Source organism: Elephas maximus, chromosome 12 (genome assembly GCF_024166365.1).
Source record: "Elephas maximus indicus isolate mEleMax1 chromosome 12, mEleMax1 primary haplotype, whole genome shotgun sequence".
Classification (NCBI taxonomy): domain Eukaryota; kingdom Metazoa; phylum Chordata; class Mammalia; order Proboscidea; family Elephantidae; genus Elephas; species Elephas maximus.
The window spans coordinates 37,097,385-37,235,503 of record NC_064830.1 but is presented as its reverse complement, the minus strand read 5'-3'; the positions used below and the strand labels follow the sequence as shown (position 1 = coordinate 37,235,503).

The 138,119-nt window shown below is 48.3% G+C and overlaps 1 protein-coding gene across 6 annotated transcripts; it reads left to right on the top strand.

The window, feature by feature from the left end:
- The first annotated feature begins 17,081 nt into the window (after positions 1-17,081).
- On the top strand, positions 17,082-114,224 carry HS1BP3 (HCLS1 binding protein 3). Of its 6 annotated transcripts, XM_049904812.1 has the most exons (9): positions 17,111-17,161; positions 18,292-18,426; positions 21,959-22,124; positions 28,487-28,694; positions 30,525-30,738; positions 49,016-49,176; positions 50,650-50,785; positions 56,556-56,654; positions 57,383-59,796. In XM_049904812.1, the coding sequence occupies exons 1-9, from the start codon at positions 17,130-17,132 to the stop codon at positions 57,639-57,641; spliced, it is 1,410 nt and encodes a 469-aa protein (XP_049760769.1). In that variant the 5' UTR covers positions 17,111-17,129; the 3' UTR covers positions 57,642-59,796. The 6 variants fall into 6 exon arrangements, with proteins under 6 accessions (XP_049760771.1, XP_049760772.1, XP_049760769.1 ...); XM_049904814.1 differs by lacking the exon at positions 18,292-18,426 and having other exon boundaries at positions 17,082-17,161; XM_049904816.1 differs by lacking the exons at positions 56,556-56,654; positions 57,383-59,796 and adding an exon at positions 111,747-114,224.
- The last annotated feature ends 23,895 nt before the right edge of the window (positions 114,225-138,119 follow it).

Sequence of the window (138,119 nt, the reverse complement as noted above, 5' to 3'; positions counted from 1 at the left end):
TGGAAACCTGCAACACTGGGTTAATGCCTCTTAGGAAGTTAGTCTTGGGTTCTGCCAAGTAGAATCACGTTGCAGTGACCTTCAGGCACTAGAACTTGGACCAGTCCCAGGTGTAGTCTGCTCAGCCTCATAAGTGTCTGGGAACGCCCAGACAGCTGTTCCCCCCACCCCATGTTTGATGGGAAGAGAACTAGGAGGCCCTCGGTTAACTAGGAGTTAACCCACACTACAGCCCACATTTTACAGATGGGGAGGCCAAGTCCCCACCAAGGGGAAGCGCTCAGCAACCCAGCCACCGGGGAGTCTTGGGTCCCCTCTGTGATCTTGTGCCTTTGTTCTCCATCACAGCTCAGAGGGTCTTGTCTCAGCAATGCTCAGGGCACCTGGAGGAGAGACATGATGAAGGGTTGGCCTCTGCCCTATCCACTGGTGGGGGCTCTGGGTCCCTGCACACGCACAAGGCTCCTGGTCCCTACAACCACGCACGCACTGCTTTGGAACATTTAACAGATATCCCATAGATCATGTTTGGTTGACGCTCCTGACAGTCAAGAGGCTTGAATTCAAGTCCTGGCTCTACCCTTGGGCTACAAGTTACTTGCCCTTTCCTAGCTCTAAAAAACAAACAAAAAAAACCAAACCAGTAGCTGTCAAGTCAATTCCAACTCTTAGCAACCCTGTAAGGACAGAGTAGAACTATCCCATAGGGTTTCCAAGGAGCAGCTGGTGGATTTGAACTACCGACCTTTTGGTTAGCAGTCTGAGCTCTTAACCACTGCACCACCAGGGCTCCTTCCTAGCTCTGGATTCCCCAAGTGTACAGTGAGGCTGACAATCAAATGTCCACCAAGGACCTGCCTGTGAAAGGTGGTGAGTGTGAGGATTGGGGCAGCCTGGGCCACTGCCAGGGACCCAGGCAGGAGCCTGTCCGTGGTTTAGGGCCCACCATAGCCTCTGGCTTTTTTGGCTCAGAGCTGGGGAGAGAGCCAGACGTGAGGAGAGAAGGCACTGGGTTAGGGGGAGGGAGAAGACGTTGATGCTATACTATAGCTGCATCTGGTGGGGCGGTCTCCCCACAACATGCAGATAGCCCCAAATGTCTCTCAGAGAAAGAGCTCAGAGTGGGGCAGCAGATGTGGGAAGATTCCTGCAGGACTCCTCTTCGGTCCTCCCAGTATAATGCCCAGGGTTAGGCTTCCTCCAGCTCTGAGGAATTTCCCGTATTCAACCCATGACTGCCCATCCCCAGGTTACCCTGAGCAACAGCTCTGGCATCCACACTGGAGTTGGGCTGCAGCTCTGACCCCAGGCCGCTAGGTTCTGCCTATCTCTGTGCCCTGGGCTGCTGGGCAGGGGGAGGGGAGGGAACAGAGAAGAAGGAGAGATGGGTGGCTTCTTACCCAGAGGTCTTCCACACGGGACGACTCCTAGCGCTGAGGCTTGAGACAAATGGCTGAGGGCTATCAGACACTGCCATCTGCTGGCCGCTGGTTATAACAGCATCATAGTGTGGCTGCAGTCCACCACCTGCACAGATTCACAAAGAACAGGCCAGTAAGGGAGAAGGCTCAGAAATCAATGCATCTGGCCCTCTGCTGCTAAACAAGTTTACTAGGTGCTATAACGTTTCCTGGGAGATGAGGGAGAAGGGATCGGCTGCCTCTCTTGGGGTCAGGAAATAGATTACAGTGTGGAGTGATGGTAAAGACCTGGGTGCAAACCCCACCTTTGCACAAGCTTTGTGGCCTTGATTAGGTTAATTAGCCTCTGTGGTCCTCCATCTCCTATCTTTAGAATGGGTATTATAGAGATAATACCTTTCAGGCATGTGCTGAAGATTAAAGGAAATAAAGTAGGTAGGGTGCTTACCACAGTGCCTGGCATATAAAAAAGGCATATAAAAATTTTTTTTAATTTTTTATATATATATATTTTTTTTATATAAAAAAGGCATATACAAAGGGCTAAATAAATGGTGGCTTTATTATCATCTGAGAAAGTCCTGGCTTAACTCATTGGATGACTAGTTAATCTAGCCTGCTTTCTTAGTTATCTAGTGCTGCTATAACAGAAATACCACAAGTGGATGGCTTCAACAAAAAGAAATTTATTCTCTCACAGTCTAATAGGTAATAAGTCCAAATTCAGGAAATCACCTCCAGGGGAAAGCCTTCTCTTCTCTGTCAGCTTTAGAGGAAGGTTCTTGTCATCAATCTTCCCCTGGTCTAGGAGCTTTTCAGCACAGGGACCCCAGGTCCAAAGGACATGTGCTAATGGCTCTGCTTTTTGGTGGTATGAGGTCCACCTATCTCTCTGCTCGCTTCTCTCTTTTGTGTCTCAAAAGAGACTGGCTCAAGACACAGTACAGTCCTGTAAATTAAGTCCTATGTCGTTAATATGACTGCCACTAATCCCATCTCATCAACAACACAGAGATAGGATTTATAACATGTAGGAAGATCATATCAGATGACAAAATGGTGGACAGTCACACAATATTGGGAATCATGACCTAGTCAAATTGATATACATATTTTTGGGGGACACAATTCAACCCATGACACCGGTCTACCCAATCTCCTCTTAATGGTCACTGCCTTTGGGGCATTTCACCCTCTATGTACTTGCACAGCTAAATATCAGCATGCCAAATGTTCTGGAGTTGTGTGTCCATTGGATTTTCTTGGAGACCTTTGTGGACACATAACATTAAAAAAAAAAAAAAAAAAACCCTTTTAGAGTAAAGCTGATGGCTGTTGGAATGTGCAGTAATTTGGAATACTGGTTAGATAAGGATCCCAGAGTTTCTGCTCTAGACATGCCATGAATAGGGGGCCGAACTCTCTTTGGCCAGGGAAGATAGTGGCTGACAGGGGTCAGGAGCAAAGCTGGAGGAATTAGAAGGTATGTGGTGGGTCCCCAGTCCAGGGCATGAGACCTTGCAGCCATTCCTCAGGCTGACGACACTTGCACCAAAAGGTCTCATGGCTCCCACAGAGAGCATTGAGCAGGAGCATCATGGGGCTGAGCCAGGGGTCCTGGTGTCATCACACTGGATGGGTGGGCTGTCTCAGGTCTTCTGGCCCACATGGCAAACGCTTCCATGAGGTTTGTCTATAGGAATAAGTCTTTTGTTAGATTTGCCCTGAGTCCCTGAGGCTACGGAATAAGTCTTTTGTGGGATTTGCCCTGAGTCCCTGAGGCTACCCAGCAGAAGATGGGGTCATCTGCAAAGCTGGAAACCAGGGCCTAGGCCGTGGCAACCCTTAGTTCTATCCACTTTCTGAGGTAGCTGGTCCACCTCTAAATAACAAGTTAATTAAGGGCAGGGACCCAGTTGGGTTTGGTCCTCCCAGACTCTACTCCTGGCTTGGATGGAAAATTGGAGGACTTAAATCAAAATGCTTGCTCCGATTAGCCATCAGAGAGATGCAAATCAAACCACAATGAGACACCATTTCACTCCCACTAGGATGGCTAAAATGGAAAAAAAAAAAATAGTAAATGCTGGGGAGGATGTGGGGAAATTGGAACCCTTGTCCATTGCTGGTGGGAATGCCAAATATTACAGTCATTGTGGAAAACAGTGTGGTGGTCCCTCAAAAAACTAAACTAGAAATACCGTATCACCCAGCAATTCCACTGCTAGGAATATACCCAAGGGACTTGAAAGTAGCAATGTGAACAGACATATGTATACCAATGTTCACTGCAGCACTGTTCACAATAATCAAAAAGTAGAAACAAACTAAATGCCCATCAGTGGATGAATGGGTAAACAAAACGTGGTACATACACACAGTGGAATACTAGTCATCCAGAAAGAAAAACAAAGTCTTGACACATGCTACAACACGGATAGACCTTGAAGATATTATGCTGAGTGAAACAGTCAATCACAAAAGGACAAGTATTATTATATGATCTCACTCACATAAAGAGGCAAGAACAGGCAAATGTATAGAGAACAAAGTTTATTATTGGTTACCAGAGGCGGGATGGAGGGGAATAAAGGGGGTTATTGCTTATAGAGCACTGAGTTTCGGTTTGAGGTGATGGAAAAATTGAATTGATGAAGGGTGGGGTCACACAGCCAATTAATGTAAGTGCTGTATTGACACCTGTAAAAAGTTGTACACCTGTAAAAAGTTAAATTGGCAAAAGTTCTGTGATAGACTTACAACAACAACAGGAAGAATAGCAGCTGCTGAGGCTGCTTATGTACAACGAAACACTTTATGGGTTTTGGTTTCTTGGTTTGGAGGTTTAGTGTCATGGTTTCATTGGACATCCCAGTTAATTGGCCTAATATGTTTAGTGCTTCTGTTCTACCTCCTAGTTTGTTATGTAGTGGCTGGGGACGTAAAAGCTTGCAAACGGTCATCAGAGATGTAGCAATTGGTCTCTATCTGCCGGAATAACCAAGGAAGGAGAGTCAGGGATAGGAGGAAGAAATGGAATGTGTGGTTAATTGCCTCTATGAAAAACTGCCTCCTTTGCCATGAGATTAGAAGAACTGGATGGTGCCCAGCTACCATTACTGAACATTTCCATCAAAGATTCTGTGGAAGAATCCTGATCCAAATGGAGAAAATGGAGAACAGATTTTCAGTTTTTTATGGAATCCAGTCTTCCTGGATCCATGGAGGCTGGATGAACCCCTGACATTATTGTCCTGAGATAATCTTTAAATTTTATACCAAAACTATCCCCCGAAGTCTTAAAACCAAAGAATAGTTTAGCTTAACTAGTAAAGAATGTCTGCCTTGAGCATTGTGCTGTTTTACGAATTATATGAGGTCAAATCGACACAGCAACTCAAAAGATTAGATAGGAACCTTAGGAGGCAAGGAGTTTATGTTAATGGAGGAAGAACAACTCAGAAAAGGATGGTAAAAGAGGTTGCACAATTTAAAGAATATAATCAATGTCACTGAATTGTACATGTAGAAATTGTTGAATTGGTGTATGTTCTGCTGTGTATATTCTCAATGGCATCAAATAAACATTTTTTTTATTGTACTTTAGATGACGGTGTATAGAACAAACTAGTTTCTCGTTAAACAGTACACGTATTGTTTTACGACATTGCTTAACAACCCTACAACATGTCAACACTCTCCCATCTCAACCTTGGGTTCCCTATTACCAGCTTTCTTGTCCCCTCCTGCCTTCTAGTCTTTGCCCCAGGGCTGGTGTGCCCCTTAAGTCTTGTTTTGTTTTACGGGCCTGTCCAATCTTTTGCTGAAGGGTGAACCTCAGGAGTGACTTCATTACTGAGCTGAAAGGGTGTCTGGAGGCCATATCCTCAGGGTTTCTCCAGTCTTTGTCAGGCCAGCAAGTCTGGTCTTTCTTTTTGAGTTAGAATTTTGTTCTATATTTTTCTCCAGCTATGTCTGGGACCCTCTATTGTGATTCCTGTCAGAACAGTCAGTGGTGGTAGCCGGGCACCATCTAGTTGTGCTGGACTCAGTCTGGTGGAGGCCGTGGTAAATGTGGTCTGTTAGTCACAAATAAATTATTTTTTAAAAAATGCTTGCCTTGATTGCTGGAGACACAAATCCAGAAGACTTAATAAAAACATTGGGTAACAGAATCGCATCTAAAAAGCCAGCAGCAAATAACTGCAAAACAAAAGAACAGTGAGAGACCATTTGTCTTCTACCTATAAGATTAGATAAATTGAAAAAGATAAAGTCCACGATTGGTAAGAGGATAGGCAAGTGGGTGCTCCTGATATCCTCTTGGCAGGGATATAGATTCATAAAGATTTTTCAAGAGCAATTTGACAGCATCAACATTTTAAAGAATGATATCCTTTTAATCTGCAGTCTCACTTGTAGAAATTTATTCAACTTCTAGATATACTCACACAAATAAAGATAAATATACGAGGATTTCTTACATTGAGGTAATAGCAAACACCAGAAATGACCAAAATAACATTTAACAGGGGAATGATAAACTATGATGCACCCTTACAGTGGCCTACTATTCCCCTATTACAAGACCGAGGTAGACTTTGTGCATGGCCTGGAAAGATGTCTGTGGTGTGTTACGCTCAAACACAAGGTGGGCGGGATCGAAGGAAGGGGAGGGGCAGACGCTCAGCTGTCCAAGCCTATGGGCTGGTGTCTGGACCAGATTACTGCCCTTGCACCCAGGCTCTGTCTTCCAGCCCTTTTATCTCCCCAGGGTCCCTCACTCTTCTTTCTGCTTTGTTTAAAAACTGACTCATTTTTTACATCATTAAAAAAAAGACCTTCTTGGCAATCTTTGTTACCAGATCAACATAGACTAAACCTGTACCTACCTGTTGCCTTCAGGTCCATTCCAACTCATAGCGACCCTATGGGACAGAGTAGAACAGTGCCATTGACTATAAGCTTATACTAATTCCATAAGCTGGTAATTCCAGTGTAGCACTGGAAGCAGAATAAACAGGTCAGGGGAACACAGTACAGAGTCTGGAAGCAAATAACAGTGCTTGAAGATGTTTAGAATATAATAATGGTGACAATACCAGCAGGGGAAAGGATGAACTGTTCAATAAAAAGGTACTTGTGAATAGTAGTGGATATTTGGTTAAGTTTCTGGGGGAAAAAATAGCTTACCATATTAAACCAAAATTAATTCCTAGTGAGTCAAAGAACCGATTATGGAAAACGAAACCATGAGCATACTTGGAGGAAATATGTAAATATTTATATAGTCTGGAGGTAAGGAATACTTGTCTAAGTATAATTTCATTGCAAAAGCCACAAAGGGAAAGGTTCACAGTTGGAACTACCCAAAAATCTTCAAAGATGCGTGTCCAAAATTCTAAAAACAGAATTAACCTTAAGCAAATGGTCAAACGTAGCGGCACCAATCCTGCGGGAGATGGGCAGCGCGTACCCCTGATGTGATCATTAATGTAGCTCTCCTGCCAAAGTGTTTAACCTGCATCTAACCGTGAGGAACAACTAGACAAATCCAAACTAAGGAGCATTCTGCAGAACAATTGACCTGTCCTCTTCCAAGATGACAATGTCATGAAAGATAAAAAAGACTGAGAACTGTTCTAGAATAAAGGAGATTACAGAGACATGATCATTAAATACAATTCATGAGCCTCAGTTGGACCCTGAGTTGGAGGTGTGAGGAGGAAGCAGTTGTCAATAAAAGATAATATTAGAACAACTGGAGAAATGGGGTCTGGAACCCTGGTGGCATAGTGGTTAAGAGCCTGGCTGCTAACCAAAAGGTCGGCAGTTTGAATGCACCAGCTGCTCCTCGGAAACCCAATGGGGCAGTTCTACTCTGTCCTATAGGGTCGCTATGAGTCAGAATCAACTTGATGGCAATGGGGTTTGGGGGTAATTGGAATATGGATTGTGTTATGGATTGAATTGTATACCCCAAAAATATGTATTAAAATCCTAGCCCCTGTACCTGTAAATATGACCCTCTTTGGAGTTTCTTTTGTTATGTTAATGAGGCTACCAGTGTAGGGTGGGTCCTAAACCTAATCACCTCAGAGTTATAAAAGGACAGAATAAGCATAGAGAAGCACAGGGAGAAGAGGGAGACAGACTCCCTCTGCCCACACCTGTTCCCTTCACTACCCTCAGGTGTTGCTCCCCAGAGCGCTGCCTAATCAACTTCCTGCAGGCCAAGCCCCATATCAGCCTGGGGGGCCTGGCCTGTGGAGGAGGTAGAGGGTATGCAGATAAGGTGTTATCCCTTCAACTGTTCTATAAATTTCAAATATTTTCCAAATAAAAACATAGGGGAAAAAACAATTGAAAGACAAACGTGTGTGCAAAGTTTTAACTACAAGGGTACATGCCACAGGGTTGTTTATAAGAGTGAAAAACTGGAACATATATCCCACTCCTAAAGACGCCTAAGTGAATTATGGTACATCTGCACATGGTATTCTAAGTAACCATTAGAAATTATGGTTTTGGAAGGAGTTTAGCATGGAAAGAGGTTTACAGTGTGATAAACGAAAAAGCAAGTTACAAAATAGTACAGTGAAACCTGGGAGAGCCAAAACTTGAAGGGACTGCCTTGTTTTTCCGGGTCTTGAAAGTTTTCTTTTTTTGACAGGGTATACAGTCTTACCACTTTCCTGTAACTCATTTTAACGGAAAATATTTGCGTTTTCCTTCTGTTACATGTTTCTGTCTTGCACAGGTTCTGACCTTACTGTATATCCACTGAAGTTTCTTCTCATTTAAAAGAAATGTTTTCTTATATGTAAACCCGTTACTGTCGAGTTGATTCCGACTCATAGCGACCCTATAGGACAGAGTAGAACTGCCCCATAGGGTTTCCAACGACTGGCTGGTGAATTCAATTTGCTGACCTTTTGGTTAGCAGCTGTAGCTCTTAGCCACTGTGCCACCAGGGCTCCTATCTTATGTATACCCATTGCCGACTCATAAAAGAAAATAGCAACAGGAAAGTGTCAGGAGGGAAGGAACGACAAAATTTTAACAACTGTTATTGCTGGTGTAGAATGAAAGGTGATTTGTATTTTTTTTTCTTTTAACTATCCATATTTTCTAGCTTTTTCTATAATTAGCATGAACTACTTACATAGAGGAGCCTTGGTGGCGCAGTGGTTAAGGGATTAGCTGCTAACCGAAAGGTCGGCAGTTCGAATCCACCAGCTGCTCCTTGGAAACCCTATGGGGCAGTTCTACTCTGTCCTATAGGGTCTCTATGAGTTGGAATCAACTCAAAAGCAATGGGTTTGGGTTTTTTACTTACATAGAATAAAATAATAATAATAAAAAAATCCTCACCTTGCCTTCTCTCCTTCATGATTAAGATTCTGGAAGACGGTGACACCCTTACCTCACCCACAGTCCCCTCCCAGGTCCACTGCCATCTGGTGCCTACTGCCATCCGGTGTTCACCGCTGAATGCCCTCTTCAAGGTCAGGGGAGGCTTTTCCATTCTTATCCTTCTTGACCACTCAACAGTATTCAGCATTCCTGAGCACACCCCAATCCTCTTTCTGGAATATTCTTTTCCCTTTGTTTCTTTGAGTCCACTTCCTCCTTCTTCAGGGTAGACTCTTTGCAAGGCACACAAGGCCCTTCTAGCTCAGGCTCCTAGTGGTCTCTGCAGCCTTGTCTCCCAGCAATCCACCCCCAGCTTCCACTCTTCCCTCCAGCTCTTCTCCAAGGATACTACGATTCTCTCAAGACGCCCTGACTTTGCATGCAGGGCCTGGAACATACTTTCTCTTCTCTTCCTCCTCCTCAGTCATTCAGTGTTTTTATGACAGGCATTATGTTCATACTTTACAACTGCATCGACAAGGAATCCATTGCATAAAACTCCACTTAGAGCGGCTTTAACACTCTTGAAAAGAGAACTCTAGAGAAAGAGTCCAGGGCTGGTAGTTTGTGTGTGGTCATGCTCCCAGACTCTCCTATCCTATATGTGTGGGTCTCAAACTCATGTTTGCACCTCGTAGTCGCAAGATGGCTGCTGGTTCTCCAGCATTATATTCCCTTTACAGGTAGAAGTCAGAGAAGGGGTGAAGAGTTTCCTAGGGAAGTTTTGCCTTTTTACTCAGGAAAGTAAAGGCTCCACAGGGAGTTTTGTGTGTGTGACACACACACACACACGAACATACACGCGTTGGAGATATATATATCATTGGCCAGAATTATGTCAGATCATGGCCCCATTTAACTACAAGGGAGGTGGGAGCAAGAGTGTTATACATTTCCAGCCTCATGGTAGTATAAGACAAGGGGGGAGGCAATTGTGAATGGCTGCTGGGTGGCTAAGCTACAGTGCCTGCCATACAAGTCATCTCATTTAAGCCACATTTTATCTCATTTAATTCACAGCCATGCTATGAACCGTCAAAAACCTACATACACAGAGAAACACCAAAAGTTAGTGTAATAGAGTATATTTATTGTGAGTAGATACGGTTCAAATAGGGCAGGGTCAATGCGAACATAGAAGAGTGGACAGTAAAGGGGGTTATATAGGCCATTGTTAAGTTACTTTCTAAGCAGATAGCATCAAAGCGCATGCAGCATTTTAGGGTGGGTCTGTTACAGACTCACTAAGAACATGCCATACATCCTACAACACAGCCTCGAGTCAGACCCTGGAGTTCCTGCTTTGGAAGCTGGCTGCACATGGATAATTTTCCAAAAGAACTCAATGCCTAAGACAAAACATTCTCCACCAACCTGCTTACTAGGCTGTTGTTTGACTTGAAGGTGACTTCAGGGAACCAGTTCCTCAAAGGCTCATGTTCCAAAAGGACACCTAAGGGCAAATGGCCTGGGTGGGTCACCCCAATTCTATGAACTCAGAAATCTGGATTCCTGGAGAACTAAACAGTTTTGTCAGGACTAAAGGTTATCATTATGCCCTTTTCACCCATGAGAAAACCAAGGCTTAAAGAAATAATGTGCACTCTTTCAAGACCTGGGTCCAGCACCCTCTCCTACTGGAAGAACTCCTTGTCCTATGCCCTGACCTCAGGCTGTTGGTTATGTGCCCTTCTATTAGTAATAATCGACACAAGACCAATCGCCCAAATATGAAGACAATTCCCATCCCCATTTCCCTACTTCTCCATCTTTGATACCAGCCACCCACGTGGCCTTTTCTCTCTCTGACCCTAAACACCCAGAGTTAGGTCTTTACAAAACGACTGCCTGCACAGCCACCCAAAGCTGGGTCCTTCACAAGTTAGGACTCTGTCCTTCTAATCACCTGTCAGATAGGCCCTGCTGTCCCTCACGGCCCCCAGTGGGTTTGAGAATTCACTAGAATGACTCACAGAACGTGGAAAGGGGTATACTCACAGAAACCTTTTAAATACAGCCACAGAAGGATATATACGAAGACCCGCACAGGTGAGCTCTGGGAGGAGTTTTCGCACGTAGTTTCACGTTCCTGAAGATATTTTGGTCCTCCCAGGTGCATCATCAATCCAGAAGCGGAAAAGGAAGCTCCAAGGTCCAGGGTCCTTTACAACAGTTATTGGAGCCTTAATGCAGAGTTAATGATTATTAAGTCTCTGATTAGGTGTGAGATTCTGACTGCTTCATGCCTCCCTCCCTTCTTTAAGTTAGTTCACACAGTGTGGTCTTTGGGCTTTCACCTCATTTGCACACTTTTAAGTGCCTGCCTGATTGAGAAAAACAATGGCACCACAATTGCTCAAGAGATTCCAAGGGCTGTTTTTAGGAAGCAGAGACAAAAGGCCGATCCCTCCACGGTACACCCATAGCACCCTGGGCTTGCACGGGTTTGAAATCTCTACCTGTCTATGATGGTCTTCAATCCCTGCCAGACAAGCCTGTGTCTTCCGCTGACTTCCTAAGCTCTGGGAGGTGACAGGCCTGGAACTGTCCCCATGAGTGCTTGCTGAGTGACATGCCAGGTGGTGGTATGTTCCACTTGTCGGTGCCCAGACCCAGAGCTGGCAGTCCAGCATCACTTAGAAGACAGCAATAAGTCAGCAGGTCCCCAGAAGACCCACCCCACCAGAAACAGGGGAAATGCCAGAGCACAGTGGGCGCTGGAGCTCAGATCAGACCCCCTGCAGGCTTGGGGTGTCTCTAACCCACCGCACTGCCCCCAGGCCAGCAATTTTCCCAAGGTGGAGGCTGAGGCCTGGGGTAGTTCTCCCAGGGCAGTGGGGACAAGTGAACATAAGATCCTTTGCAATGTGGTTTGCGTTACCAGAACGTCAGCCATGGAATGGGCTCCTCGAGTCAGGCAGGAGGCAGAAACTATCAAATTTAGATTCCACATTCCAGGCATTGTATACAATTATCTGCCGGAGCTACAAAAGAACACACAAGGCTCACAGAGGCCGAAAAAGGGATTGATATCAGGGAAGGGGTCACTCTTTCATCAGAAACCAGTTGTGCTCTTGGCAAGCATCAAACCCAAAAGACACATTGCCATCAAGTCGATTCCGACTCATAGTAACCTTATAGGACAAGGTAGAAATGCCCCATAGAGTTTTCAAGGCTATAATCTTTTCGGAAGCAGACCGCCACATCTTTCTCCTGTGTAGCAGCTGGTGGGTTCAAATCGCTGACCTTTTGGTTAGCAGTCGAGTGCTTAACCACTGCACCACTGGGCCTCCTTTGGCAAGCATCAGATGTGTCCAAATTCCCCTGCAGGGCAGACTCGGGAATCCCAGGAGCAGGTATGAGACCCAGACTTAAGGCATTGGTGACAGGCATGGGACTAGCACATGCAACTATGAGGGGTCCCCTTCTTTGCAGCCCCTTGGATGTAAATGCTTCCCTAGACCTGTCCTCGGCTGTCTTCTCCGCTTGCTCTGACCACACAGGCTTACCCTGCTCTCGGCTTCAACAGCCTCCTCTCCACCCATCTGTCTTAGTTAACTAGTGCTGCTATAACAGACAGAAATTTATTCTCTCAGTTTAGGAGGCTAGAAGTCTGAATTCTCTCTCTCCGTTGGCTCTAGGGGGAAGGTCCTTGTCATCAATCTTCCCTGGTTGAGGAGCTTCTCAGCACAGGGACCCTGGGTCCAAAGGATGCGCTATTCTCATGGCTCCTGTTTCTTGGTGGTATGAAGTTCACATGTCTCTCTGCTCCCTTCTCCTTTGTATCTCAAAAGAGATTGAACCAAGACACAATCTAATCTTGTAGATTAAGCCCTGCCTCCTTAACATAACTGCCTGTAATCTTGTCTCATTAACATCATAGAGGCAGGATTTACATCCCATAGGAAAATCACATCAGATGACAAAATGGTAGACAATCACAATTGGGAATAATGGACTAGCCAAGAGGACACACTTTTTGGGTGGGAGGGGACATAATTCAGTCCATAACACCATCACTTCCGCATCAGGGTCTTTAGTCCAGGTCCACCTCCTGAGGTCCAGGGCTATATATGCAGTTACTTCAATGCCCCCGGACCCTCAAACACCACCCGTCCAAAACAGAACTCATCATCCCACCAAAAATGTGCTCTTTCTCCAGGTACCCTGTCAAAGGGAATGGTAGCACCATCCAGCCACTCACAGGAGCCAAACCACAGTGGCATCTTAACTCTTCCTGCCCACATTCATTCAAATATTGAGTCTTGACCAACTCTGTTTCCTAAGTCTCTCTCCGGAGTCCCTGGGTGGTACAAATGAATAACACGCTTGACTCCTGACTGAAAAGTTGAAGGTTTAAGTCCCCCTAGACGCATCTCTGAAGAAAGGCTTGAAGATCTACTTCCAAAAATTCAGCCACTGAAAACCCTATGTAGCACAGTTCTACACTGACACACATGGGGTTACCATAGGTAGGAATCGACTCGATGGCAAGTGGTTAAGTTTGTCTCCAGCCTGTTTTCTCCTGGGCTGCCATCATCCTAGTTCATGCCACCATCATCTCCTGGATGGATTGTTCTGCAGCCCTGCTCATTTTTTTCCTGTCTTAGTTATCTAGTGCTGCTATAACAGAAATATCCCAAGTGGATAACTTTAACAAAGAGAAATTCACTCTCTTACAGTCTAGGAGGCTAGAAGTCCAAATTCAGGGTGCCAACTTTAGGGGAAGCCTTTCTCTCTCTGTTGGCTCTGGGGGAAAGTCCTTGTCATTTATCTTCTCCTGGTCTAGAAGCTTCTTAGAGCAGGGCCTCTGAATTCAAAGGACGCGCTTGCTCCTGGCTCTTCATTCATTCCCTCTGTCTCTCTGCTCTCTTTTTTCTTTATATCTCAAAAGGGACTGACTCAAGATACAACCGAATCTTGTAAATTGACTCCTGCCTCCTTAACGTGACTGTATAATCCTGCCTTATTAACATCACAGAGGTAGGATTTACAACACACAGGAAAATCACACCAGACGACAAAAGGATGGATAATCTCACAGTACTGAGAATCATGGCCTAGCCAAGTTGACAACACATTCTTGGAGAACACAGTCCAGTCTACAACACCCGCCTTCAGCACTCCGCGCCCCAAACCACTGTCCACAACGTAGATGGTCAGCTCTCTGGTGGTTTTGCATTGTCCTCCAGATCAGTGCACAGTCCTCAGCGTGGTGTCCGAGGCTGTCTGTGCCCTGGCTCCTGCTTGTCCCTTGCTGTCGACGTCCCCTCACCCCTTGTTCCCCTGAATTCTATGCTCTTTCTTATCTCTAAAGCTTTATACATGACATTCCTTCTACTCTATTCCATCCGTTCTTATTTCTTCAGATCTTTTCTTAGATTTTGGCTCCTTTAGGAAGCTTCTCTGACCCCAACTGCACCCAAGTACAGTAAAACCTCAGAAAGCCAGAACCTGTGTAAAGTGGAACCTGTCAGAGAAGGAAAACTCAAATATTTTCCACTAATAGAGAGCAATAGAAAAGTGGTAAGACTCTACCTTGTCAAGGGCGAAAACTTGCAAGATCTAGAAAAACAAAGCAGTCCCATTGAGTTCCAGCTCTCACAGGTTTCAGTGTGTAAGGGGAAAGAAGCTCATCGAAGGCAGTAACTGTGTCTTAGTCACTGTGTATTACTAGCACCAGGACACTGTGTGTATGTTCAATAAGTGGTTGTGCAATGAGGACTGTGCAACCGCCTGGCACGTCCCAGGGCTGCACCACGCCCCGACTCCTAGAATCCTGACATCTATATTGCTTTCCGATCAGACCTGCACTCCCTTCTTCTAAAGTGAGGCACGTGAAGTTAAACAAGACATGGAATACTGTTTGCTGCCATGAACACTGCTCCACAGATAGATGACAGGTGGCAGGCAGAGGGGACAGCAGCCACTGCCACCTGTCAGACCACTGCCCTTTCATTCATTCAGCCATTCTTCCATTTGTTGGTGCTTACTTTGTCTACAGATTTGAAACAGACCTCAAAATGTATATGAGTGTACGTATTTATTCAAAAGACACATTGGGGAAAATTTGTCAGTTTTCAAAAAATTTTGCCGTAGGATTTCCTCACTAAAATGTGACTCAAATCCAGGCAAATAATGCTATTGGTGGTGATGATGCCGGGGCTGGTGAGCTCCTCCTTTAGGGCGTGTGGCAGACATTACCTTATTGTCCTTTGTGGTATCACGAAACCCCAGCTTCTGTTGCTCTTTGTCAGTGGGGCTCTTCATGTAGAGAGCTACAGAATAGGGACAGTGTTTTTAGACCTTTCTCCTGGCCCTGTTTCCAGCCTTGGCTTTTCTTTTCCTGTAGGTGATACCTGGGCAGGTGACACGACCTCTCTGTTTCTCATTCCATGGTGAGTTGCATCTATTATGAGAGGGTCTATTTTTTTTTTATTACACCTGGTCGCCTCACTCCTAGGTCTTCTTCCAGGAAAACTGGTCCCTTGACCCCATTGCTCTGGCCCCACAGGCAGCCATCTGAATGCAGGGAGGCCTTCTCTGTCCACCCACCCACAAGTGACTCTCTGAACCAGCCTGAGATCCTCTGCTGGGGAGGAGTGCCTGCTGGATATAGAGCGTAAGCAGAGGCCCTGGAGGAGAAGGCGTAAGAGAAGCCAGAAGCTCCAAGTGCATAGGCACACCTGAAAGGGTGGGCGAGGTCTGTCCTGTGCATCTTCAGAGCCCAGCACAGGCCTGGAACAGAGTCCGAGCTTAGTAGATAGTTGTTGAATGAGTGAATGAATGATTAAATAAATGAGTGAAAGGTCAGGCAGGAGAGACGTGAGTGGTTTCGCCACGGGACTAGCAGTAGAGACAGAGCAGAGAGTAGCTGTTTCCTTAGTAGAACACAGAACAACACAAACACCCTAATTAAATGCCCACTACGTGCCAGGCTCTGTGCTAAGTGTTTTATTGGTGGTTACAAAAAGGTGGAAAGTTCACCAGGATTCCCGGGGTGGTGCAGGTTGGGTGGTGGCTGGTTCTTAGGGAAAAGGCAGCAAGCAGAAGGCCCATCTCCACTTCCCAGAGGGTGGGGAGCAGCAATGGGAGGGGGTGCCCTTGGTCAGGAAGGGCAGAAATGAGCAGGAGAGTATTCCAGAGAGAGGCAGAGAGTTTTAATGTGTGTGAGAGGGAAACTGGGGGGAAAGGGAGAGACACACAAAAGGAGTTTTCCGAAGCTTTTTTTTTTTAGTTAGGGAAGCCCTGTTTTCCTCTTTAAGGAAACCCTTGGTAAGGCCTCTGGAGTGAGGCGCTGTTTCTTTAGGTTACACCCACAGAGGGGGTTGCACTTAGTTTGTCTGCTGGGTTAGGTGTCACTTCATTTGAGCCCCCTAACATCTCTGGGGGAATCCCTGGGTGGTGCCAATGGTTAACATGCTCTGCTGCTAACCTAAATGTTGGAGGTTCAAGTCCTCCCAGAGGCATCTCAGAAGAAAGGCCTGGTAATCTATTTCCAAAAACCAGTTATTGAAAATGCTATGGAGCACAGCTCTACTCTGATACACACGGGATGGTCCTAAGTCGGAATCAACTCCAGGAACAAAACCCAAAAACCTCCATAGGAGGTAGGGGCTCTCAGCATCCCTGGGGCCTATGAACACTGGCTGTGTTGTTTCTGCAAGTCTCTCCCCAAGGTACCCCCCCACAAAAGAAAAAAAAACACGTTGCCATGGAGTCAATACCGACTCAGAGTAGAGTAGAGCTGCCCATAGAGTTTCCAAGGAGCGCTTAGTGGATTCGAACAGCCCACCTTTGGTTAGCAGACATAGCTCTTAACCATTATCTCACCAAGGTTTCCCTTCGCAGGGAGACCAAATAATTATCGTCCTAACCAAGGCACTTGTGTTAATGAAAAGAGCGTCGTCACTACACTAGGACAACAGGCACAAACTGGAACTTCTGGTCACCTGAAAGGAAAGCCCTCCTCGCCTTCCGTGCCTTCCGACCGACCTGTCGGACCAGGACACACGATCACGGCGCCGTGCTGGGCAGGCGGCCGTGCGTGGCGGACTCCGGGGCCTGGCCCTCAGCTCGAGGTCACGGTGCAGTAGACAAGAAAGGGTCCGAAATCCCCGGCGGCCTCTGGGACTAGCTCACCTGATGGCCACTAGAGGGCGCGCCAGGGCAGCGGAGAGGCGGTGCGGCTGCTCTGAGGCTGGGGCGGGCCGTGCGCGTTGGGCGGGGACGCCGCGACGCCGGCACCGCCCGGTCCCGTGACCGCACGCCCCGCCCGGAGCGGTCGCCGTCATGCAGTCACCGGCGGTGCTCGTCACCTCCAGGTGAGCCAGACCCCCATGCCCGGGCACCACGCCTGGGCAACTTGGAGACTGGGTGCTCCCGAGTCAGGGCCAGTGCGCCCCAGGCGCAGGAGGAGGTGGCGGCGCGGTCCCCGGCTGCGCCCTCGGCCAGAATCTCCCCAGCGCAATCTGGTGGTTTATCTGGGCTGGGCCTCTCCACCGCCATGTAGGAGGGTTAGGGCGGCATCGAGTGCCCCGTTTTACAGATGAGAAAATTGAGGTCCCTTAGAGGGTAAAGAACTCACCCTAGACCCAGTGGAAGATCTTGGGATTGGCTGGCCCCGTAAAAGCAGGCAGAGACGCCCCGGGGCACTCTTTTCTTCCCTCCTGACTTAGCCTCATTTCTTTTTGTCCTGAACATTCTTTCTTTCGTCTCTTAACGTGTACCAGGCCCAGTGCTAGGCACAGGAGGTGGGTTGAAACAGACAAGCCCAGGCCCTGGAGGAGGAGACATGGATGAGTGCAGACCTGACCCGAGACCCGTTGCTGTGGATTCCGACTCATAGCGACCCTATGGGACATAGTAGAACTGCCCCCGTAGGGTTTCCAAGGAGCGGCTGGTGGTTTCGAACTGCCGGTCTTTTGGTTAGCAGCCAAGCTTTTAACTACTGTGCCCCCAGGGCTCCCATCCGGTTGAGTCCTTTCGGACTCATAGCGACCCTACGGGAAAGAGTAGAACTGTCCCATAGAGTTTCCAAGGAACAGCTGGTGGATTCCAACAGCGCACCTTTTGGTTAGCAGCGGAGCCCTTAACCACTGCGCCCCTAGCGTTGCGCCCACCAGGGCTACGGGTGAGAAATGCCGGTGGGGCAGTGTGTTCAGGTTGCCATGGGAACACAGTGCAAGGACACTCACCCAGACTTGCGGGAGGAAGTGAATGAGGCTTGTCCTGCAAGATGAGTGGGCTTTACCCGGGTGAAGGGGAGAGAGGAGGAGGCTGGAGGAGGGAACTCAGAGAAGAGCAAGTTACAGCAGAGGCCCCACCGAGAGGTGTCCCGGGTGGAGGATGCAGTGTGGGTCTGCCTTGATCCAGGCTTGGAGGGCCCAGCACAAGATGAATCCTGGAAAGGCTGGGATGGACACGAATTTACTGTTTTTTTCTTTCTTAATAGCTGTAAAGTGACTTCAAGCACTTTCCTGTACTGCATCCACACTGCCCCTACACAAAGCTTGTGCCAAGGTGCCAGCTTATTACATAAAGAATGCCTTACCCAAGTTCTGCAATCGGAACTTCCCTGTGACTTCAGGTCTGGAAAAATGTTTCTTTAAGCAAACTCTAATGTCAGAACGTGCTTGGCCTCCCCTCGATGATATAGTGAGGTTACAGGTCATATCTTTCTTGGCAGAAGACGTTTCATTAATGCTACATAAGTAGCCTCTTTCTAAGCTGCCGTTTCCTCGTGTGCAAAATGAAGGTTTGAAAATGACAGGGATGAACAATGCCAGCAGCAAACACCCTTCTCCACCACATGCAGACCATTGCGGGGGTGACTTTGGTGTGAGGTGCTTGGAGGATGGGTGGCTCCTCTCGCCGCCCAGCCTGGACACAGTTTGCTAACTGAGACAGGGGTGCTGGTGGGGCAGGCTACATGAACCCATGCTCATTCCTTGTTGGCAAGACCAGCAAGACCAAGGAGCTTGCCTCCAGGGTGAGTCCAAACGCCTTAATCCAGCAGCTAAGTGAGACCTTCGCAGTCCAGCCTCAACTTGTCTTTCCAGCCCAGCTTCCCCCCATCTCCACTTGCATTCATGCATTCACTCATCCAGCAGATATTTATTGAGGGTCTACTTTGTGCCAGGTCCTGGGCCAAGTTCTAGGATACAGCAGTGATCAAAACAAAGTCCCTCTCGTGAAGCTTAAGCAAGGGCAGATGACAGTAGGTAGATGTATAATATGTCAGGGGATGATGCATGTGATGAAGGAAAAGAAAACAGAGTAGGGGCACTACATTGATAGGGGGAAGTGAAAGCTGTTCCCTACGGTGTGATCAAGGGATGTCTTTCTGATAGTGTGGCAGTTGGATGGATCCCTGACAGTTCGCTGAGGGAGAGCCACGAAGATATCTTTCGTCCTAGTGTACCTGGCAGATGACAGCAGAAGCAAAGGCCCTGAGGCAGGCGTGTGCTTGGGTGTTTGGGGAACAGCAAGGAGGCCAGTGTGGCTGGAGGGGAGTGTGCTGAGGGATGAGTGTTAGGTGAAGTGGTGAAGAGTGGGTGGGTTTGGGAACAGGGGACACATCGCGGGGGCCTTGTAGGCTGTGGTAAGGCCTTTGGATTTCATTGAGCACAATGGGAAGCCATAGGCAGAGTGGTGGTATGATCTGACTTAGTATTTTACAGAGATCCTTTGGCTGCTGTGTTGAGCAGCTGTGGAAGAAGGAGATGGCTCAAGAGTCTATTGTAGTATCCAGGGGTGCAAGATGGTAGTGGCTTGGACCTGGGTGATGGTGGTAGAGAACTGTTTGGGTTCTGGATGTATTTTGAAGATAAGATCTTTCAGGTTTTACTGATGATTATATGTGGGGTGTAAGAAAAAGAAGAACCAAGACTGACCACAAGGTTCTTGTCCTAAGTTACTGAAAGAGCAAAGTTGCAATTTACTGAAATGGGGAGACTGACAGGAGCAGGCTTCGGGTAAGGTGGGGATCGGGATTTGTGTCGACAAGTTAATTTTAAGAAGCTTATCAGCGTTCAAGCGGAGATGTCAGGTAGGCAGTTGGGAAAATGAGCCTGGCATGAGGGGATAGTCTGGACTGGAGATTTGAACTTGGGAGTCATTGGCCGGAGATGGTATTAAAGCCTTGAAGCTGAATGCCATCACCTAGGGAGGGGATGCAGCCAGAGAAAAGGCCTAAGGATGGAGCTCTGGATGAAATCACCAAGGAAGCTGAGCAGTGTGGCCGATGAGGGGGAGAAGAACCAAGAGAGAGTGAGGTATCCTGGAAGCCAATAAAGACTGTACTTCTAGGAGGATAGCATGACTGTGCCAAGTGCTGCTGCCAGGTCAAGGAGAACTGAGAATTAACCTTCGGGGTCAACAACCTGGAGATCACCAGGCAAGAACACTTTCAGTTGCATAATGAAGCCAAAGACTGATTGGAATGGGTTCAAGATCAAACCAGAGAGAGGAACTGGAGACAGTGTGTATAGGCAACTCTTTCGAGGAGTTTTCTATAAAGAGGAACAGAGAAATGGAGCCGCAGTAGCTGCAAGCAGATGTCAGGTTAAAGGATAGTTTTTAAGAGAATAAGATGAGGGGGCTGATGATGCAGAGGAGAGAGGGGAGTAATTGCAGCAACAGTGGCCTCCAGGAGGTGAGAGGGATTGACATCTACTCCTCAGTGAGGGTTGGCCTTAGGTAGAGCCAGCAAGTTCATCCAGGTAACAGGAGGGGAGGCGGGGTCCAGAGAGTAGACTCAGGCAGACTGGTGAATGTGATGTGAAGCCCTGGAAGTTCTCTGACGTTTTCTCAGTGAATGGGGGAGCAGCGCCATCAGCTGAGAGCGAGGAGGGGAGGGCAGGTTTTGGGGGGTGTGCTGATGCAGAATAGAGATTTAGACTGTGGCTTGCTACTCAACGGGTGGTCCCCGGAGCATCCTGGAGCAGCGTCAGCACCACCTCGGAGCTGCTTAGAGCAGCAGACTCTGCAGACTTACTGAATCCCAGCAAACAAGATTCTCAGGGGACTTGTATGTTCGAGAAACTTGTCTAGGGCAGGGGTGGGCAGACTAATCCCACAGGCCAAATCCTGCACCGCTTGTTTTTGTAAATAAAGTTTTATGAGAATACACCTCCATTTGTTTATAAATTGTCTGTGGCCAATTTCAGCTACAACAGGAAGAGTTGAGTGGTGGCGACAGAGACCATTTGGCCCTTTACAGAAAAAGCTTTCCTAGGGATCTGGGGGGGGGAGAGTGCCTGGACAAGGCTCAGGTGCAGCAGAACCACCTGGCGGTCTTGTTAAACACCTTGCTGGCCCCACCCCCAGGGCTTCTGATGCAGCAGCCTACATTTTCCTTTCTAGCAAGTTCCCGGCTGGTGCTAAAGTGCTCGTCCAGGAACTGCACTTGGAGAGCCTCTGGTCAAGGGCAGTGTAGGGGGCCTGCCAGGCCTGTGCTGCCAGCTGGAGGCTTGTGGCCATGAATTTCAAGCAGGGCGACCAGGCAATGTGGCACGCGTTGATCCCCAATTATATTCACCTGCCTGGGCACAGGTGCAGAGGAGGTGGAGAATGGAGTCTCGGGCTTTTCCCAGGCAGCCCTGTACTCTGAGAGAGGTCAGGAGCGCTGAGGTGTTTTGTAAGCATTCTGGCAATGAAATGTAGAGTCCAAGCTGACTGAAGCCTGGTGTGATGGGTGGGGCGGTGGAAAGGTGGTGGATCCGTGGATTATAGGTCCTGGGGTGGCCACAGAACTGTCAGAGGTGGGGTGCTGGGGGAGCGAGCTGCTCTGATAGGAGGTGATGGTCAGGGGTGCCCTCTGCTTTACGCTCACCTGTTCCACTGCTAAGAGGCCTTCCCCTCTTCCTTTTCATTTCTACCCGCTGGAAGTCAGGTTCTACCTGTGCATCCTTTCCATAATGATCCTAACTCGTGCCTCATTTCTTTCTAATGCCCTGTAAGGGGGGCGGGGTGGCCTGGAGTGAGGACGACTGAGGACCACCAGCAGAGCAGCCTCATACCCAGGCCTGCTGGGCCAGACCGAGGCCCTGCCTGCATTTCCATAGAGAAACCTGCTGGTTTGAACCTGAACTTCCTTTGCCTTCTTTTCCTTTTGGCAGGCGAGTTCAGAATGCCCACACAGGCCTGGACCTGACTGTGCCCCAGCACCAGGAGGTGCGGGGCAAGATGATGTCAGGCCATGTGGAGTACCAGATCCTGGTGGTGTCCCGGCTGGCTGCATTCAAGTCAGCCAAGCACAAGCCTGAAGATGTTGTCCAGTTCTTGGTGAGCTGGGGGCTCTGACCAGGGTCCAGGGTGGGAGGTATCTGGGGATCTGCTGAGATGCATCCACCCACCAGGGTGCCAGTCAGTAGAATCAGTGAGAGGGCACTGACTAAGGGTCTGTGAGTGCCTGACCCATTTAGGTGGTCAGGACACCAGAGTGAATCAGGCTCAGATGCATACAGTCCGTGGGGAGACAGACTTGTAAAGGCAGACACAGGTGGTGACAAGAGCACACGGTGGGGTGGGGGGCTGTGAGGGAACACAGAAGGAGCACCTCATCCACCCTGGGGAAAGGGATTCCAGAAGACTTCTAGGAAGAGGGTTGAGCTGCATCTTAAAGAGAAGATAGAGTACACGAGCCATAGCCTCATCTACCCCGAGTCTAGAAGGACTGGATGGTGCCCAGCTACCACTACCGACCATTCTGATCAGGGCCACAATAGATGGGCCCTGATAGAACAGGAGAAAAATGCGGAGCAGAATTCAAATTCTTAAAAAGTTCAGACTTAGTGAATAGTTGAGACTAGAGGACTCCCTGAGACTATCTCCCTGAGATACCCTTTAAACCTTGAATGAAAACTATCCCCTGAGGTCACCTTTTAGTGAAATAACAGATTGGCACACAAAATAAAGGATATTATCCACGTGTATGGTGCCCCATTAAAATAACCGTCTGTATGAGACCAAACGGTCAACGATTAACTCTAAAGCAAAGCTGAGAAGATAAGGGGACAGGGAGACTAGAGTACTGGAAATGGAACAACCAGAATGCAATTAAAGACAATGTTGACACATTGTGAAAAATGTAACTAATGTCACTGAACAATTGGTGTAGAAGTTGTCAGATGGGAACCTAATTTGCTATATAAATTTTACTGAAAACACAATAAAATAATATTAAAAAAGCAGATGAGAGCTAAGCAGGAGAAGAAAGAGGAGTGTGTCCCAGGCAGAGGGCACCCAAAGCCACAGAGGCGAGAAGCAGGGGTGTTTGGGGATTCTAAACAGTTGAGCATCACCCTAGGATGAGATGGGAGGTGACGACAGGATCCAGGTCATGGAGGGCTGAGCAGGGAGCCTGATTCGTCTTGCAGCTGAGGAGGAGTCATAAGCAGGAGGGTGGCATGGTCACATTCACATTTCCCAGGCTGGGCTGGTGGCAGAGTGGAATTGGATTAGAAGGAGCAGGACTAGGGATGGTGAGCCCAGTTAGGAAGCTGATATGGTAATCTCCAAGGTGAGGGCTTGGCCAGCTGTAGTTGGAGTGGAAAGGAGGGAGAGAATTGAAAATATTTACAAGGTAACATCCACTTGAGGCAGTGGTGGTTCAGTGGTATAATTTTCGCCTTCCATGCGGGAGACCTGCTTTTGAGCCCCTGTCAGTGCACCTCATGTGCACCCACCACCCATCTGTCAGTGGAGGCTTGCATGTTGCTATGATGTTAAACAGGTTTTAGCAGAAATTCCAAACTAAGGTAGACTGGGGAGAAAGCCTGGTGATCTCCTTCCAAAAAGTCAGCCAGCAAAAACCCTATGGATTACAATGGTCCAATTCTATTGTATATGGGTTCACTACGAGTCAGGGGCCAACTTGACCGCCACTAACAACAACACCCACATAATCTGACTTGTTTCCACCAACTGAAATACAGAGCACTGGCGGAGAGCAAATCGAGGGGGGACGTGTTAAGTGTGAAGTATCCGCCCAATGGAAGGATGCATGAGGTTGGAGCTCGGGAGAAGAGTCAGGCCTAAGATACAGATTTGGAAGTATCTGGGCATGGATGAAGTTGCCCAGAAAACAGAGGTGGAGGGTGGAGAGAGAAGGGTTGAGGAGGGGGTTCTGGGGGACATCAGCAGTTCAGAGACAGTCAAGGAAGAGAACTCTACAAATGAGGTGGATGGCAGAGAGCTGGGAGTCTACAGTCACAGAAGCTAAGGGAGGAGAGAGTTTCAGGAAGAGATGAGATCAGATTCATTCATTTGTTGTTTGTTTACCATTGGGCTTCTTGTAAATAGGCCCAGAGAGAGTCCTTTTTACAAGACCAAGAGAGGCCACGGGGTTACTAGGATAAAGATAAAATGAGCAAGAGTCACGCAGTCAAGAGGGAGCAACAGCCGTACCAGGTTATAGCCATAGGTTTGCACACAGGTTGGTTCTGAATCATCTGGCAGCCAGGACAAAAAGGGAAGCAATGAATTACATAACTTGTCTTAGTCATCTAGTGCTGGTATTAGAGAATTACCACAAGTGGTTGGCTTTCACAAACAGAAGTTTATTCTCTCACAGTCTAGGAGGCTAGAAGTTCCAATTCACAATGCCAGCTCCAGGGGAAGGCTTTCTCTTCTCTATCTGTTGGCTCTGGGGTAATGTCCTTGTCATCAGTCTTTCCAGGTCAAGAAGCTTCTCAGAGCAGGGATCCGAGGTCCAAAGGGTGTGCTATTCTCCTGGTTCTTGTTTCTTGGTGGTATGAGGTCCCCCGACTCTCTCTGTTCGATTCTCTCTTTTATATCTCAAAAGGGATTGACTTAAAATACAATTTAATCCTGTAGATTGAGTCCTGCCCCATTAACATAACTGTCTCTGATCCTGCCTCATTAACATCATAGAGGTAGGATTTACAACCCACAGGAGCATCATATCAGATGACAAAATGGTGGACAATCACAATATTGGGAATCACAGCCTACCCAAGTTGACACATATTTTTAGGGGGCACAGTTCAATCCGTAACAGCTCTCATTACCTGTTAAAAGACACCAAATTCCAAGAGAAGTTTATATGAATCTTTCATGGGTAGTGTCTAAAACAGAATAGCAGCAGTATTTTCATTTGAGTGTTTCTTACACTGTTTGTGAGAGCCAGGTGTGATGTCTGTCCGATGGTTGCTCCGTGTTCACATTGTTCCAGGAGCAGCTGTGCTCTGCAGGGTGGTTTTCAGCTTCCAGGTGATCTGACTTAATCCAGGATGGAGCTCAGTGCATCCATGTTTTCAGGAACAGGAGCAGCGGAGGAACATATCTGAGATTGATATCTCTGGGTGTGACAGAAATACAGTATACTAGGAGCCCTTGGGCAGTGCCCAGCCAGCCCAATCTGTCCAGTACAAAGAGCCAGCACTACATGCAAGGGTGTAAATGGGGCCAGTTTTCAAGTCTATATGCATGATACCATGCCCCGTGATGGGGTGGGGTGTATGCGCAGGAGGGTGTATGTGTTTGTGGGTGCCTCTCAAACATTTTGAAGTACCTGCAAGAGCCAAGGAGAATTGTCATGTCCTCCCTGTGGGATCGGGGGGTAACCCAGAGTGCATACCCCAAGCATGAAATCTGTTTGACCTTTCATGATTTAGCTAAAAAGTCTAGTAAACATTTTGCATTCTACTTCTAAAAAAAACAAAAATTCATTTTTTAATATAAAACTGTGTTTAATTGCTAACCATGGAGTAAAACCAGCCTTCCAGAAGGGACTGTTTGTATTTGAGGATTTGCAGACACCCCACGTGTGTTTGCAGTAAGGCACACACATTAGGTTGAGGGATGCAGGGTAGCAGCGCTGTATGCTCAGCCTTCTGCCCGGTGCCAGCACACAGGAGGCACCAGATAAATGCTAGCCCCCACCCTCTGTGCCCTCTGCCCTGAATGCCTCTTGCATAACCCCCTATCCTCACTAGTGTAGGTAGCTACCTGAGTAAGCACTTACTTTGGAACACTGGTGAATGTGGGCACTGGTTGGAGGTGGGACCCCCAATTTACCGCTTCCTGGAGTCTCACACTGCCGGTGCCTTGGAGACCTGAGGCTCCCAGAACCCTGGTTCTGGTCGGTCTGTGGGCCAGGCCTGCGTGGGACAGTCAGGCCAGCAGAGGGCGCCCGGCCCTCACCATTTCCTCCATTGTTCTCTGGCAGGAATCTCTGGTTTCTAAGGCCACTTCAGGGGTTGGAGCCTGTGTTACTCAACAGCTTTTGGGAAAGAATTCTCTTGTCTTTCTTTTCTTGAGGCCTGTTTTTGAAAAGCTCTGGAGCCAGGCTCTTGTGCCTGGTGTTGACAACTGTGGGCAGCAGCTCGTTTTCTCAACAACTCCCCATTCAGGGGGCACTGGAGCCCCCCACCCAGCCACCTCCCAGCATCTGGCACCCTTGTAGCAGCTGGGGTTCTGAGTGATCATCTTGGTTAGTCAAGAGTGCGGGCTTCAAACGCCCTGTGCAAAGGAGATGCCAGGTTCCCGAGTGTGAATACATAAGATCCCCGGGGTCAGTCGGCCTTGCAGTGGCATTTGCAGCAGTGGTTGAGGGCGCAGCCTGACCAGGGAGCATCAGTGTGAACAGTCATGCACTTACCCCCAGTGGCCTTGCTGAGAAGTTGGGAGACAGGCCCAGCACATGGGGAGAGCACAGAGAGGCTCAAGGCGAGGGTGGATGCGGGCTGGTGGCGGAGGGTGTGGTAAAGCAGGTGACTGTCCTCTGAGCGCCCTTGTTAGGCTGCACAGACCTCAGCGCTGACATAGCCCACCATCCTAGGACTGCTCACCCTCTCTGGTCTCCCCTACAAGATCGGGAGTCTTTGAGGGCAGAGACCATGTTGGGGTGTCACCATACAGAGTAAATGTGCATCAAAAGTTTGATAAGTGAATGACTGAACCCTGCGCTGCCATGGGCATCCTGGGGAGCAGCAGAAGAGGAGGCAAAGTCAGCCAGCACTCAGGACCACCCTCTAACAGCCAGCAGGAGCCCTGGCCTGCTTCATCGTAATCCTCATGTGCAGAGGGATGGCCTGGTCATCCTGGTTGACTATGGGCTGGAGAGACCAACTTTGGCAATATTTGGCTCTTTGCCATCAAAGCACTTGTAAGGACTGGCCTAACCAGAGGCAGCCTTAGTTCATGGGGGAATGAGCAACAGATCTGTGCTGAGAACAGGTGACTCATGGTGTTACAGGAAGATGACCTAATAGCCTGCAAGACTGTGCGATCACCAGCTAATGCCCTGTAAGTCTGGAATGGAGGCAGCAGCGGTGGTTGCCTGTAGGCCAGGCCGGGCAGGGGTCCCTGCATCAGATATCCTTATCAGTACCTGGAATCTCACCATTACTGCATCTTTCCTTTGGGTCACTAAAACTCTTGTAACTGAGTCTACCATTTACTAGCAGGGCTAAGGAATGGAGCCTGAGGCAGGCAGATGGCAGAGGATAAGGAGGCAGCCATACCTAAGAGAGCCTGCTCCTTCACCCAGCCCTTCCTTCGGCAGGCTGGTCCTTAGGGAGGACTCTGCAAATAGCCTGGCCCTCTTGGGGCCTCTGGGTGGGGCAAACAGTTTGTGCTTGGCCGCTAATCTGAATGTTGGCAGTTTCAACCCACGCAGCAGTGCTGTGGAAGGAAGACCTGGTGATCTGCTTCTGTAAAGATTAAAAACAAAAACTAGTTGCCATGGAGTCAGTTCTGACTCATGGCAACCCCATGTGTTTCAGAGTAGAACTGCACTCCATAGAATTTTAAGTCCTGTAGGGTCACAATGAGTTGGAATCAACTTGACAGCAGTGGGGTTTTTTTTTAATGACCTTTTGGAAATAGATCATCAGGCCTTCTGAGGTACCCCTGGGTGGATTTGAACCAGCAAGCTTTCAGTTAGTAGCAAAGCACTTAACTGTTTGCATCACCCAGGGACTCCCTGTAAAGATTACAGCCAAGAAAACCCTGTGGAGCCAGGATTTTGAACTGGTTCATTCCAGTTGACTCCTTGCTGACATTTTGCAGTTTCACTCCAGATATGTTGAATCAGAATCTACAGTTCAACAAGATTCCCAGGTGGTTCTTGTGTATACATAAGAATTGTAACAAGCTGGGGAACTTACGTATGCACAAGAGTCACCTGGGAATCTTGTCAAAATTCTTACATGTACATAATAATCATCTGGGGATCTTGTTAAAATGTGGCTTCTGGAAGGGCTGGAAGGGTTCAAGGCCCTGCATTACTGGGAAAATGGATGTGGGCTGCATCAACACAGGATGCACCTCTGCCTGGAGCCACCCCCAACCCTCCCCAAGGGAGTACAGGCCAGGTGTGAGGTATACATAAGAATCACCTGAAGATCTTGTTAGAATGTGGATTCTGATTCAGTATATCTGGGGGTAGAAATGCAAATTCTCAGCAGGGGGTCAGACAGGTTCTACCAGGATGAACCGGTTTGAAGCCCTGTATGGAGCAGTTCTACTCAGTAACAAATGGGGTTGCTATGAGTATGAATCAACTCAAGAGCTGTGGGTTGGGTGTTTTCGTTCTGGCTTGGGACCTCTGGTTGGGTTGAGAGAGGAGTACTCTCCCTTTTATTTTTCACTCAGGAAATCGCCTGCCTCTCTCATTTCAGGTCTCTAAAAAATACAGCGAGATTGAGGAGTTTTACCAGAAACTGAGCAGTCGGTACTCCATGGCTAGCCTCCCCCCGCTGCCAAGGAAGGTCCTGTTTGTTGGGGAGTCTGACATCCAGGAGAGGAGAGCCGTGTTCGATGAGATTCTACGCTGCATCTCCAAGGATGCTGAGTTAGCAGGCAGCCCCGAGTTGCTAGAATTCTTAGGTACCCACCACTCTTTCCCAAGTCCCTGTGGTTTCCCTCGGTGCGGAGCCAGGCCTCCCTGTCTTGGCTCAGGGGGAGAGAGTCCACGGCTGCTCTTGGCAGCCCAGAAGCTTCAGGCCAGACTGCTGAGACATCTTCAGGCTGGAGTGGTGGGCAGAGGAGACCTGGGCCCTTGAGGAACTCACCGGCTGGGTGCCAGATGGGGCCCTCACAGAGGGTATTCTTCATTGTTTGACCCCACCCATGCCCCTCCCGGCCAGCTCGGTCCCTCAGAGCTCCCCTCCCTTCCTCCCTCCCCCTCGTCCCCGCCACCATGCACAGTATTCACAGAAAGCTGTGCCCTCACAGCCAGGGTGGCAACCTGGCCTCTGGGGATACCTCATACCCAGCTTGTGCCCTCTCGGGGAGAGTTGTGGGTGGCTCTTGGCAGAGGCGCAGCCACCCCCACTTTTCCCAATAACAGAGGACCTTGAGCCCTTCTAGTCTGTGTTCCAGCCTCCTCTCCTCTTTTTAGTTTTCTCATTTGCAGAATGGGGCAGATACCACTGACAGGGGTGGTTGTGATAAGTAAATGAGCTGATAAACGTAAAGGCCTTAGAACTGCACCTCCAGCGTGATACTCATTCCACCACCACCACTGGTTGCTGATACGTTGACCCCGACTTGTGGCCGCTCATGTGTCAGGGGAGAGCTGTGCTCCATAGGATTTTAAATGGCTGATTTTTCAGAAGTAGATCTCCAGGCCTTTCTTCCGAGGTGCCTCTGGATGGACTCAAACTTCCAGCCTTTCATTTAGCAGCCGACCATGTTAACTGTTCGGCACACCCAGGGGCTCTTAAGGGTGATTTTTAAAAAGCAAATGCTTTCAAAGATACAGTAAAACCTGGAAAAGCCAGAACCTATGTAAGGAGGAAATCTGTCAGAGAAGGAAAACTCAAAATATTTTTCGCTAAAACGAGTGATAGAAAAGTGGTAAGACTATATCTTGTCAAACTTGCGAGACCCAGGCAAACAAGGCAGTCCCAGCGAGTTCCGGCTCTCACAGGTTTCGCTGTGTATTACTCAGTAACTGTGGATATAGATGAACAAGTAGTCTAAGCCCATGCTTCTCAAGCTATGCCCCGGGAAGGACTGGCTTTTCATTCTCAGCCTGTCACAGTCTGATACTTTGGTAAATACAATATCACACAGGTGGCTGTTGTGACACCTGCCCTGACTACTTGCTGTCCCTTCTGTATTTACCTCACCATGGACACCACCAGTGGGCCACTCTTTGAGAAATGCCAATCTAAGCCACTTTGTAATGGAATAGTCACAGTTCCCTTCTGAAATCTTCCACGTGCTCACTGTGTGCCCTCATCTAGTGCACAGGCCAATTGCCCAGACCCTTGGAGTGGATCTCCATCCATGGTTGGATTGGCAGAGCTCCTTGACATACCCTACGACAGTGTAAAATATTTCTGGAAGTGTTGGTTCTATTTGAATCACCCTGTACATTGTCTAGGTTGTCTCCCATCAGCCCAGTGGAGGTAGGTTCTGCCACCCCTGCCTCACAGACAGGCTCCGAGCTTCAGCAGTTCAGGAACGATTGTCTTCATCATTGTGAACTCCCTTGTGGAACCCCTCTGCCTTCAGCTTCTCTGGTGCCCATCAGCCCTCCAGGGGCTGCCCCAGGAACCGTTGTCACCTCCCACCCACTAGACCACCACCCTGGCTCGTGACCAGGCTTGGTCCCAGGACACTGCCCTCACCTCAGACACTCTTCCATAGGATTACCTCCCTCCCCACCAGGTGGGTATCAGGTCCCCTCTCTTCTCTCGTCTTCCACAGGCACCAGGTCCCCAGGAGCAGTGGATCTCTGCAGCAGAGATGTGTCCATCCTGGATGCAGACAGCCCAGCGGGGGATGACGGGGAGGCTTTCGATTTCTTCAGGCAGCAGGATGGAGTGGCAGGAGAGGGCCTGAAGGGAAAGGATGCCGGGAAGCCCTTGGAAGAGGAGGAAGAAGAGGAGGAGGTGGCATTGGACCCTCTGGGAATCATGCGGTAGGTCTCCCCTGCAGAGAGGGCATCCTTCTCCCTTGTTGCGGGCTTGCCAGAGAGGGTTCCTGCCCCCTTCCTGGGCATCTGAGAAAGCCCTTGTGCCCCCTGCTCAGCGCCCACAGGGTCTGGCCATCAGGCCTTGGCCTGTGTGCTCAGGAGGAGCATCTCTGCTCAGCCTCCACTTCGCCGGGGTCTTTGCCTGCCCCTCTCCGGGTCACAGGGCATCCCCTCTGGCTCCACACAGAGGCCTGTCAGCCACCCCCCGTGACAGTAGCCCTGGCTGCTGGGACCCACCAGGCAGGCAGCAGGAGGCCTGGGTTCTCCGTCTAGCTGTTGCTGCCAGCCGTGTGACTTGAGCTCTCTGGGTCTTGTTTCACTGTCTGTAAAACCAAAACCAAACCAGTTACCATGGTGTTGATCCCGACGCCTGGTGGCCCCGTGTATGTCAGGGTAGAACTGTGCTCTACAGGGTTTTCAGGTGCTGTGATCTTTCAGAAGTAGATCACCAGGCCTTTCTTACTAGGCACCTGAGTAAGACACTCCAACTTCCAACCTTCTGGTTAGTAGCCAAGCGCTTAACCGTTTGTGCCATCCAGGGCATCCTCACTATCTGTGAAGCAGGGATTTTATCTTGGCCCTGCCTCCCTGTAGGACAGTAGCTAGGCTTTTGTGAATCGTCTGAGTGGAGGCCCCATGGGACCCATGAGGCGTCGTCTACATGTACTGCGGGAAGACAGAGTGAGCCCTGGGTACCCTGGCCCGTGGACTGTGTCTCTTCACACATGCGCACACACACTGACCAGAGAAGGCGAGGCGGGCCAGCTGTGGCCTTGGTCTTTTTTCCACTTCTGGCCCTCTGACTGCCTCTAGCCAATCAGTGAGCTGCTCCTGAGTCCCCACTGCGTGATCATCCCTGTGCTGGGCTGTGAGGATGGGCGCAGGCCAGCTGAGGGGAACAGAGAGCCACACATCTGCCCCCAAGGCCCTCCTATGGGCACAGCTGAAACGTTATGGCCAGGTCCTCCTGGCCCAGAAGGAGCTAACTTCCCCGAGGGAAGCCAGGCAGACTCAGCCACTCCCAGGGCCCACACCTTTTGTTGTTGATCCAAACTTGCAAGAAACAAGGTGGTAACTAATGTGCCTTGAGCACTGTGTGCTGGCCGTTGTACTTTGTAACTCACATACTGTAACTCACTGATGTCTTGCAAGTAGCTGTTGTTATCCCATTTTACAGATTAAAGAAACCATGTGGAGGCTACTTACCTCCCAGAGGTCAGACAGCTGGTAAACATTGGGATTGGAGCTGAGTTTAAGCGCTTGCCCTGTGGAGCCAGACTGCCTGGGTGCCAGTTCTGGCTCTGCCTTTTACTAGCCTGTGTCTTTGCAACGTGTACCTCTCTTCAGTTTTCTTTAACAAAAATAGGGTAACAATAGTACCTGCCTCCTAGGGCTCTTGTGAGGACTAAATGGGTTAACGTATATAAGGCGTATGTCAGTGCTCTGTAAATGTTAGCGATTAGCTACAATTAAAGCCACGCCCCTACCCCACTGCCTCTGTAGGATCAGACCCTAGACCAGAGATGGCATCTTCACTGTCATTATTCGTAGACCTTAGAGTTACTGAAATGTTAAGTCAGCAGGTGACTGAGGCCTCTTGTAGGGCGTGTTACAGAAAGGATTGGAGCAGATCAAGAGTCAAGCAGTGGGCAAGTTAACCTGAAGTCAGCATGAAAGATGTCATCCTGAGGCTTCAGGAAGCACTGAGGTGTCCCCCTGGTGGAATGTGTGAGAGGTGGGAAAGTGGGTGCTGCACTGGAGAGTGGGGTGTGGTGGCAGGCCACAGACTGGGAGACCAGGTGGAGGGTAAGGATTCACAGTCAGAGCCCTCAGGGCATCTCAGCATCTCAACTAAGAAGTCACCAGGCAGGGGCCGAGGGTCTGCAGACCCTAGGTGTGTGAAATGCCCCAGACGCAGGCCTTCCCAGTTCTGTGCACCAGGGCCTTGTACTGGACAGGGTCAGTGACCCCACTGGGGGGCAGCCAAGATGGCAGGGTTATGTGGGAAGAAGGCCTGCCCTAGAGCAGCCAGGAGAAGCTTATAATAGCGATCCCTTATCAGCCTTGCCCAACCCTGCAGGCCCTTCTCGGGCTTTGTTTTGGTAAGGATAAGGCTTTGTTTGAACTGCTCTCTGTTGTTCTGAGTAACCACACGTAATGCCAGTCTGAGACAGACTGGTGGTTTGCTCCAGTCTCTGGCTGAAGGACACGCTTAGCAAAGTGGCTCCTTTTTTGGGTAGGAAAATGCTCTTTGGGGTTGGCAAGTGCTGCCTTCCATTTCCTACTGACGCCAGTAGCAGATGGTCAGGGGGATACCGGGCAGCCAGGGCCCCTCTGCCTCCCAGCTCTCCCTACCCCTGGCTCTGCCCTCCAGAGACCTTTTCCTGAATCCCATAGTGGGCCAGCGTAGCACCTACAGAGGAACACAATAGGCTTAGGACCCGCCCCACCTGGTTTTTCTTTGCGTGAGCAACGTGAAATAGACACCTGTCAGCGCTGTCACCTCCATCAGTAATAACGACTGACATTTTCTGAGAGCTTGTTAAATACCAGGACCTGGGCAAGCATTTGCTTATATCATCTCATTTTCTCTCTTAAGATGGTATTTCTGAAATCTTTTTATGACCCACAGTAAAAATTATATTGTATATCGTGACCCAGTACATACATAGGTATACACACACACAGGTATAATATATACATCGTTGTTAGCTGCCATTGCATCTATGTTATATAGAAAGAGGTGTATACGCATACGTATAAATATAGAGAGGTGTGTGTGTGTGTATATATATATAATATCCAGAGAGATATGTGAATATATATATTTTTTTATATATACAGATATATATATATTACGTATAGACTATATATGTATATTATATACAGGAAAAAATATATATATATTATATAGAGATGTGCATATGTATATATCATACATAGAGATATGTGTGTATGTGTATGTTATATATAGAGTGAGATATGTATGTGTATATATATAAAGAGAGATATGTGTGTATGTATACTATACATATACATATATATATATATATAATACAGAGAGAGAGATGCAAACTGAAACAGAAGCTTAAAGAACTCATACTTAGCCTTACTGTGTTGTACTCTTCTATTTTCTGTTCTATTCCATTATTTTTTAAATTGCCTTCACAATCCATTATGGGTCCAGTTGGAAATGGTGCTCTAGGTGGCCGATATTGGGATCAACCTTACTTTGTATGTGAGGAAACTGAGGTTTGGAAGGTTGAGTGAATGCCTACAGCCAGCAGACGGCAGAACCACAACCGGACCCTGCCTCCGTGCTGCTGGTCTGAGTTCCCGTCTCTCAGCAGTCTGGGAGGTGGGCCGGGACTAGGATTACCCCCCTTTCACAGAAGGGAACGTCAAGGACAGCAATGAGCAGGGACCTGATCAGAGCCTTGTGTGTGGCAAAGCCATGCTTTGAAGTGGGGCTCCCCTCAGCCTCTCCGGGGACACCCAGGTGAGCTTGTTGACCCCTCTTGCTTTAGGTTTCCTGCTGTCCTACCCAGCCGCCCTTTGGTGGGGAACATTCTGTTCTTTGCAGGCGGCTTACGTTTTGCTTGTTTTTCTTCATCTCCTATACTCCAGTGCTCTGCAGAGGCAGCAGCGCTGGCCTCCCCGCCAAGACTGGGCCTGGCTGTGGGCCTTTTTGGAGTAGCCACTATGTCCGGGTGGACAGGACTTGGCCTTTCCCAGCTATGGCCACAGCGGGGTGCTCTTGCTCTACTGTGGGGGCTGCGTGGAGGGATGGGAGTCGCCAGCACAAAGCTTAGCATGCTGGCCGGGCTTTTCTTTGTCTTTTAAACATGGTTTTGATTACTGAGAAGACGACATTGCTACATCATTAGAGAAAGCTTAGAGATAGAAAAAGCCCGCACTGGCCCAGCCCAATACTGTGCTTCCCTTATTTGCTGGGGTTTTTGTCAGTGCCTGCCCAGCACTGACAAAATTGCAGACGTAGTGTTTCCACGCCTTTTCGTACCCTGCTTTTTCACTTCATGTTCTGTCCTAATGGCTTTTCCATGTTGTGCATAGTTTTCATATTTAACTTCTTATTTTAGGGACTTCATGGTTCTGAGGAAAATGAAGTTCTGCCATAATAGTTCTGTCTTCTGGAAATATTCTTCTAGAAACACGTGTAATTATATCTCACATAATATATGATTCACCAAACAAACAAAAAACCGGTTGCCATGGAGTCAGTTCCGACTCATAGGGTTTCAAGGAGGAACTGGTGAATTCGAACTGCCGGCCTTTTGGTTAGCAGCTGAGCTCTTAACCCCTGCGCCAATGTGTGGTTATTATAGAAAAATTCAAAATGCAGGTAAAAGTCGTTCCCTTGAGACATACACGCCTTTGGATATTTGTGTTTTATTACCAAAATGGCATCGTGGTATATGTGTGCCATTCTGTAATTTGCTTTTTTTAGTTTTTATACTGGTTCTTCCCAAATTGATCCCAAATTGACAAATAGACTTCCTCGTTCTTATTCTGTGCTTTTCCATCAGGCTGATGTGCTATAATTGGCATAGACAGGCCCCTGCTTGTGGACCTTGTGTTTCTGTAGGGTGATGCTATTCTAGCCGAGAGCTTGAGAGACTTTTCCATATAAAACCAAAAAAAACCAAACCCGTTGCTGTTGAGTCAGTTCTGACTCATAGCAATCCTATAGGACAGAGTAGGACTGCCCCCGTAGGGTTTCCAGGGAGCACCTGGTGGATTTGAACTGCTGACCTTTTGGTTAGCAGCCATAGCACTTAACCACTATACCACCAGGGTTTCCCTTTTTCATATACAGAGCTTTTACTCTGTTGAGCTTTTTCCCCAGATACACACCCCAGGGTCAGGTCTCCGAGGCTTCTAGTTTTACCAATTAGGTAAGGGGTTCCTTAAGGTTGGGACACCCCTCTGTCAGAGGGCACCTCCGTCCTTCTAAACCCTACCGCTCACAAGGCCTGGCTCCGTCACACCCTTCTCCAGCCTGCTTCCCTGGTACACAGGGAGCCTCCCCCTCCAGGTCCCGGTCCGCCCTGGGAAGACAGGCTGTTTCCTGAATATGAACTGCCTTAAAATATATATATATATATATTTTTTTTTTTTTCTGAAGGCTGGGCTTCCCGGACTCTTGACTCAGGGTCCTCGAGGGCACAGAGGGGGAGTGAACACCCAGGGTCTGATGCCAAGGCCAGATATTTCTTGGAATACCGCGTTTTATCATAATCAGTTGTGCAAATTTTGATTTATCTTTCATAGAATAACCATATGTGTTTTAGTGTAGAAATAATGTTTTATTCCCTGTATTTGGGTAAAATCAACACTCTAAGTTGATTCTGTGGCTTCAAGTGCCCCTGGCACACTGCCAGGTGCCCCAGGGTTTGCTGACCCAAGATTTAGAAATACAGCTCCCCAGGGGATAACATGACGGGAGCCCTGTGGGAACGTCATACCTTCAGCCCCACCTCTGGAGGTGCCCCTTCAGCTTTTTCTCCCTAGACATTTCTTGCTAAATATCGTTGCCATCTCTCATGGGCTTCCAAACCAAAACCAAACCCATTGCCATTGAGTCGATTCCCACTCATAACGTACCCTGTAGGATAGAGTAAAATTGTCCCATAGGGTTTCCAAGGCTGTAAGTCTTTACAGAGCGGACTGCTGCACCCGTCTCCGGTGGAGCAGCTGGTGGGTTCAAACCACTCACCTTTTAGTTAGCACTAGAATGCTTACCACTGTGCTACCAGGGCTCCTTCTTATGGACTTGGGCCTCTTTAATATTTTAGTGTGAGCCTAGGCACGAAGACCTTCTCCAAGTGCCTGGCACAGCATTACCCTGGAGCTCCTTAGAAATGGAAATTCTCAGCCCCCACACCAGCCCTGGGTGGAGCCCAGGAAAATGTTTTAACAAGCTCTCTAGGTGATTTGGATGAAAAGAAGCTCCAGAAGCCAAACTTGATTAAATCTTGGGGTTGGTGGAGTGAAATAAACCTAGAGAGTAGCAGGCCAGTAAGTCACCCCCTTCCCACTGGGGATTCCACAGTGAATTTTCTTTTCTTCTGTGTTCCCCCACCTCCTCCTCCTCGTACCTGGGGTTTCCCCCTTCTCTTCACCTTCTGGAGGAGTTCCCCAGTGTCGGTCTTGAGGGCAGCTCTTTTTTATCGCTGTTGGGGCTGTTAGCCAGGCTTGGCTGGGCTGGACTCATGCCTGTACCTCCCGGCACCTAGCCCGGGCCCAGCCTGGGACTGAAAACGAATGCAGAGGGCTTTGTGACAGCCACCCTCGGCTGTAACCTGGTGATCTTACAGTAACTGGGATGACAGCTGCTCTTGGAGGATTACAGCTGCATGACATGGTTATGCCAACTCAGTGGCCCATCCAAATCAGTACACAAGTCTGGTCTGAAAGAAAGGACCGTTAGGGACAATATTACAGTGGTTTCTACTGTTGTGATTTAGTGGCAAAATCTTTGGCTCAAGAGCAATCTCCTGCCGAACCTCGATATGTAAAACACACCGAAGTAGAATTGTTTTGGTTGAGACAAGACTAGAGTCTGGCTCTCTGCCCACCCAGCCACAGCTGCCCCTTCTCCCTGACGAGGTGGCCCCTGCGTACCTTTGCAGAAAGTCAGGGACCCTTAGAAGATGGACTCAGAGCCACTGGGAAATCCTGAAACATCTAGGATATGTGGCCACCTCAGAGCACGCTTAGAGGTTCAGTCTCAGGTTCACATCCCAGCTCTGCTACTTACCAGCTGGTGAGGTACCAGGCAGGCAGCTTCACTTCTCAGAGCCTCAGTTTCTTCCTTTGTAAATGAGGGGTAAAGTCCAGGCCCAGCTGTTATAAGGATGAAATGAAGTATGGGAAAGTTCCTTTAAAATGTTACCACCATTTCAGATTGACTCTTTCTGTGTTTCAGCAACAGTTGAAATGTAAAAGGCAGCTTGTCCATTTCCTGTTGTTGTTATGCAAATAGCAGCACTGAGGTGCTGTGCAGTGGCCTTTACAGGCACTGCCAGGTCACCAGACACCCATTAGACTTGCAGCAAGCCACTTCTCTGGAGGTGGCAAGGTGCCTCCCAACAGGCTCTGCCCATGGGAGGATGGTGCTTTCTTGGCTGAGTCCTTGATAGGATTAAATGGTTGCTTGGTTACTTTAGGGGAAGGAATCTATGAAGGACATTTCTGCCATTTCCCTGCCTCAGGAGTCTTTGCAGCAACGCCCAAGTCAGAACATTTTTAGAATTATAGAGCCTTTAGCTATAAGGGACCTAGAGGTCAAATCCAGTCTCTTCATTGTTAGAAATCAGCCCAGATCATTCAGTCAGAACGCGAACTCTAGTCACCCAGACTGTGACCCAGGGTGTGGACTTTTCATGGCCCCCGTCCATTGGTCCTTTGTTTTTGATGCTACGGGTGATGAATTCTCCGCTAGAGGCACTACTAGCCTCCTCCTGGTCATGGCAGCATTTGGGGTGTGGTTGCTTTGGGTGATAGCAGGATTGGGCGCTGCTTTAAAGCGAAGGGTCAGCAGAAGCCTGTGGTCAGGACCAGCCTGGTTTGATTGCGGTGCTCTGCGGTGGTGAGTGAGGGGCACGTTTGGCTCCCCCCCTCTGTGAGGAAGGAGAGATGCCGCCCCCCACAGGCTGAGAAGGCTGGTCACTGAGGCTCTCTCTCCTCAAGGTGGGGCCCAGTGGCCTGGAGAGTCAGGCTGTGGTTGTTAAGGACTGTATTGTTGGCGTGTGACTCTGGGAGGCCCACAGCACATGATGGATGTGCGTGGTGGCTACCTAGCCTGGCCCATTCCCTTTTTAAGGCCCAGAGCACCACCTGTTGGGTCCAGCGCACAACCTGAGCACAGAGATCATCAAGCAGCACCTTGTGACCACAGGCTTCCGCCTTTGCCCTGCACTGACTGTAGCTCCACCTTGCAGCATGTTTGCATTTCTGCTTCTGGTGCCTCCTTATTTCCATGTAACAGACAAGGAAGCAGACTCAGCAAGGTTACATGTCTGACGTGGGGTCATCTTGCATCCCCTCCTGTGCACCGCCCACGGCACACTGCCAGAATCTCCCAGGCCCGAGTTCATCTTCAGACCTTCCTCCTCTTTGCATGTGCCTGCTGCCCACCTGTTGGCATTTTAAACATGCCAAGCTCTTCTCCCCGAGGCGTTTGCACAGGGCCATTCTCTCTGCCCAGAGCACTGCTCTCCTGACTCTGTTTAGCCTTTAGTCCCGTCCTTCTCTGCAGCCCCCATCCCTGGTGAGGTCAGCTGCATCCGTTGTGAACGCCTCTACTTGGTGATTCCCATGACTCTTGTGATGATTGGTTCAGCGTGGAAGCCTCGTTACCTGGTGGTGCTGTAAATAACAGTGTCCTACAGTGAATGTCAGAAGCTTGTTTATGGCCACCCTGATTAAAAAAATAAAACCGGTGCCGTCGAGCCAGTTCTGACTCATGGAAACTCCACGTGTTACAGAGTAGAACTGCTGCATAGGGTTTTCTTGGCTGTAATCTTTGCAGATCGCCCAGACTTTCTTCCATGGTTCCACTGGGTGGGTTCGAACTGCCAACCTTTTGGTTAATGGTCAATTACAAAACCTTTGTCCCACCTAGGGACCTATGCCCACCCTGGTAGTTTTTTCTAATTAAAAAAAACAAGCCGAACTTGAGATTAAAAAATGAGAAATGATTGATTTTGAACCAGGAAAGTTCTGTTATTGGAGAGGAAGATTGTTTCCATATTTGGTTAACATCGCTTGGCTTTGAAGCTAACGGCCCCATTGTCCTGTGTTTCATCCTCTGTTGAGATGGAGCCAAGCTGGCTGCACAGAGGATGCCTGAGCAACCCCAGGGTACTCAGCTCCCGGGCAGTCAGTGCCCATCAGTGGCCTGCCATGGTGGGTGGTCGTGTCAGGGAGCATCGACACGGCCCTCTGCATTGGAGAGGTGAGATGCTCTTGGTCTATCAATCACTGTCACCAGAACTGACCAGTTCACATGGGGCAGGGCTGCTCCTTGTCCTGTCAGAGCTGTCAACTACCACATCTGCTGCGGAACACAGCCTGGTCTAGACATCTGTCTTCTAGCAGGCAAGCACAGCAGGAAAGTGATGTCTGCCCATGCTTGATCACACACGTGTGTGGTACACAGACATGCTTATGCATGCCTGCGTCTGTCCAGGGATCCCCCAGCCTGCCTCATGCAACTTGAACCTCATGCTGTGCTGAACCCCCATAAATCCAGCTCACGCTCTCGGGTCAGGAACTGCAGTTCCATTCTCGCAGACCTTACTCTTTGATTCCCCAGGTGCCCATCTCTGGTGAAAAGCATCTTGTCATTACCAGCCTGCCTTTTGACGGTGGGAAAAGGGGGCATCGTTTGGTCATGTCAGTAAAGGGCTTTGTCTCGAGGACAAAGATCTTGGGTCAATGCAGAGGGTGGGCTGGTGAGCAGGACTGCACAGAACCGGCCGATACACCCTGCAGACAGCCAGTGGACTTTGGTGTGAGAAGGAGTGGAGGAGGGGCACAGGGGGAGGGAGGGCAGCCTGGGCACAGTAGCTTGGTGTGATAGCCCATGTGTGTGATTTGATTTCATGCTCATAATGACCCTGAAGTGTCAGCCTTCTGAGAGAGGTGAAGAACTTGGGCTCTAAGAGACAGAGTGATTCACCTCAGACATGAAATTTATTGACCGGGTGTCTAAGGTCAGAATCTGGGCATCACTCTAGACAGTGATCACTTGAAGCGTCTAAATGTGTAAGCATTTTTGCCTTCTAAATGTCTCACTGATTGCGTCTCTCTGCCACTCTGAGATTCCTTACAGGAGCCATGGACAAGCTCCTGCTGCCTCCTGGCTCTCTGCCCTCCCCTGCAGCACTGCCTCTGCTGCTCTGACTGGCACACCCCTGCTGAACACTCAAGGGGTTCCTAGTCACCTGGAGTCCCTGGGTGGTGCAAACCATTAACGTGCTCAGCCGCTGACAGGTTGGAGGTTGAAGTCCACTCAGAGGCACCTTGGAAGAAAGGCCTGGTGATTTGCTTCTGAAAGGTCACAGCTATGAAAACCCTATGGACCACAGTCCTACTTTGATACACACGGGGTTGCCATGAGCCAGAACCAACTTGATGGCAACATTGTTTTTTTCCTTATCTAGAGAGTCACCTGAGTTCTCCTCCCTGAATCACGCACCCCCCCCCACCCCCAGCTCTCACAGAATGACTTGCAGTTCCTCTGCCTGAGGCACCATCCTGCCTTTTGCCTAGCTCATTCCAGTTCTGACTTCACTGGCTGGCTCAGCATTTCCTCTGTAGGAAACCCTCCCTGACACTTGGACTGAGTTCGCTTCTTTTTCTGTGCTCTGGCCATCACAGCATGGACCCCCCCATGTGGTAATGACCTGTCATGTGTCTGTGACCTCTACTGGGCACTGAGCTCCTGGGGGTCTTAGCAGGTCTTTTATCTCTATGCCCCCATCACCCAGCACAGGTTCTTGTATGTGGGAGGGGTCTAGTGAGTACCTGGGTTGTAGAAGGTGCTCATGAATGAACGAATGAAGGAATGAATGGGTTGCTTACAGAATGGCTGAGTGACTGAGGCTGATGCTGGGAACCCATCTCTCTTTACTCTCTTCCCCTCCTTCCCCCCGGGGGAACAGGTAGGAAGAAGTTTGGATCAGAGATGTGCTGTCACCCTGTCTGTCCATCCATCTGGCCACCCATCCACCCATCCATCATTTATTGAGCATCTGTCTCCTCTGGACCAGGTACTCTACTGAGTCCCCAGAGACTGAACATTTGGGGCCAATGAGGACAGGACCCTGGGGCTTTTGGACACCAAAGCGCCATATTTCCTACCTATTCTTTGTCTCCCCATGAGATGGGCTGGAGAGAGTTCAGGAGACAAGATGGTGGTGGGGTGAGTGGTGGGGGGATGACACAGATGTTGCCTGACTGAGCAGCCTCTGTGTGCCACAGATTGACTTTATTTCGCTTCAAGAAAACAAAGGATTGTGTCTTTGTGTTTGTCCTTAACACAAGGACATGAATCCATTTTGAGAGGTGAACTCACACAGAAGGAAAGTTAGACCTATTCTGTGCTGTCAAATTCAGAAGTAGATGCAAGAAGGGAAGGCGCTGAAATCTCTGCATCTCTTTTCCGGGGATCGTTAATAACGTTTGTTCTCTCTCCCTCCTTTGTTCTTCAGACAGTTCCCATCTCTCTCTGCTTCCTCTGATTTCTAGATGGTGGGAAGCCTCTCACTCTCCTGCCCCATGGGGCCCGTTTGCTGGGTGGATGCACTGTTTAGGTCCTCTTTGAATGGCCTGCGTGTTTCTGTGGCGGTTGATTGAAAATGGGGTAGGAAGCCCCCCGCAGGGGTTCAGAGCCTGTGAAACCTCAGCCAGGCCCTCGCTGGGAATGAGAACCTTGACGGGGTGGGGGCTCTTGCTTCACTGCCGCAGTCTCTGCCAGGTCCATGAGCAGGGGCCAAGCTGAGGGGCTCTGCAGTGAGGATGTGTGGTAATCAAGCGACAGAGACGCCCCAGGCTGGTCCAATAGCTCCCAAACCTGATCATTAGGTTCTACAGCAGATTCAAACACAGTTCCTAGGCCCCTGAGGTTTCTGACTCAGTAAGTCTTGGGGCCATGTTTGATCAACTGGGCACAGTGCAGTGGCATCACTAGGGTTACTGTCACCCAGGGCAGTAACTCTTGGTGTCACACCGTCCCCCATGAACCTCCTCCCATACCAGACAATACAGAATCCTTAGTAATGTTTTTAAGTTACCCGTAAATCATAATTCCTGTGTATCACTCCTTCTTTTCCTTTAATTGCTACTTCATTCTCAAAAAGTTACTGATATAGTTCACAAATACTAATTACCACAATATTGTAACTGAAACACCAGAGAATTTGACAAAATCAATGACTATAAAAACACTAGCAGCAACGAAAAGAGCAGCGCATGCTTGTAGCGCATGCAGACAAAAGCACATGATTTGAAGCATTATTGTAATTGGGTAATAATGACAGCTCAGACCAGAGGACATAAGAAGGTTCAAAAAGTAAATTGGTATAGAGTTTTAGCCTTGTAGGTATATTGATACATGTAAGCTGGGCTTATGAAAAAATGTTTTTGTTGTTACATTTAACTACACGTACATTTTTATAAAAAAATAATAAATTTCTGCTGAAACACTGCACAAAAATTTTATAGACAGGCAGAGCCAACATGGCACTATAGACAGAAGTACCACGCTGTCCCTCTGGAGCAAAGACCCAAAACACTAAGTAAAACAGAGACAAACGTCAATCCTGGAACCCTAGGCATCAAATGAAGAGATAAAGAGCTTGGCCAAGCCCGAATAGAATAAGAAATTGACAGAGGACAGAGAGGGGAGAGATATGGAGCAGAGGTCCCCTATCAGCTAACGCAGCACAGATTTGCCATCTTGAACTCCTGTCAGGGATTGGCAGGTGGGGAGTGTGGGAAAGCAGCTTCACGGAGCTCCCAGCAGGAGACAGAGCACCCAGGAACCAGTGATACATGCTTTTCCACTCCTCACCCTTCTTCCCCCTGCTCAGCACTACAAAATGGCTGCAATCAACGCATACCCATCAATAATTACACTGAATGTAAATGGCCTGAATGCACCCATAAAGAGAGTGACAGAATGGATAAAAAAACAGTATAAGTGTGTTGTCTAGAAGAGACATACCTTAGAAACAAAGATGGAAATTTATTAAAAATAAAAGAATGGAAAAAATGTATATCAAGTCAACAGCTACCAAAAAAGAGCGGGAGTGGCAATACTAATCTCAGATAAAATAGACTTTAGAACAAAATCCACCATAAAAGGCAGAGAAGGGCATTATATAATGATTAAAGCGATGATCCATCATGAAGACATAACCATAATAAATATCTCTGCACCAAATGACAGGGCTCCAAAATACATAAACTCTAATAGCACTGAAAAGAAAAATTGACAGTTCCACAGTAGTAGGAAGAGACTTCAACACTCCACTCTCGGTAAAGGACAGAACATCTAGAAAGAAACTCAACGAAGATACAGAAGATCTAAAGGCCATGATCAGCCAACTTGACCTTATGGACATATATAGAACACTCCACCCAACAGCTACAAAGTACACATTCTTTTCCGATGCACATGGAATGTTCTCCAGAATAGACTGCATCTTAGGCCACAAAGCAACCCTCAGCAAAATCCAAAACATTGAGATAATACAAAGTATCTTCTCTGATTACAGTGCCGTCAAAGTAGAAATTAACAACAGGAAGAGCAAGGATAAAAAATCAATTACATGGAAACTGACTAATACCTTGCTTAAAAACCACTGGGTAATAGAAGAAATCAAAGATGGAATCAAAAAAATTCCTACAGTCAAATGAGAATGAAAACATGTCATACCAAAACCTTGGGGACACAGCAAAGGCAGTGCTCAGAGGTCAATTTATAGTAATAGATGTACATATCAAGAAAGAAGAAAGGGACAACATCAAAACATAGCTACACAACTTGAACAAATAGACAACAGCAAAAGAGGCTCACAGCCACCAGAAGAAAGAAAATAATAAAAATCAGAGCAGAAGTAAATGAAGTAGAGAATAGAAAAACAATAGAAAGAATCAACAAAACCTAAAGTTGGTTCTTTGAAAGAATCAACAAAATTGACAAACCACTGGCTGAATTGACAAAAGAAAAACAGGAGAAGACACAACTCAAATAAGAAATGAAATGGGGGACATTACAACAGACTCAACTGAAATAAAAAGGATCATAACAGAGTATTACAAAAAACTATACTCCAACAAATTTGAAAACCTAGAGAAAATGGACAAATTTCTAGAAATACGCTACCTATCCAAACTAACACAAAATGATGTTGAAAACCTGAGCAGAGCCATAACAAGGGAAGAGATTGAAAAGGTAATTAAAAAAACTAACAGCTACAAAAAAGAGCCCTGGCCCAGATGGCTTTACTGGAGAATTCTACCAAACACTCAGAGAAGAGCTTACACCGGTACTACTCAAACTATTTCAGAACATAGAAAAGGAAGGGATACTTCCAAATTCATTTTATGAAGCCAGCATAACCTGATACCAAAACCAGGCAAAGAAACCACGAAAAAAGACAATTATAGACCAATATCTCTTGTGAATATAGATGTAAAAATTCTCAACAAAATTCTAACCAATAGAATTCAGCATCATATTTAAAAAAAAAAAAATACACCATGATCAAGTAGGATTCATTCCAGATATGCATGGATGGTTCAACATTAGAAAATCATTGTAATCCCCCACATAAATAAAAGAATCACATGATCCTCTCAATTGTTGCAGAAAAGGCATTGGACAAAGCCCAACACCCTTTCCTGATAAAAACTCTCAATAGGTATAGAAGGGAAGTCCCTCAACATGATAAAGGGCATCTATGCAAAACCAACAGCCAACATCATTCTTAATGGAGAGAGGCTGAAAACATTCCCCTCGAGAACAGGAACAAAACAAGGATGCCCATTATCACCACTGCTATTTAACATTGTACTGGAAGTCCTGGCTAGAGCAATAAGGCAAGAAAAAGAAATAAAGGGCATCCAAATTGACAATGAGGAAGTAAAACTTTCCCTATTTGCGCATGATATGATACTATACATAGAAAACCCTAAAGACTCCACAAGAAAACGCCTGGAACTAATAGAAAGTTTCAGCAGAATAGCAGGATACAAGGTAAACATACAAAAATCAGTTGGATTCCTGTACACCAATAAAGAGAACAACAAAAAGGAAATCAGGAAAACAATACCATTTATATTAGTCCCTAAAAAAAGAAAATACCTAGGAGTAAATCTTACCAGGGATGTAAAAGACCTATACAAAACCTAGAAAACACTACTGCAAGAAACCAAAGGAGATCTATATAAATCAAAAATGCCATGCTCTTGGATAGGTAGACTCAACATTGTGAAAATGACAGTTCTAGCCAAAGCAATCTACAAATACAGTGCAATCCTGATCCAAATACCAACAGCATTCTTTAAAGAGATGGAAAAGCAAGCTAGTCATTAACTTTATATAGAAAGGGAAGCAGCCCCACATAAGTAAAGCACTATTGAAGAATACAGTCGGAAGACTCACACTGCCTGACCTCAGAACCTGCTATACAGCTACTGTAGTCAGAACAGCCTGGTACTGGTGCAATGACAGATATTTGACCAATGGAACAGAATTGAGAACCCAGATATAAGTCCATCCACCTATGGTCACCTGATCTTCAACAAGGGCCCCTTGTCCATCGAATGGGGAAAAGACAGTCTTTTTAACAAATGGTGCAGGCAAAACTGGATGTCCATCTGCAAAAAAATGAAGCAGGACCCATATCTCAACAGCATACACAAAAACTAATTCAAAATGGCTCAGAAATTTTATAGACAGTCATTTTGATGTCACCCCCTCTGACAGTGTCACCTAGTGAGGTCTGTACCCCCACTAACACACCCCCTAATGATGCCACTGGCACAGGGGTCCTGGCCTCTTTTGGTATCCACTTCCCAAGGGCCGTGGAAACTGACCGTTCTGTCTGATCAGTGAAGGTGGTGCTATTCTGAAAACAGGGGGAAAGCATCCCATATGAACAGCCTCTGCAGCTGAGCCCTGGCTCCTCGAGATGTGTAAGGAGGCACAGCTGGAGGTTTCTGGAAAGCTCTTACTGTACAGCTGGAGCAGTCCAAGCTCCTTTCACATTGCCTCTAGCACCCGGTGCCCAGCACGGCCAGCAGGGCCTGGGGAGGGTGCATCCAGCAGGCTTTCCTGGCAAAAGCAGAGGCATGGCCCTGGTGGCCTGTGCCCAGGAAGGAGCAAGTGCAGGGCCTGCAGCTGAAGGGCCTTCTGGCATAGCTGCTGCACGTGGGTCTGCTCTCAAACACTGCCTGTGAAACGTGTCACCCTCTCCTCAAAGAACAGCGGAATAAGTCGTGCTGTCACCTTTAAAAGAAACCAAACAATTGCCGATGAATTGATTCCAACTCATGGCGACCCCATGTGTGCAGAATAGAACTGCTTCATAGTGTTTTCAAGGTCGTGACCTTTTATCACCAGGCCTTCCTTCTAAGGTGCCTCTGGGTGGGTTCATACCTCCAACCTTTCATTTAGTAGCCAAACACTTAACTATTTGTGTCACTCAGTGACTCCTCTTATCCCATACTGTCCTGTGTCTCCTTCCTGCTTATGGGACATATTGAGGGGGAAGAGCATAGGACCGTGAGTGTGACTGACATGCAGTTCCAGCCCAGCCCTGCTGCTTTGCTGTGTGGCCTTGGAGGAACACTTAGCCTGTCTGTTTTCTTATCTGGCGGATTAGCCCCGATGGAGATTCTCCTACCGGGACTTGGCCCGGAGCAGGGAGATGTGCTCAGCCCTGCAGCCTTCCAGCAGGATGCATTCCCTAGCTTATATTGCTTCTTGCCATCTCAGAGCCCCAGGCTGGGTGCTGGGAGTCTGGGAGCCTACCAGACTTGTAAATGCCGACCGTGGGAAGGGCCAGCTCCTTATGTCCTTACCATCCAACACCCCAGGCTGCCCTGCTATTTTTATCTGCTTCTGTTTAATCTGTATCATTATTTAGGGCAGGACCAGACTCTTAGTGCACTTTTGCTGCATAGTGTTACAAATATGAGCTCAGATGGTGACCTAAGTCCAGTGGAACTACCTGGCAGATAGACAGGCGTGTGGAAATTCACTGATTCCAGTAAATAGTATATTCTTGTTGTTTGCAAGAACCTTACAATGGCCCATTTAGGCATCAACAGCAGGGAATGGACCATTAAAGTGATTCCAGTAAATAGTATATTCTTGTTGTTTGCAAGAACCTTAAAATGGCCCATTTAGGCATCAAGAGCAGGGAATAGACCATTAAAAAAAAAAAAAAAGTTTGGATCTCTGCCTGTTATCTGTCTGTCTAGAGTCCCTTGGTGATACCAATGATTAATGTGCACAACTGCTAACTGAAAGGTTGGAGCTTCGAGTCCAGCTAGAGGCACCTTGGAAGAAAAGCCTGGTAATCTACTTTCAAAAAATCAGCCACTGAAAACCCTGTGGAGCACCGTTCTACCCTGACACATATGAAACCCCCATGAAATGGAATTGACTAGAGTTTTGGTTATCTATTTATTTGAGACATAACTTGCAGTGATGTATACAAATTTTAATTGGTCAGCTCCATGGCTTTTACATGTGTATACACTGCTTACCCCCACAACCCCTGTCAAGAAATAGAGCACTCCTGTCTCTCCGGAAGCTGCCAGGTCCTCCACCAGTAGCTACAGCAGAGAGCAGACCCTTAGCCAGTCAGGGCATGCAGCAGATCAGGACCAGTTTTGAGAACAGAGCGGGGGCTTTTTGGTAGCCAAAGGGCTTCCTGGAGGAGGCTGGGTTTGCTTCTTGGGTCTTGCGAAGTGCAAATGGTTACTGAAAGATGTGTTTACCAGAACAACAGAGGCTACACCCTTGTGGAGGGGGGGAGAAGGAGGAAATACAAGCATTTATTTACAAAGATGGGCTCTTGCCTGGACCTAAGCCCAGAAGCCTGTGACCTCAGACTGCATCCTCCAGGTTTCTGAGTGTCTCTAGAGTGTGGCTCTGTGAGCCTCCCCCAGGGAGTGCTGAGATAAGACGGCCACTCCAGCCTTGGGGAGGAGAGCACGTTGTCTGACCTATGAACACACAAGCCCATGTAGGCTGGAGGCAGGAGTGGATGCCAGAGTTGTCCAGGCAGTCAGCTGTTCAGTCCGGCCTGTCATACACCCCTGGTCCAGTGTGTGGCCATCTGCAGTCACAGGGACCTTGCCTCTCCCATTGTCAGATCATTAGAAAGTTCTCTCTTGATACAAGCTCAAACCTTCTAACTTCCTCATTGTCTCTGGGCCTCTCCACTGAAGGTTCCCTTTTCTGTGTGACAGCCCCTTAGAGTTTTGAGGATGACCATTGTTCCTCCCTCTGGATTTCACTCCAGCCTTTCTGTGCCCTGGTCTTCTCTGGAGACACCCGGGATCTCTGATCCTCAGGCAAGCAGGACCCCAGGTGGGCCCAGCACATGTGTGGGTCTGACCAGGCGGATGGGGCTCTTGTGAGAAGTCGTAACCTTGTGTTTTGCCTGATTCTCAGCTCCAAGAAGCCCAAGAAACACCTTGAAGTGGTCACCAAGCCCAAGCCTGCACCCCGGCTCACCATCTTTGATGAGGAGGTGGACCCTGACGAGGGGCTCTTTGGTTCTGGCAGGAAGCTCTCTCCCCAAAGCCCCGTGGAGGACATGTCCCCCAGAGACCGTGAGTAGACCCTGTATGTTCCTTTGCCCCTGGTGTCTGCCCTGTGGCTCTCCCCTGCACATGGGGCTTGGGCCCACCCTACGTGCAATGGGATGGACGTCTTCTTCAGTCTTGTTTAGACAGTGTATGGACTCAGCTTACTTTCTGCTGGAGAAATCTAGCCTGTACACTGGAACATTCTAGGCCTGAGCAGTCCTACTCTGCACACGTGGAGTTGCCATGAATCGGAATCGACTCCATGGCAACTAACAACAACATCATCTATGTTAAACACCCCACTGACGTAAAGATGGTTTCCTTTGTTGCTCTGAGAGACGTAGATTGTGATTTGTATGAAAGCACCATCCTTATATCCACAGCCAGATGTGGGCGTTGGGGGCCTCCAGGCACTGTGTGCTGGAAGATGGATGCAGACCTTGCCCCCAGCGTGCTAGTGACTCTCTGAAAGTGGGATCATCATGCAAGGTTTGCCTTGTCTGAGTAGACCTCAGTGGAGGGTTCTGTGCAGAGGTGGAAAGGGGATGCTGAGCAGCCTTGGGGCTTCTGGGAGCTCCCTGGGTCTGCCTCTTCTGGCCCCCTGGCCAGGTACACATCCAGAGTGGGAAGCTGATGTCACTCACTAATTCAGCAAACACGTGGGGAGCACCACTGAGGAACAGACCCCAAGTGAGGTCTAAGAACACAAAGATAAATGAGACCCAGTTCCCGGCCTTAGAGGAGACAGGACATGAACTGACAATTCCCGGAATTATCAGTCTGTACAAGGTCCAAGCAGAACCACATCAGGGCGGTGTGAGGAGGCCCAGGAAGACATCCCAGGGTGGGGCTGGTGTGGGCTTATACTTGAGCTGGAACCTGATAGACCAGTGGGAGTTTGCCAGGCCTGCTGAGAAAGTATATTCCAGGTAAAGAAGATGGTGGTCAGCTTTCATCAAGCGCAGCACTTAGTGGTTCAGACAGGGGAGTGGGGTGTTGGGGGACACAGGCCCCTGGAAAGCAGGGCTGCAGTCAGAACAGTGTCAGCTCACCACCACCCCAGCAGAGTGCCCCCCATGTTGGCACTCTGTAAATTGTATCGAAAGACTGGAGTGCAGCAATGGGAGGTGAGTTAAGAGACACTAATTGGATTGGATCGCAGGGCGCCTTGCACAGGGAACCAAGCAGCTGATTGCTCCTGAAAGCAGTGGTGAGGGGGACCTGACACGGGGAAAGAAGCCATCAGGTGACTTATAGCATGGGGATGGTGGGGAGGGCAGGCTGAGGCTGACAGGTGTCCCAGGCCCTGGACGAGCCTCCTGCCCTCTTGCCCTCTGCCCTGACTCTGCCCCACTCTTTGGTTTGTCTGCACCCTCCTGTGTCCTTTGTTCACCCTCCTGGTTGTGCCAGGAGGCTGAGCCAGGCTGTCTGCACCCTGCACCCCTGAGAGTGAGGTCCAGGGCATCCTCTGACCATCCTCCGCTGTCTTCTCTGCAGCCCTGAAGCTGTTTGACGATCCTGACCTGGGCGGGGCCGTGTCCCTGGGTGACCCCTTACTGCTGCCATCTGCCCATGAGAGTGGACAGCCCACATCCAGCCTGGGCCACAGGAAAGCCTCCGAGGAGCTCTTCAGGTACCCCTGCCCCCAGTAGTGCCTCGCCAGAGCCAGGGGATCCCTTGGAAGGCTCCCCCATCCCAGTGTGGGAGGGTTACCAGCCCAGCTTCAGAGAGGAGGGATCCAGGCCTGTCAAGCAGGAGCCTGGGGTACAAACTTGCCAAGAGGCAGTGAAGGGAAGTCTTGGGGAGGATCAGCCACCCAGAGCAGCTCAACACATTCCAGAACAAGAGAACTAACATTGACCTTAGTTTCATACTTACGATACTTTTCCTTTCACACTTGTATTTTAATAAAAAAAAAAAATTTTTTTTAATTTTAATAGCTTATATAAAAACCAATCCCGTCGCCGTCGAGTCGATTCTGACTCATAGCGACCCTGTAGGGCAGAGTAGAACTGCCCCATAGGGTTTCCAAGGAGCACCTGGTAGACTCAAACTGCCGACCTTTTAGTTATCAGCCATAGCTCTTAACCACTACGCCACCAGGGTTTCCAGCTTATGTAAAAGGAATTAAATTCTACAGTCGCAAGAGCAAGTATGACTGCCGTAAATAGATTTGGGAGCAAGTAACACTGACTTATGGTAACATGCAGTTCATGTGGCAGGAGCGGAAGGGCAAATGTACCAGAGTGGCCCCCCAGCCTGGAGGACCCGGTGGTTTTAACAGAGGGAAGGGAGGGCAAGGCTTAATCTATTAAGTGGCAGTTGATTAGTAGAACTTGTTTGAGAACGGTATTTGCTGAGTGCTTGTTCTATGTCAGTCTTGTTTAATCTTCATCCCTGTTGCCATTGAGTCGACCCCCATGGTGACCCCATTTGTGTCAGGGTATGGTTGTGCTCCATAGGGTTTTCAATGGCATAGTCTTACAGAAGTAGATTGCCAGGCCTTTCTTCTGTGGTGCTGCTGGGTGGATTCGAACTGCCAACCCTTCAGCCTTCAGTTAGTAGCTGAGCACAAACTGTTTGTATCACTCAGGGAACCTTTAATCTTCACAACAGCTCCTCCCTAAAAAAACAAAACCAAACCCATTGTTGTCACGTTGATTCCAACTCACAGCAACCCCATGTGTTGCAGATTAGAACTGTCCCATAGGATTTTCTTGGCTGTAGTCTTTATGGAAGCAGATTGCCAGGCCTTTCTTCCATGGTACCACTGGGTGGGTTCAGACCACCAACCTTTAGGTTAGTAGTTGAGCACAAACCATTTGCACCACCCAGGGACCTCAGCATCCCTCTAAGGGAGGTATTACTATCCCATTTCACAGGACATTGAGAGTCGGAGAGAGGTAACCAGCCCAAGGCCACAGCTATTATGTGGCAGAGCCAGGATTGGAACCCAGGTTGGCCTGCCTCAATCCTGTTCGCTCCACCCCATCTGGTCCCTTCTCTGTATGCAGCACGAACTGGGAACTCCGAGCACTCGTTGGAAAAGATGCTGGGAGATCTGCCTCCCTTGTCCCAGGCCACGGTGGGATCTCCTGGGCTTCTGTGTATGCATGTTGCATTCTTCATGTGCTGGGCATTACATGTGTCCACACTGTGTCATGTGCATCACCCCCGATGCAGGGCTGTGCCTTGGAGATTTACAGGAACTGAGGCTGTCTCTTTCCAGGAACCATTTACGTGGCGCCAGGACATGTGGTCCCTGGGGGCTGTCATCCGCACCCCTCGTTAGCAGACACGGCCTATTAGACAGCCCTTAAGTGCCCACCGAGCCTGAGTCACAGCAGTGGCTTCTGGTATTTACATCTCCCCATGGCCCCTGGCATCTGTTCACTCTCATCTTGTGTCCTCGCTCCCAACATCCTGCCAGGCTGGCAGGAATTGAGATTATTGTTCTCATCTCATTATGGGGGAAACCAAGTCACAGAAGAGAGCATAAGAGGGTCAGCCCCGGGGAGTGGCAGGCCAGGGGAGCACACCCAGGCCAGGGAGCCTCTGCCGTCTCCAGAACTCTGTGTGTCCTGGTGGGGCAGGGATAGCGGGACTTTGTGGCTCAGTTCATTCTAAAGTCATTACATCAGCACTTACTGGCAGTGTTCTGTGGAATGCAGGCACACTGGGATGGGGAAAGATGCCACCTTCAAAAGGGCTCTGCGGCCAGATGGGTCAGAGAAATGACTACGTGAGGCCTTTCGTGTATGGGTGTGTGTTGCTCAAGGGGGAAGCACCGCGTAGCATTTGGTGCTCTTATTGGTCCCCAGGGCCCCTCCCTTTGTAGTGCCTGTTAGCATCCCACAGAGCTAACGGTCCACTGACCACATTTTTTGGAATCTCTGCTTTAAAGAATGTGAGGCCTGCATCCCTGCCTTCCTAAGAGACATCTGGTAATGAAAGAATAAGGTTCTGGAGAGCAGGAGCCATATTTTATTCTTCTTTGTGTCTACATTGTGACTACCCAGGCAGTAATTGGGCTTCCATATAAGGAAAGGCTTTCTGACATTCATTCATGTGTTCCTGCACGCATGTGTGCATTCGTTCATGCTTTCACACACTCATTCATTCCATTAACTAGTTGTAACATTGGCCACCCCGAGGCAGCATGGAGCATTGGGGCCAGCAGGGTTTAGAGTTGGAGAAGCATCCATTTCTCTTACAGGGCCTCCAGGGTGGACCTGTGGCTGAGTCCTGTCCTCTGCAGGGACCCAGGAAGGAGGGGTGAGGGCCGTGGCCTTCAGAACTCCCTCCATCCCCTGAGCAGTTGACCTCATACAGGCTGAGCCTGGAAGAGGGGGGCTTCCACCTTGTATTAGTGGGACCATTTCCTAGTCATGACTCAGAGATCCCAAATGGAAATAAGGTTCTTAAAAGGGGGTTCCCGTGCAGCTACCCCAGTGCTGAGTGCAACTCCACCCCTCCCACTGTGCCTGGCTACCCGTCATCACAACTGCCATCTCAGAGCAAACTGGTTCCAAAGAGTCATTGCTTTGCCAAGCAGTATAAATCCCAGAACCTGACACAGCTTTTAGCTGCGGCTTTATTTTCCCAAGAGCCCCAGTGTGAGGGTAATCCAGCCCCTTGAGCTTTCCCTGGCCCCCAGCCTTCAGTGGAAGGGGCGGGGTGGGGGCAGGGAGCCAGCACCTGCCCCGGGGGAGCTCATGGCAGGGCTGCTGCTTGGTGAAGGGAGCTGGGACATCCAGAGCTGGCAGGCACATCTGACCTGGTTTCCAGGAGCAAGCCTCTCCCTGGCTAACTGTCGTTAGTTGCCCTCAAGTTGATTCCAACTCATGGCGACCCCATGTGTGCAGAGTAGAACTGCTCCGTAGGGTTTTCAGGGCCGTGACCTTTCGGAAGCAAATCTCTAGGCCTGTCTTTTGAGACGTCTCTGGGTGGGTTCAAACCACCAACGTTTCTGTTAGTAGTCGAGCCCTTAACCATTTGTGCCACGCAGAGAGTCTGGTCCCTGGCTGACCGCCTCCCAGCATTGTCTCTCTGAAGGCCTCACTCTGTCTGGTCCCTCTGGGTCTGGACCGGAAGGGACTCCTTTCCTTCCCTTCTCTGCAGTCCACGGAGGCCCCAAATTCTCCCTCTCGTGTCCGCGCCCTATCACAGGAACTCAGCCCAGGAATCGGGCAGGGAGGCCTGGAGCCCCTGTCACAGCCAGACCTGGCAGGCAGCCTGTCCTCCAGGAGCTGAGGTCAGGGGGAGCTCTGCTGGGTACTATCACCCTCCTGCAGGCCTCTTCCAGGCCCTGAGGTGCTGGGGAGTTACTCTGACCCAAACTGCCTTCTCTCTGCTCCCTCTACCCAGCCCTGCTGATGTCAGAGCCGGCCCAGCCCTCTCAGCCCTGTTATCCTGGGTATGGTGCCCAGGAGCCTACCTGGCCCCTACTGTCAGTTATCATTCTTATCTCCAAACCCCTGCTCTATGCTGCTCCCTGCTCCAGAATTCCCCCCTTACTCCCCTGTTTGTGCCAGGCCTATCCTTGAAAGGCCCAGTATCTCCAGGAAGCCTTTCCAGCCTGTTCTGGCCCTTGGGGTCACTCCCTTCTCTGAACTTACTCTCGGACCCTTTTAATTGCGTGAATCCCATCTTACCAGCTGGGCTGTGAGTCCCCTGAGAGGAGGGGCTGAGGCTGCTGCTCCTTCATGTTTTATGCATGCCTTGTTCCACACAGTGCGGCTTTCAGGAGAATACCAATATATGCAGTATCCCCTTACATTTGTAAAGCACTTGCTATTTGTTATTTTATTTGATCCTTATAAGAATTCCTGTGAGGTTGGCGGGACAGGGATTATCCCCAGTTCCCAGATAGGGAGACTGGGACCAGGCAGGGAAGTAGCGTGGCCTGGGGCCACCTGATGCAGGAGTTGCAGAGTGAGGAATGGAACTCAGTCCCCATGGCTGTGGTGCTGGGCAGCCCTGCCGGGTGATGCTGTTATTCCCATTTTGTAGCCGTAGAAACTGTGGCTTGGAGGGGCCACGTAATCTGGCAAAGGCCACTCTAGATCTTCTGCCTGCAGCTTGTGGGCCCTCCCTCCCCTCCCCTGCCCCCAGTGCGATTGGCTGATGCATAGTCAGAGACCCACTAAACACAGGCACCTCTCTGGCCGGGTGTGGGGAGTGCCTGTCTGAATATTTCTGCTGGTGGCTGGTTTAGGAAGCTCAGAAGGGGCCAGGTACCTCTGTACCCCTCTAGGTTTCCAAACTTGGCCTGCTGGATTTCCTTGGGCATTTTCCAGGTAACTCTGCCTATGCCGCTAGGATGTTATCAGATCATTCCCACCAGCCCTGTGAGTGGTTGGGCCCCAGTGTCTCCTAGTTCCATACCAGACAGGCCAGTGCACAGCTCCTCCAAGAGGGCAGGAGAGAGGGCTGCCATGCCTCTGGGAACATGAGCTGGGGGAACCGTTCCTAAGCCCTGTTATAAACCAGGGAGCCACATTGCCCTCCCTTCTTGCCCAGATAGGTGAGGATGTGCACGCCCTGACCTAGTCATTCTTTCCCAGAGTTATGGAAGCTGGAGTATTCCCAAAATGACCTCATCTGGCCCTTCATGGATAGGGAGACTGAGACCGGGAGGGAAAGGGCCCTGTCTGTGGTCTCTTACTCTGTAGTTCTTCTTGCTTTGGATATTCTTTTAATGACTGAGGGGACCTCAGACTCAGCATGTCCTAAATTGAACTGTCCCGTCGAGGGACAAGAAAAATGGGCAGCCAGGGTCCTTGATCCTGACCCAAAGGAAGAGCTTGCTAAGGATGCAGGTGTTGAGACCACAGAGGCTGCCACAGAGTCCAAAGGGAAGGTCCTCCCTCAGGGAGGCAGGAGGAGGGTCTGGGTTGGGTCTTTGTAGGCAGCAGGCCCAGGGCATCACTTAGGGCAGGGACTTTTAGTCTCCTGCTGCCTACACAGTGTGATTTAAGGACACCTGAAGGGCCTGTGGCCTTAGCTTAAACAGGGACCAAAGAACCTATATCAACCTCAGCCTGCAGCTGGAGGAAGGATTTTTAAATACATAGATGCTCCCAGGAAGTCAGACACACCACAGAGAACCCAGGTAGCCATAAAAAAGTAGCCATACTCAGGTTCAAATCCCGCTCCTCTATACACTAGGTGTGCGACCCTGGGCAAGGCACTTAACCTTTCTGAGCCCCAGTTTTCACATCTGTAAAATGGGGCTAGTACCTGCTACCAGACAGTGTTCTGAGCTTAGTAAATAAGTTAATCGATGTGGAAATGCTAGGCCATCAAATAAATCCAGCACAGTGTCTATTAGATGACTGGGGGGGATGGATTGAGTGGGGTCTTCACTTGTACATCAGGCCTTCAGAAATTGAGTTTTCCAGCAGGAGCAGGCAACAGGAGCTCGCTCCAGGCAAAGAGGGCAGACCCAAGCAGCGGCTTGCCGTTTCTTTCCTGCCGTCGACACTGGGGGATGGTCCACGGTGAGCCACTGATGGGTGTTCAGCGATCTAGGGCCACAATGGAGCCATGATGGGACTGTGGCCCACTGAGGGGCATTGTGGGACAAGCAGACCCCAGGCCACAGTGGCTCAGAGCCCCCATTTATTCTTTCTCTGGTTGAACTTGGTTTAGATGGAAGCTCAGCTTCTGAGGTCTGCCAGTCCTGGTTCAGACTCAGGCTTTCCACCTTAGGCAGGTCCCTCACCCTCCCTGGGCCTCAGCTTCTTTATCTGCAAAGTGGGGATGTAATAGAACCTCCCCAAGGCTTGTTCTGAGGATCATATAGGATAGCATATTGAAAGCACTTGCCCAGAACAGAAGCTCAGTACATGGTAGCTCTTCGGCTATTTCTAACGAGGCTGAAGGAAAAGTCCCCTAAAGAGGCCAGTAAGTCTAAAGCGGAGCCACCTCAAAAGCAACCATCAGGAGGCTACTGTAGGCCCCACTCTGCTCCCGCTGTGCTGTGGGGTTGGAGGGAAGGAGAACCCTGCTGTCAAGTTTGTCCTCGGGAGCATGGTGGGGGGAAGAGGCCAAGGTTGGGCAGGGCCTTGGCCTGGCTCAGGGTGGCAAGCCAGAGCAGAGGGCTGGGCCCAAGCTCAGCTCCCCAGAGCTGCTGCCCAGTCACCATGTGGGGAATGGCGTTGCCTGGGGTCTTGCTTTTTGCAGGAGGTGGTTATGCGTAGGGAGTATAACCATTTGGGTTCCCTAGAGTTGAAGAGGACTTGGACCAGATCCTGAACCTGGGAGCTGAACCTAAACCCAAGCCCCTGCCCAAGCCCAAGCCACCAGTGGCAGCTAAGCCAGCATTACCCAGGAAACCAGCTCTTCCCCCCAAAGTGGGTCCGTCTGAAGCTGTGGTCGGGCAGTGGAAGCAACAGCAGCAGATCCAAGCCATGGACGAGATGGACATCTTGCAGTACATCCAGGACCACGACACACCTGGCCAGGCCACCCCCAGCCTCTTCTGACCCTGCCTGCCCCTCTGCTGGGCCTCTGGCCGGCCCACCATCTCCTGTGGTGGGGGGCAGGGTAGGGGCTGTAAGTGTGGGGGGGACTTTGCCTCTAGTCCAAAGGAGTTGGGGTGGAAGCCTGACTCACAGGACCCCTGGCCTGCCTTGTTCCTTTGTCTCCTGGTCTTTGGGGTCCAGATGGACCCCTGCAGGGTGGAGAGTGAAAGTCATTATAGGAAGTAGAGCCCACGTGGTATCAGTCCACCTGGGTGTGGAGGGGAGGGAGAGTATGGGGATGCCTTGCTAACCAGAGCCTAGCCCCAAGGAGGGAGTAGACATATGGGGGTCTCAGGGACACTTGACCGAGCACACAGGTGATTCCCTGCCACAGGCTTCACTTGGGGGCAGAGAAACCTCATGCTCACTTGTGCCCACTGGTGCTGCCAGCCCCAGAACAGGGAAGGGAAGGCCTGGCCAACCTGGGCCTGGGTAGGGGTGGGGCTCCTCATGCCAAGCCACTCTGGAGGCTCTGGGAGGGACGTCCAGGAGAGGGATCCTGAATGGGAGCCTGGGAGAGCCAAGCTAACTGACATGAAACCTCTCCCAAGCCTTCTGCAGTTACTGGATTCTAGGCAGGTGGTTTTCCCCGCCATCCAAGCTCAGAGCACTCAGGCCCAGCCTTGCCTTTCTGGGCTCTGGGCAGCCCCCTTGGCTGTCTCCACATTTCCCACCCTTCACAGGGAAGGCCAGGCCAGAACGTGGCCTCCTTGGACCTTTGGGCAGAGGGCCAAGGTCAAGCATCGCAGCTTTAAGCAATGGAGACCATAGCATCCTCCAGAGCACTGCCCAGGCCTGGACTTGGGGTGACCTTCCAGCCCCTTGCTGCCCCCTGCTCACAGCGGGCCGGGGCATGATGGTCTCTGACCTCTGCTTCGAGGTTCCATCTGTCACATGGCAGGTGATGCCAGGCCTTCCTTCAGGGGCCTGCACCTGCTCACCGGCCTTTCACTAGTGCGGACCACCTGCCGAGGAGCAGGAGCCTGCACCAGGCAGGGTCAGTGCCTTAGAACACCCCCCGCCCCAACCCCCAGAATCCCTGCACAGGGCGAGCTTGGTGTGGTGCTCAGGAAACTCCCAGTGAATGAATGGTGTTTAATGGAGCAAAGTGGGGAAAGAATGCCATTTTTTGGTATATTCTTCATGTTTAGAGCTTTTTAAAGAAACACAATTGTTTTTAATGAAAAGCAACTACTGTTCTTTGGCTCTGTCCTGCCTGACTAGCAGAGGCCTTGGAAGGGGCTTTGGGAATAGGACCCCAGACCCTTTCCTGGGAGGGGCCAAGAGTCAGCCCTGAGGGTGTCCCTCGTGTTCCTGTGCCAGTGGTTTGCTGCCATCAGTATCTCTAGTGTCCCCTATGCTGTGCCAGGGCCTGCAGGGAATGGCAGGAGTGCCAAGTCGTGTCTGTTCTGAATCTTACCATGTGCCTCTTCACCTTATAATCCTGGAAAGGGGAAGGCTTGGCCAACCTGGGCCTCGGTGGGGGTGAGAGGAAGCGGGTGGTCTGGGAACTGAGGCTGAATTCCTCCTCCCCACCCTGTTGGAGCTCTGAGCTGCTCGACTTCCTTCACTGCCAGCCCTCACACCCTGCCGCTCACCTGCAGCAGACTCCTTCCCAGGACCCAGCCCTGGGTCCTGCACCCCCAGGTGACTGAAGAGGAAGGCCTGGGGTAGGAATGGTGAGGCCAGGCAGGCTGCCTGGCTGTGTTGGCCCCAGCTCTCCAGCTCACCCTCTTATCCTGGCTTGGGTGCCAGCTCCCTGCACCCTCCTTCCCTGGCCTTCGTCTACCCTCCAACTTGCTTTGGACAGTGGAGACATGGTTAGTTAAGCTGGAGAAGGCTTAAGTGTGACATAGGAAGAGAAGGTGATGGGACGGAGGGGGTAGGTCCCTCTGGCTGGGGTCTCTGCAGAACCTGGGCCTGCCACTCATGTGGATTCTTCTAGCCGTGGCCCAGCCTCGTTCTCAGTGGCCTGGAGCTCCCTGGCCACTTCAGTGAAGATCTGTGCTTCCCAGATACAGGTGTTATAACCGTGGCTCAGTTTTCACCACAGGCTTGTATCGCCCTTGCCAATCAGTGACGCCTTTCATCCAATAAAGCCAGTATCGGTGATTCATTCCAGCATGTGTTAGTGATGTTCTTTTCTGTGCGTTGGGCTATATGGGGAGGGGGGATTGTCCTTTATGACAACGGACTTAACCCGGGGAGCTGCCTTGACGGGCCTGGGGTCTGCCGAGGCTCTGCCCCAGCCTCCCAGGACGGTTCTTATTTGGGTAGGGAGGGGAGAAGAAGGGTTCCAGTTATTTTTTCCCACTGTGTAAACTGAGGCAGAGGGGCCAGGGGCCAGAGGCCCAGGCCTCAATAGAGGTCCTCAGGTCAGTAAAGGAAGAACTCCTTAGCCAGGGCCTATGTGTAAAGAAGACCCCTTCCCCTCTCCAGACCTCACCACCCCTCTCCCTGAAGGAGGAACTAGACCCTGCTTGGAGTGCCCCTGTTGCTGTTTCAGCTCTGACAGTGACAAGATTCTCCAGCCCTGCCCACATACACTCGTCCACCCACAGAGAAACCCAGCCCAGGCCTCCTGGCCTCACGCTCCCTGCTGGTGCGCAGCTTCTGAGATCCTGCCTTCATCTCCGGGGCCCATGGATTCTGAAGGCAAACAATTTTGCAAACCCACCTCTGCTGCAGAATAAGAAACGGGTTCCCGTGAGACCCAGGGAAGCTGTGCACAGGTAGTTGGTGAGCTGATATCGTGGCATCTCTGCCCCACAGCCTGAGATTTTAGCTAAGATGAATTAGAGTTTTGGCTCCCAAGAACAGACAATCTGGCCATTCAAGAATGCTCAGCCCAAGAGTTTGCAATGGAAGAGGAATAGAAAGGTTTAATGTGGGACCACTGGGGTTTGTTTATTTGAGCCCTGTGGAGGGTGTGGTAACTGTCTGTGGCAGGAGTCTCTCCCTTCTCTCCTGGTGTTGTTCCTCTCAGGATGCATCTCCTAGATAGTCCCAATCCTAGTGGCTGGTCCTGGCCAGGCCCATGTTTTCAGCCCTGTTGGAGAGCATGCCCACCCTTTGAGCTCAGGTGTCTGTGATCATGTCGATGCAACGGGTCAAGAACTGAGCTCACCTCCTGTGTATTCGGGCTGGTCTGAGGCTCTAGTCCCTCACAACAGAAGACGACAAGATGGCAGAAGTCCAGCCCACTCTTTTGGGCCCTGTAGCCTTAGTGCTTAGCTGCCACTTGGCATATTTCAGTGTACTCAGTGCAGTGGATTTAATACCCAGTGCTGTGCTTTGATGGAAGGAGCCCTCGTGGCACAGTGGTTAAAGTGCTTGGCTGCTAACTGCAAGGTCAGCAGTTCCAACCCACCAGCTGCTCTGTGGGAGAATGATGTGGCAGTTGACTTCCCTAAAGATTTTAGCCTCAGAAACCCCTTGAGACAGTTCTACTCTGTGCTATAAGGTTGCTATACGTTGGGATTGACTTGGTGACAGTGGGCTATAGGCTATGCTTTGATCTTTCTCCTCCCCAGTCTCCCAGGAAATCTGACTGTGCAAAGTCATACTCACTTCTCTAGCTCACCAACTGTCCTGGGAAAAACAGAGGGCAACAGAGCCACCAAAATGTCCCCTGGATGATGACCCTGCTGACAGCTCCTTCAAATGCTTCTGTGTCTCCATGTGGGTGTGATGGCTGTCCAGAGCCAACTGTGGTCAGGAGTCCAGAGCTCCTTTGAGTAACTGACCTTCCAGTGTTAGGCTTGGGATGTCCCACCTGTAGCACCGAAGGCCTTGAGGTTAGAGGAGGCTGATCAAGGGGCCATGGGGTCACTGACTATAAGCAGCACTTGGGTTCTCACGTAGCCTACAGCATCTGGGTGAATCAATGGTCTGGCCTTATGAAAATGAATGGCAGGGCCTGGATTCCAGTCCTGCTTGGCCCTGCGAAGTTGAGCCTGTTGCCACAGCGCCAAGTGAAGAAACTTACCGTGGCAGGGCTCATGTGAACGGTCTGTAGTTAGCCACCATCAAGTCAGTTCTGACACATGGCGACCCAATGTGTTACAGGGTAGAATTGCTCCATAGAGCTTTCTTGGCTGTAATCTTAATGAAAGAAAATCACCAGGCCTTTTCCTCTGGGTGGATTTGAACTGCCAACCTGTAGATTAGCAGTCAAGCACAAACCATTTGCACCACCTAGAGACCCCAGGTACTGTAAAGTCTCATGCGTGCTTGAAGGGTTATCAGTGGTGGGGTCCCACTGTGATGAGCCATGGAAAACAAGAGCTAGAGGTCAGCCCTGGGTGAGGGGAATTAGTATTTGTTGAGCATCCTTCACCCCAAGAACCCTTGAGTCCACAGACAGGTCTCCTATAACTTGTAGCACAACGAAAGCCTGGAGATAATCGTCGATGCCCTGGGTGGAGGCCCTGCCAACTTCAGCTCGGGCCACTGGCGAGAGCTGCGGGATTTCATTTCTCGAGCTGTGCTCAGGTTAACGGTGCAGCTTCCGGAGCGGGGATTATGGGTTCAGTGCATGGTCGCAGTAAGCAGAAATCCCTATTGATAGCGTTCAGAAGCACTGATGTTTCTCTGCAAACGCAGCAAATAACAGCAATCTCTAAATCGCTTTCTCAGTAAAACTGGGCTAACTGCCTCCAGCCCAGCTGGCTGATCACATCATCTGACATTCAGAGCTCATTCAACAACACCAAGCATTTAATGGGCACCTACTGTGTGCAGGCACTGTGACATGTCAAACATGGGGGCAATCAGGTGGGCTGAGGCACAGGAGAGCAGGAAAAAACCAGGTAAGCCCTTGCTGTCAAGAAGCTCCACATTGTGTTGGGTACCAATCAATGACTGGTGAGTAAGTGAATCCAAGCTTTTTAGGAGTAAGACAAGCTCAAAAGCAATGCAGTACAAAGCTGAGTGAGGTGAGCACTAGGTGAGAGCTGCAGAACTCGTGCCTGGGGCACCTACCTTGTGTAGCATCTGGTCCAGGATGATGCAGAGATGAAAAACCCTGAGCCATGCAGAGCTTCCTGGTTTCAGTTCTGTTCTTTGGGTCTCTTGCCCAGACAGCAGGCACAATAAAGGAGGTTCCTCCTCCTCCTCCTCTGTGCAGCCCTCTCCACCCCTCCATCCTTCCCTCTCTGCCGCCTGAACCCAGCACTTGATCACTAAGGGTCTGGTACCTTCCAGGAGACAGAGTTACTTGAGAGCAGGAGGGATGACTTCTTCATCCTATCTTCTTTGGGGTCTGACACAGTGGTGAGGTCTCACCAAAGACCCTTTCGGAGGGCCTACTGGGGGCTATTTGGTACTGGCTTTGCAGCCTTGTTATAGTATGTGATTTGGGGGTGCTGGGATCAGTATGGCACTGGGCATCAGTACATTGTTCGCAATCAATGGCATGAGCAAGACACACCAAGTATGTGACTTGTGGAGGCCCGAGACCTTACCCATGTGGCCCAAGTATGGCCTGGTCCCTGGACTATTGTGTCCCCACCCCCCACCCCAGGCAATTGTAATCCCCTTCCCCAGGGCAGTTACCTCTGTCCTGGGCCCTTGGCTTCCAGGCATAAACTGCGGACAGCAACGTCCCATCCTGTCAAAACCATGGCCTCTGTGAGGGTCCTGTAGACCCAGTGTTGCAGCAGAACTGTAATCGGCACACCCTGTCTGAGGAGAGGGCGTGTGGGCAGGGAGCATGGAGGGAAGACGCACTGTTGGACACCTACCGTCTGACCCCATAACAGCGTTCTCTCATATACAGCTGACAGCAGGAATGTCAAAACCTCTTAAACTGTTACTGTTGTTATTAGGTCCCGTCGAATCGATTTCAACTCATAGCGACTCCATGTGACAGAGTAGACCCACCCCATAGGGTTTTCTAACCTGTAGTTTTTACCAGAGCAGATCGCCAGGTCTTTCTCTCCTGGAGCCACAGGGTGAGTTCGAACCACCAACATTTCAGTTAGCACCCGAATCCATAACCATTGCACCACCAAGTCTCCTTATCAATAAAGTAATAGCAGTTACAATTTCTGGGCTCATCTGTGTAACAGATTCCAGGCTGAGCACTTTATGTGCATTTCCTAAATGAATTTTTGCAAGAAGCTTGTGAGTAGGTAGATTGTTCTCTTTTTACAAATGGAGAAACAGGTTCAGGGAGGTTAAGTAACTTGCCTGAGGTCACACAGCCAGTGCAGAACCAAGACAAGAACCCAGCCAGATCTTACACTAAAGCCCCCACCCATGCTGCCTCTCAGTGAAGTAAGTTAAATGCCAGCTTCACTGTTAGTAACCCAGGGTGACGGCCTTATTGCTGGACCAAGCACCCCCACATCTCAGCGATTAGCATGTAATTTCATAGCCCAGGACTTAGTCGCCAGGTCCCATCTAACCACAGGGGAGGGTGGGAAATGTGGTGGCCTTGAGTATCCAGGAAGCAGGATGTGGTGAACACATGACAATCGTGAAGCTTCAAATCTTACTGAAAATGACTCTTTAGAGCAACATATGGTGCAAAATGGAGAGTCAGCACTCTCAGAGCTAAGCTGACTGAGAGTGGCTCACAGAGCTCTTTTCCTTTCGAAAGGGCAGCTTGGCCCTGGAGAAGGCCTTCCCAGGCCGGGCAGCTGGGCACCAGTTCCAGCCCTCGAGCAGCTCAGCTGTGTCCTGGGGTGGGCCCTGCTGGTCAGAAATGGCCTGATGCCTTTCCCAGGGAGCCAGATCCTGGAGCTTCCCTCCCCCCCTCTTCCCCATCTTCTTCTAGCTCTGCCTCTGAGGAAGTTGAAAAAAGCTCAGATAAAGCCAGTGAGCTGCTGGCTCATAACCCAAGGCCTGAGGGTTTCTCCCTTTGCCTCTGCTTTTTCAAGGCGGCTCTCTTCCTTTGCCAAGATCACTCTTGACCTCTCCACATGGGTGATGCTGTTTTCCTTGTGGTTTAATAGGCACTTTGCTGATTTCCCCTAACTAGTGCTCTAAGTCCCAGAGGGCTAATCTTTTTAGATTAGAAAGTAGAAGAGCTGATTTCTTGTCACATGTTTCTTAGACCATCAAGAGCTAAGGAGAGGGTAAGCTTGACTCCATGCCAGCCTGTGAGGGTCTTGTTTTACTATCCCAACAGACTCCAATTAGGCTGGGTCTGCCCTGGCCTCTAGACTATAAAATCCATGGGCATGGGAATGAAAAGTGGTAAAGCATTTTGGAAAACAATTGGACAGTTTTTAAAAAGCCAAACAGATTAATCATGCTGTTGTTAGTTGCCGTCAAGTTCATCCCCAGTATCATGACCCCATGTGACTGAGTAGAACTGCTCCATAGGGTTTTCCAGGCTATAATCTTTACTTGAGCAGGTTGCCAGGTCTTTCTCCCGTGGAGCAGCTAGGCAGGTTTGAACTGCCAAGCTTTTGGTTGGTAGTCTAGTGCTTAACTGTTGCACCACCAGGGCTCCTTAAAATTATCATACAACCCAGCAATTCCACTCCTGGGTGTATACCCAAAGAGAAATGGAAACATGTCCACATGAAGATTGTACACAAATGTTCATAGCGGCATTGGTCATCATAGCTAAAAGTAGAAACCATCCAAATATCCAACAGCTGATAAGTGGAAAAACAAAATTGGTACATCCATAGAATGGAATACTAAAAAAAAAAAAACAAACCCACTGCCGTTGAGTCGATTCCGACTCATAGCAACCCTATAGGACAGAGTAGAACTGCCCCATAGAGTTTCCAAGGAGCGCCTGGCAGATTCGAACTGCCCGCCTCTTGGTTAACAGCCATAATACTTAACCACTACGTCACCAGGGTTTCCAGCGGAATCCAGTGGAATACTATTCAGCAACAAAAAGGAACGAACTACTGACACATGCAACGACAGGGATGAAAATTAAAAACGTTATGCTAAATGAAAGAAGCTAGACACAAAAGACCACATATTACATGATTTCTGTTTATATGAAATGTTCTGAATATGCACCCTATGGGGATAGGAGTCTCTATAGATTGTGGAATAGGGAGTAACTGCAAATGGGCACCAAGAATCTTATTTGGAGTGACAGAAATATTCTAAAAATCGGATGGTTGTGATGGTCACACAATTCTGTAGATATACTAAAAATGTAATTGTACACTTAAAATGGGTGAATTTTATGGTATGTAAATGACTGTCTTCACCACCTGTCAGTTTGTTGTACTGTGGTGGCTTGCATGTTGCTATGATAGTGGAAGCTCTGCCACCAGTATTTCCAGTACCATCAGGGTCACCCATGGTGGACAGGTTTCAACCGAGCTTTCAGACTCAGACAGACTAGGAAGAAAGGCCTGGCACTCTACTTCTGAAAATCAACCAATAAAAACCTTATGGATAACAACTCGCTAGAATAGGACATCGTGTTTGGTAAAGTAGGTCAGTGAAAATGGAGGAAATTCCCAACGAGAGGTATTGATACAATACCCACAACTATGAACTCAGAGATGCCAGTGGTCATGAAGATGGCATAGGATCAGGCAGCACTTCATTTCAATTGTACCTAAGGTTACCATGAGTCAGAGACGACTAGACAGCAGCTAATAACAACAAGCTACACCTTAAGAGAGCTGTTAAAATTTTTAATGACTGGAAGAACAAGCAAACAAACAAAAAAAATCCCTGGTCAGCATAGTCCAATGGCTAAAAGTGTGGGCCAAATCCTGCCTTTCCCGCCTACCAGCTGTGTGACCCTAAGCCAGTTAGTGAGCTACTCTGTACCTCAGTTTCCTCACCTAGAACATAGAAATAATAATAGCCCTGCATCATTAAGGTAGTTAGAAGGATAAAATGAATGAATATTTGTAAGGTGCCTGATACATAGTATTTTATATGAATAATTAAAATTCTGTTGTGTTGTTATTCAGTTGGCTATAGTGCTATAAAGGAACTCTGGTGGCATGGTGGTTAAGAGTTCGGCTGCTCACCAAAAGGTCGGCAGCTTGAATCCACCAGCTGCTCCTTGGAAACATTATGAGGCAGTTCTACTCTGTCCTGTAGGGTCACTATGAGTCAGAATCGACTGGACAGCAATGGGTTTGGTTATAGTGCTATAAAGGAATCCTGGTGGCGCAATGGTTAAGCACTCGGTTGATAACTGAAAGGTTGGTAGTTTGAACCCCCCAGCAGCTCTGTGGGAGAAAGACTTGATCTGCTTCTGTAAAGATTACAGCCAAGAAAACCCTATGGGACAGCTCTACTCTGTCACATGGGGTTGCTATGAGTTGGAATGGACCCAACAACAACAACATAGTGCCTTCAGAATTCTAGGCTTTAAGTGTTTATGTAGGAGTGAGGGCCAAGAGGGGCTTGCTATATGAAGGGCGAATGTGGGTGAGAGAAGAGGCTTGACGTTTTGTATTAACCTCTCAGTTTCTCTGAGCAGCAGTGGGAACACACGACCTACCTCTGCCATCTTACCCTGCAGCGGGGATCTTGGGTGCCAACACACAAATACACCATCTGAGAACCAAAAAGGAGCTTTGTGTCTGGTGGGCTTGGGGTGAGACCAGGGGCCTAGATCCAGGTGGGCCATGGAGGGTTACAGGAGGAAGGAGGAAGGGCGTACTCTGCCCAACTCTGGGCGGATGGAACATGCTGGAAATGAGCCACTGGAAAAAGAAGTCCTTCTAACGAGGAACACTAATAACATCAGTGGGGCATGACTAGTGGGGAGCTCATCCCAGCGCCACCCCACACACTAGACAAAGTATAGTTTTCCCAGCGCCATGGAGATGAGGAAATAAACACTGAGCTTCCTTCTCCTGGCCCCTGACCTTTTGTTCAGAACGACTAGCTGTGCGGGGGTGGGGGTGGGAAGGTCAAGGGGAGAGAAAGTATTTGGCAGTTCTGGCAGCTGTCTGGCGTCCATAGACTGTGAGGAGGACATAAAGGGGCCTCAAGCACCTTGCTCTTGACCCTTGGGGCCTCCCCAACTTCCTCATCAACTCCCTCTTCATCCTGGGTCAGGGTCAGGAAGTCCCTGCAGTCCCCACCAGTCCCCCTCCAGAAAGAAGCCACATATAGACTTGAACACAGATGTTCACAGCAGCGTTATTCATAATAGCTCCCTGCCACCCCTCCAAAGGAAACAACCCAAATATCCATCAACTGGTGAATGGATAAACAAACTCTGGTAGTCATACAGTGGCATACTACTGAGCGACGAAAAAGAAAACAACCAGTGATAGATAGAACAAATGAATGGATCTCAAGAACATGCCAAAGGAAGCCAGACTCAAAAAACGATATACAGTGGCCCCAATCCCCCCGCCACCCCCCATCTGCCATTTAGCTTCAGAATCTGTGGGTCCCAGGGATGAAAGCCTCGTCTCAAAAGCTGAGCACCAGGAGGAAGTATGAGGCCAGAAGGCCTGGGCTGGGTGTCTTTGTGGGTGGACAAGTCTATGTGGACAGGGCTGCAGAATCTTGTCTGTTATCAGAGCTGAAAGGACCCCAATTACTGGAAGTCGACAGGTTCAAAGACATTAAATGAGTATGTAGCATGATGAAATCTTACACCGCCCTGCTGCGTCATGCATGTAACTTTTACTACAGTATATTGTTATAATTGTTCTATCTTATTATTAGTTATTGTTGTTCATCTCTTACTGTGTCTAATTTATATGTTAAATTTCATCATAGGTATGTATGGATAGGACAGATCATAGTATGTATAGGGTTGGGTGCTATCCGAGGTTTCAGGCATCCATGGGGGTCTTGGAACGTGTCCCCCACTGATAAGGAGGACTACTGTACTGTATGATTCCATTAATGTGACATTCTAGAGAAGGCAAAGCTATTGCAACAGAAAGCAGATCAGTAGTTTCCAGGGGCGGGGGATGGTGGGGTTGGGGGCGGGGAGGATGAGATTGATTGCAGCAGGGCGCAAGGGAACTTTTGTGGTGATGGGTGATGGTTGCATAACTTATATACATTTATCAAAACTTCCCTAACTGTACCCTTAACATAGGGGGGGTTTTATTGTATGTAAATTATACCTCAATAAAGCTGTTACAAAAGGAACCATAGGGAGAGACCCCTTAACCTGGAGGATGCTTGCTGCTCTAAGACCATGCCCACCCATAGCCCCGGGGGTACAATGGGCTCAACAAACGTTTGGCTGATGGTGGTAGTTTCCAATCCAGCAGGTGGCAAAAAACACAGGGGGGAGCTGAGGGCACCCTAAGAAGGAGATGAGGGTTGAAATCCTCAGTCAGCTAGGAAACTCAGTGCTGGCCTTGGTTCCTGGGAGTGTTTGTCTTCCTCTCTGCATGATTTTCATCTGTCCTTTTAACTTCCCTGGACAGGCAGGTGGAAAGGATTTATGGCAGAGGGGCTCAGTGCCTCTTCCGAGGCTGATGAGCTATAGCTGAGCCAATCAATGGAGCAGCACATCCAGCCTTCTCTCCTTTCCCTCCTGGAATGAAGCCGTGGGGAGCCTCAGGATCAGGAAGACACACCCATTGTACTTCCCAAAGCTGTCACGAAGCCCCAGGGTCTTGACCTACATGGGCACAAAAGAGAATGAGCATTCCTGGGAAGAGACCCCAGTGGCCTGCCTAGACCCTGTTGGAGCAGGCTTTGAAGGACTCTATTAGTCTTCCTTTGGTTTGGGAAATGCCCAGTACTTGGCTTGCTGGGATAAAAAAAGGGCTGCTGATGGTTCTCGAGTGGCACAGATCAAAGGCCCAAACCCAAAAAGGCCGAGTTAGAGCAGAGAGGAGAGGGTGCTGGTGTGGGAACTGCCCAGCCTCTGCCTCCCAGCATGGTGCTCATCCTGCTGCTGGGATCTAGGCAGAGGGGAATGACTTTTTGTTTTGTTTTGCTTTGCTTTGTCCCATGGTCACATATGAGCTGTGCTCACTACAGGGCTACATACTAAGAGCTTTACAAGTGCCATCTTATTTTGCTGTAATATAAGCCTAAGGTGCTATTATTGCTAATAGTAAGAGGTGTTGTTGCTGTTAGTTCCCCTCAAGTTGGCTTTGACCCATGGTAGCCCCATGTACAGTAGAAGTAAACATTGCCTAGTACTGCACCACCTTCATGATCATTGGTGTGCTCAAGTCCATTGTTGTAGCCACTGTGGGTGAGTGCCATCCAACCTAGGGGGCTCATTTTCAGCATTATATTGCTGAATATTCTTCTTCTCTTTTTTTTTTTTAAAAGCTTTCAGGTGATTTTTTTTTTTTAATTGTGATTTAGGTGAAAGTTTACAGATCAAATTAGTTTCTCATTAAACAGTTAATACATAAATTGTTTTGTGACATTGGTTGCCAAGCCTTCCACGTGTCAACACTCTGCCCGTCTCCACCCCAGGCTGACTGTTTCCATCATCCAGTTCTTTTGCCTGTTATGGATTGAATAGTGTCCCCCAAAAATGTGTGCATGAATTTGACCAGGCCATGATTCTCAGTATTGTGTGATTGTCCACCATTGTAAATCTGATCGCTATGATGTTAATGAGATGGATTACTGGCAGTTATGTTGATAAGATATATAAGATTATATTGTGTCTTAAGCCAATCTCTTTTGAGATATAAAATAGAGAAGTGAGCAGAGAGACAGGGAGATCTCATACAACTAGAAAGAAGCACTGGGAGCAGAGTGCGTCCTCTGGACCCAGGGTTCCTGTGTGGAGAAGCTCCTGGTCCAGGGTAAGATTGATGACAAGGACCTTCCTTCAGAGCCAACAAAGAAAGCCTTCCCCTGGAGCTGACGCCCTAAATTTGGACTTCTAGACTAGACTGTGAGAAAATGAACTTCTGTTTGTTAAAGCCATCCACGTGTGATATTTGCATTATAGCAGCACTAGATGACTAACACACTGCCCCTTCCTGCCTTCTTGTCTTTGCTTTTGGGCTGATGTGCCCATACACTGAACAGTATTCTGGCCATGGTTTTTTGCTTGGTGGGGTGACCCAAACGATTCATTATTCCTGAGGCGTCTGGGCCATTAGTAGTCATGTTGGAATTGGGTTGCTATGGTTTTCCATTGACTTTAATCACAGGGTGTGATAGTACTAAGAGATGCCTTAAGGGATCTCCTGTATTTCAGACATACTCTTCTTTACCTCCATTATGTGATATCAATCCGATTTCCTCTTGGTAACCAGGATCAATCACATCAGCCAGTATGGTAACTCACTTCTTTGCCTGTTGATTCAGAGGCATAAGGAGCCCAAAGACGGCTAACTTTTGGAACTGTGTCACCAAACCTTTCTTCCTAGTTTGTCTTAGTCTGGAAGCTCTGCTGAAACCTGTCCATGGGTGGCCCTGATGGTCTTTGAAATACCAGCGTCATAGAAACACACAAGCCACCATAGTATGACAAACTGATAGGTGGTGGAAATGAGAGGTTGGCTTTTGCTAATGCCCCTGGTTGTTTCTGGAGTAATTTTTTTCTTGGCATTGATGCCTGTGGGCTCAGCTTGAGGAGGACCCCCTTAGACCTGAGGCTCAAAAGTCCTAAGTTTAAGGAAGGAAGAAGAGGGAGCTCAGGAGCACAAATCCAAGAACTGGCTCCCCAAGCTCATGTAGAAATCAGGACAGCAGAGAGACCTTTGCAAAAACATTGAGGTGGATGGACAAGCTTGCAACTCAGCCCTGCATCTCTCCTTTCCCGGGGATACTCATCTTCACCTATCAAAAGCACTTCCTGGGCCTGGTCTCTTGAGGGACTTAGTTCACTGATAATTATCTTTGTTTCTTATATGAATGTCAGTTTTCTCATGTTATACTAGTTCTTTTCAAGTTAATTTTGGTCATTTATATTTTTTCTAGACAATTGTCCACTTCATCCAGATTTCAGATATATATCATATTCCCATATAACTTTAAAATTGTCTTCATATTTGTGGTTATGGTCCAGTTTTCATTTCTAGGGTTATTTATTTATTTTTTTTTAATCTCCTTTTTCAATTATGTTGTTATTTTGTTGTTAGATACCATTGACTCGATTCTGACTCACAGCAACCCTATGTACAACTGAACGAAACACTGCCCAGGCCTGCACCATCCTCACAATTGTTGTTATGTTTGAGCCCGTTGTTGCAGCCACGGTGTAGGTCCATTTTGTTGAGAGTCTTGCTCTTTTTCACTGACCCTCTCTTTTACCAAGCATGATGTCCTTTTCCAGGGACTGATCTCTCCTGATAACATGTCCAAAGTATCTGAGAAAAAGTTCACCATCCTTGCTTCTAATAAGCATTCTGGCTGTACTTCTTCCAAGACAGATTTGTTCTTCTTGGTATATTCAGTAATCTTTGCGAACACCATAATTCAAAGACACCAGTTCCTCTTCAGGCTTCCTTATTCATTGTCCAGCTTTCACATGCATGTGAGGTGATTGGAAACACCATGGCTTGGGTCAGGTGCACCTTTGTCCTTAAAGTGACATCTTTGCTTTTTAACACTTTAAAGAGATTAAAAATGTGTCATCTGATTTCTTGACTGCTGCTTCCATGGGCCTTGATTGTGGATCCAGGCAAAATGAAATCCTTGACAACTTCAGTCTTTTCTCCATTTATCACAATGTTGCTTATTCGTCCAATTGTGAGGATTTTTGTTTTCTTTATGTTGAAATGTAGCCCATACTGAAGGCTGTGGTCTTTCGATCTTCATCAGTAAGTGCTTCAAGTTCTTCACTTTCAGCAAGCAAGTTTGTGTCATCTGCATATCGCAGGTTGTTAATGAGCCTTCTACCAATCCTGATGCCCTGTTCTTCATATAGTCCAAGTTCCCAGATTATTTGCTCAGCATACAGATTGAATAAGTATGGCAAAAGGATACAACCCTGATGCACACCTTTCCTGCCTTTAAACCACACAGTATCCCCTTATTTTTGCAGTATCCTCTTGGTCTATGTATAGGTTCCTCATGAGCACAGTTAAGTTTTCAGGAATTCCCATTCTTCACAATGTTATCTGTAATTTGTATGACCCACACAATCAAGTGCCTTTGCGTAGTCAATAAAACACAGGTAGGTATCTTCCTGGTATTCTCTCCTTTCTACCAAGATCCATCTGATGTCAGCAATGATATCCCTGGTTCTACGTCCTCTTCTAAATCCAGCTTGAATTTCTGGCAGTTCCCTGTCGATGCACTACTGCAATTGTTTTTTAATTGTCTTCAGCAAAATATTACTACACATGAGGTACATTAGCAGGAAGCAAACTTGGTCTCCTGCATCAAAACTGAGAACTCTACCACGGAACTACCAATGTCCCGTGACATGTCCTATTTCAGTGAAACAGTGACTCAAAAATTTAACTGCCTATCCTGATTTCTCATCTTACATCTAGACCTATGTTTCCAAGCTCTTATTCTGATTATATTTATTTTTTGTATTTTTTTATATTTCTTTTTCTTGTCTTACTGCTCTGGCTAGGACTTCTAATACAATAATGAATAGAAGTGGTAAGAATGGACACTTTTGTCTTGTGTTCGATTTCAAGGGGAAAGCTCTCAGTCTTTCTCCGTTAAGTATAATGTTGGCTGTTGGTTTTTCAGATATTCCCTGAATCATGTTGAGGAATTTCCCTTCTATTCCAATCTTCTTTAGAATTTTCGTCAAGAAAGGGTGTTGGATTTTATCAAATGCTTTTTCTGCATCCATAGAGATGATCATGTGGTTCTTTTGTTCTATTGATGTGGTGTATTACTTTGATTTTCTATTGTTGAACCGTCCCTGCATTCCTAGAATAAATCCCACTTGGTCATGGTGTATGACTCTTTTAATACACTGTTCGATTTTGTTTGCTAGGGTTTTGTTGAGGGTTTTCGCATCTGTACTCAAAGAGATATTGATCTGTAGTCTTATTTTCTTCCGGTGTCTTTGGTTTTGTTATCAGAGTTATGTTTGCTTCATAGAATGTGTTAGGGAGTATTCCTTCCTTCTCTATCTTTTAGAACTGTTTAAATAGTATTAGTGTAAATTCTTCTCTAAATGTTGGTAGAATTTCCAAGTGAAGCCATCTGGTTCAGGATTTTTTTTTTTATTGGGAGGTTTTTGATCACTGATTCAATCTCTCCACTTGTTATGGATCTGTTGAGACTTTCTATTTCCTCTTGAGACAGTTTGGGTAGGTCGTGTGCTTCTAAGAATTTGTCTGTTTCATCTAGGTTATCAGGTTGTTGTCATACAGTTGTTCATAATATTTTGTCATAATTCTCTTTATTTCTATCAGGTCAGTTGTAATGTCCTCTCACTGCTAATTTTGCTTCTTTGCATCTTTTCTTTTCTTTGTCATTCTAGCTGAAGTTTTGTCAATTTTATTGATCTTTTCAAAGAACCAGCTTCTGGTTTTATCAATTCTCTCTTGTTTTTCTGTTTAATTTTTAGTTCTATTTTGAGAATCATGTCAAATTTGTATTTACTTTCCTCTTTTGGTGTCCAGTTTTAAAAACATTTAAGCTACACATTTCTATTAAGCTACCTCTCATTGACTTTAATATGTAGTGTTCTCATTTTCATTAACTTTTAATAAGGCTAAATTTGCAGTTTTTATTTCCCGTTTGAAACTGAAAAGCTGTTTTAAATACTAGTAGTGTTTGTATGTGTGTGTTTTTATTTCCAAGGTCTTATTATTATTATCATCATCCTTTTGTAATTCATTTCCAGTATCATGCATTATGGTCTGAGAATGGGAATCTGTATGACTTCTATTTTTGTAATTAAAAATTTTTCTTTGCAGCTTAGTATATAACCAATTTTCATAAATGTTCAAAGGATATTTTAAAAATGTGTATTCTGTTTGTATAATATATATAACTTCAAACTTATTGATTATATATTTTAGAATTCTGTACTTTTCTTTGTGTCCCCTTGGTCCATCATTTCAGAAAGATGCTGAAGCATCCTACTATGATGTTGGTTTTGTCAAGTTCTCCTGGGGATTGTCTGGTATCAGTCCACACTGAGTGTCCCCAGCAGTCTCTGGCCTGGTTCAGAGAAGAGCTGAAAGCGGCCAGGAGAATATGACCTCACATTAGCCAAAAGAGCCAGATTAGCAGGAAACAGGACGGGGTCCTGCTGTTCGCGGTGCTGGGTTCACTCAGACTTCTATCACTGGATTTATACTTTAAGCCCACTTTTTTTGTGGCTCAAGCCATTGTCTTCACAGTGCCGCCTGGCCTCAGGTGTGTGGGCAGCAGGGTAGGCACTTACAGGATTCCCCTCCAGCTGAGAGGGAAAGGAGCAGAAGATTCTGCCCACAAATAGAGATTTCCATGCCAAGTCAGCAGGCTCCACCTGCCATGGAGCCAGGTGCCCTGGTACACCTGTGATTCTTCGCTCTCCATCAGTTCTCTCTGGGCTCCTACCAATCAGGCCATGTATTTGGATTTGTCTTTCCTGTGGCCGAGAAGCCCAGACCTAACTCTTCTCAGCAAGCCTGACCTCTGAGGCTTCCTAAAATCCAGTGCTTTTGAAGCCCTCAGTATTTATTAATTACACTCGTTCCCCTTCATGTTTGGGGCTGTGCGAGAGGCCCAGGGAGGAGAGAAACAGTCAGGGCTACATGAGTGAGGTACAAGGAATTCCTCAGAAAAATTATAGCATGAAGCCTGGAGAGCTCAACTGGGAAGTAGATGGCAGAAGTGGGAACTGGAGGATGTAGGTTTGGCAAAGGCTGGAGAGTGGTTTCCCTTGTGGAGCAGAGCAAGGACAGGGAACAGGATACACTGAAGGGAGTAGGGGAGATGAGCCAACAAGAGTCAAGAATGTATCCAGGTGAAAGACTGGAAGCTTTCCCCCATAAGATCACAAAGAAGACAAGGATGCCTGCTTTCACCACTTATATTCAACATAGTACTAGAATTTCTAGCCAGAGCAATTAAGAAAAATAAATAAAATACATCCAAATTGGAAAGGAGGCAGTAACACTCTTTCTACTCACAGGTGGTATGACATACATAGAAAATCCTAAAGAATGCATGCACACATACACATATACACAAACAACTGTTAGAGGTAATAAAAAAAATTCAAAAAAGTTTCAGGATACAAGATCAACACACAAAAATCAGTTGTATTTCTACACACTAGCAGTAAACACTCTGAAAAGGAAATTAATAAAACAAGTCCATTTATAATAGTGTCAAGACAAATAAAACGCTAGGAATAAATTTAACCAAGGAGGCAAAAGACTTGTACACTGAAAACTAAAAAACATTTCTGCAAGAAATTAAAGATCTAAAGAAATGGGAAAACATTCCATGTTCATAGATTGGAAGACTTAAGATAGTTAAGATGGCAATATTCCCTAAATCGGTCTATAGATTCAATGCAATCCCTATCAAAACCTCAATGGCTTTTTTACAGAAATGAAAAGCCAAACCTAAAATTCGTATGGAATTGCAAAGGACCCTGAATAACCAAAAAATCTTGAAAAAGAAGAGCAAAGTTGGGGGATTCGCACTTCCAATTTCAAAACCTAATGCAAACCTACAGTAATCAAAATAGTGTGGCATTGGCACAGGGATAGACATGTAATCAATGAAACAGAATTGAAAGTTCAGAAATAAACCCACACATGTATGGTCAACTGATTTTCAAGAAGGGTGCCCAGACAGTTCAACAGGAAGAAAAAATAGTTTCTTCATCAAATGGTTCTAGATGGGATATCCACATGCAAAAGAACGAAGTTGGACCCCTACTTCATACCATATCCAAAGCAATTCACTCCTAGGTATATACCCAAAAGAACTGAAAACGTAGTCTCAAACAAAACTTCTACAAGGATGTTCGTAGCAGCACTACTCACAATAACCAAAAGGTGAAACCAGCCCATCAACTAATGAATGGATAAACAAAAGTGGTATAGCCATACAATGGAATGTTATTCAGGTATAAAGAGGAATGGCATCCTGACACATGCTATGATATGGGTGAACCTTGAAATGGGTACGTACAGAGTTTCCTTTTGGGGCAATGAAATTATTTGGGAACTAGATAGTGTTCAAGAGAAGCCCTGGTGGCACACTGGTTTAAGCAATCTATTGCTAACCAAAAAGTCTGCAGTTCAAACCCACCAGCAGCTCTGATGGAGAAAGATGTGGCAGTCTGCTTCGTTAAAGATTTACAGCCTTGGAAAACGCTATAGGGCAGTTCTACTCTGTTTACTATGAGTCTGAATTGACTCGACAGCAGTGGGTTTGGCTTTTGGTAGATAGTGACGATGGTTGTACAACATTGCGAATGTACTAAATGCCACTGAATTGTACACTTTAAAATGGTTAAAATAGTTGAAGGGAGTGAAGGGGGGCGGCATGTTTCTGCAATTGATGTTGAAATCCTGGTGAGAGAGGCTGCTGGGAGTGTCAGGCCTCCCAGGTTTAAGAAGCTCATGTGTGTTTGTGTGTACTCTGTGAATAATATGGGCTGGGACTTGTCTTACTTGGCTGCATCTAAACTGAAGACAAGTTCTCCCCTGATTTGGCAGGAAACGTTTGAAGCTATTGCCAAGACATCTGTTTCATCTTCCTTGGCAACTAAAGGCATCCTGAGAGAGAGACTCAAGGCTTAGAACTGGGAACATCCTTAATTCTTCCTTTTCTCCCATGAGACTTTAAACAAGAGCTCCCAACCTCAAGTTCAGAGAAGATCCGACCCCAGGAGCCTGAGAATCCAGCATGTGGGGAAAGAAATGAGCGGGGGTGGGAGGGTGGAAATGGGCATGGGGTAGGGGCGTGGAAGTAAAGGTGGGGTAGGAGCCTGGGTGACTGTGCTGGCGGCACCCAGTTCAACCAGGTGAGGTCTAAATAAACAAAAACAAAAACCAACCATTGCCATTGCGTCGACTCTGATTCATAGTGACCCTGTAGGACAGAGGAGAACTGCCCCATAGAGTTTCCTAGGCTGTAATCTTTATGGGAGCAGATTGCCAGATCTTTCTTCCACAGAACAGCTGGTGGGTTTGAACCACCGACTTTTTGGTTAGCAGCTGAGTGCTTCACCACCAGGGCTCCTTGGCAAGGTCCGAAAACACCTGAAAATCCAGACTCTGGGGCAGACGCCCTCTTGGAGGGTGGGGTGGGGTAGGCTTCTCTACTTTGTGACCTGTGTTAGCTTCTGACATGAAGAAATCAGGGCACTGGTCCAGGAGAAAGAACACAAACTTTGGCGTCAAACAGGCTGGGTTTGAATCCCAGCTTGCCTACTCTGAGAGTGACCTTGGGCATGTCTCTCTTCTCATCTGTAAAAGGGAGTATCACTGCTGGAGCAGTGGTTAAGAGCTCAGCTGCTAACAGAAAGGCAGCGGTTCAAACCCACCAAGCTGTTCCACAGGAGAAAAGACCTGGTGATCTGCTCTGATAAAGATTATAGCCTAGAAAACCCTATACTCTGCAGTTATACTCTGCCCCAAAGGGTTGCTATGAGTCAGAATCTGTTCGATGGCACACAACAACAACAGCGCAGCTTTGTTGTGGAGATTAAATGGGGAAAGCACATGGATTATGAACAGAGTCTAGCTCACCGGAGGGGCTTGGGAAGTTCTCCCTGAATCCTCCAGAGAACTGGGCTGGAAAGGCCACTGTAGCTGTGGATTTCCATCCAAGGGGCTCTGCCACTGCCAAGCCGGCTGAACTTTAGGTCTCTGCCTGCCCATCTCTAAGCCTCAGACTCCTTGTCTCTGACGCAAGGGTCTTGAGCCAGAAGGTCACTGTGGGCTTCTCCAGCACTGACTTTCTGTATTTTATGACTAAGAACTCGCAGACCCAGGGCTGTCTCTGGGGGTTCTTTAACAGTCGGCCTACTGAGTGGGCCAACCAAGGCAACTTTCCAGTTGTTTTTGTTTTTTTAACAGTTTTATTGAAACATAATTCTCGTACCATACAATTCACCTCCTTAAGTATACAATTCAATGGTTGTTAGTGTATTCGCAGAATTGTGTAACCCTCCCGGTGATCAATCTTAGAACATTTTCATCACCTCAGAAAGAAACCTCACATCCCTGAGCTATCACCTCTCAACCCTCCCATCCCCACCCCAAACCCCTGGCAACTACTAATCTATTTCTGTCACTATATATTTGCCCACTCTGGACATTTCATATAAATGGAATCATACATGGGTTTTTTTTGGTGGGGGTGGGGGGGACTGGTTTCTTTGATTTAGGATAATGTTTTTAAGGTTCATTCATGTTGCAGCATGTATCAACACTTCGTTCTTTTTTATGCCTGAATAATATTCCATTGTATGGATATACGACATTTGGTTATCCATTCATCGGTTGAGAGTCATTTGGATTATTTCCACCTTTTGACTATTTTGAATAATGCTGCTGTAAACATTTATGTACAAGTTTTTGTTTTCATTTCTCTTGGGTGTAAACCTAGGAGTAAAGTTGCTAGATCATATAGTGATTCTATATTTTACTTTTTGAGGAACTGCCAGACTATTTTTCAAAATGGCTACACCATTTTACATTCCTACCAGCTGTGTAAGAGGTCCCCAATTTCTTCACATCCTCTCTAACACTTGTTATTATCTGTCCTGTTGATTATAGCTACCCTAGTGGGTGGGAAGTGGAATCTTATTGTGGTTTTGACTTGTACTTCTCTAATGACTAATGTTATGAGCATCTTTTCATGTGCTTATTGGCCATTAGTATTTCTTCTTTGGGGAAATGTCTATTCTTTTGTCCATTTTTAAATTGGGTTGTCTTTTTATTACTGAGTTGTATGATTTCTTTATATATTCTAGATACAAGTCATTTATCAGATATATGACTTGTAAATATTTTCTCCCATTCTCCAGATTATTTTTTTACTTTCTTGATGGAGTCCTTTAGAACAAAAGAGTTTTAAATTTTCATAAAATCCAATTTATTTGTTTTTTTCTTCTGATTCTCGTGCTTTTGGTGTCATAGACTTCCAAATTTTTTAAGCAATGTTTAGCAGAGAGAAATATACCCAGACCAAAGCAGTCTTTGATAAGAAAAAAAAAAAAAATTCTATTGATGAGCAAACATAAACATTTGAGATTCCTTTCAAGAGTTTTTTTTTTTGCTTTTTCAAGTTTAGACTTTTAAAAAATTCTTTTCTTATACTTCACGTTATTCCAAAACAATAATTTGATGCCACTTATGAAAATTCAAATAATACAAGAGGATACAAGAGATAAAGAATCTGGGCCAAAGGAAAGTAAGCATCTGACATGAAGCCAGGAGTAAAGTCAGTCAGTGTGCAGAATTACACGCGCAGAGTTTCCTAGGGGCTAAAGCAAAAGGAAAATGCAATTATTTATAAGGTTCACACACCCATGAGATAAAAACATATCAGTAGCTTAGGGAAGGCATCGCTTTTCATGGCAGGCAGTCCAGAGGTAAATTTCTCTATGGCTCCTTTTAAAGGGAGGATGCCTTTAGGCTTATCAACCAGAGGGGAGCACATATGTTCCTGCTACCCTATCTTTTCACTGCCCAATTTCCTTCCCTTTCTGAGTTTGCAAACCCACATCTCTTTCTCTTCCTGCCAACAGTTTTGCCACTCACTAAATTGTCCTCATTGTAGTAATCTCTTAAATATGAAATATTGAGCACCTCATTTTCCATCTTGAAATTTTTCAGTATTTTTTCTGTATTGCCCTCAGGATGAAGTTTAAACTTTGAATGTGACTTACATGAAACTTTGTGATTTAGCCCCAGCCTAAAAGTGCCATCAGTTGTGAATATCTCCCAATTCTGGATCTCAGCTTGCTAGCGCCTTCACTTCGGGACCTTCACTCAGATCTATGTTCTCTTAGTATACTCACACTTCTCTGCATAGGGATACCTGAGAACAAATGGTTAAATACTCAACTGCTCACCAAAAGATTGGTGTTTCCAACCCACCCAGAAATGCCTCAGAAGAAAGGCCTGGAGAGCTACTTCTGAAAAATCAGCCATTGAAAACCCTATGGAGCACGGTTCTACTCTGACACACATGGAGCCTTCATAAATTGGAGTCAACTTGATGGCAGCTGGTTTGGGTTTATGTATATGTATATGCATACTCCAAGTACATGTATTTTTATTCCAAAATGACAGCAGATTAGAAGCACGGAGTTAGAAAGAGGGAATTGTTGCTACTGGTGGTATATTGAGACTGACAGTTTATCAGCAGTGGAGGAGGTTGAAAAATTATAAAAAACAAGTCCAAATGCTCAATAGGGGGAGTAATCCGAAGTCATTTAGTGCATAAACAGCCTTGCTTACGCCACCAGGCCTAATATCAGCATATTATATGACATGATAAAATTTGGACTGTCTACAATGATAAAGCCATACCAAAAAAAAAAAAAAAAACCACACCCATTGCTGTCTAGTCGATTCCGACTCATAGTGACCTTGTAGGACAGAGCAGAACTGCCCCATAGATTTTCCAAGGAGCGGCTGGTGGTTTTGAACTGCCAACCTTTTGGTTAGCACCCAAGCTCTTAACCACTGTGCCACTAGGGCTCCAATACATAAGTTATTTTCATTGTACTCTACTGTAAAAAGACATGAAAATATGCAGTGCTGTTTAGAATAATTTCCTTATACACTAGCTGATGTAAAAGAAATTTTAGAAAGTATTAGTGCTTGAGGTAATAAACTATTGTTGTTATTAGGTGCTGCTGAGTCAATTCCAACTCATAGCGACCCTATGTACAATAGAACGAAACACTGCCTGGTGCTGCGCCATCCTCACAATCATGTTTGAGCCCATTTTTGAAGCCACTATGTCAATCCATCTCATTGAGGGTCTTTCTCTTTTTTACTGACCCTCTACCTTACCAAGCATAATGTCCTTCTCCAGGGAGTTGTCCCTCCTGATAAAGTGTCCAAAGTACATGAGATGAAGCCTCACCATCCTTGCTTCCAAGGAGCACTCTGGCTGTACTTCTTCCAAGACAGATTTGCTCATTCTTCTGGGAGTCCATGGTATATTCAATATTTTTCAGCAACACCATAATTCAAAGGCATCAATTCCTTTTCGGTCTTCCTTATTCATTGTCCACCTTTTATGTGCATATGACACGATTAAAAATACCATGGCCTGGGGCAGGCACACCTTAGTCCTTGAAGTGACATCTTTGCTTTTCAACACCTTAAAGGGTCTTTTGGAGCAGATTTGCCCAATGCAATACATCATTTGATTTCTTGACTGCTGCTTCCATGGGCGTTGATTATAGATCTAAGTAAGATGAAGTCCATGACAACTTCAATATTTCCTCCATTTATCATGCATGATACTGCTTAATGGTCCAGTTATGAGGATTTTTGTTTTCTCTTTGTTGAGGTGTAATCCATACTGAAGGCCGTAGTCTTTGATCTTCATGATTAAGTACTTCAACTCCTTTTCACTTTCAGCAAGCAAGGTTCTGTCATCTGCATATCATAAGTTGTTAGTAGGTCTTCCTCCAGTCCTGATACCAAATTCTTCATATAGCATCTGGGTTCTTAAACGCCAGCAAGCAGCCATCTAAGATGCATCAATTGGTCTCAACCCACCTGGAGCAAAGAAGAATGAAGAACACCAAAGACACAAGGTAAATACGAGCTCAAGTGACAGAAAGAGCCACATAAACCAGAGACTACATCAGCCTGAGACCAGAAGAACTAGATGGTGCCTTGCTACCACCAGTGACTGCCCTGACAGAGAACTCAACAAAGAATCCCTGATGGAGCAGGAGGACAGTGGGATGCAGATCTCAAATTCTCGTAAAAAGACCAGGCTTAATGGTCTAAGACTAGAGGGATCCCAGAGGTCATGGAACCTGGACCCTCTGTTAGCCCAAGACTGGAACTATTCCTCCAGCCAACTCTTCAAGCAGGGATTGGACTGGACTGTAAGACAGAAAATGATACTGGTGAGGAGTGAGCTTCTTGGCTCAAGTACACACATGAGACTATGTGGGCAGCTCCTGTCTGGAGGTGAGATGAGAAGGCAGAGGGGTATAGGTCACGGGGAATACAGGGTGGAGTGGAGTGTGCTGTCTTATTAGGCGGAGAGCAGCTAGAAGTACCTAGCAAGGTGTGTATAAGTTTTTGTGTGGGAGACTGACTTGATTTGTAAACTTTCACTTAAAGCACAATGAAGAAAAAAAAAATCTTTGTATAGTCCAACTTCCCGGATTATTTGCTCAGCATACAGATTAAGTATGGTAAAAGGATACAACCTTGATGCACACCTGTCCTGACTTTAAACCACACAGTATTCCCTTGTTCATATGAGGCAATTGAAAATACCATGGCTTGGATCAGGTGCACCTCAGTCCTCAAGGTGACGTCTTTGCTTTTTAACACTCTGAAGAGGTCTTTTACGCAGATTTGTGCAATAAAATGTTATCTTAAAATAAAATATGAGTTATAAGGAAAGCTTGACGCTCTGAAACAGTGCCCGCTCATGGGTGTCTCCAGCTGAAGTTAGACCGTAGAAGGATAGAATGACCACCCTCCAATTCTCTGTGCCATTTTTTAAGAAAATAAAAGATTTTGGAAACACAAGAGAAATAAATATTCATTATAGAAAATATAGATTAAACCAGAAAGGAAAAAAAATCATACATAATCTCACTTTTCTAAGATAATCACTGCTAACATTTTGAAATATTTTCTTCTTGATTTTTCCATGTATACATGTGTAGATGATTATTTTTACAAAAATGGTATTTTACTGAAGCGTTTTTTTCGTATATGATCTTATTTCAAGTACCCATGTATCATGTGGATTTTAATGTAACAAATGTAATCAACATAGTCATTGTAATGACTGCAACTTGTATGGACTTACCATGCTTTAACTGACCGTTGGTTAGACATTTAGGTGATTTCTAGTTTTACTCTTCTTCTTTCATTCTGGGCTGCAGGGTGACTGTGGCTGGAACATTCTGTTTAGTTTGCTGGGCTGTCTGTGACTTGAAAGCATAATGCATGTCCTGGAGGGCCGTTGTTATTTGTAATAATGGTGCTTTGTGGCTTAATGAGAATAGGGGCTTTATTAATCCCTCTTTGTCTGACCTCAGTCAACCTCGCCCTTAGTAGAAGCAGGATTCTTAGGCCTCTGGGACCCTATTGAGCTGTTGTCATAGTGACTGGTGCCCAGGGCAGGGTCACTGGGCCAGTGTCCCTAACCAGATCATCTCTGTCTTAATGACACACACAGATCATGGCTGTTAAATCCCAAATGTGGAGAAAAACATGGCTAAACGTGCTGGGATGCGCACGTCTGTCTGACCTACTGAGGCTGGAGGCTCGTGAAGCTTTTCTGGGGCCAGGCTTAAGTTGAAAGCTTAGCTGACCTGTCCAAAGGCACCCCGGGTGAGCTTTGCTGTCACCCCATGGCCTTGGGATGCCCCGACACCAATGGCCCAAGCCCCTGAGGGCTAGCACCTCAGAGGACGCTGTGTCTGAAATTAACTGTCCCCACAGTGGGAAGGCTCAGAAGCCCCATAAGGGTCCAGGAAATAGGCTGTTCTCTCACACAGTCAAGTTTTTCGTTACCTGATATCAGGGCTGGAAGGACCTTGGAGACTATCATGTCCATTTCCCTGTGGTACAGATGGGGAAACCAAGGCTCAAGAGGCCAAATGGTCTGATTCCAACCCACTCAACTAGCCAGGAGCACAGTCTGAACCAGGAAATGCCCCCTTCCTCACCTCAAAAAAGGAACAGATTTGGATCTCTTGAAAAGCAACTAACATTTTAAAGTTTGACCTTAAAAAAAAAAAATGGTTCTTAAAAGTTTTTAATTTTTTCTATTACACAAGTAGTTCATGAATACATTTTCCTTGTAAAAAATTAGGACACTGCAGATAAGCCTTAAGGCTCCTTTGGCCTCTGTCCTCAGAGACAGAATCCAGGGTTGGTATGAATCTGACTTTAAAATACCTAAGTCTCATTTGCCTGACTTGGGTGGTCTGGACGACTAGGGTGACCCAGGTCCATGTCTCCAACTGGGCATGAGCCCAGGTGGCTCACTAGGGCTGTGGGTGCCCCTTCTGCCAACTATGGCTGGCAGGATTGCCCACACAGGACGTGTTCCCTGGCCCTGGTGGTGGCCAGAAGTGTGGTATGTGCAGGGACTGCTGTGTCCTCACCCAGCCCTGACTGGGACAGGCCCTCCATCTCCTTGCCCCAGTTCCTGTTTCAGCACCACTGTTACTGGCCTGAATTGGATGCTGGGAGTCTGAAGAGAAAAGAAGAAAATTTTCCACAAGGGTTTAGCAATCTCCTCTGCAGGCTTCAGGCCCCAAGGGACAGCACCGAGGCTCCAGGTTTGGTGCCCGCCTCTTGTTTCACCCCATTCCCAGCACTCCTCACACCCTACCTACCCTCCCAGCATCTGTTGCCTGCCTTCTGGCACCCAGGGGCCTCCACCAGGGAGAAGCTCTGCTGAACACCTCAGTCCCCTGAAAAAGGAAGAGAGAGATTTAAAAGAAGACTTTGCAGAGGGCAATGATCTATCCAAAGAAATAAATCTTACATGGTGGAAATTCTATCATGAAACAAAAGCCACAGGAGGGAAGCTGCCTTCCCCACATACCTCCATTGTACCAAGTGGGGGACCTTGGGCCTCCCATCTTCTGGGTACTTAACCTACCCAGCTGGGTCTGTGTCCCCCACCTCAGGGCTGCACCTTGCTCAGGCATCAAGGCAACCCAGTCCCCTGCTGAGGAGGTAGTCACCTCCCCTGCCAGGCCCTCTGACCACCACAGGCCTAGAAAGGATAATGAGATCATGAAAACAACAACTGTTTATGGGCTGGGAAACAGGAAGCAGGTCTTCTTCCCTTGAATTCCCCTAGTCCTGATCTATGAGAACCTAGTATGTTTTCAGCCCATACTGTGTAGATTTCTAAATGCAGAGAAGTCAGATCCAGTGGGTTTCAGTTGCTCTTTGTTTTTCAATCAGTGAAAATCTTTTCTTTTTCCTCAAGCAAAAATCTTACCCAGAACCTTAACATTGATGACATAGAAAATCAGTAAGAAGGTCTCTCCAGGCAAAAGATTTTGCTTGGCAAAAATACTCTGATGTTTTGTGGAATCCCTAAGGTTTCCTACAGCACAGTTTTGATCATTTCTCATCCAAATCAACTCCCTTCTTTCACAGCTGAGAAAATGAGACCAGCAGGCTAGGGGTCTTGCCGAAGCCCCCACCCCAAATCAGCATCATAACAAGGAGGACCCAGCCTCCTGGAAATCTGTTCAGGGCTCTAAAGCCAGCGCGAGACCCTACTTAGCATTCAACAGCAAATTGGAACAAAATCAGTGTTTATGAGAAAACTTTGTTAGTCCCAGGCTGCTGGAAGAACTGGCGTTGCCGTAGTTACTATGGCCCAGGAAGTGACCTTTTGCTCCAGAGTCATGGAACAGATGCCTGTTTTTTGCTGGGCTGGAGGGAAATGGCTTTGGCTACAGCCAAGGGTCTCACGCTGTGATGGTGGGCTGTAAGCCGTTGTTCCCTGAGGCCATGTTCTAGTGTGAAGAGAGCCCAGGAATCTGGATGGGGAATGAGGCACCTTTCGGTGTTTGGTCTCATGGCACCTATCCCCTCTCAGTCTCCCTCTTCAAATGGATGTTAGAGATGACACAGACTTAGCCACTTTATGTGGCCCCAAGGGCCACTTTATGTGGCCACTGAGCTGGATCCTAAACACACTGAAGTGACCCAAATCCCACTCATCGAGTCCAGTGAGCCCAGGCCTCTAATGGCTGCTTTACTCCTTCATCCAGCAGTCACCGATAGGGCACCTTCCTGGGCCTGGTGCAGGGAACACAGAGCTGAAAAGAGACCAAGTCCTGAAGGAGCCCAGAAATGTGTGGGGGCAAATGGGGAAATAGGAAATAGCACATGCAGCGTGGGGTGGGGGCGGGGGGGTTGGTGGGGAAGATTGAGAAGAGAAAGAGGAAGAAGGGGCCACCTTGGCCACATGTGTTGGGGTGGGAGGAAGGGAGGTCAAGGTAAATTTCTCAGAAGTGACATATTAGCTGGGTTTTGTTTTTGTTTTTTAATCTTACTTTTAGATGAAGGTTTACAGAACAAGCTAGTTTCTCATTAAACAGTAGACATATTGCTTTATGACATTGGTTGTCCACCCCATGATATGTCAACACTCTCCCTTCTCAAACTTAGGTTCCCTATTACCAACTTTCCTGTCCCCTCCTGCCTTCTAGTCCTTGCCCCAGGGCTGGTGTGCCCCTTTAGTCTCGTTTTGTTGTATGGGCCTGTCCAATCTTTGGCTGAAGGTTATACCTCAGGAGTGACTTCATTACTGAGCTCTTGGTGGCTGGGGCCCATACTCTCAGGATTTTTCCAGTCTCTGTCAGGCCAGCAAGTCTGGTCTTTCTTTTTGAGTTAGAATTTTGTTCTACGTTTTTCTTCAGCTCTGTTTGGGACCCTCTATTGTGATCCCTGTCAGAGCAGTTAGTGGTGGTAGCCAGGCACCATCTAGTTGTACTGGACTCAGTCCCGCGGTGGATGTGGTCACCAGCTGGGGTCTTGAAGGATGACTCTGAGTTTTCTAGGTGATGAGTGGGAGGGAAGGAGGGCATTTTAAGACGACAAAGCAGCTAATGTCGAAACACGTGAGGGCCAGGGCAGGAACAGGGAGTATCTGGTTCTGGGGTAACCAGAAGTGGGTTAGAGAGGTAGAGATGGTGGGGGAGGATAGGAAGGTTCTGAAGAGCCTTGAAAGCTTGGGTCACATGCTCTGAGTCCGTAGTTTTCAAACTACGAGTTCCCTAAGGAGCCCAGGCTTGGTGGAAGTGCTTCAGGGTCCCAAAAGGGAGGGCAGGGGGGTAAGCCCTGATCATTCTTGGCTCTGTTTTATATTCCGGGACTCCACACAGGAAAACCTTTGAACTAAAACTCCAGTTATTAAAAAACAAAGTGGGGAAACCACAGTTGGAAGTCATGCTATAAGTTCTTGTTGATTAGTCTAAGGCTCTGCCTCCTGGTTACCAATTTTCTTAGCCATTTAGGGGTCTCAGAGGCACTGGAAAGACTTCCTAACCTGGTTCAGCCCTGGATCGAGGGGAGTGATGGGTGTGGGCATCCAAGTCGGCCCTGCTGGGTTTCCAGATGGCCACCTCCAACACCTCTGCCTGCTTTCCTCATCCCGCAGAGGACCCTGGGGAATACTCCAGCCATCAGTTTCCTTGGCTTTGAACTTGATGTATCTGTTATCTCATTTGCATTTATGTCACAGAAGAGTCAGCAGGAATGAAAACATAGAAATAGGAAAGAAAGCAGACATGCTGGGAAGGGTAGCCCCTTTGGGGAAGTCAGCTAGTCAGATAGCTGCCGCTCATGGAATCACAGCTTGCTGGAAGCCCTTTGCGGCCCAGCTCAAACCCATCCTCCTCCATGAAGCACCCTCTGATACCTTGTGGGAATGGTCCTTACACACCTCTGTTAGAGCCTAAATAACTGTAATCATAGTGATAGCCAGCCACTGCTCCTGCTAAGTGCCCGATGAGGAATTTTCTATGTATGATGTGTAATCCTGGGGCTGCCATTAACCCACAGGGCACCTTTGTGCAAATTAGATAAAGATGCCCCTACCTCCAGGTGGGCACAGCTCTGCTCCCGGTCATGTGCCTAGCAGGAGGGGCCCTCAGCCTTCTCAGCCACTGCCCTTCTGTATTGCCCAGCCTGAGTACACAGCTGCTACCATCTCTGAGAAACTGAGGCTCTAGTCATGTTGGGTGGCCTTCTGCCAAGGCTGTTGAAGCACTCATTCTTTTATCGAACTTCAAGAAAATCCTCTTTGTATTCGCTGTGCTCTGTGTTTGCCCTGTAGAGGCCTTGCTTCCAGCCAGCCTTGGGAGTCAGCGCCACAACCTTGTTGACCCAAGCTCTGAGCCTCCGCTGTCAAGCACCACACCCACATGACGAGCAAAATGCAGAGTAGAGATCTGGGCTAATGGTCTGGTGACCTTAACCCAGACCTCAGCCCCAGCTAGGAAGGGGCAGTCTCTCTACCGGCTGGCAGCCCACACTAGCTGGCTCACAGTCAGCAAACAAAACTCTTCAAGGGTTTTTAGTGCCACCAGTCACTCTTGTCTGGCCCATTCTCCTCCTCTGGGATCTTCTCTTTACCACCAGACATCTGTAGACTCTCGTAGACTTAGAACTCAGCAAACCATCTAATTCAGCCTTAGCAAAGCTTGGTCTTCACTCTCCTCCTCTGCAGCCATAGCAAAAAACCAAAAAACTTCTTGCTGTGGCGTCCGTTCTGACTCATAGCGACCCTGTAGGACAGAGTAGAACTGCCCCATAGGGTTTCTAAGGAGCAGCTGGTGGATTTGAACTGCCGACCTTTTGGTTGGCAGCCAAATGCTTTACCGTTGCTCTACCAGCACCCACGGCAGGCATTGCTAATTGATCACTGCACTTTCTTCCTTTGAACTCAGAGTCCTTCTCAACTCAGGGCTGTAGGCAGCCACCACAGAGCTAAACGAGTTGGTATGCAAGATGAAGTCTCTCTTAGCCATCCCTGATATGATTGGATGCCCAGTGTTATGGATTGAATTGTGGCCCCCCAAAATGTGTTGTAAATCCTAACCTCTGTCTGTGCTTATAATCTCATTTGTGAAGGGGGTATCTTTGCTATGTTCATGAGACTAGATTAGTGTAGGGTGTGTCTGAAGCCAATCTCTTTTTTTTTTTTTAAGTTTTAAAGTGTTTATTAGTATTAATTATGATAGAAGAAACTGAATACAACTTAAATGATCAATAATAGAGGAATGGATAAATAACTTACGGTGAGACAATACCGTGATCAAAATTTTGTTAATAAAGAGACTTTAATATGTTGGGAAATATTTGTGATAAAATGTCATGTTAGAAAAACAATATGAAATTGCATATACAGCATTTCAATAAAATTCTTTCAATATATAACATCCATAGAAAAAAGACGGACAGAAACATCCCAAAATGGTATCTCTGTGTGGTAGAATACTGCAAGGACTTTTCTCAAGATGGGGCACCCTTGGAGTGTCTGAAGCAGAGGAGCAGCGAGCTCTGACTTGTGTCTGCCGAGTGGAAAGACCAGTCAAGAAGTTAGTGCAGAGATCCAGGTGAGAGGTGAGGTGACCTGAAATAGGCAAGAATGGAAGGAAGGTCAAGGGAGCTTGGCCCAGTGGGGCAAAGGTGACATGCCTGAAAGCAGAAGTAGGGACAGTGGAGTGGAGGTGGGAGAGGTGACTAGTGAGACCAGAAAAACTTTAAAACTTGGGCATGTTGTTGTCAGCTGCCATTGGGTCGGCTTCTGACTCATGGCACCCCCATGCACAGTGGAATAAAATGCTCCCCGGTCCTGCACCTTACCAACGGTCAGTTGTGAATTGGACCATTGTGATCCATAGGGTTTTCCTTGGCTAATTTTCAGAAGCAGATTGCCAGTCCTGTCTTCCTAGTCCATCTTAGTCTGGAAACTCCCCTGAAACCTGTTCAGCATCATAGCCACACCCAAACTACCACTGAGAGAGTGAGCCAGGCCATTGTGTACGGCCAGTGCTGGGGATTTAAAATGAATGCCTAGGCTTTTAAAATCTTTTGCAGATCCTTGGGGCTCCCAGATTCTGAGGGGTTAAGGCTCCCTGATAGCTGGTGGCTAGAAAGATTTCTGTGGTCTGATGGTGGGTGGCTTCAAATAAGACCTGATCCTGTTTGGTCCTGGAATATGTAGCCTGGAGCCCCATGGGACAGCTGTTTCTTGACCCAGAAAGATGACAGAAGGTTTCTCTTCCCTTGGCAGCCTCCGTAGAGGAAGGGGCTGGTGGCAGCACAGGGGCACGGGCACAGATGGTCCCCTCTGGGTGGCCGGAGCAGGCTGTTATTCTACCTCCTGCACTGGCGAGCAGCTGTAAACTATCCGAGCCTGGCTGTCTGGCTCGAGGCACTTCCAGTGTGACCATCCTGCCCCTCTGTTCTGGCCTCAAGTTTGGCATTCCTCCCACAGGCTCGGCAATGCACAGAACTGCCGGCTGGCCAGCAGGCTGGGCTTCTGCCACAGCGTGAGTATAGCATAATGCGGGAGTCCTGAGGGGCAGTGGGGTGTGTGGGGTCCTGGGTAGCCATGGAGGCATGGACTGTGTGTTTTCTGGGGAGGAGAGCACCCAAGAGAGCCATTCCTGAGAACAGGTATCTTAGAACATTAGGATGTAAGGCACTTAGAACTCTCGATCCTCCGAATCCCAAGATCTGCGGTGCTTAAAGTCCTAGAATTTGATACTTTTAGTTCTAGGAGGGGCCTTTGATATTATCCTGGCACTTGGAGGCTGTCCAGTCTCAGCCACTAGCCACCCCCATCAGAGACCTTGTCCCTCTGCTGATTTCCAGAGCCAGCTGGTACCAGGTCTGCTCTCCTCCACCATCAGTTCTCATCCCCACCTCCAGGGGGAGACAATCATATCCCCCACTGTGCCTCTCCTTTATCCAGCAGTCACCCACAGGCCGAAGATCCTGTATCTTCCAAAAGTCTTCTGACACATTTCCCAACTCCCACTGTCTCCTCTAAACAGAGCTCTGGGGGAGTTGTTTGTAGTCAACCATCTGATAATCTAATTGGAAAGACAAGCTTTTCACACATTACACAGCTGGGGGACACAGCATAAGACTAAGGAATTATATGATCAGACAGTAGGTGCTGGACAGGTCCCAGAAGAGACAGGCCCCCATGCATCGGGGAGAGGGGAGGCTTCTAGAAAGAAGTGGGCCTAAAAGAACTGTTTGGAGGAGCCAAGGGCTGTAAAGTCCTAGAATCAGCTCGCTCTTTCAGAAAACTGTGAGGGTTCTACATGTCACTGAGCATGTTTACATACCCTCATGGATCCTCACCATAGGCAGGCAGGGGGCAAACAAATGTCTCCGTGTTAGAGATGAGGAAATGGAGGCCAGAGAAACTCAGTGTCTTGTCCAGGATCACTGGGGGCAAAGCAGAAGCCAAGCTCGGTTCTCCTGGCTCTGAGTGCAGTGCTTTTTCCATACAGCATGCCAAGTCATCCCTTTAGAGGGGGCTCATAGCCATGAGGAATAGCTCCCTGGGGCTGATTTGAGGACTGACCCTTGATGTGTTGTCTAGGCCCAGAACCTGGACATGCTGGGCTGTGAGTCTGATTGACGGCAAGCTCAGTATAAGTGAGTGTGTGATGAACCTCCCGGAAAGCTCATCCATGGTAGGGCACGGTAGAACTGCCCCATAGGGTTTCCAGGATGTAGCTGATGGATTCAAACTGCTGATCCTTTGGATAGCAGGTGAACTATTAACCACGGTACCACCAGGGCTCCTCACCCAATTTAGGTCACGTTAAATAGAGGTTAATGTCCACAATGATGAAGGTGGGAGGTCTCACTGTATCCCCCGGGCACTACAGTCTCAGAGACACATTGACATTCTGCAGTGTGTTCAGCTGAGAGCAAGTGGGAAATGAAGGCCATCACCATGATGCCATATGAGGAATGACTGGTGTCACTGGGATGTGTCACCTATAGAAGCGAAGGCTCAAACTGGGGGCATGTTCATTGTCTACAACTCTGTGAATCTGTCCATTAAGAGGTCGGAGTCAGTCTTATTCTGTGGCCCACCGGGCAGAGTTAGGGAGGAGGAGGGGAGCTGCAGGGAGAGATCTTGTTGTCTGTGGCAGAGGGGGTTGGAGGGTGACCCAAGACCAGCACTTGGTAAGAGTGGCTTTACCTGGGTGGTCAGTGTCTGGTCCCCATAGGAGAGCATGAGATGACCATGGACACTGTGGCCTCTCTCCATTCTGGATCTTCTCCCTGGAGGGTCAGGTTTGCAGAATGCAGGGCCTGCAGGAGGCTCAGACCTTGGGGAAGAACTTCAGTGAGCCCCTTGAGGGGTACCATTGAGATTACAGGGACCCCTGGGCAGGCCCTCTTGGAAGAGATGCCCTGCGCCTTGGCCTCTCAGACAGCTTACTTTTTGCAAGTGTGCAGACACCTCAGAGAGGGGAGGCAGAGGTGCTGGGAGTTCCCACACGGGGCTGGGAAGGGAGCTGCAGTACTCTCCCAGGATGGGCTCCTAATCCTTGGGCCTTGCTAGCTGCCAGCAGAAAAACTGGTTTGGAATAACTCAGGAGGTGTTTATTTTTTCACTTGGTAAGAGATAAAAAGCATGTGTATAATTTTAAAAATAGCCTTTATTGTTGGTTCCAGGTAAAAAAGTAATATATTCTTGAAGCAGAACATTTTGAAAATATAGAAAGTTAACATCACTCTTAATCCTGTCACCTACTATAAGCAGTTGTATTTTGGTTTTTTTTTTTTTAACCTATTGGAGAGAAATGTCTACTTCTTTCAGTCACCAGCTGGGGGGGGCTAGTGTTCACAGTCTCGCTCCCAAGTACTGGGATGAGAGTGCCTGTCCCTCCCATGCTGAGATGCGCTGTGTCCTGGGGCATTGTTGGGCAGAGACTATGTGATTACCAGATGGTTGGTGGGAGAGGCCTGGGCACTCGGGTAGGGTGAAACGTCTTCTCAGGACACAGCTGCCCACACATGTCATTCCCCCTGCCAAGGTACTGGGCTCAGCTGTCAGATTCCCCATGGCTCTTGGCCACTTGGACGGTGCCCCTCACAGCAGTCCCATTCTTCGTCCACTGGCCCTGACACTTTCTGGGCCACTAACCTTCCAAGGCTACAGTCATTGGTGACACCCAAGCATCCTGTTCTCCAGGCCTACTCACAGTTGGTCTGCCCTCAGGCTCCTCACTGATTCCTTCCAGCCTCTCTTCCACCCTCTGAAACATCAAACGGTCTCATTGCATGCTTCTCATTCTTGGGAGAGCAGGGGCATGGTGCCCGCTTCAGCACCTTAGAGGCGACACCAGAGGGGAAAGCATCGCAGCTGATTCTCTCTTCCATAGATGTATGGTTGTCAGGTTTCTATAGGGCCATGCCATCCATCCGTCCGTCCATCCGTCCATCTATCTCCAGTGGTATATTTTAATTGGGATCATACAATTGCTTTGTAGACAATTTTTTTTACTTAATACTTGATAGTTCTTTCTCTTTTGCATTAACAGTCTTCAAAAACACCATTTTCAATGGCTGTATAACCCTACAGATTTATTGTAATAGATGTAATTTTTCTCTTATTTTGAAATACCTGGTCTTCCATTTTTTGCTATTCAATGTTCTCTTTATTGATCTTTCATACATAATTTTTTGTTTGAATTTTTAACTATTTCCTCAGAGGAAATTCCTAGAAAGTTTTTTAGTTAATTGTCCTTGATTTATTTTCCCAGAATGTTTCCAGAAAAGCTGGCCCTGGTTTATATGCCGCCACCAGGGTCAGCTTCCGAGGGCCTGTGTCTGTAGATCAGTACTAGCTATGATAACACCAGTGAAGCAAATCTTATTATCTGAAAGCCAAATGGTGGTATTTTTAAGGTTATAATTTATATTACTAATGGAACAAAAATGTAAAAATTATTAAGTCATTTTTAATTTGGTCAATTATCTGCTTTCTTTGCCTGTTTTTCTAACCCGGTTTTGATGGAAGTATTTAAAAATGATTTTTTGAGCTCTGTATACATTAACTCATTGTGCTATTTGCTGCTCATGTCTTACTGGTGCACTATTTCCTTCTATTTTGGTTTTTGATGTTTTTTTAACACAGCAAGGATTTTATATTGTCAAAGCTATTGGCTTTTCCTCTTCTGTCTTTGTCCATTACCTAGAGAGTCCTTCCTGGGAAATGGCTTTTTAAATGGGTCAAAAGGTTGCCTCTTCCTCTTCTGGGTTCTCTATTTTTGGTAAATTTGGAGCAAACATCCTTTCCCCAAATCCCATTTTCCCTGAAACATCTGGAATGTGCTTGCTTTTATTTCTTTCTCCCCAGAGGCCAGTATGTTGGGGTGGGAAGAACTCTTACACTGTGATGATTTCTGGGTAGGGAAACTGGAGGAGGAAGTTTTGGAAGGTTCAGAAATGGCTCTTTCCCTGCTTCCCCAGCTTCAAGGTGGCCATGCTTTGTCCTGAAAGATGTCTGACTTTTCGACCAAAGAAATGAAAACACTGTCCAAAAGCCACTTAAATAAGATATGTTTACACTGTGCAGATCACTTGTGCGTGGGCCTCAGACCAACTCAGAGGGCTCATTTCTCTCCTCTTGGGCTAAATAGTCCTGGCTCCCTGGGAGTCAGAGTGCCTGGATGCCTTGAGAGTCTGTGGGCCCATACACATGGATTTAGCCATTTACATCCTTGTCATGGGACCACAGGGACCCCAGTCCCTTGTAAGCCCAAATGGCAGGCCATTGCTGAGCTTCTTTCCTGTGTTCACTGTAACAGAGAGTTTACTCAGCTGAGAGCCAGAAGCCTTAAGTTCTCTGCCTTCTCCCAGCTGTGTGGCCTTTCTGTGGAAGGAGGACCATAATACTTACCTCGAAGGGTTGTCATGAGGATTGGATGACCATATCTTGTGCAATGCCTGGCACAGAGTAGGCTCAACAATGCTTATTCATCTGCACTTACTGCTGCGGCAACTAAAGAGCAGACAGTATTCGTATACATGATCTCTCTGGAGAGGGAACAGCAAGGCAAAAAAGGCCGAAGAGCAAAGTTGGGAAAAGAGCCAAGATAACTACAGGACTTTAATTATTTTCCTGGTATTTGGACACACTAGATTCCCAGTCCTTCAAAGCATTCAACAAAGGATTTTATGAGAGGATATTTGGCCGTCTGGCTAAGAGGAGGTGCCCTGAAGTCAAGAGTTAAGTTCCTAATCATTTCTGAATCTGCCACTCCTTAACTGTATTACTTCAAGCAAGTTACTTATCTTTTCTACACTTCAGTTCTTCGTTCATAAAATGGGGCTATTAACAGTGCCCCTGTTATTGGGAGTTGTGGAGACTAAATAATGCCTATAAAGTTAGGGCGATCATAGATCTTCCAGATGCGGGCACTTTTGAGAGTGAAAGGAGGTGCTATTAATACCAGTAAACCAGAATTGTCCTAGGCAAACTGGAGCACATGGTCACACTATGTAAAGGGCTCAGCACTATGCTTGGTTTTTAATATGCCCTCAGTGATGTTAGCCATTGTGATTGATGCCCTCGTGGGCTCCCTCTACAGCTGCAGTGGCCCCTGAGCTGTTGGACATACATAAGATCCATCGACCTCTCAACAGATCATGGAGAGTCTGGTGCAGGAGGCTAGGATTCACAGCCAGGGCGCTAAGGCAGGAGCAGCCAGAGCCTCATCGAGTGGTGTCCCTGAGAGAAGGAGATGAGGGAGCAGGTGCCTTTCCCAGGTCACTGTAGGGAAGGCCTGGAGGGACTGACCTCTCTCCACTTTCTGTCCCCTGGGAGCAAGCCGTAGGTGGCTTTGGACAAGGCAAAGGCTGCAGTTGGCCTGAGTCTGGCCCTCCCTGCATCTGGTCCTCTGTAGCTCCAAAGGTCACAGCCTTATCCCTCTCACCCTCGAGAGGCCCCCTCACCCCCTCGCCCCAGCCTGACTGGGCACACAGTGAAGGAACACGTGGTGTGTGCAGTCAGTCTTCCTGGCCCTCAGCGTCCCTTGGAGCCGTATTAGCATAAACACATTCCAGAAGCCTGCCCAGGAACCAGGAGTGATTCAGGCCTCAGGAATGTGCAATCTGATCCCCTCTCTTATGGGGGCAAATTCCTCACCCTAGGGTGGGTAGCTAGCTGGCTAAACCATGAAGAGCTTCTTCCAGATGTCTGTGAACCACCTCTTGCAGTTGCTGCTTTTTTTCTCACTCTTTTCTCTCCTTCAGACCCCCCAGAGCCTTATGGTGTTGGGAGGATGATGATGCAGGGCTATGTGATCAATGATCCCGTTCATGTTCAGGTTCAATGTTGGAACAGAGAGGCTGAGTCAGCAGGGGTAAGGGAGGACCGAAACAGACCTGAGAATGGGAGCAGCACCCCAGTCTTTCCAGGCCCACCCCCTGGGCCGTGGGAGAGAAGAGATGCCTCTGGAGCCAGGATGGAGAGAGCAGTCTCTCTTCTGCTAGCCTGGAAGGCACAGGGAGTCCTGGCCTCCTGAACTCCCCAGCTAAGCCCTCTGGGAGGCTGGCTGTTCTCAGTGGGCAGCAATGGGGAGTCTGCAGCTCCAGGGCACCCACACCCCTAGGCTAAGTCTAGGTGAGGGACTAGGGCCCAGTGGGCCTTTGGGATTCTCTGGGGACACAGTTTGTATTCTTGTCCAGTGCCACCAAGCAAATTAATAGGGAATCTCTTAAAATCACAGAAAAAAATCCCCCATCTGATGGCTTTCAGGGTGGCCATTCTGCTGGAGGGTCAGTTGTACCAATATGGTAAGAATTGGGACGCTCCAATAACAAGACACAGAGATAGGAAATGTCAGCCCTTTGACCGGAAGCAGAGACCTTGATGGCTTGGTGGAAGGGCCCAGTTCTGCGACTAGACAAGGCACAGCCACTTGGCGGCACCATGTATGGGCCCCTGATGGCGTGCAGGCACTGTGCCGGCCAGATGCAGAGTGAGAAAGAAAGCAGTTCCCTGCGGCCGGTGCTCTCAGACCAACCAGGGAGTCAGAGGCTGACGATGTGTGTGGTCTCGTGAGCTCTGGCAACGCTGAACCTCAGGAGCTGTGATGGCCGGGAGTGGAAGGGCTAGTCCGACGGCGTAGTTGGGCTCCAGGGAGATGGCAGCCAAAGGGCTGAGTGGCTTTGCATCATGGGAGAGGAAGAGATGGTGGGTGCAGCATCTGAATACCCTCATATTTTGGAGGACTCCACTGTGGAGGAGGATGCCACCTGATGCCCCCTGTAAGCTCCTGAGTAGCCAGGGTGGTGGCTGTGACCTTCGCTTGATGATGGGACCCTTCTCTCTGGGACTTTGAATCTGGAGGGAGTGATGCAAGGCTTCAGGGGAGGCACCGGTTATGGGTGGAGGTAGCAGAGGAGAATCCATGGTGTCAGTCCAGTCAGTGGTGGTGGGTCCCAGCACACTGTCCCCTCGGTGACAGCCAGCTGTGCTTACCTCTGTGGTTTCTGCCTGCTTCTAGCCTGGCTCTCCAGCCCACCCAATCACCCTGTAAGCCACCCAGTAACCTTCCACTGAAGTCCTTTTCTACTTAATTAGCCATTGCTGGTTTCTGTAGTTTGTGTAGGAAAGGCGAAGGCTTTGGGGAGTAAGACAGACTGCTTAGGGGGTCATCCACGAACAGTCAGTGGGCACCTTAATCACATATGCCCTGCTGTAGAATCCCTACTTGCTTATGGTGTGATCAGAGGCCGGGCATGATGGAAGGTTCTGGGTGGAGGAGCTGGGGCCAGAATTCCTTCAGTAAGGCTGAGAGTGGCAGATAGACCCAGAATGTGAGGGGTCATTGAATCGGACCCAGGGTCAGGGCCTGGTGAGTGGTATGAGGCTAAGACTCCTCCTTGCCCTGGTCAGAGCAGGCACGTACCTGATCCAGCTCACAGCTTGGCAGGCACAGTGGGAGGTTCATGGTCAAAGTACAGAGGCTGGGTAGGCAGAAGGACTCCAGAACTGGGCAGGGAGGTGGGCAGAAGACCCAGATTCAAAGGTTTGTGTCTGCCTGGGCCACCAGCTTCTCATGTGCTGTCTCTTACTAGGGCATCAAGGCCAGTGGTGTGGCCCCCCCAGGCAGGGACACAGGCCCTGGTCTTCTGACCCACTCTACCACCCCACCCCCTGTCCCAGCCCCAGAGGGTCTCTGCCCAGGCCCCAGAGAGTCCCTGCCTAGGTCTAACCCCAGTGGTTGGGAGGAGACACAACACAGTGGGTGCTTGTTCCTGTTTGACAGTGTTCCTCCCTGGAGCAGGATGAGCTGAGCCCAGGAGCTGAGGTCACGTCTGCCCGGCAACAATCCTCCCACTGTCCCTCTATGGGGACATACAGTGCCCTCCCAGCTGCCCCTCAGCTGACTTTGTAGGTGCCTGTGAAAACCCAGTGGGGAGGGCTTGGTGGGGTTCCCCAATGGCAAGGATGGTAGGGGCAGAGGGGGGAGCTAAAATGTAAGAGGCTGACACACGAGGGTGAAGGGGCCTGGCTCTGGGGCCCCGTCAGCTGGAAATGGAGAGACTCAGTGGCCGTGCCCAGGGCATCTGCAGAGCACACAAGCCGGCTACCCCACCCTCTCCTCACTTACTGATGCTGTGTGAGAGGCCCGACATCTGAACACTCTTCTTATTTTCAAGGGCTTCCACTGTGGAAGATGACATGGGCTGATCCCCCTCCCAGTCCCTACTCTTCCTCTCCTCTACCCTACTCCACCCCTCAGGTTTTACATGGCTGTCAGCTAGCACTCCAACACCATCTGCGGACCCTCCGTCCAGGAGATTCTGAGTTGTACCCTTTCCCACCAGGCCCTGGGAAGGCTGTCTCTCAAGGCTGTTCTGTACTGCCTGAGGCTTCATCTTTCCCTTTAGCAGAATGGGAACATTGACCTGCAGAAGGCAGTCAGTCTGTGATAGACAGACCCTAGGGAGGCTTCCATGACTCCTCCCCTCACCCCATATTCTCACCCTATAGAATGCCTTCTCCTTGAGTGTGGGTGAGACCTGTTTCTCACTTGTAACCAACAGAATAGGGCAAAGATGAAGGGACTGTGCAGGTGTAATTAAGACCCCGAATCAGTTGCTTTTGAGTTGATCAAAAGGGAAATGATTCTGGGGTGTGAGGGTTGGGTGGCTGGCTTAATCAGGTGAAAGCGTTTAAAGAGGGACTGGGCCCTCACTAAGTTGAGACTCCTTGTAGGTTTGATGGCGTAAGCAGCCATGTTAGAGAGGCCCATATGCAGCCTCTAGGACCTGAGGATGGCCTCCAGCTGACAGCAAAATCCTGGGCCCTCAGTCATGTGGCTGCAAGGAAAGAAATTCTGCCAAGAACCTGAATGAGATTAGAAGCTTCAGTCAAGCTTCCGGATAAGAACTCAGTCTGCTGACAGTACTGACACCCCAAGTGCAGCCTTGCGAGGCCCTGAGCCTACCCCGTTAACCTGTTGCCGTCGAGTTGCTTCCAACTCGTAGTGACCCTGTAGGACAGAGTAGAACTGCCCCACAGAGTTTCCAAGGAGTGGCTGGTGGATTCAAACTGCCGACCTTTTTGGCGGCCGTAGCACTTAACCACTACACCACCAGGGTTTACAAGGCACTGAGCAGAGGCCCCAATTCAGTCATGCCTGGACTCTTGACCCTGTTGGTGCAGTGGTTAAGAGCTCAGCTGCTAATCAAAAAGGTATGCAGTTCAAATCTACCACCTGCTGCTTGGGAACCCTGTGGGGCAGTTCTCCTCTGTCCTCTAGGATCGCTATGAGTCGGAATCAGCTCAAAGGCTTTGGTTTGGTTTTGGACTCTTGAGCCATGGACACTGAGATATTAAATGTATATTGTTTTAAGCTGCTAAATTTGTGGTTGTCTGTTACTTAACCGTAGAAAACTAATCCAGGCAATGAGGTGGAAGGCTTTGAAATGTCAGACTAGAGGTTGGGAAAAGGAGTGGGGTGTCTTACCTCTTGCAGTGTTAGAGCCCTGATGCAAAGCCACCTGGACAGTGGGAAGGCTTGGGTCTGGGAGGCAACAGGTAGCATGGGGAAGAAGGGCTGACTACAGCCTGGGCTCACGGGGGCCTGGTTTCCGGGTTTTGCTAAAGACAGCCTGCATGCTGGGGAAGGAAGTCTCCAAGAGTGCATGCCTGACTTGGGCTGGCAGTGGGGACAGGTCTCAGCTGACATTTGTGTGCGACGCTTACCTAGGAATCCATCTCCAGCAGTAGCATCCTGGGGCCTGGCCCAGTGTCCCTGGGTGAGCTCAGCAGGAGTGGAACTCTTGCTCATGTGATTTTGCATACTGAGTTGGCATGATGACTTGCAATAAAACCTGCCATGTTGCCTATCCCTCGCCTACAGTTCACCAGGATTCGCTTTGCCCCATTTCCCGTCAGCACGTGATATTGTCTGACTTGGTAATTTTTGCCAGCCTGATGGGTGTAAAGCAGTATCTCATTGTTTTAACTAGTATTTCTCTGCTAACTGGTGAGGTTGACAACCTTTTTATGAGCTTGTTAGTCATTGGGTTTCCTGTTCTGTGACTTCTCTTTCCGTATCTTTCACTCCTTAAAAAAAAAAAAAAAATTATTGCTTTTATTCCCCCTCAAGGTTTCTAAAGGGCCACCAGCTCAGTCTAAACCCAGGCGCAGCCCCTCAGCCCTTCCTTCCTTATTCCCTTGGCTCTGCCCATCTCGGGCCAGCGCTGTCCCCCTTGGTTCAGTGTTCATGCTGTACGGACAGGCACCTGGGAAAACAAGGATGTGTGAGTTCAGGTGACCTGTAAAGATTATGACAGGATCCCTGGTGCTGCAATGGTTAAGTACTCCACTGCTAACAAAAAGGTCAGCAGTTTGAACCCACCAGCAGCTCCCTGGGAGAAAAGACCTGGCAATCTGCTCCCATAAGGATTTAAAAAACAAACATGTTGCAGTCGAGTCGATTCCCGACTCATAGTGACACTATAGGACAAAATAGAACTGCCCCACAGAGTTTCCAAGGAGTACCTGGTAGATTTGAACTGCTGGCCTTTTGATTAGCAGCTGTAGCACTTAACCACTACACCACCAGAGTTTCCCCCATAAGGATTACAGCCTAGGAAACCCTATGGGTAATTTAGGAAATAATATTGGAGTCATTATTCCCTGTCCCTGAGCTGGGATCACAAGGGCTCGCAAAGACTCACAAGGACACATCAACTGGGCTCTGAGATAAAGACAATAGATAGAATAATCTTGGCAAATATCTTTTAGGGAACTTTTCACATAAGCCAGAACACAAAAGACTTTCCACTCTTATCATTTTCTATTAGCATTTAGTGAACAGGAAATGTATTGGACCAATGAAGACCCTTCTGACTGTTGGTTATTGAAACCTGCACCAATGATTGTTAAGAAAGACAATTCAAAATGTAAGATCATGGTTTCTAGCCAATCTGTGAAAAGGTGAAGTTTCAACGGTTTTGCCCGTTTTGTAATATTAATGTATAATGATGACTGTCACTTTCTCTGGACTTGGGCAGATATGGCTCTGGCAGCATGCTCGTCCGTTTTCCCATTCTTGCTTATTCTGTAATAGTCTCTGGACTCGGGCAGACACGGCTCTGGTGGCATGCTTGTCTGCTTCTCAACTTTTGCCTTTTTGAACATATGCCAGATGAAACTTTCTTTTTGCTTTACTAAACTTTGTGATGTTTTTTACCCTACGACAGGAGCAGTTCTATAAGGTCACTGTGAGTTGGAATCAATAACACACAACAACAACAGAGGTTATGACAGGTCCCTGGGTAGCACAAGTGGATTGTGCTCGACTACGACTACTAACCCACAGGTTAGGGGTTCAAACTCACCCAGTGGCACACTGGTAATCTGTTTCCATAAAGATTACAGCCAAGAAAACCCTATGGACCAGTTATACTTCGTAACACATGAGGTCACCATGAGTCAGAATCGACTCCATGGCAACAGGTTTAGTGTTTTTTTTTTTTTGGAAATTATGATATAAGTAGATCCATAGCTTCTGTTGAACCACACACTTATTTCTTTATTTTAATGCAAAGCCCCCACAGGTAGGAGGGAGAAAGAGGTGGTCGGAAAGCAGAGCCCTAGCAGTATAGGGCTTATCCTGGGCATTTTATATACTTTACCACACTTCATCCTCACAGTGGTCTTGTCTTCTAAAAATGATTTTCCCCCAAGTGAAAGATTAAGATACAGTCATCAAAGGGGCTAGGAGATTTAAACCATGCTCCAGAACCCAGGTCTCCTGCCTCCAGGCCAGGCCCAGTCCCATATGGGGGATATTCCAGGGGGAGCTGTGGGTGAGTGGGTGCTGATTTTCCTCCCATTACAGGGACCCAGGCAGCCTGGTGGACCCACCCCTGCAGAAGGACTAAAGTTACAGAGAAGCAGAAGAAAACATAAATGACCCCATTGAGCCTGCAGTGCCGTGGGGGCTTCTGTGGAGCAAACAATGGCCTCTGTGTCTGGTTTCTCCTAAGGGCCGGAAGCCCTGGTGCGTGGCCCACCAATGAGTCATGCAGGATATCTCCTGGCTTTGTTGTGCCTGAGGATCTTTCTGCACAGCCTGAAAGGGCAGATGACCTCATCCGGCTGGCTCTGGGGAAGCCCAGGATAGCTCACTAACCGCCTGATAAGAGTCTGGCTCCCCGGCCTTGAGAGATTCCCGGAGGTGGAGGGTGGGTGCTGGGCAGCTCCCCTCAGCCCTCAGGCAGTGCAGGCAGAGCCAGCCGGGAGGAAAAGACCCTCATTCTCCAGCTGGAGACCAGGGAAAGCCCCGCATTGTTTTCTCCAGACACCATGGGTGCCTGGTGGCTGCCCAGCATCAGCTGTGTCCTGTGGAGTTTCCTGGGCTCCAGAGAAGCCCCCAAACAAGTGCCTTAGAAGTGTCCCAGGGAGGACAAACGTGTGACTGGCAGGAAGCCTCGGACTGGGGTGGCTGCCACACCTGGTTTACCTAGGACAACTGGAGGGGACACGGCTGGACTTTCTACTTTAACTGGGCTCAGCAGAGTTCAGAAAGAGAAGCACATGCTGAGGCTGTTTCTGATTCTTTGAACTTGGACATTGGAGTTATTCGTTGGTATTTAACACATACCCCTCTGGTGGGTGGGTACAGGGCATAGCCTTCAGTCACACAGCCACACCCACCCGCTAACTGTGTGTGGCCTTGAGCTAACTGCTTTATCTTTCTGAGCCTCAGTATTGTTCACAGGGCTGCTGTGACCTTGTGTGAGATTACATATGCAGGTGCCTAGTTTACGTCTGGCCTGGGCATCAGTAAATGTAGTCTCTTCACTTCCCTTCATAAGGGCTTTGTAGAAGCTCTTGGTTTGAGCTTCTATTCTCTTCTCCCTCCTGGTGGCTTGCAGCCTGAACATGTTCCTTGGGAACACCCACCTTTCCTCAGGATGCAGGTGGTGGGTGGGGCCACCTGCTGGGCTGCCTGGAGTGCCAGGGATGGTGTCATTGCTGCCTTCCGCTGGGGCTGTACATCCAGCTGGTTACTATGACTGAGGGATTGGTCAGAGGCCAGCCCTCAGAGAAACGCTGCAGGAATGGAAAATCCAGGCCCACAGGTGATAGGTGTGGAAAATCCAGGCCCACAGATGATAGCCTGGCTCCCAATGAGACTGTCTGCACCCAGTCTTGTACGAAGCAGCCCTGGAGGAGCTGAAGAGCCACCGGTAGAGCAACAGCACCAGTCGGGAGAAGCTGGGCTCAGTAGCTGCCCTTCTGCCTCTCCCCTGTGCCACTTTCCTTACCCCCAAGTCGGGAGCACTGCCATGTGAACCTTATTACTGTACCCCCTTGCCAGGGCTTGCAAGTTGCCTGAGGGGAGATGATCCAACTCTGAGTGTTTTGTGTCAGGGGTTCCCAGTCTGGTGGATTATGGTGAGAAGCTTGACAGATTACAGTGGCTTTTGTAAGTCCACTGCCACCCCTGGCCACAAAAAATAGTTGTGAGGGGAACTGAAGAGTCAAACTCCTGGAGGGGTTTGAAGAAAAAGCCACCCTGGGGTGGGGCCTGGAAATTGACCAGAAGGCTCTGATATGGCCTGTGTGTGTTTGTGCTCCTGATCTGTGAATAGTTGCTGGAAGGCCAGCCCCTCCCAGCTATAGTGCCTAGGGGTGTTCCTTGGAAAACATTCCCTCATACTATCTTTTGCCCCAAGAAGTAGTCGTTTCCTAAGAATGTGAGCTATCAAAGGGTGGTAATTCCAGCTTGACACCAAGACCTTATCTTTGTTCCTACTTATCTTTGTTTTTAGTTGCCATCAAGCTGATTCCGATTCAAGGCTGTGATCTTTCAGAAGGCCTGTCTTCTGAGGCATCGCTGGGTGGATTTGAACCACCATTCAGCTAGTAGTCAAGCACTTAACCGTTTATGACATCCAGGGCTCATCTCTCTATCTCCTGCCAATCCCCACCTGGCTGTAGGGAAGCACCTTCATATATCCCAGATGGGGCCGAGCTCTGAAGGGCTTCTCTGCCTAGAGAGTCTTTCTGCCCCATGTCCCCTCTGCTTGCATCAGAGCTGTACTAAAGGCAACCCTCAGGTCACCAACATATCACAGGAAATGTAAGGTGATAGGAAGATTGCTTTGGGTGGCCATGAGTAAGAATTGACTCCCATGCAAATAAAGAACAACAATAAAGAGAGATAAGCAGGAACAGGTCAACTAAGGCCTATGACCAGAACTACTCTTAGGGAGAGCCCTCCACGTGGTTGAAAGGAAGCCTTGGACAAGATGCTTGGGGTAGAGGTGAGAACCCCATCAATCATTCTCGGCCCCTGGTGGATGGTTGATAAGCTTTCTAAGGAGGCTGGGCTTGTAGGGCTTGTGTTTTCCTGAGTGGGCTGAATTTGGGGTCAGAGTTGAACTTCTTTGGTCACTAGAGAAGAGGGTTCTCCTTTCCTACCCTCCTCCCACTCAGTCTTGGCTGCCTCATACATAAATATTGAACCACTATTAAAACAATATTAATTTGTAGTGTCACCAGTGCTTAATCTCCGTACCCTTACTCTGCGTTGGGCTGCCTCATGTCTAGTCCAGGCCCAGTGGCAAACCCCTACTTACCCCTTAAGCCCAACTCAATTTGCCCTTCTTTGGGAAGCTTGGCACAAAGTAAGCACTAAAGAAATAATTGCTTTGTATTCTTTCTCTGGTACTTATCACAGTGCTTGGCATATAGTAGGTGCTCAACACCTACTATTGTTTGTTGAGTAAATGGCAGGACCTTTGCATAGAGTCAGCAGTGGACAATACTTAATTACCCCCATTTAAGGCTGAATGAGCACGTACCTACATGCGCACACAGAAGAGAAATGTGTGTGATTATTTCAAACGTCTAACACCATACTCATCGCCTCTCATGTACCAGACCTCCTCCCCTTTCCAACATCCCTGTTTCTGACCAGGCCACAGCAGCCTCTCAGTCCCATCTCAACTCACTCAGTCCACATCCAGTCAATCAGTCAGTCAGCAAGTCTGCTCACACTCAGTCCTGTTCATTCTTCACCTACAGCTCCCAGGGCCCAAATTCAGGTTCTAATCCTCTCAATCAGGACCTCTCCTGACATACCCTGTCTCTCTGCAGCTTCATCCTACCAGCCAGCCGCTGAGTAATCAGGTAAATAGTCCTCAAGGCGAGCTTTCTTCATGACCCAACTCAGCCATCCAGCAGGCCCACTCTTACCACTCTGCCTGCATTTAGGGCCCTCTGTGGCATGGTGGCGCAGTGGTTAAGTGTTTGGTTGCTAACCAGAATGTCGGGAGTTCGAATCCACCAGCCTCTCCTTAGAAATCCTATGGGGCAGTTCTACCCCTATGAGTTGGAATCAACTCGATGGCAAGAGGGTTGGGTTTGGTTTTTGGTGACAGGGCCCCATCTTGCCCATCTAACCAACCAACAAGTTGCCATCAAGTCCTGACTCATGGCAGCCCCATGTGTGTCAGAGTAGAATGTGCTCCGTAGGGCTTTCAATGGCTGATTTTTTCAGAAGTAGATCACTAGGCCTTTCTTCTGAGGAGCTTCTGAGTGGACTTGAACCTCTAATATTTTGGTTAGCAGCCAAGCACGATAACCATTTACACCACACAGAGACTCGCTTGCCCATTCCCATTCAAAAAAAAAAAAAAAAAACTGCCCCGAGTTGATTCTGACTCATAGCAACCCTATAGGAAAGAGTAGTACTGCCCCACAGAGTTTCTAAGGAGCGCCAGGTGGATTCGAACTGCTGACTCTTTGGTTAGCAGCCTTAGCACTTAACCACTAAGCCACCAGGGTTTAAAACATACCCTCTCTTCTGGCCTACTGGCCTCTTCATGGCCCCTACACAGTCCCTGCTCATTCCCGCGTCTGGGCCTTCACCCCTGACATTTCTCCGCCTGCCCTGTTCTCCGTCTTGCCTGGCTCATTACACTTCCTCAGTCTCCAAGGCTCAGCTCAGTTCTCAGCCACCCACTTGTCACCCTCTCTGGCCAAAGTAGCCCCCATGACCTCATCCTCTTCTGCACTCCAGTGGGCTTGATTATTCCACAAAGTTAGAATTTTGGGCGTCTCAGTCTAATTCATGTCATCATGGGCAACTGCATTAATCTGAACAGGGCATTGATCTAAACAGGTTCCAGAGTCTGGCTGTGGTCTGCCGAGTGTACACTCCGGGGGCAAAGTCCTCTTGGACTGTGTAGCCGCAGGGCTGGGGGCCTTTGCGGACACTCCCATGATGTATCAGTCCAGGACTGGCCCTCCCTCTGGAATGGTCAGACCAGGAACAAGAGCCTCAGGCAAAGGGGTTGTCCAGAGATGAAGACCCCAAGTGAATCAGTGTAGGGAATTCCCTGGAACCACCCACCCTGGGCATCTTACTGGGAAAAGACTCATTACTGGGAAGCCTGTTCCTCATTGTTTGTCTTCCACTGATGAAAAATATATGACTGGATGGCCTTTGGTTCTTAGAAAGCATTTGCTTCTACGCATAGCAGAGACAGAAACAGAAACAGAAGCTATATCCTGCGTTGCCCCTCGCGTGATAAGTTCTGCTTCCCAAAAAGCAGACAAGGCCCAACAAATAGCGTAGGTCCTCTCAGTGTAACAGGATCAGTTTCCATTTCTGTTGTTAGAATAAAAATTCCCCAGATTGTGGTGGGTGATCAGGCTCACCTGGAGGACACCATTCAAGGCTTCTGTCTCCTACAGAACGTGGAGGAGCAGCAATATTTGTTGGTGCCTACTATGTTCAGTTGCTTCACACAGTTGCTTCACACTAGGAGGTAGGTGACATTGTTCTCACTTTAGAAAAAAGGTCGTGTAGCTAGAAAGTAGCTGTTATGGATTGAATTATGTCCCCCCAAAATATATGTCAACTTGGCTAGGCCATGATTCCCAGTATTATATGATTGTCTACCATTTTGTCTTCTGATGTGATTTTCCTGTGTGTTGTAAATCCTGCCTTTATGATGGCTCAGTGGTTAAGAGCTTGGCTGCTAACCAAAAGGCCGACAGTTCGAATCTACCAGCGACTCCTTGGAAACCCTATGGAACAGCTCTACTTTGTCCTATAGGGTCTCTATGAGTCAAAATCAACTTGACAGCAGAGGGTTATGATGTTAACAAGGCAGGATTAGAGGCAGTTATGATAATGAGGCAGGACTCAATCTATAAGATTAGGTTGTTTCTTGAGTCAATCTCTTTTGAGATTTAAATGGGACAAGCATGCAGAGAGACAGAGGGACCTCATATCACCAAGAAAGTAGTGCCAGGAGCAGAGTTAGTCCTTTGCATACGGGTCCCTGCACTGAGAAGCTCCTAGACCAGAGGAAAATTGATGACAAGGACCTTCTTATAGATCCTACAGAGAAAAAGCCTTCCTCTGGAGCTGGCATCTGAAATTCAGACTTTTAGGCTACTAGACTGTGAGAGAATACATTTCCGTTCATTAAAGCCATTCACTTGTGGTATTTCTGTTATAGCAGCACTAGATAACTACGACAGTAGCCAAACTGGGATGTCAACCCAGCTAATTCCTGAGGTCAAGAGCCTGTAGAATCAGTAGACATTTGTGCCATGACATCAGCGGCAGGAGGAGCTGCCTGGGGAAGGCTTTCTGGAGGAGATGGGATTCCTGTTGGTTCTCTGAAGACAGGAAAAGAGGAGGAACCAGCAACATTCAGGTAGAGGGAACAACATGAGTAAAGATTCAGTGGCAAGAAGCCTGGCCTGGAGGAAAAAGTGACTGGGACGGATTTCAGGCCCCCGTTCCCAATAACTACTCCCATAGTTTGTCAGAACTTTTGAGCATTTCTTCTCATAAACAGTTGTCTTTTAAAAAGCAACCCCTCCTTTAGTGTGGGTGTTAAGTGTGTAACAGTTACTTACACCTTAAATTAACTTCTCAGCTACTCCTGTCCTCCATGGCTGGGGTGAGCCTAAAAGGAGAGGGTGGCATGGAGGGTATGGAGGAGACACCAACAGTGGCTCATGGGAGCCAAAACAAAACAAAAAAAAACCAGCTGCCATTGAGTCGGTTCCAACTTATGGTGACCCCATGTGTTACAGAGTAGGACTGCTCCATCTTCAGAAGTAGATCACCAGGCCTTTCTTGAACTTCCAACCCTTTGGTTAATAGCTGAGCTTGTTAACCATTTGCACCCCCCATGCCAATGCATTGAGGCCAGCCTGAAGAGCAGAGGAGGGAAGAGGCATGCCTTGGCTTCCTCCCAGGTGTTCTGCCCCTCACCTGGAGCTGTGCAGGGGCCTCTAAGGATATTAAAAGAAGGGCTTACTCTCTGTTATGGATTGAATTTTATTCCCACAAAATGTATGTCAACTTGGCTAGGCCATGATTCTCAGTATTGTGTGGTTGTCCTCCATTTTGTAATCTGATGTAATTACCTATGCATAATTACCTAACCTCTGTGATGTTAATGAGGCAGGATTAGAGACAGTTATGTTAATGATGCAGGACTCAATCTACAGGATTAGGTTGTATCTTGAGTCAACCTCTTTTGAGATATAAAAAAGAGAATTAAGCAGAGAGGAAAGGTACCCACTGCCATCAAGAAAGAAGAGCCAGGAGCAGAGCTCATCCTCTGGACACAGGGTACCTGCACTGAGAAGCTCCTAGACCAGGGTAAGATTGATGACAAGGACCTTCTTCCAGAGCTGACAGAGAGAGAAAGCCTTCCCCTGGAGCTGATGCCCTGAATTCGGACTTCTAGCCTCCTAAACTGAGAGAATAAATTTCTGTTAAAGCCACCCACTTGTGGTAGTGCTGTTATAGCAGCACTAGATAATTAAGACACTGCCTGTGAGAAGTCTACACAGTGCGAGCAGTGTTGAAACCAAACAGCATTGTGAAGTGTCAGCTGGAGGAGGAGGAAGTCGTCACTTGGCATTTTTTTACTTCAGGAACTAGCCGACGGGTTAAAATAAGCACAGGAAGCTTCAGAGGAGGGCACCAGGGCTGAAGGTGGACACTGTTGTGTCCATATGCTTCCTGCCCCTGCACTGCCTCTCTGGGCTGCAGACAGAGCCAGGTAAACATCTCTTGAGACCCCTTCCCCTTGGAATGTGACCTCGAGCTCAGCAAATGTATCTGCTAGGGTTATGAATAGTCATAGAATCAGCCCCCAAAACCCATTGTTCTGAAAGTTCCAGAGAAACCAAAACAAACTCCCAACAACAATACGGGAGTAAGTGAGTCTGGATTGAGGAAAGGGCCTGGGCTTTGTCCTCTGGCATCCAGACGTTTACATTTTCCACATAAATGGACTGGAAGTGGTGCTTTTTATGCCAGTAATAACAACAGTAACTCCCTCCATGTTCTCTTTAATCCTGGCAAAAATCACGTTACCATCCCCGATTTAGAGACAGGAGATTGAGGTTCAAAGGAGATCCATGGTGTGTCCAAGGTCCCGGGGTTACCAAACACCTGAGCTGGGACTTGAACCCACTTCTCCTGCCTTCTTATCCAGTTCAGTTCATTGGAGACTGCTGCACCCATCCAGGGATAGGATTGAGTTAATGGCTCTTGCTGGTTCCCTAGAGCTTTCCAGCCTGGCATACAGCTGGATAAAGAAGCAGACTCTTTGGCTAGGTGGCCAGGGAGCCAGCCTTGCGCAGCATTGCCTGCCCCTGAGTGCTGCTGGATGAAAGCCAGACGCCAGCAGAGCGGGGCTGGCTGATTATTGTTCTCCCATTGGCCCAGGCTGACTGTGCTCCCTGTTAGATAAACATAAGCCAGTTGCCATGGAGCCAGTACTAGACTTAGGGTGACCCCATGTGTGTCAGAGTAGCAACGTGCTCCATGAGATTTTCAATGGTTGATTTTTCAGAAGTAGATGGCCACGCCTTTCTTCTGAGATACCTCTGGGTAGACTCGAACTGTCAACCTTCCTGTCAGCAGCCGAGCCAGTTAACCATTTTCACTATCCGGGGACTCCTCCCTGTTAGATAGTCATGCGTTTTCCCCAGCTATGCAAAACTCATTCCTCCCTACTGATCCCCAGACCCTTTGTGGCCCGAGAATGGGGTCTCTCACACTCCTCCACCTCCTGCCTAACTGTGTCGCCAAGGCTAGGGCTCTTAGGAGTGGCTGGGAGAAAGAGGTAGCACTGGATAAACCACTTGTAAATGATTAGCAATTGACTATTTCCATGAACACTGTAAACTTTCACAGGCTAATATCTTTAACAGAAAAAGAAAAATTGCTGAACCCATAAACTGTGATTTTGTATACTCATCTATTTCCAAAGCTCAATGCTAGATAACTATGAGCTTGTTCTTTGATTATGGCCATTTACTAAGTGGAATTCTAACAGGCATACTTGAGTCTCGTAAGACTTGCAGTTTGCACCAAGCAGCCTTGCATCTGGCACATGGCCTCACTGTAACACACTCAGAAGATGTCAGGAAAATGGAAACATGTAAATAGAGGCACAATTAATCAGTGCAGTTGTTTTCCCTGCTGTGAACTTGACATGTCCCTGGATTTTTGAGGGCAACATGCATGTGAAAGACCTGGTTTGTCATGCTCTGTGGCAATCAAGGAGCCCTGGTGGCACAGTGGTTAAGAGTTCAGCTACTGATCAAAAAGTTGGCAGTTAGAATCCACCAGCTGCTTCTTGAAAGCCCTATGGGGCAGTTCTACTCTGTCTTATAGGGTCTCTATGAGTTGGAATGGACTCAATGGCAGTGGGTTTGGTTTTTGAGTTTGGTGGTAATCAAAACAGCGTCGAGTATCCAGCATGCTTTTGTTTCTGATGTTGGCCTTCCTGCTCCATTTCCATCACCCTGAAAACTGGCGTGAGACAGGCAGATATGCAGTGCCACAAAGCCCTTGGCTCTGCTTGCCCTTAGGGGTGGGGTGCCTTGTGTCCCATGAGATGCCTGAAGGTTCCTTGCAGTCAACACCAGTGAATGGTCCTGACCCGAGGCCATCTGGAATCCAGCCTTTGCTAATTGTTATATTTATGGGAAAATTACTTGTTTTTGTTCTTGCAGATTGGAAGGAGGAAAACAACTTAAACCAGTAGCTGAACTGGAAGGGAAACCCCTTAGCTCCTGATTGAGTTCTTGCCTGCAAGCTGGCATTTGGCTGAGCTTCCAGAAGTAAAGGCCCAGGAGATAGCAAGCAGCTCTTTTGGAACTGCTGGTCTACCCTGTGCTAGTCCTTGGATCTTCTGTCTACAAAATGGCAACCGAAAACCTGCCAGTCTCAAGATTAAAATGAATGAGTCAGGGACTTTGGAGTCTCCCTGAAAGAACAAGTTACAAAGCACACCTGGCGGAGATCCCAAGTACCATGGGAAGGTGGGAGGGTGGAGGAATCCCAAGCTTGAAGAGAAGTAGATTTTTCTGAGGGAAGGATGAGACTAGTGGTTCTCCCAGGGAGGGCTTGGAGATGAGGCAGGATCCTGGACATGCTGGGCCTCTCCTCCTCAGGACCCCAGGGCCTGGCTCCTGGGCCCAGGGCTGACAGCAGCCGAGGAGAAGCTCTTGGGAGCAAGGGGGCATTGCTCACAGGGTTTTCCCTTCCCTAAGTGTCCTGATTCCTAAACTGCACCCCTCCTCCCTGCCCAGCCTTGGGAGGGCAGGGCCTGATGGCCCAGTTTCTTATTACAGCGTTGGTGACCAGATCCCCAACTTGAGGAACTGGGGTTGGAGAGGGATATTTGCATGTTCACCTACATATCTAACACTGAGAACCCCACACAGTGGGAGAGAGGCTTTGGGGTACTGACATCTTTCTGTTTAGGGTTTAGGGAATGAGGGAATGGTGAAGGGTTGGCTGGGATGGTGCCCTGTGAGAACTCTGAATATGAGGGAGCCTTCCTGTCTCCCTCGTATAACAGCACTTGTGATTGCATTTAGGACTCATCCAAGTGATTCAGGATAAACTCCCCATTTCCAGATCCTTAACTTATTCAATCTCAAAGACTGTATTTTCCAACAGCTTCCAGGGATTATGTCCTGATATCCTAGGGGTCCAGATTCTGCCTACTATGTCCCCTATATTTGATGGCCACCAGCAGGCTCTGGCTGTGGGGATTGCAGGGTCATACCCCATGCTGGCTGAGAGGCAGGTGCATGGCACATCTGCTGCTGTGGGGTTTGGTAGACAGCACTTGGAAGTACGAGGGGCAGGGCTGCAGCCCTGGAGCAGTGGTTACCCGTGCCTGCCAACAGACTCTTGGGCAGGCAACCTATCTCCTAGGACAGATGGTTAGGACCTGGGCTGGGAGCTGGTCCTGGGGCCAACTGGAAACAAGGGGAAGGAGTCTATGGAGGTTATAATAATAACTCCCATTTACTGAGGACCTTCTATGTTCCAGGCACCTTTCTTCATTATTTCATTTAATCTTTATAATAATTCTGACTATTTTACAGCTGAGGATACTAAAAAACCAAACCCAGTGCCGTCAAGTCGATTCTGACTCATAGTGACCCTACAGGACAGGGTAGAACTGCCCCATAGGATTTCTGAAGAGCAGCTGGTAGATTTGAACTGCCAACCTTTTGGTTAACAGCCGAGCTCTTAACCACGGCATCACCAGGGCTTCACAGACAAGGATACAGAGCCTCAAAGAGCTTTACCAAGATCTCACAGCTACTAAGTGTTGGAGCCAAAAGAAGAATTTAAGTTGGTTAGAGGGCAAGAGGGCAAGGTCTTTGATTGTTCACTACCACATGCTGTGTCTCCTTGTAATAAATCACAGGTACAAGGTGGAGAAGGGTGTGGGAAGGTAATTTCAAAGTCATAGGGCTACATTAAGACCTGAGTGAGGGGCCTTTGCAGCCCTGAGATCTCTGGCTGGCCTAGTTCTTGGATGGTGGGGGTGGGGGTGAGATGGTGGAGATGAAGGAGCTATTAGGGAGAGAACTTCTGATGGGAACAGAAGTGGCCCCAATCTGGAAACCTTGGTGTTCTGAGCTGGAAGGAGGCAGCCAGGAAAATGTCCCTCTCATGGTTGTCATACGGAGTCCGCGAGTGGGGAAAGAACCTGAGCAGATTCACACCAGGAGTTGGCGGCAGGGCTGGGTCAGAGCCCAGAGGCTCCCAGGTGGCTCCCTCCAGCAGCCTACAGGGCCCCTCTAAGGAGCTGGCTGCGGGGCCCATTCAGCACTTGATAAAAGACAGGAAAGAACACAGGGCATGAAACCAGAAGTCCCAGGTCTCAGACCCTATCCTGTCTCTTATCCACTCTTTGACTTTAGAAAATAACTTCTCTGAAGGGAAATCGTGGACTTAGTTCTTTATATTCTGTCCCAGTCTCTATTTTAAGCCCATGAATTAACACCTGATGTTGGAGTCAGGTCAGGCTCTGGTTTTGCCTGGGAACTCAGGGACATCCCAGTGTTCACTGGCCCAGGACTCTCAGGCTTGCTCTAGACAGACTCCTTCCTGGAGTAACGTTGGACAGTGGGCCTGGGGCAGGATCACGGAAGTACTTGCAGGCTAGGATGAGGGTCCTGTCAGGTTTGGGACGGATCGGAGGGAAGGGAGTGTGGTAGGGAGGTCTCTGCTATCTTTTTCGTATGTATGTTTGTGTGTGAAAACATATGCCATAAAACATATACTCATTCAACAATTTTGGCATGTACAGTTCATTGACAACGGTTACTTGACATTGTGTTACCATTCTGTCTCTACCCATGTTGTTTCACCATCATTAACTTAGACTCCCTGCCCTTTGAAGTTCTCATCTGGGCTTTAGAGTTACTGTCGTCATTTTGATCTCATATATTTAATTCTTTAAAGGGGCACAATGCTCAAGGCAAATATTCTTTATTTATTGAGTTGAACTGTTTAGTTTAAAGAAGACTTCATGGGATAGTTTCGATTCAAGGTTTAAAAGTTGTTTCCAGGCAATAGATTCGAAAGTAGTCCTTGGATTTGCTGGACTCTGTTTTTCCAATTGGTGGCACCAGTCCCAGTTTGGCAAATGACCCTTGGAACGAACCAAAGTCATAAAGTTGGAATAGTTCAGGCTACAGGAAAAGGACACAAAGGCAGACAATGTGGGGAGTTTTCAGCAGGAACAGATGGGAACTGAGGCCCTGGGGCTGCCGGGCAGGCCTCAGACTCCAGGCATCTGGGAGTGCCAGGGTGGCCGGGCCTCGGGGAGTACCCCAGGGGAGAGGCCTCTGGGGAGCCTGGCCCACAGCCTGTGCCCACAGTGACTTCCTGCCCCACACCCTGGACCTGGGTGGAAAATACTCAGAGGGAAGAGGGGAAGGGGAAGGCCTGAGAAAAGGGAGTGCAGCCTGAGAAGCCTTTATTTCTGCCTTTTCCTTTTGTAAGGGGCCGAGATGCCTGTCTGTCCTGGCCTGAGTCGATTTAGCAAACGCTGAACCCCGGCTGCTTGCCAGGCCAGGCCTGGCTCTGTTCAGGTGGAGGAAGGGGTGGAATGAGATGGAGTCCCTACCCGCCAAAGGTGGGCCCTCAGAGCATGCTCACTGCTCCCATTGTAGCTCTGATCTCCTGGCCTTGAATTCTACAATCCTTCCAAGCCTTTCTTGGCTCCCCAGTGACGTCGGGTAAAATCCAAGCTCCCAGGAGGCATTCAAGGCCTTCCATGAGTGACCTTCTTTCACTACCCCCAGCTTCTCTTGCTCCAGTGAGCCACTCTCTGTCAAGCCTCCAGGCCTTTGCCCATCTTCCTCCCCTTTCTGAACTACGACTTCTTCTCTTCCCCTAGCAGAGTCTTACTAACCCTTACCTCCTCTGGGCACTCTTTCCTGCTCTCTCAGACTGGGTAGCCTCCTAAACGCCCTTCATGACCATCCTGGAGGTATTGTAAGGTGAGCAGACATTTACCTATCTGTCCCCTACTCTCCTGAGCTCCTTGAGGCCACAGTGAAGCCTCCTTTGTGCCTTTACACCTCCAGGACCAAGTACAGCTATGCGGAGAGCGGGTGCCCAAGGAAGCGTTTGCTGGGTGAGCGAGCGCAAGAGCTCAGGTCCTTGACCTGGGGGCCATCTTTGGAGATGGTGGAATCGAAGAGAAGTGGTTCATCTACTCTAAGGTTCAATAAAATTGCACAAATTCATCCCCCAAGAGCCATGATTTAATGCTTTCAAATGGAAGCAAGCCCTAGATTCTGGCGTCTTCATTTAAAAGGGAAGAAGGGAATATCTCTTTCAAACATTGCCTGGTGAAGCAGGCACTGTGGGTAAGAGGAGCGAGCTCTGAGGTGTCAAGAGCTAGGGAAGAGCCTGTGGCCTAGAGGGAAGAGCTGTACAGCTGCTGCAGGGTGGGCTCCAGGGCCAGGCCCGCTCTGAAAGGGGCAACCCCTGGCTTGCCTTGCTTTGGCTGAAGCCAGAAAGCCCTGGGCAGGGATGGGGGTAGGGGGCAGAACAGAGCTCCCCCTTTTAAAGGCCAGGTTGAGGTGCTGATTCCAGAGGCAAGACTGTAAAGGACAGGCAATCAGTACCACCTGTCTAAAAAAAAAAAAAAAAAAAAAAACCCACTGCCATGGAGTCAATTTTGACTCATAGTGACCCTAGAGGAAGGAGTCAAACTGCCCCATAGTGTTTCTAAGGAGCACCTGGTAGATTCAAACTGCTGACCTTTTGGTTAGGAGCCATAGCTCTTAGCCATTATGCCACCAGGGTTTCTACCACCTGTCTACCCCTCCTGAAAGTGGAGGGGATTGGAATGGGGTAGATAGGAAGTGGGGCAAGGCTTAGGGAATGTGTGGGGTCTAGGCTATCTTGGCTTCTAAAGCTTAGCCCACAATCTGTCCCGTGACTTGAGGTTCCCAATGCCCATCTCCAGGGGCACAGGCAGAATTGGGCCAGTGATTGGGAGATACTCTGGGATCATGGAGTCAGCAGGGTCATCAGGGGACCATGGGGCTGTGGCTAGGAGTAGTGTGGTCAGTAGGGTTTTCAGTGGACTTAGGGGCAGGGATGCCAAGTAAAATACAGGACATCCAGTTAAATTTGAATTTCATATAAACGAATTTTTTTTTGTAAGTATGTCCCAAATATTGCATGGGACATACTTAACACTAAAAAAAATTATTTGCATTCATGTGAAATTCAGATTTAGCTGGATCCCCTGTAGTTTTTGTTTGTTTAATCTGGCAACCCGATTTAGACTTCAGCGTGGTCCGAGGGGCAGCGTGGCCTGCAGGCCCAATTACAGCAAGCCTTTGCTAAAACGAACAAAATCTCCAGCAGCTTGTACAGAAAAACAAAAAGTGTAACTTCCTGAGAACACAGCATTGTCTGAAGGTGGAAGTCCGTGATTTTGAAGGAAAAAACAAAATTGTCTTCTAAGGAAGAGTGAGTCATGGGCAAGCTGAAAATATTTCTCTGGCTTTTGTAGGGGGAGGGCCATGAGTCCCCTTTATCCATTTTTCTCTCTCTCTCTCATGTGTCCATTCCTTCAGCCTCCATTGGGCCAGGCCTAGCCTGGGCAGCTGGGCTGGGCCAGGCTTGGGCAGATGCCACCCTGGGCTGTGTGTTCAGAACCCCAGCCCCTTGAGGCACACTGAGGCAGACACTGAGTCAGGCTGATGCAGAGAAGGATGTGGTATATGTCCTCAGAGAGGACACAACCCTCAGCTCTGGGCTTCAGAGCTGGGGAGAGGCCTGTTTGGCCTGTCTCCCCATCTGATGGGGCTCTTTGAGAGAAAGACTGTGTCTTACGGCTCTGCATCCGGCCTCTCAGCACAGGGCCTCCCTCACCCATAGAAGCTTCTCAGTGAACGTGGAAACCAAAAATCAACCCCATTACAGTTGGGCTGATTCCGACTCATAGTCGATCCTATAGGACAGAGTAGAACTACCCCATAGGGTTTCTAAGGAGTGGCTGGTGAATTTGAACTGCCCGCCTTCTGGTTAGTGGCCAAACACTTAACCACCGCGCCATCCAGTGAATGTGGAATGGAATGTTAATTGCCCTGCTGGCCCCAGGCCCCCAGCCTCCTTCAGAGGAGCTGTTGCCACAGGACATACAGAGATGTGTACAAAGCATGTGCAGGCCGTGTGCAGGGCGTGTGCAGGGTGTGTACAGGGTGTGCGCAGGGCATGCTCAGGGCATGCGCAGGGTGCTGGGCCATGATGGGCCTGGAGGCCTCCTAATTCTACTTCCTGCTTCCTCCCTTGTCCACTTGTCTAAGTCTCCACACAGTAACAGAGGGGCCCTGTTAAACCCCGCAATCCCGATCACGTCTCTCCTCTGCTCAAAACCACCAAATGGGCCTCATCTCACCAGAGTAACGGCTGAGGCCTCACAATGGCCCACAGGCCCTACATGTTGTGTCTCCTCTGTGACCTGCTTGACCTCATCGCTTCTGGCCCTTCCGCTTGCTTATCTGCCCTGCCGGGACAGCAGGGCTTTTGCTGTTCCTCTTTTCTGGAATGCTCTCCCCCCAGATAGCCACAAGGCTCACTTCCTGACCTCCTTCAAGTCTTCACTCAAATGTCGCCTTTCGTGACCACCTTGTTTAAAATTGCAAACCCCTCCCAACACACCCCCAACACTGCCTTTATTTTTCCCATAGCACCACTCATCACTGTCTAACAAGCTCTGTGACTTACTGGGTTTTGGGGTTTATGGACCTTCTCCCCACTAGAGTGCAAGCCCCACGAAGGCAGGGATTGATACAGGCAGTCCCCGCGTTACGAACAAGATCTGTTCCTGCCTTTAAGCCACGTTAGTAGGTAAGTCGGAACAGTGCACACGGTTCTTCTTTAGCCTTACTTTAGCACGAGAAAAGGCTCAAAGCCTTTTCAATGATTTAAAAGCTGTATGTGCAGCAAGTAAAAATGATTGTGATAAAGAATTTGTTTCCAGCATATATCGATTCAGTTGTTTCAAAGTGAGGACAAATTTGCATAACCGTGGACTGCCTGTATCTGTTTTGTCTTAGGCTCTGGTACCTAGCCGGTGCTGAATACACACTTATTGAACGTGTAAATGGTGGGAGGGGCCCTGAGGCACTGAGCACATCCACCACTGGAGGTGCAGCTGAGGTGTCACCTACTGGGGCTGATGTTCAAATGAAGGACAGGTGAGCTTCTTATAGTGTCTCTCGGGTGGGGAGGAGGACGCAGTTCATGTCTTCAGGGCAGAATTCAACCTTCTTCGGAGAATGGTGTTTGCTTGAGCACATGTCAGTCCCGAAGGTCCAGCAGCAAACCTGGGGCCCGGTCCCGCTGGCATGGAGGGGCTTCAGTAGGTCCTGAGAAGGGAAGCCCAGCTGCTCGCAAGGACAGGAATGAGAAGGCAGGGTCTCAGGTCGGGGAGTGACCTTTCTAGCTTGGGGTCAGGCATTCTGGCAAACTGAGCACAAAGCCAGCCTCTCCTCTGTCTGCAGGGGCCTCTGAGGCTGTCTGGCCCCACAGCATTCCAGGCATTCTTTGGGGTCATTGTGGCCGAGGTCTGTGTCTTGGGGGGAAGTGCGGCTTTGTGCCGGTGAGGAAGCCGCTGACTGATTGCAGACCTCTTTGTCTGCCTGTTAGTACCTCATGCCTTTGTGCCTTTCGAGGGGTGAGGGTAGGGGTGGACCCAGAGGGCTCTGGGGCTGGTGCCCTCTGGCCACCGTATAGGCACAGAGCCCTTTGACCCTAGCCTTCCCCACTGCACTGCTGGGCCTGGGTCTAGTAGAAGCCAGAGGTTTAAGGCAAGGTGAAGATGCCCAAGCTTCTGCCACTCATTCCACAAGCAGCATCTTAAATAAGATTCGACTTGGCCTGTGGAAAGAACTTGAACCCAGGGGTCCATACTCAGCTCAAATCCCAGTGCTACCACTTAGTACAGGAATACAGAAGAAGAGTTGATGCCTTTGAATTATGGTGTTGGTGAAGAATATTGAATATACCATGGACTGAAGAACAAATAAACCAGTCATAGAAGAAATAAAAACTGGAATGCTTCTTAGAAGACTTTGGCTTGGCTTACTTTGGACTTGCTATCGGGAAGACCAATTGCTAGAAAGGACATCATGTTTGATAAAGTAGAGGGGTTCAGTGCAGTGTAAACAATAGAAAACCTCAACGAGATGGATTGGCATAATAGCCACAACAATGAACTTAAACATACCAACAACCATGAAGATGGTACAGCACTGGGCAACATTTCATTCTGATATATGTAATGTTGCCATGGATCCACTCAATGGCAACTAACAACAACCACCACCACCACCTACCAAGAATGTGGACTTCTCTCAGTTATGTCAACTCTCCAAATCTTGGTTTTCTCATCTGTGAAATGGGGCTAGTAATATCCACCTGATATTGTTATTAAGGGGATTAAATGAATATACGTGCTGGTGCCCAGGGTGGTTTCTGGCACATGCAGAAACCTAGTCAATGAGAATTCCAGGATCTCAGGAACTTCTGAGAAGGAGACAGAGCAGGAGAAACTCAATTGCTGCCCTCAGGGGCTCACAGTGTGAAGAAGCAGGGAGGAGACCCCATGAAGACCAAAGGACAACCCCCATAGACCTCAGAGGTCTGATGCCTGGCCAAGGGTTCAGGTTTGCTCTGATAGAAGCCAGAGTGTGTGGGTGATGCCCGTTCCACCTCATCTTGCTAGACCAGAGAGTGGGCAGCAAGTGTGCAGGGTATGAGGCGGGTGTGGCTGAGAGCGCTCTGGGCACACCCAAGCTCAGGCAGCTGGGCAGAAACACAGACAGCTGGGGATTAACGTGCTCTGGTCCATGTTCTACAGGTCCCTGAAACGTGTTCAGAGCCAGGACCGGGAAGGGAGGGAGCTCATCCTGGGAGGTGGCCCAATCTCTGTCTATGACTCTAAGGGTGGCACTCAGCCCGGGTTGTTGGGGTGGGTGGGAACGGACACTGTACTCTGACCCTGGAGAGTCTTGGGTGATGGTGGGATACTTGCGCAATTACCGGGAAGCAGGCTTCAACTCAGAACCCTGGGTGGTACAGATGCTTAAGTGCTCCACTACTAGCCCTGGTGCCGTAGTGGTTAAGTGCTACGGCTGCTAACCAAAGGGTTGGCAGTTCGAATCCACCAGGCACTCCTTGGAAACTCTATGGGACAGTTCTACTCTGTCCTGTAGGGTCACTATGAGTTGGAATCGACTCCACGGCAGTGGGTTTGGTTTTTGGGTTACCTACCCAGTGGTGCCTCCAATGACAAGCCTGGTGATCTACTCCCAAAAGATCTGTCTTGGTCATCTAGTGCTGCTATAACAGAAATGCCACAAGTAGATGGCTTTAACAGAGAGAAATCTGTTCCCTCACAGCCCAATAGGCTACAAGTCCAAATTCAGGGCATCAGCTCCAGGGGAAGGCTTTCTCTCTCTGTCGGCTCTGGAGGAAGGTCCTTGTCATCAATCTTCCCCTGGACTTGAAGCTTCTCAGTGCAGAGACTCTGGGTCCAAAGGACGTACTCTTCTCCAGGCACTACTTTCTTGGTGGTATGATATCCCCCATGCCTATCTGTTTACTTCTTTCTATTATATCTCAAAAAAGATTGGCTTAATTAGAGAAATACAAATTAAAACTACGAAGAGATTCCAGCTCACTCCAACAAGGCTGGCATTAATCAAAAAAACACAAAATAATAAATGTTGGAGAGGCTGCGGAGAGATTGGAACTCATACACTGCTGGTGGGAATGTAGAATGGTACAACCACTTTGGAAATCTATCTAGCGTTTCCTTAAAAAGTTAGAAATAGAACTACCATACAACCCAGAAATCCCACTCCTCGGAATATATCCTAGAGAAATAAGAGCCTTTACATGAACAGATATATGCACGCCCATGTTTATTCAGCACTGTTTATAATAGCAAAAAGCTGGAAGCAATCAAGGTGTCCATCAACGGATGAATGGATGAATAAATTATGATATATTCACACAATGGAATACTACGCATCGATAAAGAACAGTGACGAATCTCTGAAACATTTCATAACATGGAGGAATCTGGAAGGCATTATGCTGAGCGAAATGAGTCAGAGGCAAAAGGACAAATATTGTATAAGACCACTATTATAAGATCTTGAGAAATAGAAAAAACGGAGAAGAACACATACTTTTGTTGTTACGAGAGGGGGGAGGGAGGGAGGGTGGGAAAGGGTTATTTACTGATTAGTTAGTAGATAAGAACTACTTTAGGTGAAGGGAAGGACAATACTCAATACAGGGAAGGTCAGCTCAACTGGACTGGACCAACAGCAAAGAAGTTTCCGGGATAAACTGAATGCTTTGAAGTTCAGCGGAGCAAGGGCAGGGGTTTGGGGACTATGGCTTCAGGGGACATCTAAGTCAATTGGCAAAATAATTTCTATTAAGAAAACATTCTGCATACCACTTTGAAGTGTGGCGTCTGGGGTCTTAAATGCTAACAAGCAGCCATCTAAGATGCATCAATTGGTCTCAACCCACCTGGACCAAAGGAGAATGAAGAACACCAAGGTCACAAGATAATTATGAGCCCAAAAGACAGAAAGGGCCACATGAACCAGAGACTACATCATCCTGAGACCAGAAGAACTAGATGGTGCCCGGCCACAACCAATGACTGCCCTGACAGGGAGCACAACAGAGAACCCCTGAGGGAGCAGGAGAACAGTGGGATGCAGACCCCAAATTCTCATAAAAAGACCAAACTTAATGATCTGACTGAGCCTAGAAGAATCCCGGTGGTCATGGTCCCCAAACCTTCTGTTGGCCCAGGACAGGAGCCATTCCAGAAGCCAACTCATCAGACATGGAATGGACTGGACAATGGGTTGGAGAGAGATGCTGATGAAGAGTGAGCTACTTGCATCAGGTGGACACTTGAGACTGTGTTGGCATCTCCTGTCTGGAGGGGAGATGGGAGGGTAGAGAGGGTTAGAAACTGGCAAAACGGTCACGAAAGGAGAGACTGAAGGAGGGAGCGAGCTGACTCATTAGGGGGAGAGTAAATGGGAGTATGTAGTAAGGTGTATATAAGTTTATTTGTGACTTACTTGATTTGTAAACTTTCACTTAAAGCGCAATAAAAATTATTTTAAAAAAAGAGATTGGCTTAAGACACTATCTAATTTTGTAGATTTCATCAACATAACTGGTGCTGTAGTTGTTGTTAGGTGCTATCAGGTTGGTTCTGACTCATAGCAACACTATGGATAACAGAATGAAACACTGCCCAGTCCTGCACCATCTTTACAATTGTCGTTATGCTTGAGCCCATTGTTGCAGCCACTGTGTCAATCCACCTAGTTGAGGGTCTTCCTCTTTTCCACTGACCCTGTACTTTGCCAAGGATGATGTCCTTCTCCAGGTTCTGATCCCTCCTGACAACATGTCCAAAGTATGTAAGATGCAGTCTTGCCATCCTTGCTTCTAAGGAGCATTCTGGCTGTGCTTCTTCCAAGACGGATTTGTTTATTCTTTTGGCATTCCATGATATATTCAGTATTCTTTGTCAATACCACAATTCAAAGGTGTCGATTGTTCTTCAGTCCTCCTTATTCATTGTCCAGCTTTCACATGCATGTGAGGCGGTTGAAAATAACATGGCTTGGGTCAGGCACACCTTAGTCTTCAAGGTGACACCTTTGCTTTTCAATGCTTTAAAGAGATCCTTTCCAGCAGATTTGCCCAATGCAATGGGTCTTTTGATTTCTTCACTGCTGCTTCCATGGGTGTTGATTGTGGATCCAAGTAAAATGAAATCCTTCACAGCTTCAATCTTTTCTCTGTTTATCATGATGTTGCTTATTGGTCCAGTTGTGAGGATTTTTGTTTTCTTTATGTTGAGGTGTAATCCATACTGAAGGCTGTGGTCTTTAACCTTCGTTAGTCAGTGCTTCAAGGCCTCTTCACTTTCAGCAAGCAAGGTTGTGTTATCTGCATAATGCAGGCTATTAATGAGTCTTCCTCTAATCCTAATTCCTCCTTCTTCTTCATATAGTCCAGCTTCTTCAATTGTTTGCTCAGCATACAGATTGAATAGGTATGGTGAAAGGATACAACCCTGACCCACACCTTTCCTGGCTTGAAGCCACTCACTATCCCCTTGTTCTGTCTGAACAACTGCCTCTTGATCTATGTACAGGTTCCTCAAGAGTACAATTAAGTGGTCTGGAATTCCCATTCTTCACAATGTTATCCATAATTTGTTATGACCCACACAGTTGCATGCCTTTGCATAGTCAATAAAATACAGGTAAACGTCCTTCTGGTATTTTCTGCTTTCAGCCAGGATCCATCTGACATCAGCAATGATATCCCTGGTTCCATGTCCTCTTCTGAATCTGGCCTGAATTTCTGGCAGTTCCCTGTCAATATACTTTTGAAGGAGCTGCAGCTAATCCATCTAATTACCTCATAGTGATAGGATTTACAACACATAGGGAAATCACATCAGGTGACAAAGTGGTGGACAATCACACAATACTGGGAATCATGACCCAGCCAAGTTGACAGATATTTTGGGAGGACACAATTCAATCCATGACAAGGTCAAAACCTACAGAGTGCAGTTTTACTCTGACACACATGGGATCAAAATGAGTCAGAATCACTAGACAGCAGGGAACACCAACAGGCTTCAACTCAACTACAGGGGGCATTAGTCCAGCCTGCAAAGGAGGGAACTCCCTGAGGAGAAAGCTTCTAGTCAATGGAGGTGGGCAGCTGGCAAGTGTGGTCAGGGTAGCCGCAGGGGGCTCTGGGAACATTGCCGTCCCTGGCCTGAGGGCTTAGGATCTTAGAGTGGCAGCATGAGCCTTAACCTACTAGCTGAGTGAACTTGGGTGAGTTCGTTAAGCGGTTTCTTCAGTAGTAAAGTAGGATCCTCATTACCACTGTGCGAAGTGGCAGTGCGTGCAACGTAGCTGGCAAGGGCTCTCATCAGTAAATAATGGCTGTGATTTTTTTTTCCGTGGAAGCCTTGGTCTTTTCAGTTCGAACCCTGGCTCTACATCCAACTCGCTACGTGGCCTCCAGCAGGTCTCTGCCCTCTCTGGTTGCCCTTTCTCCATCTGTATCCTGGGAGGAGTGGCAAACCTCTCCTGCTCTGACCTGTTGTCCCCAGATGGCCTTGCTCCATGCAGGTGGAGCAGGGTCAGATTTCCACACTCATCTTCCTGTTGAAATGACTGTGGCTGTAACTAGATGCACCCAGCTGCGGGGCATGCTGGGAGTGACTCATGGGGCCTGGCTGGCTGGCTGCCTGGGAGGGACTGGCGCCCACTGCTGCCCATCCCGGTGTGTCCCAGGCTGCAGATGCCTGCAGGGGTCAGAGTGTGGTATGTGGGAGGGAGGCCCACTCAGTCCAGGTCAATCATTGTGGGGAGGGGACGGCCAGGGGCCAGGGGATCGTTTTCAGAGTGATGGCTTCTCTGTATGGCAAGTGGATGGGAGTGGCAGAATCAGCAGCCTTAGAAATACCTACTCTGACCTGGAGCTCGTCTGATGGAGGAACTGGTCATTGCAGTGGTGAGGGCAGGCTGCAGGCTGTGCTCCCAGGGCACCTGGGGATATTAAAAAAAAAAAGGGATATTGCTTCTGGTAATGATGGACTGGGGTGAGTGGTCAGCATTTGCAGACCACTAATCCTCAGAATTCTGAACTGGGTGTGGCCTTGCCACATTTTGATCCCTACACACAACTCAGCATTGAGCTGGGGGCTAGGCCTGCCTGATGCTAACTGAGCCAGGTGGGAAACATCTGCTCCTCCTGGCCTGAAGGCTGGAAAGTGAGTACGTGCCCTTGGCGGGGCACTGAGGCTCTTTATTTTCCCACAGAGAATGTTGGGCCTGCTGCTGGGAAGAAGTAGTCATCACTGGCCCTCTGGAGCTCCAGTTGCGAAGTGAGCTCAAGGCAGGATAAGGCCATAGTCTGAGGCTGGGCCTGCTGCTGATGCCCCTTTCCTCTTTCTGAGCCCCCAAAGAGCAGGATGGAGCCCTGAGGGAAGTGGCACAATGTTCCACAGGAAACAATACAAGGCTTGGTTGTGAGTAGCAAGATTGGACATAGTACGCCATGCTTTGGTAGCGAAGCAATGTCACAGAACTTGATCAACTATGTTTTGGAATTACAGAGGGACTCTGTCTTTTAAATCAGAGCTTCTCAATCTTAAATGTGCATCAGGATTACTTGGAGAGCCTGTTAAAAGCCAGATTCCTAGCCTGACCATACTGACTTAGTACGTCTGGGATGGGGCCTGAAATTCTAGGTCGTCGCTCCAAAACCCCAAACCAAACCCGTTGCTATCCAGTCGATTATGACTCACAGCAACCCTATAGGACAGAGTAGAACTGCCCCATGGGGTTTCCAAAGAGCAGCTGGTGAATTCCAACTGCTGACCTTTTGGTTAGCACGTCAACTCTTTAACCACTGTGCTACCAGGGCTCCAGGTCCTTGCTACTTAAAGTGAAATGCTCAGACCACCAGCATCAGCATCCCTAGGGAGCACTGAGAGATGCAGAACTTCAGGCCCCGAACCAGACTGACTAAAGCAGAATCTACATTTTAGCAAGAATCCAGGTGATTCCTAGGCTCATTAAAGTATATGGGGCGATGGAGCAGCTCGGTGCAATAGAACGTTCTGGGATGACGGAAATGTTCTCTATTTGCACTGTCCGTTACAACGTCTCTTCCCCAAGTGACTGTTGAGCATTTGAAATGTGGCTAGTGTGATTGAGGAACTGAATTTTAAATTTGATCTTATTTTAATCAATTTACATTAAATAACTACCTGTGGCTAGTGGCTTCATTTGTTCAGCACAGGCCTAGAACACCCCAGCTCAAAGGTCCCGTTGTTGTTGTTGTGAGCTGCCAACGGGCCGGCCCCCAAATCACGGTGACCCAGTGTGCATTGGAACGGAACACTGCCCAGTTCTGTGCCATCCCCATGATCTGTTGCAGATGAGACCATTGTGATCCACAGAGTCTTCACTGGGTAATTTTCAGAAGTAGATCACCAGGCCTTTTTTCCTAGTCCATCTTAGTCTGGAAGTCTCACTGAAATCTATTCAGCATCATAGCAACACTTGAACCATCACTGATAGACAGTGGTGGCTGCCATGAAGTGCGTTGGGCAGGAATCAAGCCTGGGTCTCCCACTTGGAAGGTGAGAATTCTACCACTAACCACCCTGCTTCCAAAAGGTCAGGAGAGATTGTCTTCTCCTGATGGGGGGGAAGGGTTCAGAGGGAAATCAGAACCTACCTAGGTCATTCAGTAAATCCATGACAGGGCTAGAACCAGGACAAAGCCCCTGGGCTCTGAGGCGCCGTTTCCTCTCTGCATAGCACTGCCACCGTGCCCCCTGAGCTCTGGCGCTGCCTGCTGTGTGCCCTGCTTCTTTCTCCACTCTCCCCCGAATGCTGTAGCTCTACAGATTCGAATTCACTAGGATCTTCCCAGCAGGACACCCAGCACCGAGGGTGTGAACGCTGTAAACACAGGAGACTGGGGAGGGGCCCACAAATAATGCTGTAATAGCAGTGAGAATTGGCCACTGCCTGGGAGTAGACACAGATAACCCAAAACCAAGCCAGTTGCCATGGAGTTGATTCTGATTCTTGATGGCCCCATGTGTTTCAGAGTAGAACTGCACTTCCTTGGGTTTTCATGTCTGCAACCTTTCAGAAGCAGATCGCCAGGCCTTTCTTCCAAGGTGCTTCTGGGTGGGTTCAAACTGCCAACCTTTCAGTTAGTAGCTAAGAGCTTAACTGTTTGTGCCACTCAGGGACTTCAGATACATGGTAGGCTGTATGTGTACCACAATGGGTGCAGAGTATACAACACACTCAGACCACATAGTGGACTTAGTATAAAAGCGACATTCAGCATTCACCACTTGGTGGTTCCAGAGGATAGACCCATCCACCTTAGTGAGCTATGCAAACATGAGTGCGGTGAGCAGCTGACACACACAGGTGCTTACAAGGGTTGAACAAATAAATCATGAGTGAGATATGGGGGCTAATCTGGGGACTGGTTTCTCCCGAGGCTCAGCTGTAGAGTTGAAAGACTTGCTGGAAAGCAGCTGCCCGGAAGTGGAGGGAGTGCTGCAAGCAAGGGTGGGGCCCCAAGAGACAAGATGAGCATGCTGCAGGCCAGAGAAGTCTAGGGAGAGACAGGCACCTAAACAGACTGCTACACGGACTGTGGTCAGCGCTATGGCAGACAGGCGGGTGGCACTGGGGGGCATCCCACCCAGCCTGGGGCCTGGGAAGGTAGTTCCCAGTCCATGAAGCCTGGGCGGGGTTTTGAGGAATAAGGAGGCGTTTTCCAGGTGAAGGAGTAGATGGGAAAGGGAAGAAGAGGCACTGAAGAGAGAGCAGACAACAGGGGAGGCAAGAAATGGCATGGTGCCTGGGGTGGGTGGACTGTAACAGTTTGGTATCACTGGAGCATAAAATTTGAGAAGCGAAGAGCAAGAAATGGGATAGGGAGATAGAAGCTGTAACTAAATCATGGAACCAAAAGCTGAGTTAAGGGACTTGGACTTCATCTTGTGGTAGCCTGAAGGATTTCATCTTAAACAAGGAGTTATTATGGTCAAATTGGCATTTTATAAAGATCGCTTTGGCTGCAAGTGAGGATGTTACTGGACGGAAACTCCAGGTTCTTACCCGACATTACCCATGTTGGCCAATAAATGAGAGATGGAGGTGAGAGAACAAAAAAGACATCTTTATTTCATTGTACAAGAAAATGGAGTCAGTCCGTGCTTACTATTGCCAAGGCTGCTGTCCAAGGGCCAGCAGGCAGGTTTCTTTTAAAGGGGTTTACAAGTAGCAAGTTCAAACAAGTTACATCAGCAACATTCTTAATCATACCAGGCGCAGGCATAGTGGGGTTTACATATAACCTCCAAGCAAAAGCAGGATTCAAATGCAAAGCTGAGAGGTGGAGGAGTGGAGCCCAGCAAAGGAAACAATTTTGCAATACAACACTGTAGGGAAGGAAGCCAGGTAAAGAATACAGTGCTGTGGGGGTTCTGTCTCAAGGAGAGTGGATGAGGGATGGAGGAAGAGAAGCAGTAAGGAGACCCACTGGGAAGCTGGGACAGTTTCCAGGTGAGATAGCAGTAGGGGGAGATGGTGGCGATGAATTTCAGAAATATTTGCAAGGTAGAATTGGGAGGACAGGTCATGTAACCTCTGAGCTTCTGTAATGTGAGAATAATAACCCATAGCTCATGGGGTTGATATGTGGATATTAAATAATGAAATAATTAGGAGAGCACTTTTAAAGTGTAAAGGAGTATACCAGTGGGGTGGGCTGGTCTAAGAGTGCCCCACAAACCAACCAACCAAACAGGGACCAGGGCCAGTGCTGGGGAAGGCATTTGTTGGTTTAGTTTGACTTAGATGATCTGTGAGCAGTGAATGGGTAAGTTCTCTCTCAGCACAATGAGGGCAGGGGATTGAGTCATGTGACATAGATCAAAACTACGCCCATAGACAAAATACAAATTTCCAATGCCAGTAGACAGAAGAGGGAAGCATTTTAGAAGGAAACTGGTTATCTCAGGGAAAATCTGTTTGACTGTAAAAAGCCAGAGGAGAACCAGTCACATCCCATAACCATTGTTGTCTACTCCTCAGGGAAGCCCGGAGACCCTGGCACAGAGCCCACCCTGCCCCTCTGCAAACAGCCGTAACTGGGCAGAGGAAAAACAGAGACATTCAACCCTGTGCCTGAGAAATTTACAAGACCCAAAGGGATCTTGGAATTTGATCACTGTTAACACAGGAAGTTATTATACCTGGTGTGAAGTTGAGGGGGAGGAGCTCTGAAAGGGGCAAGAGAATTAAAAGGGGGTTGAAGCTTGTGTGGAAGGGAGAAAGAGAGATGAAAAGAAGGATGAAGAAGTTCTGCATAGGACCTCTAAGCGTTGGGAGCACCCTGAGGGAGTCCCCCAATGTTTTCGTTGTTAGGTGCCATCAAGTGGATTCCAACTTATAGCAACCCTATATACAACAGAAGGAAACACCACCAGGTCCTTCACCATCCTCGCAATCATTGTTATGCTTGAGCCCATTGTTGCGGCCACTGTGTCAATCCATCTCGTTGAAGGTCTTCCTCCTTTTCACTGACTCTCTGCTTTACCAATCATGGTGTTCTTCTTCAGGGGCTGGCCACTCCTGATAACATGTCCAAAGTACATGAGTCAAATACTCTACGCTATTCTTTATAGCTTTCCAACAACCACTCCAGTAACTAGCCACTTAAACCTGACACCGGAGTCTAATGAACATGCACTCTGAGGAACAGAGATGATCAAATACCCTTCTCCACAAACTGGTCCTCCTGGTAACATGTCCAAAATAAGGGAGATGAAGTCTTGCCATCCTTGCTTCTAAGGAGCATTCTGGTTGTACTTCACCAGTACCGTAATTCAAAGGCATCAATTCTTCTTTGGTCTTTCTTATTCATTGTCCAGTTTTTGCATGTATATGCGGCAACTGAAAATACCATGGCTTGGGTCAGGTACACCTTAGTCCTCAAAGTGACATCTTTACTTTTTAACACTTTAAAGAGGTCTTTTGCAGCAGATTAGCCCAATGCAATACGCCGTCTGATTTCTTGACTGTGCTTCCGTGGGCATTGATTGTGGATCCCAGTAAACTGAAATCCTTGACAACTTCAATCTTTTCTCCTTTTATAATGATGTTGCTTATTGGTCCAGTTGTAAGGATTTTTGTTTTCTTTATGTTGAGGTGTAATCCGTACTGAAAGCTGTGGTCTTTGATCTTCATCAGTAAGTGCTTCAAGTCCTGTTCACTTTCAGCAGGCAAGGTTGTATCATCTGCGTATCAGAGGTTGTAGTTAATGAGATTTCCTCCAGTCTTGATGCCACCTTCCTCTTCCTATAGTCCAGCTTCTTGGATTATTTGCTTGGCATACAGATTGAATAAATACGGTAAAAGGATACAACCCTGATACACACCTTTCCTGATTTTAAACCACGCAGCATCCCCTTGTTCTGTTTGAATGACTGCCTCTTGGTCTATGTAGATTCCTCATGAGCTCAATTAAGTTTTCTGGAATTTCCATTCTTCTCATTGTTGTCCGTAATTTGTTATGATCCACACAGATTATAGAGACAGGAGGAAGGCAGAATTAGCAGAACGCAAGTGATATTGGGAGGCATGGGGGAGATAAAGGGGAGGGAGTGGGAGGTCAGAGCCGGAGATAAGCCCCAGGTTTGTGGCTTGCATAGCTGGGCAACAATGGTGATACTTAGTGAGGCAAGAGATAGAGCAGCATCGTTGGGGAAGAAGAGGATGAGTTCAGCTCTAGAAGGTTCGAGTTTGAAATGTGGAACAGGGGCTGTGAGGTCTAGAGAGAGGGAGGCAGAGATTTGGGACCCCCTGTGCACCTGCAAGATCCCTGGGTGGTGCAAATAGTTTGTGCTTGACTACTAACCTACAGGTTGGTGGCTTGAGCCCACCCAGTGGTGCTGTCGAAGAAAGGCCTGGCAATCTGGTTCTGTAGAGATTATAGCTGAGAAATCCTCATGGAGAAGTTCTACTCTATAACACATGGGGTCGCCATGAATCAGAATCAGCTTGACAGCAATGGGTTTGGTGCACCTGATTCTCCAACGGGACTCACTGGGGAACAAGCATTAATTCCCTGAGGTTCTGTATAGGTGCCTGTCTGTAGCAAAGGGTGTTGTTCTGAGAGCAGACCGCTCCTGAGGACCACAGCACTTGATGTACACCACAGTGTCTGTGCAGCTTACAACAGGCCTGTGGAGGTGTCACCTCACTGTGTCTTTGATTTAACTGAGGCTGTCTGTTGCTGACTTGCCTGAGTTTCAGAAGAAGGAATCAGGCGAGGCATCCTCCAAGTCCTCCATGTGGAAGTTCTACCACCATAGAGACATCTTCAACAGAGTGCGGGCAGCACCTTTACGCTCAGTGAAAAGAGACCACTAAAGTTATTCTTCAAACACAGATAGAAAGACTACTTCTGGAACTAGAAAAAGAGGGAAGTGACAATAAAAAAGGGATCAAAGGAGGAACAGTCCCTCCTTACCAGCAGGATGAAGGAAACCACGTGTGCAGGGCTGGAGAGCGTGCGGGTTGGGCCCACAGAGGCATGTTCTGCTCTGTGTGAGGAAGGCTTTGTCAGAGTCACAGCTGTCCACCATTGAAATGACTGTTTGGGAGGTGGTGTGCTCCCCATCACTGCGGGAGTCCAAGCCGAGGCTGGGAAGCAGCTGCTAAAGAGATTGCAGAAGAGCTTTCAGCCTTAGGAAAAGGGCTGGGCTGGACAAACTCTTAGATCTTGTTCTGGATTAAATTGAGTCCCCCAAAAATGTCTGTCAACTTGGCTATGCCATGATTCCCAGTATTGTGTGTTTGTCCACCATTTTGTTATCTGATGTGATTGTCCTGTGTGTTGTAAATCCTAACCTCTATGATGTTGATAAGGCAGGATTAGAGGCAGTTATGTTAATGATGCAGGACTCAATCTACATGATTAGGTTATATCTTGAGTCAATCTCTTTTGAGGTATAAAAGAGAGAAGCAAGCAGAGAAGAAAGAGATGTCATTACCATCAAGCAAGAAGAGTCAGGAGCAAAGTGTGTCCTTCGGACCCAGGGTCCCTGCACTGAGAAGCTCCTAGATGAGGGAAAGATTGATGACAAGGACCTTCTTTCAGAGCTGACAGAGACGGAAAGCCTTCCCTTGGAGCTGGCACCCTGAATTCAGACTTCTAGCCTCTTAAACTCTGAGAGAATAAATTTCTGTTTGTTAAAGCCATCCACTTGTGGTATTTCTGTTATAGCAGCACTAGGTAACTAAGACAGATCCTTTAACTTCCCTAGATTTAATAATAATCAAAAACTATTTTCTCCAGAGGAGCTGAGTAGCATTTTCCACTTTTCACTGTGGATTTGCCATCCTAGGGATCCCTCCTTTCATATTCCAGTCCTTCCTGCTCCCCTCTCAGCTAATTAATATTATTATACACATCTAATTAATCACACTTTTCATTGCCAGGGTGAAATCTGATGCTGAGAGTTTTCATAGTACAGTGCTTCTCGAACTCCAGTGGTCATTCATTTAGGGATCTGAGTCAGCAGGTGTGGGGTGGGGCTGAGATCCTGCATTTCCAACAAGCTCCCAGGTAACGTCAATGCTGCTGGTCCTCGGATCACACTTTAAGGAGTAAGGCTGTAGCTGCCAGCGAGACCTCTCAGGTTTCTATTGCAGGGGCGGTGGGTGGGTGGGTGCCAAGAAGTCCCTTTTGCAGGAACTGAGAAGGCATGGACCTAGTACCGGGGAACTTTCTGAAGCAGAACTAATTACAACCTCCCCTCACCCCCGCAACTCAGAGGCCACTCCTAGTCTCCTCTGCTAGAGAAGCATATACCTCCCATAGACGGGAAGGTCCACCCTGGCCTGGGCACCCGTGCACCCTCCTTCCTGGCTGATGACCTGCTCCTGCCTACAGGAGCTCTTTATTTGAATCTACTGGATATCTGTGGCCCATCACACCTGGACTTATTCCAGGGCCCCGCCCAGCCCAGCCTGGGGCTCTAGACTGAGGCTCCCCCTCTTCCCCACCCCCATCTGCCTGCTGTTCAGTGAGACAGCGCTCTGCAGAGCCCTTCCTCGGAACCAAGAGGGCGGCCTGAGGAGCTTTCACCTTCTGGGTCTCAGTTTCTCCCTCTATAATGTGAGGGTAAACTGGAGGCTTTCCCAGAGGCATCTGGCACTATACCCACTGATTCAGGCTTCAGGGCTTAGAGCTGGTGAGGGTGGGGGCATCAAGGCGAGGTGGGTCTGAGGGGTGCCCCAAGCAGCCAGGTCAGGGCAGCTGGCTTGGCAAGGATACACAGGCCTTCGCAGCCTCTCTCTGCATTAAGAATTCTCAGATATATTTAGAAAGGTTGGCACCTCCTGGGTTGTGATTCATTAATAAGCTTGACAAAGATCAGCATCTTTTGAAATCACAGTGGGACGTTGAGAAGGTTCCCTAGTGTTGCTATATGTTGGGGCGGTGTGTGTCACAGTCCTGGTGTTCCCACCCAGAACTGTATGTGTGAGGGGCAGGGATTGGGGGTGGAAGGGGAGTGTATGGGAGTGGGTGGGGGTCTTGGGAGTGTGTATTTTAAGAGTGAGAGGCTTGGTGCCCAGGGCAGGGCTATTTGGCCAAGACAAAGCAGAACCTCCTCCAGGTACTTCTATTGTTCTTGAAGGATGCTCCTAAGCGTGCACACACGCATGTGCACGCACCCTCACAGTGCTGGTGGAGGGCACATTGTGACACTACGCACGAGCCTTCATGGCCTATTTGTTCCCCTCATTGCATCTTATAACAATAAGTACTTGCAGAGATCCTACTGAGGATGGGGCACTGTGTTGTGAGGGTCCATGTATTCGCTGCTTTTTGGTCCAGGCATTTATTCATCCTGCAAACCTGAATTAGGCAGCAGCTCTGGTTCAGACCCTGAGCTAGGTGCTGGGGAAAGAAGGCAAACCAGACACAGTGCCCGCCCTCAGGAACCTCGGTCTTGTGGGAGAGACGGATACCGTGTAGGTAGCATAAAAACGTGGCAGGGTGAAACTGAAATACAGAGTGAGCAGCAGAGCAGTGAGGGTTCCACAGATGGAGGGATGGGGGGACCACAGAGGCTGGGCCAGGCCTTGAGATGTGACAGAGAAGGCGAATCTTTCCAGGCAGAGGGTGCAGGCTGGGCACGTGAAGAGGCCTGGAAGACCAGGCAGGTGAGGCGTACTGGCTGCTCCCTCTGAGTTCACTGCCTCCCTTCACCCCTGGCTCGAACATTCCCTATCTTGTAGGAACTGCAGAGGGCCCTGCTACCTCAACCCCTGGGATCCATCTCTACTTTCTTTTCCTCTTCTGGCACCATCACACTACTTCCCTTCATTGCTGCTCTGGGCCCCCAACCTCCAGAGAAGCTTTGGTGTTAAAGGGACAGAAGAGCACCCTGTGATACACTCCATGGGGCACTGCCATGTTAGAACCTGAAGAAGGAGGCAGGTGGAGTAGGACTAAAGTTGGGCCTGGGAATTAGGAAGCCTAGCTCTGACTGACTCCAGTATTTTCTGCTGTGTGACCTTGGGTGAGTCCCTTCCCCTCTCTGGGCCTCAGTTTCCTTTATTGTCAAATGGTGTATGTAATATTCTTTCCTGCCTGCCCCACTGTTAACATAATGGAGGTAAAAGCATTTGATAAACACCAAAACACACGTTTATTCTTCTTGTTCCCTTGAGACGCTGCCACATGGGGGATTTCGGCCTGCACAGAGCAACCCCCTCCTTACCTTCTCATGGATTCCATCCCAGCTCTCTGGGAGGACCACTCTGCAACTTCCTCTGGCCTGCACCTTCCCGCATGCTCTTGGCTCAGGTTGGGGAGGAGGGGACTGCCATGGTGGGCCCAGTGCAGGGCAAGGTGGGGAAGACTGTTCCCCAGCTCTGGATATCACCTCAGGTTCTGCTACCTGCCTACCCACAAATGGGATGGTGGGTCTGGCCATGACCTGGTCCTGAGTCCTCGGACATTCTTGAAACCCTGGGATCACTTTCCCCAATTCTTTTTATGGCCAATGCTCAGGATTTACAAAACTGTCCCCAAGAACCAACCTGGCAGTGCCAATTTATGAAATATGCTATTACGTACATGGGTCTGTGGCTTCCCCTAGCCCTGGTGGTGTGTGCTGAGCTGCCAGGTCGGAGCAGGTACAGTCATTGGTGGCTGCCACAGGGTGGGAGCCATCTTAGAAGCAGGTCGCCCTGGTATCCACATTGCCGTGGATTCAGAATCAGAGCCTGACATTTCTCTTTCCCTAGAAGAACCTCGGAGACACCTTGCAAACTTTTGGGAGCTTATTCACAGTTTAAAAATAGCAAACTTTGCACAGCTCAGGTGTGAGGGAGGCCAGGAGCAGGCTTCCCTGGGAAGGGCGAGAAAAGCTGCAGGCCAGGTGTGAGGGCTCAGGTTAGGAGGGGAAGCACAGGCCTGGGCAGGGCCTGGAACCAGAGGGATAGAGGGACAATGCCATCCATTCATGCATCCATCCATGCATGCATCTTTCCACCCACCCACCCATGCATCCATCCATGCATGCATCCATCCATGCACCCATCCACGCATCCATCCACGCATCCGCGCACCCGCGCACCCGCCCACCCGCCCACCCATCTGCCCACCCATCCACTCACCCATCCACTCACCCACCCACCCACCCACCCACTCACCCATCCAACCATCCAACCATCTATCCGTTGTTCATATACTCTACAAACACTCCCTGAGCTCTTCTCTGGACACTGGGGAGGCAGCGTGAATAGAACTCAGCCCCCTCCTTGAGGGGCGTAGGAGCAGACAGGCCAAATGACATGGTAGTCAGCTCAGATCTCATGGGTGTGGCTCTGGCTTGTCCAGGGGATTAATTTGTGCCCCAAAGGAGGCAGCTTTTGAGCTGGCTTTGAGGGAGAAATGGGGTGTTTCCAGGTGCCACATAGTAAGCTGCAAAGTGAGGGTGGCCCTCCCTCTTTCTGGGCCTCGTTCCTACATCAGCAAAACAAGAGGGTGGGCTAGACTAGCTCTCAGTGCCCTCTGAGATTCAGGTCTATAGTAATACTTCCTGCACTTCACGGTTCATTCCTTTGTGCTGCAGATGCAAGCAAGCTGCTCTGTGTCCAGTCCCGGCTGGTGAGGAATCAGATGTGAGTTAACACCTTGGCCTTTGGACATTTCTTCAGACCCTGCGTGTCTCAACACTCCCTCAAACTCAACAAGTCCCCAAATGTCTCAGATCTCCTACTTCAGTTACAAGAGCCCCAGCTGCCCTCCCACTCAAATTCCCGGATTGGGAGCAGCTTACGCTCCTTCTCTAGGGGACTGGATTCCCCAATTTCTAAAATGGTTAGGTGGGCTCCCCAGCAGACCGGCCCCTCCCTTCCCTCAAAGCCTGGACGGCTCTGTTTGTCTCTCTTGCGGGCATGGGCAGGGATGTCCTGGGACCTCCTTGCTCAGTGTTTTGTCTTTCACTACAGAAGAACCTACTTCCCATTCTGAAAGTCAAAAAAAAAAATCCCTTATCTAGAGCTAGGCCCTGTTCCTCTGTCAGGGTTTGCCTCTGCATCTGAACACCATGAGGTATGATTCAGAATTCTTCATCCTCATTCGCCCCACCCCCCCACCCCCCACCCCCCCCACCCTCCAACCCCCAGTGCCAGCGCAGTGCCTGACCTGGGTCACTCACTCAGGGTTTCTGAAGAGGGAGAACTGGATGGTAAAGGAGTCTGTGAGGCCCCTTGTCCAAGGCTGTTGCCTGCCTCTCACCCCAGATCTCATATTGATGGATGATACCCCCAAAGACCTCAAAGAGAGAGTACAACTGCCTGGGAAATAAAGAAACTGAGGCACAAGGGCACCAGATGACCAAACAGGAATGAGAAAGGGGCCTCGAGCAGGTTCGGCCTCCTTGGAACCCCCAGTAGATTGTCCTAAGCTGCCTTATCTACCATCCCATTATGTCCTCCCACTTTCCCTCAACTCTTGCTACTCAAAGCCCTTCACTGCTGCCCCACTTCCACCCCTTCTCCTTCAGACTTTGAAATTACCTTCCTATCCCCCTACTACACATCCCTGGCCTCCCTAGTACAACTGGTCTCAGCCAGGTGTTGAGAGGAAAGCAACAAACTAGACTAGTTCACACAGAAGCGTGAGTGACTGATGTCCAGCTGGGCCCTCTCACAGTAGCCTCAGTCCAGGGACCTCTGAGTCTGGAGCGGGTAGGAAGATGCTCTGTGAGCAAGCAGCCACCCAGCAGCCTCTGCTTAGTGGAGCTCAGGGTAGGGTACATGGGGGCAGAGGCACACCTATAGAAACACAGCCAGGTCACCCAGGGCTGCCCATGGAGGCCTGGGGCCCCCTTTCCCTCACAGCTTTGTTGGCCCAAGTGGGCAGCTTTCTCTCTTCTTGTCACCCTAAACCCTTGCCATCTCCCTTTCTGTGGACATCTTCTTATTTTTCAAATGCCATCTCAGCATCCAGCCCCCAGTGACATTCTACATTCCTAAGCTACGTGAGAGCTCTCTTTGAAACACCCTCTGAAGCTCCTCATTAACGATGGAAAGCTGGTATTCTCCTTCTTCTTATTAGTTGCTGTTGAGTTCGTTCTAACTCATGGTGACCTTGTACAATAAAGCCTGTGCATCTTCACAACCATTGGTTTGTTCAAGTCCATTGTTGCAACCACTGTGGATATTGAGTGCCTTCCAACCTAGGCTTTCAGCACTAAATTAGGCAATATTCTGTTGTGATCCATAGGGTTTTCATTGGCTAATTTTTGAAAGTAGGCCTATCTTCCTAGTGTGTCTGTAGTCTGGAAGCTATGCTGAAACCCGCAACCCTGCTAGTATTTGAAATACTGGTAGAAA

Bases quoted from the DNA above. Each gene is read 5' to 3' on its own strand.
- HS1BP3 (XM_049904812.1), top strand. From the start codon at position 17,130: ATGCAGTCACCGGCGGTGCTCGTCACCTCCAG. The intron at 28,695-30,524 runs GTACCCACCACT...CGTCTTCCACAG, and splicing joins CGAGTTGCTAGAATTCTTAG to GCACCAGGTCCCCAGGAGCA. The intron at 49,177-50,649 runs GTGAGTAGACCC...TCTTCTCTGCAG, and splicing joins GGACATGTCCCCCAGAGACC to CCCTGAAGCTGTTTGACGAT.